Below are 144,179 nucleotides of genomic sequence, written 5' to 3' on the forward strand. Positions count from 1 at the left end.
AGCTATGACCCTGCTATAATATAGCAGGTGCTTGCAATATAGTATACTAATAGTAAACATTAATAAGCAAAACTGCAGGATTTCCCTGTGCCCGAGTAACCTTTCCTGTTCCCTCTTACCTGGATTTAACAGGATTACTTGCTCAGCAGGGAAGGGACTTCAGAGAAACCACTAGAGCTATAACATAATTTTTTTTTTTTTTTTGTCAAATCTATGTTTTATTCACTTTATAAAACAAGAATAGTACAAACATACGCCGCAGGCGTAGTAGAACAGAGGGAACAAACAGGGGTGACAACAAAAGGGACATAGTATCAAAGAACTGTGGGGGGGGGGGGGGTGGGGGGGGGATACCCTGAAAACAACAGAAGTAATCTTAAATATCTCAACTAGCATACAATAGGAACATACATATTACACAAAAGAGGTGAGCAGAGGTATAGAATCTCAGCATTGGTACACAGGGGTGACAGCGTGTTTAACAAACATTAGAGACTAAGTAGAGTCTCTTAGGGAGGCAGACCAGGTCTTGGTAGGAGGGGTAGAAGCCAATGGAGTGCTCTCTTAACAGTCTAAGGAAGGCGATCCTGCGGAGCTGGGCGGGCCAGAGCGTGGCATATTTCCACCCTGTAAGTTCCGGTAGGATAACCAGGGCGACCACGTTTTCAGGAAGGATTCATGTGTACCATCAACCCAGCTGGTGACTTCTTCCAGTCTACATATCTGGTGGAGTTTGTCAGTCCAGCTGGCTATAGTGGGAGGTTCTGTGCTCAGCCAAGAGAGCGGTATTAGTAGTTTGGCTGCAGCAAGCATGTGGGTGGCTAAAGAGAATTTGGAGGGTGTGAATGATGGCGTGGGCAGTGCGAGAATTACCAATGGTGCCGTAAGGGCAACGGTGCTGTTGCAAACCACGTTGATAATCCGCTCAATTTCTTCCCAGAAATTTGCCAGGGCTGGGCAAGACCACCAGATATGGGTTAATGATCCTGTATCTCGGTGACAGCGCCAGCATCGCTTGGTGGAGGACAGACCAAGGTGGAATAACCTCTCTGGTGTACGATACCAACGTGTGAGCAACTTATAATGGTTCTCCTGCATTTTTATGCACCTAGAGAAACCATAGGAGTTGCGCAGAATGGAGTGTCTATCGGATATTGACAGAGTGATTTGGAGTTCCTTTTCCCACGATTGTAGGAATAGAGGGGGGCTCTGCGATCTATCTGTGAGCAGGTGGTCATAAAAGAAGGATAGTTTCAATTTTCTCGCAGCTCTAGTGATGCAAGAACTCTCAAGCCATGTCAATTCTCTTTTCGCTTTGTTAGAGCGGAGGAAGGAGGAGCAAATTTGCCGTATAATGTGTATTTGTAGGAAGTTGAGAGAGTGTGGAGCCACTAGAGACTGGATGTGTTCAGTGGACGGGGGTAAGTTGTCAATCATCACTGCTGAGATGGGGACCTTGGCTAACTGGTGCCACACCGAGTCGATTTGAGGCAAAGGGGGTTTTAACAAGTATGGCAGGAGCGATGCAGGGGTGAGCGGAGAGGGCATATCAGTCTGGACATTTGGCCGAAGCCAGCGAGTCGACAGGGTGCCCTTCAGTAAGGGGTTTGAGAGATGTTTGATCTCCTGTACTGTGGGTGACCATAGAAGTTTGGTGGTGTCGCCGTCATAGGACGCCGTCTCCAGGTCAGAGCCACGTAGTAGTCCACCTACCGTGACCATCTCCACCCACCGTTGCAATTGCACCGCCTTATAGTAAGTCTCAATGTCTGGCAAGCCCAGACCGCCCCTAGACTTTTTCTGGATGAGAATGGCGTGGGGTAGTCGGGGTCTCCTTTGGTGCCACAGAAAGTTCCTAAAGTGTCTTTTCACTTCTGTGAAGAAAGTGGTCGGAAGGTCCATAGGGACCATGGTGAGGTGGTACAGTATAATGGGGGTCACGTATGTTTGGAGCAGGTTCTTTCTTCCCATCCATGACAAAAATGGCAGATTGTAAGTGGATAAAGACTGAGAAATTTTTGATAAGAGGGGTTTAAAGTTAGCATCATATAACAGAGAAGGAGAGCAGGGAATGTTAATACCTAGGTATTTTATGGAAGTCTCAGGCCAGGTAAAGGGGGAGGAAGCTTTAAGATTAGATACTGTGTGGGAGGGGAGGGTAATGTTAAGTATTTCTGACTTATTATAATTCACTTTAAAGTTAGAGATATAGCCAAATTCTGAAAGGATAGATTGGATATGGGGAAGGGAGCGTTCAGGATTTGTGATGAGGAGGAGAAGGTCGTCGGCGAAGGCTGCCGCTAAATGTGTGTGAGTGCCTATGGTGAGGCCCTGTATGACAGGATCCTGGCGAAGGTTTTGGAGAAGGGTCTCCATAACTAGGATGTATAGAGAGGGCGAAAGCGGGCAGCCCTGCCGAGTACCGTTCTTTATGGGGAAAGGGGAAGAAAGAACTCCGTTCACTTTGACTTTAGCCGTGGGGGCGGAATATAGAGTTAGGATGGCGGAGACAAACTGGGCTGGGAACCCGAATTTACAGAGAACTGCCTCCATGTAGTCCCAGGCCACTCTATCAAATGCCTTCTCGGCGTCGGTGCCGAGAAGGACGAGAGGTATATTAGAGTGGTGTGCGTAGCACACTGCATGTAGAACCCTGTGGGCATTATGTCTGCCTTCCCTGCCTTTCACGAACCCAGTCTGATCCGTATGGATCAACCGTGGCAGCAGCAAGCCTACCCTGTTCGCTAGAAGCTTAGCCCAAAGCTTTAGGTCAATGTTAAGCAGTGAGATAGGCCTGTAGTTCGAACAGGAAGTAGGATCTCTACCTTCTTTTGGTAGTACCACAATGTGGGCCTCCAAGGACTGTTGGGGTAGGGACCCGCCGTCCATAAGGCAGTTGCAAACATTCGTGAGGTATGGGAGGAGAATATCGCTGAATTTTCGGTAATATAATATGGATAGACCGTCCGGCCCTGGGCTCTTGCCCAGAGGAAAGGAAAAGAGAGCATCTTTAACTTCTTGGGGTGTGAAGGGGGCCATTAACTGGGTTATGTCATCTGGTGAGGCTGTAGGAAGTTGTAAGTGCTGAAGAAACGTGGAAATGAGCTGAGATCGGGAGTCTGTCATGTCGTTCTGTACAGGGAGGCAATATAAGGCCTGATAAAAGTCTCTGAAGGCATTTGCTATCTCTTTGGACGTCTCTAGTGTACGGCCCTGGGGGGATTGTATTTTGTGGACAAATGTTTTTTCTTTTCTCTTTTTAATGAGCGCAGACATTAACTTGCCTCCCTTGTCTCCATGAGCATAAAGCTTCTGTTTGTAATATAAGAGGTTTTTGGCCAGTTTGACGTTTATGAGGTCTCTAAGCCTCTCTCTAAGTTTCTGCAACTCCTCCACAGTCGCCAGGAGGCGAGATCGTTTGTGCTGTGTCTCTAATTGGGAAATCTGAGACAGCAAAGAATCTATTTCCTTCAATTTGTCTTTTTTGACTTTGGAGCCGAGAGAGATGAGAATCCCTCGCATGTAGGCTTTATGAGCCTCCCAGATGACCGTCGGAGGAGTTCCTGGAACGTTATTAATCTGAAAGTAAGTGTCTAGGTGGTTGGTAAGGTAGGATATATGTGACGGGGTGGCGAGCAGCGTCTCATTGAGGCGCCACGTCCACTCTCTGGGTGGTAGATGGGACATTTCTAGTGTGGCAGATACCGGGGAGTGGTCTGAGAAGGTGCGGGGCTCTATGTCCGCGGACGTCAGGGAGGGGAGGAGGCTGTCATGGATGAATATATAGTCCAGTCTCTGGTGAGTTCGGTGTGGTGCGGAGAAGAAGGTGTAATTGGATGCGGATGGGTGAAGAACCCTCCATGAGTCATTTAGATGGAGAGTTCTCAAGCGCCTCTTGATGTTCAGAGCCGGTTGAGTGAGAGTCGAGCGCTTAGAGGAAGAATCCAAGAGGGGATCTAGTGTGACGAGCTATAACATAATTTTAAAGGTCCTATTACACGTAACAATTATCATTCAACGATTTTTTTTTTTTTTTTTTCTCTTTTTTCCTCTCCTTCTGGGGTTGGGGTGGTGGGTGGGTATGGGATATTTATTTTGTGTATTAAGGGTGGGTAAATGGTGTAAATGATTATGTGACACATGGTTATTGTAGAAGTATATTGTTATGGAATAATGTGTCACTTTAAGGCATTGCCCTTGTATGTTGCAAGGGCTTTGTGTTTGTACGTTTTTTTATTATTAAGAATAAAATAAAAAATATAAAAAAAAAAAAAAAAAATTATCATTCAACGATTCGCTATAATGAAAACTAGCAATTTTGTAGCAAACGATTATGTGGTTATTACAATCACAGATTATTGTTATGAGTGATCGTTTTTATGTTGTTATATGGTCACTAATAGTTGCCCAGGACAACCCACACAACATGTTTTATCGGCGAATGACTTATTACACGAACAGATATACGAACAGTCGGCGAACTACTAACAAAAATTTTTCAACATGTTGAAAGAAGAAAATAAAGAATTTTTCATTCATCATTTGATCGTTGGGTGTTATTACACGGACAGTTATTACACAGATGATCACTCTTTTTAGTTCATTTTAACAAATTTTCAATCGATTGTCGCTCTGTGTAATAGGGACTTAAGGGTCCTATTAGACAAAGTGGTTTTTTTTTAACAATAACGCCAAATGATCGCAAATGAGATTGTTTATCGTTAACCTGAAATTGTTGACTATATTATACAGAACGATAGTCATTAGTTACGATTGTTACAACGATCACTTACGCCATCTGAACCCAGCGACTGAAGGAACAATGTGGAATTACACTGAACGAATAGTAAACGAATCTGGAATAACAGCAAATGATTAGCGAACGATTAACGATGATTTTAATGTCAGCTCTAAATCATCGATCAACAACACAGGAATGATTTTTCAATCGTTGTCTGCTATTACACAGGACAATTGTCGTTTAAATTTAAACAATATAACGATTTTCTGCACGATAATTGTCCTGTGTAATAGGTAAATTTCTGCTTGTTTAGAATTATAATAGATCGAACAGCAGTGTAAGGACCATTTTCTTATAAAATATGGGAGATTCCATATTCAGTATAACTAATGAGAAAATAGGATCAGATTTCTTTAAATAAATTAACTTTTTTCATGTCGTTGAATATGTCAAAAGTTAAAGATCTCATCAGTTCTCACTCCTGAGATGAGCTATAGCGAGGTGAAGCGTGTGGTAGTGTTCTCCACTTCCTGGCTGACCAGGGGATCTGACTATAATGGAGTAAATTAGCTGGATTTTATTGACTTTTGGGACTGCGTCACCCAGCTAAATCTTGGGATTGCGGCGGGTCTTAGGACTAAGACCAAATTTGATTTTCAGTTCATCCCCAAGAGACATAACCACATGGTCGTCAAGGGTTCTCCCTTAGTTGCAGACTGCATTAGTTACAACAGTAGATTTTTTACTTTTTCTTAATTCATACACCAGTGGCACAGAATTCTTGATGGCGACACATCCCTAATATAGCACAGAAGCTTGGTTGTTGCAGTTTACTCTGGATGGTGTTCATCACTCGACTTTTACTATAGATGAGCACACCTTGAGCATGGTCAAGTCCGATCGTTCGGTATTTAAACACCGGTGGCTAAAGAAGTTGGATGCAGCCCCATGGCTGCCTGGAAAACATGTATCTATGATTTCCAGGACTCCCTAGGACTGCATCCAACTTCTTCAGACACTTAAATGCTTAACTGTCAGAGTCGAGCATGCATGGGTGGCACTTATCCAACTGTTACAGAATATAACTAAAACAGTTATTAGTCTTAAAGTGTCTTAGTCTTATCTAAAATTATGAGACTAAAATGTTAAATGTCACTGTCGTTATAACTTTCAAAATCTAAATTAACAGTAGATGTGATATAAACCATGTTTGCAATTTACATTGTTGTTGGTTTTTTTTAGGTTTATTAATCATGGAAAACACGGCACTTCCTGTGTTTAGTCTTTTTTTCCCCAAAGAGTCTAAACAGAGGAAGTCCCGAGTTTCTCAGGTCCAGGGCCGTCTTAACAGTATAATGGGCCCCTGGGCCAGAGCTGTGAACTGGGCCCCACCACACACACACTGACCAAACCTCCCCAACCTTGCAACCCCTCCTGCCTTCCCAGCCACATCCAAAGTTACCCTTCCCCAGTAGATAGATAGACAGATAGACAGACAAAATAGGAGGTAGATATATTAATAATAAAGACAGACAGATGAGAGAGCACAAATAATCTTACCAACAGGGGCACAGGAAGATAGAGGATCCTGGACACTGCAGGAGGAAGTTGATGAGGAGGGAGGACTCACACAGGCCGAGGTCACAGGTCACCACACTGAGAGGGAGGCATGGCCTGTGTTACAGATAACACTGCAGCTGCCTTACAGCCGACTGATTTATGTTCAGCACACGGCACACTTTCAATACAAAGTTTAGCTGTGGGTTGGGCAGCTGCAGCCTTATCGTGTCTCCCCTCTCCTCCACCCTAACTAAACTGTGTATAGAAGGGGGCCAGCTATGAGTGATGAGCCCTTGGGCAGCCGCCTACCCTGCCCAATGGGGAAGACGGCTCTGCCCAGGTGATCTGCATGTTCACAGAGAAAGCAGTCATATGATTGACGGACACATTGAGCCGTCACTCTCTGTACAGGTCAAACTTCACGTATTTAGTCTCTTTTTTTCAACCAGCACAAGACTAAAAAGCTGCCTGCAGGAGACTGGACCTGGATTTCTAGTAAGTATAGCTTTGTCTTGATAACAAAAAATATAAAATAAAATAATGAATGTATATTGCAAATTTGCTTTATTTCACATCTACTATTTAGATTTTGTAAGTTAAAACGACAGTGACACTTTACCAATGCAGGTAACTCATATTACTGTTGACTTTACAGGGACCCTAGGTTTTCGAAACTACTTTCCAGGACTTGCGACTGTAAAGTAATAACTTACTATTTAACTTAAAAAGTTAACTTGCTGTAATGAAAAAGAAGAGGCAATACTATTCCCAGCACTATCTCAAGGCCTCTCTCTAAACGAACCCTTCCTCTATGCGCCATCTAGCTCACCGCACCACATACCTAAATCAGTAAGGCCATTGGGCAGCCAAATTTCCAATTAATGGGCCCCTCAACAGCATCACACTTTTGATGACTGAGTCGGTTTCAGTTTTTTCACTTTAATTTTTACTTCCTTGTGTTTAAAAGGCCATAGCACTTGTATCATTCACCTACAGACCCACCTGAGCCCTTCTTTTTTTGCTACACCACTTGTACTTTGCAATGACAGACTTCATTTAATCTATAAAATATGCTGGAAAACTGGGGAAAAAATATTTGTGCAGTGGAATTGAAAAAAAAAAAACATTGGGGGGAGGGGTTTTCATGTTTACGCCATTCGCCCTATGGTACAAATGTTATCTATGTTCCTTAAGTGAGTACAATTGCAGTTATATGTAACATATAAAATAATTTTTTTTTTTTTTTTATTGCTTTTAAAAAATGTAAACCTTTCTAAAATAAATAAATAAATAAGTAAATAAATAAATAAAATGGCTTTATTACCATCCTTTTAATGCTTTTATTTTTTTGTCTATGGGGGTATTTGAGGCATATTTTGTGCCATAATCTGTACTTTCTATCGGTAGCTTGCTTTTATATCACTTTTTATTACAATTTTTCTGGATTTGATGTCACCAAAAATAATCAATTTTGCACTGTGGCATCTTTTTGCACTTACACTGCTTATTATGCAAGATCAGGAATGCTCTTAATAGTTCTAGTGCTTATGCATGTGGCGATAACAAATATGTTTAGTCATTTATTTTGATATATAAAATGGGTAAGGCCCCCTTTACAAGTCCGGAAAATCTGCCCGGATTTCTTATCAGGAAATCCGGACGGATTTCCGGACCCATAGGCATACATTAGTCACGGACAGCCTCACGGATTTTTCCGGAAGGGTGTCCGTTCCGGAAAATAGGTAAATAGGAAATAGATTTTTTAGATCCTGTCCTATTTTCGTCCGGAAATGCGGCACGGACGCCCCCATAGAACTCTATGGGAGCGCCGGAGCCACGGACGCTTTCCTGATGCACAGGAAAGCCTCCTGGCTAGTCTGCGCACCCCAACCACCACCACCCGTACCCCTCTCCCTGAACTCACCAGTCACCTTCTGCTGCTTTTGTCCTGGCAAGCCCTTGCCACCTCCTTCCGCCGCCCCAAGTGTCCCCTGGACCTCAGTGGACCCCCGCTCTGCACCGCCCCCCGCCTGCTGCCCGACACAATCCACCCGGACCGGACCCCCGTTCAGCCGCCATCAACCCCCATCCCCCCCCCCGGACCTGCCTGACAGCACCAATCCCCCCCCCCCCACCCAAACCGCAGCTCTTGCTGCCCGACACGGCAACGCCCTCCCCCCCCAGGAACTCCGCATGGCCGGACCCCCGTTCAGCAGCCAGACAGCACCCCTCCCGGAACGGACCACACCACCTGCTGCCCGACAACCCCACACACACACGGGCCTAAGCTGCACCCCCCCCCCCCCCCCCGGACCTCAGTGCCTGCTGCCCCACAGAAGAGGACAAGAGCAGGATCGAGGACAGGTGAGATTACACACAACTGCAACCCCCACCATGCCCTGCTGACAGTCCATGATGGGAGTTGTAGTTTTGCAACCTGTGGCCACCCTGGCTGCGGAAATACAACTCCCATCATGCTACACTGGCAGTCCATGATGGGAGTTGTAGTTTTTCAACCTGTGGCCACCCTGGCTGCAGAACTACAACTCTCATCATGTTGCACTGACAGTCCATGATGGGAGTTGTAGTTTTTCAACCTGTGGCCACCCTGGTTGCAGAACTACAACTCCCATCATGACGCACTGGCAGTTAATGGTGGGAGTTGTAGTTCTGCAACAGATTAGAGGATGACACTGTATAGGAGGGGGGAGGCAGTGGCACAGTAGAACTACATCTCCCAGAATGATGTGTGGTAATATGAAGGACGACATCACATAATGGGAGTTGTAGTTCTGCTATAGAACTACAACTCTTATGATGCCCGGACTGCCAAAGCTTTAGCATTATGGGAGTTGTAGTTTTGCAACAGCTGGAGAGCCAAGGTTTCCTACCACTGGATTAGAGGATGACACATGGTATGAGGGGGAAATGGTGACACAGTACACGAGGTGGAAACGTGGCACGGTACACAAGGGGCTGAAAGTGGCAGGAAGACGAGGGGCTATGTGGGTACCTGTGATGTATGTTGGCATACTAGACCATATTGAGAACACCTTTTTTTTCCCTCATCAGGAAATCCTGATACTTTCCTGATGGCTTTTGGGGCCTCCTGATCAGGATTTCCTGACAGGAAAAACTGACACTGACGTGTGAATGGGGCCTAAAGGTAGGTCATTTAAACTTTTATCATGGGATGGGATATAGGAAATGTGTAGGTCTGGGTGCACTTTTAACAGGCTGAACCACTGCCTATGTAAACCCTAGATAAAGACTGTTAGAGGCATAACTAGAAAATGCGGGACCCTATAGCACACATTTGCAGTGTTAGGCCATGTTCACACAACATATATTTCCGTTAAAGTATGAATACGAAAATATATGTTACTTTGATGTCTATGGAATCCCAGACGGAGCGTATACACATAGTATATGCTCTGGCTGGGATCTCTGGCGGCGCCGCAAACAACTGACATGTCAGTTTTCTGCAGCCGCTATTTCTTGAAGAGCGGCCGCAGAAAACCCTGTCAGTGCACACAGTGGAGCGAGCGGCTCCAGCCGCCTGCTTCATTGTGTGCAGTGGAGAGTTCAGATCAGAACTTAGCGGCGCTAAAGATCATCCGGCCGGTTCTGCAGTACCGTCTGGGATGATCTTTAATGAGACCATCCATTCCGTGACCCAGCCGGGTCACAAAACGGCTGGTCTCAAACAGCGTGTGAACATAGCCTTAAACTACAACTTGCAACATGTCCTGGATATGTTAAGAGTATGCTGGGAGTCAGAGATTAAAAAGTTGGCCCAGGAAAGATTGAGGGTGGTGAAGGATCTCTAGTTTCCAGTGGTGGTGCACCACAGTAAACATTTTTGAAGACCAAGTACGCCAGTCTTATATTAGGCCCTGTCCCCTTTTCCCCGCACGCCACATAGTGAATCCAGCCGGGCGCCCAAATCTGCACCCGACGTATGAAATTTTGATTTAGATTTGATTTGATTAGATGTGAGCAGGCATAAATCATGATAAATGAGGCACGGGAGAAGGACACACTTCCTCCCTGTCTCGTCACACCCCCAAGCTCTCCCAGCACGCCCATTGGGCGAGCGGGGCGTACGGGAGGCGTGCGCCAGGGAGTAGGGGCCAATCTACACCTTCTCCCTGGCGTACGCCTCGGGCAGATGCTTCATAAATTTCCCCCTTTGTGTTTCCTCCTAGTAATTAAGTCCTGTATATGACTTGGCATATTATAGGTGAAAGTTGCAATTATGTTAGCCAGTTAAGAGTAGTATAGCAAAAATAAAAAATCCAGGGCTGGCTGAGGCGTGTGGGAACATAATAAAGAATCTACAATTACCTGTCCCCGCACCCCGACAGTGCTCCGTCACCGTTCATGGATCCACGCTGGCCTACTGCAGCTTTCACTCCTGCAATGTCACAACCCAGCTCAGGAATGCCCGTTCAGCCAATCAGTGACTGGGACGGCACACCTCTGCAGTCACTGACTGGCTGAGCAGACCGGAAGCCACAAGAAACTGGAGCAGTCAGTCAGTGAACCTGTGACGTGGTGCTACGGAGGCACAGGGACGGGTACGTTTAAATTCTTTATTATGTTCCCACAACCCCCTGCAGGCCCTGGAATGTTGTTTTTGGAGGGACTTCTCCTTTAAGAACTTAAAGGACATCCGCAAGATTTACTCTAGGGCAAGGTCCATATAGTTAAGCATATGATAATGAAAATCCCATGATTCTAGCATGGAGTCTTAGAAAAATTCTGCACCACATGGAAAAAAAACAGCTTACTATTACCATACAACGTTGCAAAGAAGATAAAAGTAATACAAAGCACATGGTATTGAAAAGACATACATAAATATACCACATCTAAGGACACATTTAACTACAAAACACATCATATTCATAAAATAATAGCAAAGAGGAAATAATGCCCAACATCTGTGCCTTAGCATCTAAGCCGCCTTTTACTGGAGAGAGGGTCTTCATTAACACAGAGCAGCTCTCTGTAAATGACGCATGCATAATCTATACAGAAAGCGAACAGGTTTAGGGCCTGGATTATGGAGAAGTATAATCCTCAACAAATGAGGCCTGAAGCTCATCAAAAGCTAAGATTATTTTGCAGATAAGTCTGGAAAACCCGTGCTGGTGAATGGCTGTCCCCTTACAATCACAAAGCTTTTCTTCTGTACATTTGATTTCGGGAGGATTTGCTGTAAGTTGCCATGTTTCGCAGCTAGAGGTGCATTTGACTATTTATAGATTCTAATTTGTAACTGGTAATGTCTGATCTGGAAAGTCAACCCAGGCCTCACGTGTCTACAAAGTGTACGGAAACCACGGGTCACGTGCATCTAATGGGAAGGACTTTAATCTGCAAATATTGTAGATCTGATTAACCCTGTCTCATACTTTTTTTCCATCATAAAATCCATAGAATATCATATTATGCATTTAGCAATTGGACCCATTAGCTTCATGATATGACATACAAGGAATTGGTTAAAGGAAATGGCCCAGATATTTTGTCGCACATCAGGACACAGATTACACTACTGTACAGTATTTCAATGTAAGTGCTGACTGTGAGTATAGCAGGTGCCGCTATCCACTACACTCTCCCTCAGCCCCCACCCCCTGGCTGATGAACTTGGACCACAGTGCCCTCTACAGTGTAAACAATTAGCATATTTTATAGAGTATATAACACACCGGACCAAAAGACGCTCCCCTGTTTTGACGATTAAAAAAAGAAAGATAATAACTTAGTTTGGATCCACATAATAATATGAGAACATTTTTGAGTTTGTATTACAGTGTAAGGTCCCCACCATTGTGACCGCAGGTCTTATCACCCTTACTACATCATAGATCCCTATAATAGATTCCTAGGATCTTTGCAGCTTAGGTCATTAGACCTGCAAACAGATCAGGACTTGGAGCCATAATACACACACAGAAATGTGCCAGGATTAAGCTTGTGATGGCCTTACAGTGTTACTGTCATTAAAAAAAACTTCTGACGTGTCATTGACATTTTTTTTTAAATAACAGCAACATTTTAAAGTGAACGTACCACCCTAAGGCTAAAAATATGATATACATACAACCCTATTGGCGCGGCTGCAATGAATCAGCTGGTGTGAATCTTTTTTGAATCGTTCGAAGAATCTATACTATATATTTTCATTATCTTTTTCAGGTTGATTTTACTTTGTGCAGTATGGAAAAGAATGCTGATACATGGAAACTGTCAACAAGCTGACACGGACAGAATTGTTAAGTTAAGTACTTAATTGTATACAGATGTAGACTATTCCCACACTATCTTATGTCAGCCGTTTGACTTGTCTTTTACGACAGCCGCATATTGGAGGCCAAATAACGGCCATTGTGTTACAATGACGGTCCTAATTTGTGTTAAAAGCCATTATTTGGCCTCAAAATGACAGCCGCACTAAAAGGCAGCGGTTATACATTGACAGTGTGTATGAATATAGCTGTAATGTCGGGATTTGAATAGGAGAATTGATTTTGACATCTCAAAGAATGAACAGATAAAAAGTATATAAAAAGTCTGTAATGTATGTACAAGCAGCAACACGTCCTGGTTTGTAGTCCGGTCTTTTTAGGCCTAGTTATATGAACATCTACGTGGATCCAGATCACTATCCACATAAATGTCCACACATATACATCTATAACTGCCATTATTTTTGGCTGGGTTCACACTACGTATATTTCAGTCAGTATTGTGGTCCTTATATTGCAACCAAAACCAGGAGTGGATTAAAAACACAGAAAGGATCTGTTCACACAATGTTGAAATTGAGTGGATGGCCGCCATTTAATGGCAAATATTTGCTGTTATTTTAAAACAACGGCTGTTGTATTGAAATAATGGCAGTTATTTACTGTTATATGGCGGCCATCCACTCTGTTTCACCATTGTGTGAACAGAGCCTTTCTGTGTTTTTAATCCACTCCTGGTTTTGGTTGCAATATGAGGACCACAATACTGACTGAAATATACGTAGTGTGAACCCAGTAAAGCAATATGAATTTGAATGTTGATGCAGATAGGGATTTATATCCAGTGGCCATTGATATACTTAAAGCGACTCTGTACCCACAATCTGCCCCCCCCTTCCCCCCCGAAACCACTTGTACCTTCGGATAGCTGCTTTTAATCCAAGATCTGTCCTGGGGTCCTTTCGGCAGGTGATGCAGTTATTGTCCTAAAAAAAAACTTTTAAACTTGCAGCCCTGTGTCAAATTGGCGTGGCCTAGAGTGTCTTAGGATTGCGACACCCCTCTGTCCCTCCTCCCAGCTCTCTTCATCATTAGCAATGCCCCTAACACAATTTCTGCTATTCATCACCTGTGTGAGTACGGCACATGAGCTGGATCGTTAAGGCACCTCTGCAGTGTTCACACAAGTGAGTACTCTAGGCCATGCCAATCTGACACAGGGCTGCAAGTTTAAAAGTTGTTTTTTAGGACAATAACTGCATCACCTGCCGAATGGACCCCAGGACAGATCTTGTGTTAAAAGCAGCTATCTGAAGGTACAAGTGGTTGGGGGGGGGGGGGGACAGATTGTGGGTACAGAGTCGCTTTAAAGGGAAACTAACAGCAGATTAGAGGATTCTGCTGGTATTTTTTCCATAGTACTGGGGACACTGAGACTGAAGGTACCAGGACATGTACTGAGCACATATGCAGTGTATGCTGTGGATTACTTCATAATTTCTTACATTTAGAACATTAAATAGGAACTAGAACTGAGAACCATATTAGAGTAGAACTAGAATATAATATGTACAGTTTAGGCTATGTTCACACACTGATTAAATGAAGACCATTATTTATTGGACGGCCGTCATTTCACGGCAAATAACTGCAGTTATAATGCGAATAACGGTTGTTATTAACGCATATAAATGACGCCGCCCAATAAAAACAGCCGTCATTTTGATGTTGTGTGAACATAGCCACAAGGTGATCCTTTAGATCTTGCACATTGCTCAGTTACTGGATAGGGACAAAAACAATCACTGCTAGGGAACCAAACACGGCAGCCATTCAGAAGCAGCCATCTATATGAGGACACCCATGGATCTGTAGGTGGGGGGGACAGGTAGACATATCGTTGTTGTAGTCGTAGTTGCCTTCTGTTCAAGCAAAAGTGGAATTTTCAGCTTTAGGCTAAGTTCACACACTGTAATGAATTCTGAAACCTATGGCTGTAGTGGTCATTGCACACAACGGCCGTAGCTTTACGAATGCATTGATTTCAATGGAACAGAAGCTGTTGTTGTCCACACAGTGTATCAATAAAGGCCGTTGTTCACTGCGCGCGTACAAAATAACGACCATGTCTATTTTCTACAGCCGGTTGCGAACAACAGCCCAAAAAAATAGACCGTTCACACACTGTGTGGCCGTTCTGCCGGTCATAGTGTGAATGGAAATCAATGGTTAATTGATGCATTATCGGCCGGAGGAACATGTTAGACAGCGGCCGTTGTTTGACACTCAAAACAAAGGCCGCTATTTTACATTGATCATGGCCTTAAAATGACCTAAATTTACACATTTTTCAATAAAACTAAGGTTTGATCACAAATGCAAAGATTCATCTAGTTCCGTTAGTAATTTGGGGATCTTAAGAGAGCAAAGAATCTTGGGAATTTAAAGTAATTTTTGTTGACAATGACTTGTGGGTGTAGTTCTAGATTGTTCTCATTATCGGATGGTAATCACTGGCAGGTTCCCTCTCATCTTACAGTTTACAGTAGTGTAAGTGAAGTGTTACTAAATTAATCCGTTCTATTCCTGTCCAGGGCTTCCACTCAGCTCTGCCCATGGCCTCCCCAGTGACCCACATTATCCGGCAGTCATCCTCCTCACACACAGCCTGCTGCGTCAAATGAAATGCTTTGTTTTGTGATCGGATAAATCTCCACTCCATTTGATTAGAGTTATTGCAGGAGGCTCTTCTCCTAGTATCCAGCACATGTAGACATAGTGATCATCCCAAGGCCATGTGTCTATTCATTGTTGATAAAATGCTCATCAGCAATTTGTTATTATGTTTTGCTTGGTTATTAAGCCGTCCATGATGCTGTTCTATTGCAGACATACTTGCCTTCCCCATAAAATGTCAGGAACTGTCCACAGCAGTAGAAGCTTTCTATGGGGATTTGCTCCTGCTCTGGGCAGTTCCTGACATGGACAGAGGTGGCAGCAGAGAGCACTGTGTCAGCCTGGAAAGAATACACCACTTCCTGTAGGACATACAGAAGATGATAAGTACTGGAAAACTGGAGCTTTTTAAATAATTAAAGTCTATAAATAATTTTCTGAAACCAGTTGAGTTGAGTTGAAAGAAAAATATTTTTGCCGGTGGACCCCTTTAATGGAGTTTGTCTCATGCAGTGAGAGAGAGATTGCAGTGCATAATCGCACATTTCCCCTAGCTCATCTGAACACCCAGACCCCAACCAATCAAAAGTTTTGATATGTATCTGCAATTGTTAAAGTTTTTTTCAAATCCAAGGGACACTTTAAAAAACAATGAAATATTGTCGATTGGATTAATCCAATGGGGCAGAATGGTGACTTGATTGGCTTTGTTGCCTTGCAGGCCTGCGTTTAAATCCAACCAAGGGCAACATTTGCATAGAGTTTGTGGCTTCTTCCTATATTTATGTGGATTGCCTCTGTGTATTACAGTTTCTTCCTACACTCTAAGGGTATGTTCACACTGAGTATAAGTGGCGGAATTCCGCACAGAGCCCCCTCCGCGGACTCTGCTTAGAATCCCGCCTGCCTCAGTGTGTCAATGCAATGCCTTGCATGCCTCCGTTCTCTGCTCAAAGAATTGACATGTAGGTCTTGTTAGTTGTCCCTGATATTCAGCATAGTATGTACCAAAACTGATCCAGGTATTGGACCAGTAAACCAGCAACAGGGTCATGGGTACCCAAGGCCATTGGGAGGGAGAGGAGGCTAGCCCCTATGATCGATCCAACGGAAAAGCTACTGGAACAAAACTGCTGAAAAAGTAAATTCTGAATATGATAGAATAGTGTATGGGGCTGGGTAGCCATCACAGCCTTATAATCACGGATTGAACATTATAAGGCTATGTTCACACGTGGTTAGATGGTAAGACACTAGCCGTTCCGTGACCCGACCAGGTCACGGAACGGCCGGTGTCTGAGAAGATCAGTACCGGCTGGATGACCTTCACCGCCGCTGAATTCGGATGCGGGTGCATCTGTGGGCGTCCACATACCAATTCTCCGCTGCACACAATGGAGCGAGCAGCCGGTGCCGCACGTTCCATTGTGTGAACTGACAGGGTTTTCTGCAGCCGCTATTCATGGAATAGCGGCCACAGAAAACTGACATGTCAGTTTCTTGCGGCGCTGTTAGGGATCCCAGACGGAGTGTATACCATGTGTATACACTCCGGCCGGAATTTCATAGAAGGAAGCACTATGTAAGTTATGTAGTAATCACGGCCGTTGTAACAACAGCCATGATTACTACTACGTAGCTTACGTAGTGTGAACATAGCCTAAGACTGCATATAAACATTAATAAATGGAATGGCATATACCCAGTCTTCAGTTTATTCATACTTAAGAATAGCACAAGTCCTAAGAGAACATTCTCCGGAGTATTATATGCAGAATACAAGCATTTACAAAAATAGACATCAGGAGAGGTGACATGTCCTCTTTAATGAAGAACCATTAGGAGCTTTGTCCTGGGCTCACCGGGATTTGTGGCCTTTATTGCACTTCTTAGCACTTAGGTTTGGATTCTAGCATAAGCTGGTTATACACAGTAAGGACCAGTAAGTAACAAGTTCTTACCTACACGTTAACCTATTATTATCAGAGGAAATGCCAGAAAGAAATGTTAACTAGGAAAAAAATCCTACAAGTGAATAACAAATCACAACTTGGGTGTTGTCTTTGAATGCACTTTATGTGATCTTTATTGCAGAAACAATATAACCATTGTTCCTATTGTTTCCATATCATAGCTCAGACCAATTGTATTCAGTGGGTATTCAGTGGGCCTGGCTGGCATAGTCTGAAACTAACCTGGGCCTTGCATTTCCTATAGCTATATAGCTGCTTATAAGGGGAGGTCATGGGCCCAACCTTAGGAATGATTGCAGAACATAGTGAACAGCGTTTTGGCACCACAATGCTTACACACTTACATCAGCATCAGGCTACTCCTGGGGCTCCACCCCTGGCACCTCATCCTGCTCGCTGGCCGCCAGGGAAGATTTCATCCCTGCTACCCAGCCCTGGTATATCAGAACCACTGTGTACCTCAGCCCTGGCATATCAGAACCACTGTGCATCTCAGCCCTGGCATATCAGAACCACTGTGCACCTCAGCCCTGGCATATCAGAACCACTGTGCACCTCAGCCCTGGTATATCAGAACCACTGTGCACCTCAGCCCTGGCATATCAGAACCACTGTGCACCTCAGCCCTGGCATATCAGAACCACTGTGCATCTCAGCCCTGGCATATCAGAACCACTGTGCACCTCAGCCCTGGCATATCAGAACCACTGTGCACCTCAGCCCTGGCATATCAGAACCACTGTGCACCTCAGCCCTGGCATATCAGAACCACTGTGCACCTCAGCCCTGGTATATCAGAACCACTGTGCACCTCAGCCCTGGCATATCAGAACCACTGTGCACCTCTGCCCTGGTATATCAGAACCACTGTGCACCTCAGCCCTGGTATATCAGAACCACTGTGCACCTCAGCCCTGGTATATCAGAACCACTGTGCACCTCAGCCCTGGCATATCAGAACCACTGTGCACCTCAGCCCTGGTATATCAGAACCACTGTGCACCTCAGCCCACCACTAGTCCCTTACAAGTCAGTAAAAAAGGTGCTGAGACATAGACAAGGGGCTTAATGCATAGAGCATCTTACATAATATGTATACAATTATAACCTATTTACATGACATGGATAGCCAGCAGGTGCTTAAAAACATCCAATAAAATTTATTTGAAGGGGGACATAACATAAGGCTTTCACATAAGGGGAGGGTGGGGGGTAACATTACAATTCTTCTTTGCACTTGGCTGCATCCAGAAACTGTTGGCATCAAATATAAGGGAGTCCAGAGAGGAAGGCCACACGGCAGAAGCCCCCCAGATCCACGCGTCAATTGGAGAAGCGTGCTCCCAGCATAGTTTATTTTCAAATATCTTTATTTTAGACATAAAAAATAACACAAAATAGTAACATGGTTATACAATTCACAATCACATGCCTTCTTTTCTCACCTTCCCACCCACGCCTATTCCGCAAAGATGGGAAAAGAAAGAGAAAAAGAAGAAGAGTTAAACTATTCATACACAGCCCGATACCTAGAGGCGCTAGATGTTGCTGTTTCCAAACCTATTCCAAACTTTCCTGCTTCTCACCTCTGTTTTTACAGAATTCTTCTTAGCCAATATTAACTCATATTTCCTATTCCTTTCTACCAATTCCCTCCATTGCTCAAAAGTGCTTCCAGCATAGTTACTGCAGGTGAGTGTGAACACCACTAAACCCCATTTCTGCTTTCACACTAAGGGTGGGTTCATACTGAGGAATTCTTGCGGATAATGTCCGCGGAAGTCCGCAGTATGTCCGCGCGCCTTTCCGCCGGCTTCATAGACACCATTCTATGGGCCGGCGTATTCCGCTATCCGCCGAAAGAAGTGACATACTGCGGAATTCCGTGGACATTATCCGCAAGAATTCCGTAGTTTGAACCCACCCTAAGGGTCTTGAAGAACTCTTTTTTTATTATTGTGTACAGATTTATCTCCTTATTGTTGTTTAAGATTAGAAAAATATAACGTCCTACTGCTCTACACTGTCTTAGGCCGGGTTCACACGATGTATAACACCGGCCTTTCTGTGAATCAGCCGGGCCACAGAACAGCCGTTGTTACTGAAGATCATCCCGGCCAGTACTGCAGTACCGGCCGGATGATCTTCATTTCTGATGAATTGGGATGCGGCCGCACACAATTCACCGCTGCACACAATGGAGAGTACGGCTGGAGTGGGAGTACCACCATTATTGCACCAATTTGTCCCTCCAGCCAACCCTTATTCATGGATATGATGTCACTGCAGAGTGCCACCACTATATTCAGGAGAAGGGGCAGACCAGCGAGGCAGATAGGTACTTAAAGCGAATGTACCATCAGGTAGATCCCTGTGTTGCTTTCCTTTTTTGAAAAGCCAGCCAGTTCCGCGCTCAGTGCCCATCTTTTCCTGAGCACCAGCCTGGCTCTAAGCACTGGGGGCAGGCCCGCCACTCCCCCATTGTGAGGATGATGCGGCTCCTTGGAGCTGCGTCAAAGTGAGGACGGGATATTGTTACACCAGGCCAGTGCTCGGGAAAAGATGACCACAGAGAATTGGATTCAGGGGGTGTTTCCAAAAAAAGGACCTTACCACCAGGATCCCCGCACCAGCACCGATTGAGTAAGGGAAAAAAAAGTGAGGAACTAGAGATGAGCGAACCTCAAGCATGCTCGAGTCGATCCGAACCCGAACTTTTGGCATTTGATTAGTGGTGGCTGCTGAACTTGGATAAAGCCCTAAGGCTATGTGGAAATCATGGATATAGTCATTGGCTGTATCCATGTTTTCCAGACAACCTTAGAGCTTTATACAAGTTCAGCAGCCCCAGCTAATCAAATACCGAACTTTCGGGTTCGGATCGACTCAAACCCAAACCTGGTTCGCTCATCTCTATGAGGAACCTGATGGCACATTCACTTCAAGAATGGTAGTCCTGTTCCTTTGTGCAAACCGCCTAATTTATATACTGATTATACTCATGAGGTAACGAAAACAGCACCGGGGGGAAGGTAAAAAAGTTACCTTTATTCTCAGCGTTCTATCCGCTATAATAACATTAACAGCAGGTTAACAGCATGTGCAACATATCAATACATTTGTTAATATTTAAAGACCTCCCATCATAATGAGGTACCTGTAGTGCAAATATATATGTACACGTATTCAGTCTACCATCATTCAGTGTTCCCAGCACATCCTGCAGCTTATACATATTTCTCATGATCACATGATCACGGACTCCAGCAGAGACATATGTGCCGAATGGGATTTTTGATCCATCATTCTATTCCAGTGGGGGGATTACAGGGGGATGGGGGAGGGGGTGTCTAACCGCTGGGGCTTGTCAATAGGGGATAACTTTGTCTGGTTGCTGGTTATACCTATTTAAAGAATTTTATTAAAGTATTGTATTGCCCCCCCAAAATCCCCAATATACACTTATTACGGGAAATGCTTATAAAGTGCTTTTTTCCCTGCACTTACTACTGCATCAAGGCTTCACTTCCTGGATAACATGGTGATGTCACTTCCTGGATAACATGGTGATATCACTTCCTGGATAAAAAATGGTGATGTCACTTCCTGGATAACATGGTGATGTCACTTCCTGGATAAAATGGTGATGTCACGACCCTACTCCCAGAGCTGTGCGGGCTGTGGCTGCTGGAGTGGATGATGGCAGGGGGACACTGAGGGACACAGGGCACTGAAGAAACACTGAGCATCCCTCTGCCATCATCCTCTCCAGCAGCCACAGCCCGCACAGCTCTGGGAGTCGGGTCGTGACATCACCATTTTATCAAGGAAGTGACATCACCATGTTATCCAGGAAGTGAAGCCTTGATGCAGTAGTAAGTGCAGGGACAAAAGCACTTTATGTGCATTTCTTGTAATAAGTGTATATTGGTGATTTCTATAACTTTTGGAGGGCAATACAATACTGTAAAAAAAAAAAATTCACTGGAGTTCTCCTTTAAACATAATGGAAGATCATTTTACAGCCCAACATGTACAGTATGTCATTTATGTGGGGATTTTCTTAAAGTTGACACTTGGTTATTTCCTTTTCCCTGTCTACTATTAATAATCCCTAATCCATGCAGTCTGGTCTATGCTCTGATGTCATGCATCTGTTCGTGTCTCTGATGTTCTGGCTCTGCCTGGTTCTTAAAGGGGCTTTGTGTGCATCCAGGTTCTACCCCTTCCAAGCATTTACCATAACCTGCTATATCATGCTACTAGACTCACTACACCCTGCCTGAGCATTATGGTTCAGACAGGTAGTGTTTTAAGTGAAAATGTTTGTGCTCCATACTCTGTGCTTGACCTTTACCTGCCTTTCTGACTCCATCTCTGCCTTCCCCTGTAACACATTGCTATATCAAGTGCCCGTACAGGTTAAAGAGTGAAAACTTGGCGGGCTATTTAGATAATGGCCTGAAAAGTTGACCAAAATTAAACCGGTTAGGTGGCACAGCAGGCCCACACCCTCGTCCAGTTGTCCATTACACAACTTCATACTCAAAAGATAATAATGTTATTACTAGCACATAAAAATCCCAGTCCCTAACCTCAGGCAACCTTCCATAACTGCATTGCATATGGTTTGCTTGTCTTGCATGTACAGAGTTAAATCTTAGTTTTCATCTCCCCAAGACTCCAACCAAGAAAGAAAATTAAATTGCAGATTACTCCACAGTGCCTTTAAGCTCGAAGTCGGGGAGAAGAAATGTAACATGCAAGAGCTCTGCCGGATTTAGCCGGATTTAAGAAAAGAAAAAAAAAATCACAGGAATAATTATTTGGCATGAGTTTAGAGGCTTTTATTTTGTTATCCGTCTAAACATATCCAATGAGGATAAATGGAAAGCAATCTTTCGTATAATCAGAGAGGTGCATGAGGTGGAGGAATCCTCTGCTCACATCCCAAATAAGCTAAACGCAGCACAAAATTACTAAACCCTACTGCCTAATTCTGGTTTTATTTTTATCTTCTGATCAAGTCCACGTTACCGAGTCGTAATTCTGTTCCATCTGCCTTTAATCTCCGCTCGCCAGAAGTAGCCATCAAAAGGCAAAACTATGCGCCTGGTGATAAATATCGTTTCAATAATTTATCAGTAGAAATCAGTTCTTTGTGATAAGGGGTTGGCGACATGTCTATGGGATGTATGGGGGGGGGACGCCATAAGGATTAGATATCTAGTAGATGAAAGCTCCCCATGACTTCCGATGGTCCGATTTTTCAAAAACCATAATATTTACAGTTGTTTTGCCATGTATTACAATGGACTGATTAAACATTGTTTTGAATATTTTTGGTAAATATTTAGTGAATTATATTTTTGCCATCTTTAAGGATTTTACTTATTCAGGCATAGATCAAACAAGCGCCTCGCAATGTTCGGTCATGCAGGAATTGCGTGCCCATGCTGAGATAGATTCTTCTCTCAGTCGCTTCATATGGTTCTTTTCTTCATCTCTAACTTTAGAAGCACAGATAAGTATTAGATTCGTGTCCAAGCTGTTGCCCAACCAGACTATCATTCTCAAGGAAACTTCATTTCAGTAACATAGGGCACCATTGTGCATGAAGATGAAGTCTCCGATCCCTGTAAATCTCTTCTTCTATGCCCAGTCACACTGCTGAGGGATCAAACATTGCTCTAGCGGAGATTTGTATTGCTGCTGCTTCATGTTACCCTAAACATGGCCGAGGCTGCCTGTTCTAATATATGCATGACGCACTATGCCGTGACCTGGGAGGGATGCTTAACACATAAAACAATGTAGTCCTCTATAATCTGTTCTCAAGGCAGCTGTACTCGGAATACTTCATGATACTGACCTGAACACTAAGGGGGACATTTATTAAGTCCGGCGTTTTCTGCGCCGGACTTAAAAATGTCCCCGCAGCTCCGACAGTACGGAGATTTATGTAGAGGCGCGCTGCCTCTACATAAATCCAGTGCGCGTGCCAGGAAACCTACGCCAGCTAAGAGCTGGAGTAGGTTTTCTTACTTTTTTAGCGAAAAAAATGTATGAATTGAGTGGACCCTGAGTCCGCCAAATAAATTTATTTGCATCTGGCCATTTTCCGCCCAAAAATACGCCTTTTTTCAATGATAAATGTCCCCCTAAGTGTAATCAGGTAAACCAGGTGAGTATATATGCCCTTTCTCATCGTACTCTATAGGAAAACATAGAGGGTATATAATGTGTTTCCCATGCACTATGGCATATGCCAGCCATAAGCCCTACTCGCCTAAATGGTGGGCAAGGAGGGGGTGGGGAGTGCAGCAAGGCAGGGAGGAGGCATGTCCACCTCCTGCACCTGATTTATAATGATTTACGCTTAGAAATCTACACCTGTTCCGTAGTACGGAGTATGGGTATCTGGTATTAATAAATCTCCCTCTCCCTATGTTGTTCCTGACTATGATGTCTAAAGCCCTAGAGTTTTCAGTAAAACTTAGCTTATTTGTTTAACTTCAGAAGAGGTCTTATCAGCGGCATTAAAACTTTTTGGCCACATTGGACCTTTCTGTTTTTATTCTGACTTGAGAATGGTACTGCATGACCAAAGTGTCACAGCTTTGCCGTTGGTGACATTTTGGTCACGCAGTACCACACAGAACTGTTGGAGCCATTATAATAGTCTTTAAACTGGACCAGTCACAAAAAAAAAATTGACATGTCCTAGGGACATGTCAAAGGTTTTGATGGGTCAGGGTCTGAGCTTTCAGACCCCTACTGATCACAAGAACGAGCAGGAAGTCGTCCACGCTTAGTGCGTTCCCTCCCAACTCTGTGTCACATGACCTAGATGGACTTATAATGTAAGGGCCCTATTAGACAAAACAATAAATGATCGCAAATGAGAGCTATCTGAAAACATTCACCATAGTACACAGAACAATAGTCATTAGTTACCATCGTTACTATCTGATCCCAGCAAATCCACCAACAATGTGGAATTATGGTGCGTTTACACAGACAGATTTATCTGACAGATTTTTTAAGCCAAAACCAGGAACAGACTATACAAGGGAGAGAATGGATCATAAAGGAAACACTGAGATTTATCCATTCCTGGCTTTGGCTTAAAAAATCTGTCCGATAAATCTGTCTGTGTAAACGCACCATTACACTGAACGATTAGTGAGCGATTAGTAAATGAATGTAGAATTACAGTTAATGATATGATTATTGTTTTAATTCAAACAATATAAAGATTGTTTACACAAAAATCGTTTTGTGTAAGATGGCCCTTAGGGACGATAAACGATAAACTATCTCAAATAACCGCTATGGTGAATGACCTCAAATCGTTCACCCTATTACACAGAATGATCATTGTTACTTATGATCGTTCTTGTGGCTGTCCTGTTGTCGCTACTGCCTTTGTTTCAGGGGGAACGACCTAACAGCGTCTTATTACACCGAACGATGTGCGAACGATTCACGAACGATCAATGATTAAAATAAATCCAAATTCTATCAAACGATCAACGATTTCTTGTTGGTCGTTTAATTGTTGCCTGCTATTACACAAAATAATTATCTTTCTTTTCGATCGTTCTACCAAACGATCTAATGATTTTTCGAACGATGTGTGTGGTAGCTTACTGCTCTCTTCATTAGTTCTATTATTGAGTCAGACTGATCCTAACTGATAAAAAGTTTCCCTAGGACGTGTAAGCATTTTTTTTTTTGTTACAGGTATTATACTCTCTGACTGCACCCATCCAGTAGCAGATTATAATAGGTCAGTTTTGGGCGGTAGCCCTGGGCCCTGAGCTTCTGAGGGGCCCATGGCCACCCAAACAGACTTATACTTTCAGTGGTGTATTATCTCCAGACTACAGTTCAGCCATGATTTGCATAACCGTCGCTGCTTTTTACCACAATTTTGCACAAATCAGGGCAAAACTTCAGCCACGAGACAATGCAGTAACATTAGTGAATATACTGAAGGACCTTATCATGTGACAATGATGTCACCACAGGTCCTTTACAGGCTGCACTATGGAGAACAAAGACTTAAGCTAGTGCCGCCATAGTTACAGTGGGCTGGGGGGCCCAAGCTTGGTGAACAGCCCGGGGCACATAGTAAAGTTAATCCACCCCTGCACCCATCAAAGGGTTTTAAAACAAATATATTAAATATATTACCAGGGAAAAGTTGATATCTGCCACCCTACTAATTCCTTACACCCACACCTGTTCCATGTCCGAGTATAAAATTTACATTTGTCCATATTGTATAAGGGCGACAATTTGATCTACCAAGGCAGTGGAACTCATAACTCCCAGTGATTTGGGCTCTTGTTGTATTGGGTTCTTTTTTCTGGTGTATTTTATGAAGTATGATAAAAGTAAAATTTTCATTTTAGGCACTGAAATCCATTTTATATTTTTTTCAAAGCCTGGAGGTCAGAGATAATGCTAATTAATGTTCTTTGACATTCTCTTTTTCCCAATTATTTTTTAATTATGATCCTCAGCCATAATCTGTTATATGACTATACTGACTATCCATTTTTCCGACATTACTGTGCAAACTGTTTCTGTTGTGGTGTGCTTGGCTTAGCCATTCTAATACAGATGAACCAAGTCCTTACACATAATAGTAAGAACCAGCTGCTAAAGGCTACAGATTATTTTATACATTGACTGAAGGCGCAGGCAGACTAAGAAAAAAAAACAACCTTTCGATTCTGGGGTAATCTCTTAAAGGAGCTTCTATAAAAAAAAAAAACGCAAGCCTTCCAGTACTTATCAGCTGCTGTATGCCCTGCAGGAAGCGGTGTATTTCCAGTATGATCCAGTGCTCTCTGGTGCCACCTCTGTCCATGTCAGGAACTGTCCAGAGTAGTATCAAATTGCGCTGGGGCTAACCCGCTGAGAGTAGTAGTAGGTGGTAGTACTGGGTAGGACCCGGGCAGCCAGTTGCCAGATGTTATGTCACGGTATAGGCACGAGAGGAGCTGGCTGACCCACAGGAACCTGACCATGCGGGGCCCGGGAAATTCTTCGTTGTCCCTAGTAAAGGCACCAATAACTAGACCAATGCCAGGGTTCAGAAACAACGGTAGTTGTGTGTTTATTGCAACGGTGGTAACCAATAGCAACAGTCTTTCTGGATGCAACCAGAAATAAGGCAGACTTGGATATAACTTGAGTATAACGGAGTAATGGGTGATGCTGCAATAGGCTGTAATGATAGCGTTACTTGTAGTAAGGAGACTGAATGATGGGAGTAGTAGTGCCGGAGATATGATGCTGAGCGGAATGAGTTGAAATGAATACTTGCTGTTGATGATAATGAATGATGACGACAACAGTGACTGAAGAGCGACACCCAGATCTTTGTTAGAGATGAGAATCTTGAAAATCTTGAGAAGGAGAAACAGGTCCCGACTGGACCGGAGCACTTCTGGTAAGTACAGGAGCAGGGACCGCGGGGTTACGACCTTGTGACACAGGAGAAGCAGCAACACACACCCTTCTCCCCTGAAGGTGGAGAGAAGACTGAGGTAGACAGGAAGTGACATAGCATTCCCCAGCCAAAGCTCCACGGCTATTGGGGTTACTATGGCAGCTGGGGAACAGTCACGTGACTCACCAAGCCATTGCATCATCACACCATGAGGCACTGATAACTGAATATGCATGAGAAATAAATGAAATAGCAGACCTGAATACTGAGAGGGGTGACATAATATACAGTTTGCAGTGGGCCCATATTTCCAGAACAGAACTGACCACAATAAAGGTGCAGACATAAAGTTACAGAAAAATACTCTAGGACTCTAGGACACTGCAAAATCTCTGCAGAAAACTTCTCCTCTGGACAGTTCCTGACACAGATATAGGTGGCAGGTTCCTGCAGGGTATACAGCAGCTAATAAGTCCTGGAAGACTTGATTTTTTTTTAAATAGAAGAAATTGACCAATCATTATAACTTTCTGAGATTATTCCCATGTCTATGATACGGACATGTGTTTGCGTCTGTATTACGGCCCAATCGCACGTCTAATGACCTAAACTGAAAGAGTCTTAGATCACTGTGCTGCTTTTATTTCATCTGTCTAGACCAGCAACCAGGCTGGGGGTTGCTTACATAATACAAACCCAAACAGATGTCCATATTATGGATGCGTGAAAGTGATCTTAAAAGGGTTTTCCGATTTAAAAATACTTGTTCCCGATCCACAGGAAAGGGGCAGAGTATGAGATTACGAGGGATCCCACCTCTGTCCTCGCGTGGATTTCTAGATTGGCACCCTGACTCCTTTGAATCGTTGGCACGTGACCTGCCGCTCTATTCATTCTCTATGGAGCCTCGGGAAAGAGTCAAGTGCTGTACTCATAGAGAATGAATGGAGCCACGGGTTACATGCCGACCCCCAGCCCCATTCATAACATAGGAGCCAGGTGCCAGTGTAGAAATCCACGGGGGGCATGGGGGTTGGACCCCACACAATCTCATACTTGGCCCCTGTGGATAGTGGACAAGTATTTTTAAACTGGCAGACCCCTTTAAGGATGCTTTCATGTGGCAGAATTTTGATGAGTATTTTTGAGCCACAATCAGGATTAGGTCGGAGACACAGAGAGGTACATATCTTTCTACTACATAGTAATTCTCCTCTCTATTCCTGGCCAAGGTGCAGAACTACTTCTGGAAAATATTGACCAAAGCCCTGCTCTCTGATAGCAGCCCTCTCTCACAGACCTAAATGGACGGACCCATGAAAATAAATAGTTCTGAATGGATGCATTGTGTGAAATGAAACATATTTCCAATGTGCACACATTTCTTAAAATGTACTGTTTATGAGCTATAGTCAATGGCGGATTATAATGTGGGCGGTTTGGGCGGCCGCCCGGGGCCCAAGGCTCCGGGGGGGCCCGCGCCGCCCACATTAAGATCTTGCATAGCAGCGCCAGCAGCACATCACTTTCGGGGCCCAATGGGCCCCCGAGTGATGTTCTGCTGTGGCGCGCTGTCGTCGGAGTCCGCCGCGGCACCGCCCCCTCTCTCCTTGCCGTCTTTGCGGTGCCCGTACTTCTCTCCTGGCGGCGTGATGACGTCACATCCTGCGCGCCGCCAAGCAGAGAAGTTCGGGCACCGCGGGGCTGCACTGTGAGCTTCCGGCCTGCTCTCTCTGCCGGAAGCTCACCCTGGCTCCCTGCCGCCCGAATATACCCCCTGCCACCCGGCTGTACCCCTTGCCCCTTAGCTGCTCTCCATGCCGCCCCATCTTCTCCCCCTGCTGCTACCCCCATCATCTTCTCCCCCTGCTGCTACCCCCATCATCTTCTCCCCCTGCTGCTACCCCCATCATCTTCTCCCCCTGCTGCTACCCCCATCATCTTCTCCCCCTGCTGATACCCCCATCATCTTCTCCCCCTGCTGCTACCCCATCATCTTCTCTCCCTGCTGATACCCCCATCTTTCCCTCCCCCTGCTGCCACCCCCATCATCTTCTCCCCCTGCTGCCACCCCCATCATCTTCTCCCCCTGCTGCTACCCCCATCATCTTCTCCCCCTGCTGCTACCCCCATCATCTTCTCCCCCTGCTGCTACCCCCATCATCTTCTCCCCCTGCTGCTACCCCCATCATCTTCTCCCCCTGCTGCTACCCCCATCATCTTTTCCCCCTGCTGCTAACCCCATCATCTTCTCCCCCTGCTGCCACCCCCATCATCTACTCCCCCTGCTGCCACCCCCATCATCTTCTCCCCCTGCTGCCACCCCCATCATCTTCTACTCCTGCTGCTACCCCATCATCTTCTCCCCCTGCTGCCACCCCATCATCTTCTCCCCCTGCTGCCACCCACATCATCTTCTCCCCCTGCTGATACCCCCATTATCTCCCCCTGCTGCCACCCCCATCATCTTCTCCCCCTGCTGCTACCCCCATCATCTCCCCCTGCTGCCACCCCCATCATCTTCTCCCCCTGCTGCTACCCCCATCATCTTCTCCCCCTGCTGATACCCCCATCATCTTCTCCCCCTGCTGCTACCCCCATCATCTTCTCCCCCTGCTGCCACCCACATCATCTTCTCCCCCTGCTGATACCCCCATTATCTCCCCCTGCTGCCACCCCCATCATCTTCTCCCCCTGCTGCTACCCCCATCATCTCCCCCTGCTGCCACCCCCATCATCTTCTCCCCCTGCTGCCACCCCCATCATCTTCTACTCCTGCTGCTACCCCCATCATCTTCTCCCCCTGCTGCCACCCCCATCATCTTCTCCCCCTGCTGCTACCCCCATCATCTTCTCCCCCTGCTGCTAACCCCATCATTTTCTCCCCCTGCTGCCACCCCCATCATCTTCTACTCCTGCTGCTACCCCCATCATCTTCTCCCCCTGCTGCCACCCCCATCATCTTCTCCCCCTGCTGCCACCCCCATCATCTTCTCCCCCTGCTGCTACCCTTCATCATCTGCTGCCACCCCCATCATCTTCTCCCCCTGCTGCTACCCTTCATCATCTTCTCCCCCTGCTGCTACCCTTCATCATCTTCTCCTCCTGCTGCCACCCCCATCATCTTCTCCCCCTGCTGCTACCCCCATCATCTTTTCCCCCTGCTGCTACCCTTCATCATCTTCTCCTCCTGCTGCTACCCTTCATCATCTTCTCCTCCTGCTGCTACCCTTCATCATCTTCTCCTCCCGCTGCCACCCCCATCATCTTTTCCCCCTGCTGCTACCCCCATCATCTTCTCCCCCTGCTGCTACCCCCATCATGTTCACCCCCTGCTGCTTCCCTGCCTTCCCAGCTTCCCCCCCCCCCCCTCCCCGGCCTCATTTGCCCCAGCTTCTCCCCCTGTCGCCCCAGCTGCCTCCCTTCCCCAGTCACCCCCAGCTCCCCGCCTGCAGTTGAGTTGGGGCCGGAGAAGTCTTCATGATGCTGCGCCAAATAGAGAGGAAAGGAAAAAGTGAGCGACGGCAATCGGAGAAGACGTCACCTGTGAGTCATTAGTAACTGCACTGTAATCACTTATAGGCTGGGTTCACACACAGTATATTTCAGTCAGTATTGTGGTCCTCATAGCAACCAAAACCAGGAGTGGATAGAAAACACAGAAAGGCTCTGTTCACACAATGTTGTAATTGAGTGGATGGCCGCCATTTAATGGCAAATATTTGCTGTTATTTTAAAACAATGGCTGTTAAATTGAAATAATGGACGTTATTTACTGTTATATGACGGCCATCCACTCAATTACAACATTGTGTCAACAGATCCTTTCTGTGTTTTCCATCCACTCCTGGTTTTGGTTGCTATGAGGACCTGACATGAGGACCAAATACTGCCTGAAATATACATAGTGTGAACCCAGCCCTATAGTGTGCAGAGCCTGTGTACCATTGGGGTCTAAATGGGTCAGTGTTTTGTTTGCGGTAGTGTACTGACACAGCCCCGGGGTCACTACAGTACACTAGCGAAAACTTTTAAACTAGAACCCAACTACAACTGCAGGCACTACAACTCCCAGCATATTATGAGGGCTGCAGACTGTCAGTACATGCTGGGAGTTGTAGTGCATGTAGCTGTTGTAGTTTGGTCCTAGGTGCATTATACACTGGATTCTTTGTGGCATATAAGAATACATAGATCTGTGGGGGCTCAGTGCAGGGAAGTGACCCCAGAACATCACTAATAGGGGATAGAACAAAAACATCCCCCCTATCCCCTATTAGTGATGTTCTGGGGTCACTTCTATATACTGATCCCCCTCAGACCTCTGTATTCTTATATACCCCACACAGCCTGCTGGGGTGGCTGGGGGGGGGGGGGCCCAGGTTGGGTGGACAGCCCGGGGCCCAGGGTACATTTAATCCGCCACTGGCTATAGTCTTACTAATCCTCCATGTGTCTGCATTGTTTTGATCACTGTCTTTCCTTGGTTATAACCCACTTTTGGGCCTTCACTAAGGTTGATCACACATGCACACAGCATGGTTACAGTTCAAAGAGAAAACCAGGAAGTGATCAGATCCATGGGGGAGAAAAACTACAGGGATGTAAGCTGTACACTGCATATTTGTACTCCTTTACATAGATGTATGCGGTACAGACCTTATTTCACCAATATTGCTTTGTGAGATAATGATTGGGAAGGAACTTCTGGTTGACTGGTTGAAAAAAAAAGAAGAACCTAGAGAGCTTCTTTGTCTATCAATAGTCAAGGCACAAAAATTCTGCTAACCTTAAAGGGAATCTGTCAGGTCCGTATCAGGTACAGAGATGCAGACACCAGCAGATAGGTGGTAGGGAGATAAAACAAGTGATGCCTCTCTCTTTGTTGATGGCCATTTGTAAAGTTATAAAATAGCATTTTTTCTCCAAAGCTGAAGTACCACACCTGGTAGGGACCTGACAGATTCCCTTTAAAGGTGTCCGCATCCCCACAATGGGGCCACAGTAATGACCAGTCTAGGATGACTAGCACTCTGTGCATGTTAATGTCAGGGCAGCAATGCTTGTACCCATCAGGAGCAACCACTGCCACCTAGCTATCCTCTTCTTTATATGTAAATCCTTGGTGGCCCTGTGGTTAATGCCATCTCCTTGGCTCTGTGTGTTTCTAGGTACCTTGTGAGTAAATGCTGTATCTCCAGTGGCCATGTGCTTAAATTCTACATCCTTAAAGGTTGACCCATTAAAGGGGTTATCCAGCGCTACAAAAACATGGCCACTTTCCCCCCTCTCTTGTCTCCAGGTGTGGTTTGCAATTAAGCTCCATTTACTTCAATGGAACTGAGTTTTAAACCCCACCCAATCTGGAGACAAGAGAGGTGGAAAAGTGGCCATGTTTTTGTAGTGCTGGATAACCCCTTTAACCCCATAACAACAAAGGGAATATATTTACGCCCTGTCGGGTCGGGAGTAGCGATCTCTGTGTCTGGTGCCGGCCGGGGTCTCCGCCAAAATGGCGCTGATCCCGACTCGGCACTCGTTTGTTTTTGGCTGCAGCAGCCGAAAGCACATGAGTGCCGATCTCATTGATCTATGCTGTATAACTATGTAGCATAGATCTCAATGAGAGATCAGTGCACTTATACTAGAAGTCCCCCAGGGGGAATAACCCTAACCCCAGGGGGGCTTCTAGTATAAGTGTAAAAGTTAAAAAAAAAAAAGTGATGTTTTCAATCAAAAGCCCCCTCCCCTAATAAAAGTCAGAATCACCCCTTTTCCCATGTAATAAATAAACATGTTTGGTATCACCGCGTGCGTAATCGCCCGAACTATTAATTTATCACATTCCTGATCTCGCACGGTAAGTCCCAAAGTGCAAAATTGTGCATTTTTGGACGCATCAAATCCAGAAAAATTGTAATAAAAAGCGATCAAAAAGTCGCATATGCGCAATCAAGGTACCGATAGAAAGAACACATCATGGCGCAAAAAATTACACCTCACACAGCCACATAGACCAAAGGGTAAAAGCGTTATAAGCCTGGGAATGGAGTGATTTTAAGGAACATATATTTGTTAACAATGGTTTGAATTTTTTACAGGCCATCAGATAATATAAAAGTTATACATGTTACATACCGTTTTAATCGTAACAACTTGAGGAACATATATTACATGTCAGTTTTACCCCAGGGCAAATGGCGTAAAAACAAATACCCCCCAAATAAACAAAATGTGTTTTTTTTTTCTATTTCACCATACGTTTATTTTTTTTCTGGTTTTCCAGTGTACTTTATGAACAAATTCAGCCTGCCATTGTGAAGTACAATTAGTGGCGCAAAAAGTAAGGGCTCATGTGGGTTTCTAGGTGGAAAAATGCAAGTGCTATGGCCTTTTAAGCACAAGGAGGAAAAAATGAAAACGCAAAAATTGAAATTGGCTCTGTCCTTAAGGGGTTAATAAAAGGCAGAGCCTTGACCATTAGATTTTACAGCAGATACATATATATAAATGAAAGAGTATCAGCTTCAAATGTAAACCAGTGCAGAACATTCTCTAATAGTGAAGGAGGGAGAGATCGCCATTACAGGTTATTAACACCAGTCATTGCAATCGTAACAGTCTGAAGTGAGCCGCTGCCGAACACAACAACGTATCCAAAGAAGATCCTATAAACATAAACACTATGCGGGACATTTACTAAGGAGTCTAATATGTGCAACTATTCTAATGGGGATTGGTGTGTATTTTGTTCCAATATCTTGTGACTGATTTATTAACATGTAGCACTGGCATAGTAAATGTATCTAATGAAAAAGTGATTCTAATATGAAAAGATTGCGCAGTTTTATTCACCTGGTTCTGACTAGACGTAAGCTTGCGCCTGTTTATGCGACTTTTTAAAAAGTCGCAAATGATAAATTGATCGCTAATCCCGGATTATGCGAACTTTTGGGTGAATACTTAAAACAGGCAGATTAAAAAAAAGTTGCATCTAAAAATATTCACCTGTCGAATACTGGTTCATAAATAGAACTTAGACCAAAAATGGGTGAAAAATGCAATTATTCACCCAAAATTAGGCGCAAACCCCTTGAGAAATGGCCCCCAATGTGCTATAAAAAGTGTAAGAAAAACAAGAAATTCTGTTTTGTGTAACACATCCAGTAACAAAGAGAAGAAGACTGGAAGCAAAACTGGGATAGCCTTGGCGCTGGACATGGACAATACTCTCCGATTCTTGTAAAATACTTTATTTTGAGCAACGCTCAAAATAAAGTATTTTACAAGAATCGGAGAGTATTGTCCATGTCCAGCGCCAAGGCTATCCCAGTTTTGCTTCCAGTCTTCTTCTCTATGTTTTGGGAGTGACGGTATCGTGACGGATCTGTCCTCCATACGCCGGGTGCCAGGCTGCGGATTCCACAACAACTACAAGCTCTACTAGTGTTGTGCCTATTGTTCGCACAACACCAGAAGGTGAGTTGCCTTGCCTATTGTGAATAGACACCAATCTACTCAACCTACTACACCATAAGCGCCCCTCTTTGTTCATTTTTTTTTTTGTTTGTCTACATACATCCAGTAACAAGAAATGGGTCAACCATTGTATATAAACAATAAAACATCATAACTGTAGCCGAGACAATCCTAATAATCCAAAAAAACATAATATATTACAGAAAATGGCAATTCCAAGGGCAATTACAATACAGAAAAAAAAACAAAAAACATCAAAACCATAATATAAAGCAAAATATACACAGATAAACTATAATATATAAAAAAATAATACTTTTTATATAAAATTAATACTGCCATCACAGTAACATGAAAGTAAAGATGCAATATATGTCAATAGTGTAGCCCAGGACTATCTCTCTGATTCCGGATATACATCGGCGGGGGCTGTTTGTTTGCTGTGAGACACATCTGCATGTTTATGTGTAGGATTCTCATAGTCTTTGGAGAAAGTAAATGCCCCTTCTACACCTACTTTTCGTGATAACTTCTAGAACTTCAATATATAGTGCACAGGGGCATACAGTTAGTGCCTGCTGTCAGTAGGGGCACTTTGAGGGGGGTACGTCAAGACTTGATGAACTTGGTAACAAAACAGGTTACAAATTCCTACCTCATTCTGGTGTCTTTGAGGGTCTTAGATTCACAATCCCCTATGAAAAGGTGCTTGTTACAGCAGCAGGAAGGACCATTTAGAAGCAGCAAGGGTCCCAGACCCCATACATGGCTGATGGACGTGCTGCTGTGTAGATGTGTAGCAGTGTCACAGAAGCTCCAATCCTTTTCGGAAGGAGGTCACTCAGTAATCTGTCTCAATGTCAGGCAGATTTACTGCCAGATGATTTAATCAGTGGACAAGCAACCAGAAGCCTTTGGGCACTGCGGGGTTAATCTCACTCTTGGCTGTATGTTCAGCCATTAATTTTGACTTTTGCCAAAAAAGGAGTGAAAGTAGTTAACTTTCCTTTGGGATACATGTCCCTCTACCCATAATTCCCAGTCTATATCTAATAACATGTAGTACTCTCCATCAAATATCACAAAAAGTATGATGTCAAATGAATTGCTACCTTGTGTATATGGTAATTTTTTTAAAAATATTTTTGGCTTTCTCTGGAAAGGGATTAGATGAAAAAGTTGTATTCTGACCTATGTGTAGAGATATTACATCCTCCCCTGTGTTTGTGAGCCATTTATCCTGGATAAAAATAACTGACTTAGGCTGGGTTCACATTGCGTTTTTGCAGTCTGTTTAATGTATATGTTTTATGAAAAAAAGATTTAAAAAACTGATTAAAAAAAACGAATGCAAAAAATGATGCAATTGTGTGCAATCTGTTTGGATCCATTTTTTCCATTGACTTTCATTATTAAAAAAAACAAATCAAAACTGATTTTTTTTCTTTTTTTTTTTTTAGAGTACACAAAAACGTGGTTGACCACGTTTTTGTATACGTTAAAAGTAGCCATTTAAAAATGGAATACGTTGGGGGCTGTGCGTCATGACGTGAAGACGCAGCTTTGCCTCCTCCCCCTTCCTCCTCCAGGCCCCGGACGCCGGAGTGCTGAATGTTCAGCTTCGGCCAGAATGTATGTGTCCCATGGCAGTGCTTTGCGCTGCTGGGGTTCGCTGCGCCCCCTTCCCTCCACTCCTGGCTGTCTTTGCTCTGCCTCCTTTGCCTCCTTCCCCCCTCTCTCCCGTCTGTGCGCTCTTTGGTGGGCGGCATATGTTACCAACTTAGTTAAATAATGGACTATGGTAAATATTAAGGCGACGGAGAGGGGTAGAAAGAAGGCTCTATTCTCTTTTAAGATATCTGAGAAGCAGAAACCCTCTTCTGAAGGCTACTGTAATGTACCTCTCTCCCTTTTAAAGCGAGTCTGGACTTTGAACTTCTTCCTGGTGGATTTATTTTGAATCTGACTGTGAGGGTTAAGTGACCCCCTCCTCAGTGGATACCGTTATATGATTACGAACTGGTAAAATCTATTTAACTGTCCTCTCTCCTTTGACAAAAATGGTGGCTGATCTGTATTCTTTATCTTCTGCATTTAGACCAGCTGTGATTGTACTTTGTGATAAATTAAGAGCCTCTCTGAATATGGGCCCTAAAGCGCAGTTGAAAAAAATCAGGAGGGGCCAGCTCTCCGAAGGTCCCAGGTAAAACCGGGAAACTAAATAAACTATGGAAATCTCCAGCTGAGTCGGCCAAGCCATCTAACTCCAGAACAACCTCCCCCAATCAACTAGGGCTATCTTCAGCTATCCTTCAATATGATGTTTTGCCGGAGGAGGGAGGGGTTGAGGAAAGCAATGTGACTGGTGTGTCCTCAGATGTATTCGTGATGCAGCTAGGAGAGAGGCTTGGGAGCCAGTAATGGCAAATCAGGTCATTTTGGGGGAAGGGGGTGGGGCGGAGAGAGAGTTTAGGGTTTTTGTTTTGTTTTTTTCTTTTTTTCTTAAGTCATCAGGTTGGAGTCCTTAAAATTGTTGTTTTGGAATGTGAGGGGGATGGGGGAGAGACTAAAGAGACGCGCGATATTTGACTTAGTAAACTCTCATCTTACAGGAATTATTTTCTTAGAAGAAATGCACTTAACCCCAGATACAGTGGTAAGGGTAAAGCGTAAGTGGGCCAAGTTTGAACTGCATTAGGTTTTTTCCAACTACGCAGCAGGAGTATCTACGTTGGTTCATAATCGGGTCCCATTGAATTTGATAGCTAAACAGGTGGATGACAGAGGGAGATTTATCTTTACACATTGTAGGGTGTTTGGATGTGAAATGATTATTGCGTGCCTCTATCTTCCTCCCCCATTCTCCTCTCAGGTGTTTTTAGAGTTAATTAAGTTTGTATATAATAGAGACCCCTTGCCGGTTTATGTTTGCGGTGATTTTAACTGCGCTATGGATAATGTATTGGATAGAAGAGGGAGGACGTAAGGAACGAACCCTTCGGTGTTGGCCAGAATTGTGAATGAAATTGGATAGAGGGATGTGTGGAGGGAGCTGTATGGGGAGAAGGTGGCTTTAGCCTGTTATAGTACCACCTTTAACCCTTAGGGGACTTAGCCAGTTTTCATTTTTGCGTTTTCGTTTTTCCCTCCTCGTGTATATAAGGCCATAGCGCCTGCATTTTTCCACCTAGAGACCCAAATGAGCCCTTATTTTTTGCGCAACTAATTGTAATTTGCTATGGCAGATGTAATTTTTGCCTAAAATGTGCCGGGAAACCAGAAAAAAATTATATGTGTGGTGAAATTGGAAAAAAAAATGTTTTTTTTTTATTTGGGGGGGGGGGGGGGGTTGTTTTTACTATGTTCGCCCTGGGGTAAAACTGACTCGTTATATATGTTCCTTAAGTTGTTACGATTACAACGATATGTAACATGTATAACTTTTATTTGATTTGATGGCTTGTAAAAAATTAAAACCTTTTAAAGAAAATATATGTTCCTTAAAATCGCTCCATTCCCAGGCTTATAGCGCTTTTATCCTTTGGTCTATGGGTCTGTGTGAGGTGTCATTTTTTGCGCCATGATGTGATCTTTCTATCGGTACCTTGATTGCGCATATATGACTTTTTGATCGCTTTTTATTACAATTATTCTGGATTTGATGCGACCAAAAATGCACAATTTTGCACTTTGGGATTTTTTTGCGCTGACGCCGTTTACCGTGTGAGATCAGGAATGTGATTAATTAATAGTTCGGGCGATTACGCACGCGGCGATAGCAAACATGTTTGTTTATTAATTTATTTATTTATTTTTATTTATAAAATGGGGAAAGGGGGGTGATTCAGACTTTTATTAGGGGAGGGGATTTTGTGTTATTAAAAATACATTTTTCTTTTACTTTACACATATACTAGAAGCCCCCCTGGGGGTATTCTAGTATATGCACTCTGATCTCTCATAGAATCTCTCTCTCATAGAATCTCTCATGAATCCATGAGATCGGTGTTCTATTACTTTTGGCTGCTGCAGCCAAAAGCAATAGAATGCCGAGCCGGGATCAGCGCCATTACGGAGCAGACCCCGGCCCAGGATGGATGCGGGGATCGCCCCCCCGCAATCGCGCCGCAGGGGGGCGATCCCCCCACTAGACCACCAGGGATGCATATCAGCAAGTATTTAGAAGCAGCTGTCAACTTTGACAGCTGCTTCTAAGTACTTAATTAGCGGGCACGGCGATCGGACCGTGCCCGCTAATAGCCGCGATCCCGGGCTACATGCGGCACCCGGGATCGCGGCAGTTCAGAGGGGGGTCGCCGCGCGACCCCCCTCTGAACTCCCATAGCGGCACGAGGACGTTCAATAACGTCCTGGTGCAGCTATGGGTTAAGGCAGCCTCACGTATTGACCTTGTCCTGGCTAATGAACTCGCTTTAAAATGGATCTCTAAAATGGTATACTGCGCCAGGTCGGTATCAGATCATTCGCCTATGTTTATTATTATTAGGGGGCCCTGGAATGGAATGGGAAAGATTAGATCGTTTAACTTCAATCCACATTGGCTGTCATTAATGGAGGGGAAGGATAGGATTAGGGAGGAATTGACGAACTTCTGGGCTATAAATAAAGGGTCAGCCAAAATCCAGATAGTGTGGGATGCTCTCAAATCCTTCCTTAGAGGTCTCCTGATAAGGGAGGTAACTATTAGGAAAAGAGGGTTTCGGGAAAAAGAGGAGGCATTAAGGAAGGTAATTGCAGGAGCAGAGAGGTTGTACGCGGATGCCCCCTCTAGGGAAAACGGGGATAGCTTAAAGAGGGCTCAAGAGGAGTATGCAAATTTACTTGTTACAAAGGCCCAACAGAAGCTTTTCTTTCAGGGTCAGAGGTTCTTTGTAGAATCAGGTAGACCAGGGAAGTTGGTAGCAGGGTTAGTGAGAGCCCAGGAAGAGAGGAACCCAATTATGGCATTATATAACAGAAAAGTGAAGTTGGTACATTTTTACACTGAGTTGTATAAATCGGAGGTAATGATAGAAAAAGAGGGGGCGTTGAGATACTTGAAAGATCTGAATCTTCCAGTGATGGATGAAAGTGATAAAGAAGAACTGAATGGTCCCATTACCTTATTAGATTAAAAACAGGCCCTTTTTAGCTTTTCGGGTCACTCAACTCCTGGCTCGGACGGTCTCGCGTTTGAGGTGTACAAAGATGTGTTACCCCCCTTTTTGTTGGAAACTATAAATGAATCCTGTGCAGGCTGCGCTCTCTTTGTATCTATGTGGGAATCTTGGATTGTGTTAATCCCTAAGAAGGGGAAAGATCCCCAGAAGGTGGAGTCTCTCCGACCTCATTGTTAAACTCAGACTGTAAAATTCTGGCAAAGGTTTTGGCTAGGAGGTTGGCTGGAGTGGCTCCAAAGTTGATTGGCCCGGAGCAAACGGACTTTATCCCTGGAAGAATGCTGCAGGACAACTTATCTTGGGTCTTTCTGAACATGCAGCTAGACAACGAGGTCTCCCGCTCCATCCTGTCGTTGGACGCTATGAAGCCTTCGACAGGGTGGAGTGGGACTTTTTATGGAATACCTTGATGACCTTTGGGGTTGGTGAGAATTTTCTGGAGTGGGTTAAATTACTTTATGCTGGCCCTAGAGCCAAGGTTATGTTAACAACGAATTTACTGCGTGGTTTGAACCATCTAGGGGGACAAGACAGGGGTGACCTTTGTCGCCCCTGCTCTTTGCCTTCTTTATTGAGCCACTGGCTGCCAGACTTAGGGGTTTGGATGAATTTCTGGGTTTTGGGCTGAATGGCCAGAACGAAAAAATCCTTTATGCAGACATTTTATTATTTTTGAGAGACAAGGAGAGTGCCGTACCAAAAATATGTAAGATAATGTCTGAGTTTGGTTCCCTTTCAGGATTAAAAATTAATTGGGAGAAATCCTCTTTGCTGCCCCTGGATGGAGACCATGACTCGCTGTGTCCTCCGGTCCAGGTGTTGGGAGACGGGGATCCGCATATCGGCCGATGTGTCCAGATTCAAAAAAGATAAAAAAGATAATCTAATTCCCTTTCTAAAAAGGACAGAAATTTTTTTAGAATTTTTGGAGGAAATTGCCCTTGTCCATGGCAGACAGGGCAGCTATTATTAAAATGGTAGTTCTTCCACAGGCCCTCTTCTATCTGCACGCCTCTCCTCTCTGGATAAGTGATTTATGGTTTAAGAAATTGGCATGGCATCTATAGTTAATGCCATGGGGGCCACATTGATGTCACAATGTACCCAACCCAGCAAGGAAGGGGTTAACTGCCCCCCTTCCTCGCTAGGATGGGAACAGTGTTTTTTTTTTTTTTATATATATGTTATGACAGGTACACTTTAACTCCAATAAAAATGAATGGAGAGGGCCACACACATGCATAAGTAAGACCCCCATTCATAAGTAAGTATGGGTGCTATAGGTGGATCTTGTTTCATTTATTTATAGAATATTCTGCACATAAGGAAGATAAAAAATAACCACTTAAAGTGTTATTTTATACTATCTGAGGAGCCCTTTAATACAGTAGAATAAAGTGGTAGCTTTCCAGATAATACCAGCATTCTCCGCATTGCCCTTTGAACAATATCTCATGTGCCATCTTGAAATGTACCGTCTGCATTTCCTTACATACATGAGGTGTGTGGCACAGAATACCAATAGATTTTTAACTGGAAATGTTTCCTGCATGTTTAATATCCCCTTGGCTAACAATGAGGATGGATGAGTGGAGGCTTACAGCTTTAATCCCCTATAAAGATGAATTTCCGAGAGCTCCTATTTATGCCGCCTTTGTGTTTCTGAGCAGACAGATGGGAAATCTGCCACAAAAAGCGTTTGAGCACAAGCAGCAGCGAGATCATTTCTCATCCTACAAAGGGACAAGCCACATTTTAAAGGGGGGAAAGATTAAGCAATACAAGTAACTTTTAGCAGTTTGAGAACTACATTTCCCATGATGCCAAGCTGATCAATGCTAAATTATAGTGTTTAGTTTTTTATGTTATTCATTTTTTGGATTTAAAGGCAGAATGGGATTTTTGTTGCTCCAATGCATTTAAAATAAAAAAACAACTGTAAATAGCTTTGGTTAAAAAAAAAGAATCCTGCTGTTTTGTGTTTGCACAGCTTCATCCTTATATCCACAGCTATATCTTTCCAGGAGTATAGTCTACAAACAAACGCTATGCAGTTTGATAACGCAGCCACATGTTAGTCCACTCTATTTGCACCAACAAAAAGTTAGGAAGAAAAAGAGCATATGTTTTTTGAGCTTATGTTTAGATGAGCTTTGAAGAAGTATGTTAGATGAAGAATGGGATCTCAAAACAATTCAGTGCTGGTCACTGTTTTGATCCTCAGTGCTGAATTTAAGAGGTTTTCTTACCACACAATTATAAAAAAATAAAAAAGTTATACTTACCTGCTCCAATCCCCTTTTATCATGATGATTCCCAGTCCCAGTTGAGCAACACTTCCTGCTTTTCTCCTAAGATGCCTGTGGTGGTAAACACTTTCAAGCAAGTATTTAAAAGGAATTCGTCACTAGGTTTATTCCGCCTTAAAAGAGGGCAGTATAAACTAGTGACAGAAATGCTGAACAGATCGGTGTATTACTTACATCATTCTGTTCAGCCGTTCTCCTAATATGCAGGAGAATAAGATTCTTGCCATACACCTCCCCCCGCCCTCCAGCTGCTGATTTAAAGGTGACTGCCTATACACAGCATGCATTGATAACTGCTAATCAGCAGCTAGTGGGCGGAGGTTTCAGCTTCTCATGAATATCCAGGACTACTGGGCTCATGCACATAATGAAGAGGACTATGTTATTCAGGACGATAGCTCTGATACATCTTTCTGTTCAGCGTCTCTATCACTAGTCCTTAGATAGGACAGCCTAAACCTGCTGACATTGGGCTCATGCACACTAAGCAAAAGATGAGGAATTTCTGCTTGAAGATTTCTGCTTGAAATTCCTCTTCTATTCAGCTCCGAGCAGAATAGGAGCTGAATTTGAGATGAATTCGAGTGGAATTTAAGCGGAATATAGGGATGAGCAAACCGGCCAAGGTTCAGGTTCGTATGAACCCGAAACTCTTGGCTTCTGATTCCCACTGTTTGCAGCCTCCGTGGAGAGGGTGGATACAGCCTGAGGACCGCCTATAAAACTGGGATACAGCCTATGGCTATGTCTGTATCCCAGTTTTCCAGGCGGTCCTCAAGGTTGTATCAACCCTCTCCACGGAATCAGAAGCCAAGAGTTCAGGTTCATACGAACCCGAATCTCGGCCAATTCGCTCATCCCTAGCGGAATGCAAGCAGAATTCAAGGAGAATTTGAAGCAGAATTCAACCCCTATTGACTTTTATAGGATTCCTCTAGCAGATTCTGCCAAAAGAAGTGACATGTTACTTCTTTGGGCGGAAAGCAGATTTGCGGCAGAAAATTCTACTTGGAAATTCTGCAGTGTGAACAACAGAGCGTAAATCCCATTGAACACAATGAGACATTGCCCTGTTCATTCTTTTACGGGAGGAATTTCAAGCAGAATATAAGAGCGGATTCCTTCTCAATTCCTCGCCTTTTGCTCTGTGTGCATGAGCCCATTCTCTTGAAGGAGTGATACTTTTGATCAATGTATTTTTGAAGTTGGCCAATAAAGGTATTTCCCACCACGTGGATTTTTCTGGCTAACACGGTACTATACTACTTTTTCCTATCCTGGTGGGTCATGGCTACAGCTAGTGATTGCCCATCACTTGCCATTACTTCTTGTATGTCAATACGAAAGCAGAAAGTGCTGCCTAGGTGGGATTTAACACTGTTAAAATGGGTGGGAGATTTAGGCAGGTGAGTATAACTTTTTTCTTTTTAATTTTTATGCCAGCCCAAGCCTTTACACAAAAATGTTGTGGGGTCAGCCAGTCTTTTTTTTAAAAAAAGTAACATAAAATACATAGAAAAAATACAAGGTGTCATGAACTGAACTGCTCAGTGCATAAGGTTAAAGTATACCTGTTGTTTTAAAAGATTTTTTACAAACCTGCATGGATTTGTTATATTAACTCATCAGAGTGGTGGCAAGGTGATTTTAGTGTCCTTACTGCTATTAAACCCAAGATTTTATGTCATTTATACAAAACTCCAATTTTACACCATGGTATTATAATAAAACTTAGATACTTATATTATAATTCCAATATCCGATACTGTATTGTTACTGCAAAACTCCTGCACTATAATGTTCATATGCCATCTCTCTGTCTGTGTGTGTGTGTGTATATATATATATATATATATATATATATATATATATATATAATCTTTATCAGGACATTTAGGCAGAGTGAGGTGTGATAACAGTATGCTGCTTCATGATGAATAATTCAGCAGGTGCTGCATCCTTACTGCAGTGAGATGAGATTTTCTGCAACAGCTTCGGTGGAGAACTGGCAGGAGAGCTGGGAGAGGGGACTATGCAGGGTGGGAGGACTGTGATGAACAGCTGAGAGAAAGCAATGCTTTCTGGGAATTGTAGTCCTGAGCAGCTGTAAAACCAAAAAGTACAGCAACGGAATGAAATGCATAGACACCATAGGAAGAGTCTACCAATCCATAATACAGACTCATAAGGACTTCCTATGCCAATGTAAAGACTCTGTACACACATGCTTGCCAACAGTCTCTATTTTGGCCGCACAACAAAGCCAAACTAGTCCAGGCAGGGGTGGGATTTCTGTAAGTGGAAAGTTCAGGGGTGTTCTTGTATATTTTAAGGACATTCTTGGGGATGGGGAGTTTTTTTTTACATTTTTCATAAAATTTTATAGGTTTGTTTGTTTTTTTGTTGTTTTAAATGTATACATTGTAGCGTTTTGTGTGTTGGAATTTGTAATAACAGAGTGTGTTTTGACAGTACATCCAAACTTACTGAATAAATATGATAAATGTTCTCCCCATATAATCTGCACTTCATGTCAAGTAAAGAAATTGAACACCACTATGTGTTTATGTCAGAGGCAAAGTCCAGGAAACCCACAGACTATAGAAGTAAGAGAGAACAGGATTTAAGACATTGTAGTCCCAGAAAGTTGTCCAAGCTGACTAGCATGGAACTACAGATGCCACAACGATTTATCAATGTAGTGCTGACCTCCAAAATTGCCAGATCTATAGACAAAAATTTTGTAGGGCTAGACAACCCCTTTCAGTACTTCATATAACTGAAGGATGTGAAATGAATGAATTTATTTTAGTTCATCCTTTATTTAGTTTTAGAAATTATTGTCTGACTTATAACCAACTACTTAAATTCATTAAATAAAGAAAGATAAAAAAAATACATCAATCACTCAAATAACAGATAATTCTATAAAAATAGTGATGCATTATATAAGTGGTGGACTTTCTATACATTGGCCACTAGGTGGCAGCATTCCATCAGTTTCTATAACTGAAGCGAAAAAGTCTACTAGTAGTTTTATTAGAATTTTTGTTGAGCCATTTGATAAGCCACTAGATCCAGGTAATTCAGTGATTTGTACAGAGAACAGTTATTAGTTGTCTAGATAATAATAATAATAATAATGATAATAATTTTTATTTATATAGCGCCAGATTCCGCAGCACTTTACAATTCTAGATCAGATATTCTGTGCTTTGAAATGGAAGAAGTCACAATGCCAAGGCTGACAGTGAAAGAAACCAAGGAAAAGATATGGCTGCAAGGACAAAGAGATCTGCAGAGCCTGACCTGGGGTCTATATTTGTTTTAGAGGGTCCGGTCAATGGGTGTAATAGTTTCCAGCAATGTTTCTCAACTCCGGTCCTGAAGTCGCCCCATCAGGTCATAGCATGAGGATATCCCATACAAAGAACACAGTGAAGATACATGATGCCAGGTGTTCCGATAATCCGCTCCGTTACACACCATACATATATGGACTGTGCATGGAACATGGGAATAAGGCTATTAGTAGTACGAGTTCAAGTCGGATCTTCTGTTTCATCTGGGCAGCATTCAGATCACCTCTGCTTTCCCTGTTGCAGACTGTCCCTCGGCTTTCAAATATCATGAGATAGGGTTAATCTCAAGGCATCAGGTTCATGTCCCACTGGCAGTGGGTGAAATTAACCCATATAGACAGGGTGTCACTTTATGACACAACACCTCTTCTTTTACTTATTCCCATCTCAACTAATATAGCTAAAGGGATACTTAAAGTGCTCCCTGGGTCCTCCCTGTCTCGATTCAGTCAGTGATTGGCTAAGTAGCAATGACGAATCATGTTGGATGGTAGGAAAAAGATAGGAAACCATGCTCCATGCTAGGGATTAGGAATGGGATGGGTAGCCTCTCTAGTGACTATGAAGTAGATGGGGATCAGCTCTGGGGACAAAGAAGAGTGTGGTCTCGAAACACAGGACAAGCCAGATATCCCTCCTGTAGGGAAACCACCAAAACCACCATATTAAGTGGCCCTATAAATCAATGTAATGACAAGGGAAAAACCAAGGCCAGGTTTCCATCCATCTCGGGGTGTTGCCCCTCATCAGTGTGGAGCAGGATTCTGGCTAGGTGGGTGCTCAATGCATAGTCATAAAAGACCTTTTTTTTTTTTTTTTTTGGCTCAACTTTGGGTCCCTTATTATTACTATTTGCTTCCTGAGAATTGGGATCCATTTATCAGCATGATGTAGCAGGATGTGGGAATGTGCATCAGACCAACCATCCTTCCTTTATGTCCTAAAAGCTGTTGTACACTTTGAAAGATCCTCCTTTTGTTGGAAGGGTCACCCCCCATAATAAGTTACATAGGATATAATGGCGCAGAGACCCCCTAGTAATCAGATATAATTGGTAGAACCATTAAAGTAATTTCCTTGCAGCACTACCACAGTCCTCCAGAGAAAACTTCTTTTGAGCTGCTCTTCATTCTGGCTGGTAGATAAGTGACCAGAATTGGAGGACTCATTCTATCAACTCAAAATTTCTTAATAGATGGCAAGTTTCTCTGTGATGGCATCCGGTCCTGTCTGGTGTTCTATTCTTATGCTTCAACTAAGAATGATTAAATCTGTAGATAGAGGCATTACATAAGCTCTGAGTGCTCCAGTGCACCAAGTAGGCACGGTATGGCAACACTGCACACTGTACCCCCAGGATGTGACATTGACTTACCCTTCCTTTACTGTATAAGCCAACTGTACTTTATCATAACACCAAGTGTACTATATCAGGGCCGGCCTTTGGGGCAATTGCACAGGGCGCATCACTCTTGGCCAGCTGGGGGGCGCTCTGGCAGACAGGCAGCTGCACACATAACTGGTCTGGCAGACAGACGTTCTGTCTGTCTGTCAGAGCCCCCCCCCCTAGCTGGCCGCCTGCCCTCCTTGTATAGGGGTTGGTTCGGGTGCTCCTGAAGCCAGACGGGCTGGGGACCTGCCAAATTAACGTTCCGGAAACGTCCCGGTAAGCCCCGCCCCCGGCACCCACTGCGGGTGGGATACTTACTCCTTGCTACAATGGCCTGCTGAACTGGAGTGTCATCAGCTGTGTGTGTCAGCTGTTCTCAGTAGCACAGTAGCATCAGTGTGGTGACCTGTGACCTCTGCCCAGTCTGTGTGCCTCCTCTATCCTACTTAGCAATTTCTGCAGCGTCTAGCATCCTGTGCCCCTGCTGTGAGCCTGATGCTTCTTCTCTCTCCTCTGTCTAGCTCTTTATCCTCCCTCCCATCTACCTCTTTCCCTCTCTTTTCTATCTATCTATCTCCTATCTATCTATCTCCTATCTATCTATCTATCTATCTATCTATCTATCTATCTATCTATCTATCTCCTATCTATCGCCTATCTATCTCCTATCTATCTATCTATCTATCTATCTATCTATCTATCTATCTATCTATCTCCAGGGCCGATTCTGGGGTTTCTGCCGCCTGAGGCAAACCTCAGGCGGCCGCCCCGAGTGATGGCCGGCATCCCCCCCGCAACCCCCGCAGCCAGACGTTCACCTGTCCCACGCCGCAGCCGGCTCGCGCTCTCCGCTGTCTCCACATCCCGTCAGGTCCCGCGATGTCACCCTGCAGCTGTCACGGACCTCCAGGCTGTGGTGAGTGAGTGGGGTGATCGGGTCGCGCAGGGCGGCCCCGTGCGACCCGATCACCCCAGCTCGTCCCCCACCGACCCCGGGCACTCACCACAGCCTGGAGGTCCGTGACAGCTGCAGGGTGACATCGCGGGACCTGACGGGATGTGGAGAGCGCAGGTGACGGGACAGATGAGCGGCCGCTGTCATTTTTGTTAAGTGATACTTAACAAAAATGACAGCAGGGGGGACATAATGCCGCCCCCTGCCGGACCGCAAAATCTGCCGCCTGAGGCGGAAGGCTCATTCCGCCTCATGGCAGAAGCGGGCCTGTCTATCTCCTATCTATCTATCTATCTATCTATCTATCTATCTAATTATCATCTATCTATCCATCTATCTATCTATCTATCTATCTATCTCCTATCTATCTCCTATCTATCTATCTATCTATCTATCTATCTATCTATCTATCTATCTATCTATCTCCTATCTATCTATCTATCTATCTCCTATCTATCTATCTATCTACTATCTATCTATCTTCTATCTCCTATCTATCTATCTATCTATCTATCTCCTATCTATCTATCTATCTATCTATCTATCTATCTATCTATCTATCTACCTATCTCCTATCTATCTATCTCCTATCTATCTCCTATCTATCTCCTATCTATCGATCTATCTATCTATCTATCTCCTATCTATCTATCTATCTATCTATCTATCTATCTATTAAAGGCATACTGTATATCTATATATACTATATTCATCTATAGAATGATCTGTCTAAAACCCTGTTGATATACAAATAAATGAAAGTAGTTTTTTCATGTCAAAAATTTAGATCACTAGGTTTTGGTCATTGCATATACTATGTTGTGTGTGTACATATAGATAGAATGGACAGGATAGATAGATAGATAGATAGATAGATAGATAGATAGATAGATAGATAGATAGATAGATAGGAGATAGATAGATAGACAGACAGACAGACAGACAGATTAGATAGATAGATACTGCCCCCAGCATACCCCAACAGCTGAAACAGTGCATAACTACTACCCCCAGCATACCCTGATATCTGAAGTGTTATTGTCCAAACTATAAAATGATCATTGCTGATCTTGCACGGTTAACGGTGTAATCGCAAAAAACTAAGTCCAATTTAGCTGATTTTTAGTGAAATCACATCCTAGAAAAAAAATTAAAAAAGTGATGAAAAGGTCCCATAAATAACAGTCGCAGGGGGAGGGGGATTGTTGTAGTAGGATTTAGTCTATCATATCTAAATACTACAGCCTCCGATCTCTTTTATGGTTTTTCTGTGGGGGTGGGAGGCTGTAAGATTTAGTCTATGTCACTATTAGGGGGAACCAACAGAGGGGGGGCGCCAAAAGAAAGTTTCGCACAGGGCACCATCTACCCTAAGGCCGGCCTTGTATACCATCTGCTGTCACCAGCGGTAAGGACGTCACAGTGATGATCTTCTCCTCTCAGACTGATGAAATCATTATTTTCTCAGACTGATGAAATCATTATTTTCTATCTTGTCTCTTTTCAGCTTTACCCTAACCCAATAACTTCTATAACATCTGCGGCTCTCCTGAAGACTCATCTCCTGTCCTGACTTTATAGAAAACAAGATTCCTGCCTGGGAAACCTTCACCTATTCCGGGATTGTTCAAACCTAACCTTGTACAATCCTAGATGAAGAAATCTGCACCAGTTTTTTTATGTGCACTTTGGCCCGCTCTGTGCACCGGAAGAGGTCCCGATATCCCCTCCCTTTGGTGACTCGCCTCCATCATATTGTTACACTGGGGGCGCTGAGCCCACCTCCAGTGCATAGAGCCGGACAAAGTGTTCATAAAAAAAAAAAACCGACGCCAATTACTGGAACCAGGTGTCATTTTCAAAAATGGACTGTGCCACCAGGGTTGGCTATTTTTGTAGGTCAAATGGTACAGTCGCTAAATAATGTTAAATAAATGATAACACTAAGGATTGTGTTGAGTCTTGTCACCTGAGTTTGTATTTACCTCAGTTAGATGTGTCCTGATATGCAAATCAATATAACAGAAGCAGTAGGGACAGTTCTATATTAAGCTTCAACAATATGTTAGAATCTGAAACTGCTGCACCAACCCAAGAGAAAATTCTATTGGACTAAACAGCTCAGAGTCTTATCATAACGTTCACACCAATCTTATAAAATCAGGGTTTCAATGGGCGCTACTCCTCCAATATCAATGACGTTTAAAACACACCTGAGTTTAATATACATAAAAGGCATATTGAGGTTCATTAAAAATCAATAAACATCCAATAAAAACATACAGGTTTCGAAATGATTCCCACATCCTCATCAGGTTCTTATAAGAGCTGAGTGAACTTTGAGCAAGCTTAAGTTTGTCTGAACCTGAGTGTGCGTCCTTTGATTTGCTGAAGTTGAATGCAGCCCTAGGGAATCCTAGGAAAGATGGATACAGCTTATGGCCTCTGGCTGTATCCATGTTTTCCGGGCTGATAGTGTCATTTATTCCTGCCTAAAAATCCTCCTCCGCAGGGCGCACATCGCTACGTGTAACAGTGATGCGTGGCTGATGGCTGTTGAATGTGTAAAAAATAAAAATAACAAAACTTTATGACCTGTCCACACTCCCCATGTTCTTCTTACTTCTGCCGCTGGAACCTCTAAGCCAGTCTCTGAAGTGACAGGCCGCTAATTGCTGTCTGAGACTGGACAGTGCTGTGGTAAGTGATTGGCTGAGCAGCCTGTTACTTCACTAGCCCTCTCAGAACACTTATCCGGAATATCGTGTCATGTAATACGGCCCTAAGGACAAGAAAGGCACTGCCCAATGAAGAAAACAGCCCGGGCCATGTAAGTCTGGACAACTCCTTTAAAGGGAAACTTTATTAGTATAGCCCTTTGGGCCCATGCCTATGTTGCACAGATCTGTAATATGGCATCTTTATATATATATATATATATATATATATATATATATATATATATATATATATATATATATATATACATATATATTTTATTTTTTTATTTATTTTTTTTATTTTATTATCATAATTCAAAAATTACATGCTGAATCCACCACAGAGTAACATACATTATAAGAATTTAATTTATATACATATTTCTTTCTGTAATTTTAATTCCTTAGCCAACACCAACATGGAAAGCCACTTCTTTTCATTAATATATAAAATACAAAAAATAAAAATAAATCCTTTCCTCCTTTTTAAACCCCATCATAAGAAAAAAATAAATAAATAAATACACACACACACACACATTCTCATTAATAATAATAACAATAATATAAATAAAATAGAAAGAAAGAAAAAAAAAAGTTTATCCAGAAGGAAAGAAAAATAAATAAATAAAATAAATAAAAAATTTTATATAGGGGAAAGAGAACTTCCAATTGTCTCCCCTGTGTTATGATAGTTGCAGAGTGATTCATGGTGCCTTAATTAGCACCCCCATATTTACTTAAAGAACCAGAGTACAGTGCAATATTTTTTAATTATACGGGTCGGCTGAAGGGGGGAATAATGTGCGTATATCACACCCATCATCCCCCTTAGTGCCCCTACCCCTCACAACATTCATTCCTCAGTTCTTCCCTCTGCCCACCCAAAGAGTAGGGGTTAGGAGAACCGGTATAAGTAGTAGTTAGTCTCTCATACCTTGACACCAACTGGGAGAAAACATCCATAATGTCCCTCCCAATCGGTAATCCTCTTTTATTCATTCATACCTCTGGTATTATCCAGGTTTTTCATTTATTTTCTTACAACCTATACTCAGATTGAGCAGTTAACTCTTCTCATTTCATTTCTGTAATATGGCATCTTTACTACTACTGCTATTAGGTTATACTGAACCACCAGGTGTATTAATGAAAAAAATGGTCAAATACGTCATAGGAACATGAAAACATGAATTGTAGAGAAATAGTCCCTATATGCATTGCTGTAAAGTGACTGTGTGACCACAATCTGACCCCCCCCAAACCACTTGTACCTTCGGATAGCTACTTTTAATATAGGATCTGTCCTGGGATCCATTTGGCAGGTGATGCAGTTATTGTCCTAAAAAACAACCTTTAAACTTGTAGCCCTGTGTCAAATTGGCGTGGCCTAGAGTGTGTATGATCAAACATTGCACCGCCCCTCCCTCCTTATCATTAGGAATGCCTTGGGCAGGATTTTTCCTATTCATCACCTGTGTGAACACTGCACATGAGCTGGATCGTTAAGGCACCTGTGCAGTGTTCACACAAGTGATCAATAGGAAAAATACTGCCTAGGGCATTCCTAATGATGAAGAGGGTAGGGAGGAGGGATAAAGGGGCAGTGCAATGCTTGGGCAGACGCACTCTTGACACAGGGCTGCAAGTTTAAAGGTTGTTTTTTAGGACAATAACTGCATCACCTGCCAAACGGCCCCCATGACAGATCTTGGATTAAAAACAGTGGGGGAGGGTCAGATTGTGGTTACAGAGTCGCTTTAAGGAGGGGTCAGAGATTTACCATACACTGATAATAGCGGTCTATACTGTGGAGGCACTCAGGTACAGGGTCTGCACGCCTGGCTTACCAGAATGCATTGGGGTTGAGTAAACTACTTCCTAGCATACGGCACTCTGTACACACAGTTTAGACGAGCACTGCCGCCTCATTTTCCGCTTACGGTAAGATACGTGTACAATTTACAAATAGAATGTTCACTGTATTAGCGGCAAGTTGCTTAGTAAACTAGAAACGTGATGCGGGCAGACATCGCCCCTCACACATACACACAATTTCATTTCAAATAACAGCAAAATAAATCTCTGAGCATTGTTTCAATTTGCATACGTTAACAGGCTGGGCTTTAATAGCACATTTTGCTTTTTTTTTTTATAGCCGAGTTTGGCTTTCTTTTATTCCCTCGGGGTTCTTTACTCATAAGGTGCTTGATAACTAAAAAGCTATTATTATTTTTATAATATACTGCTGTCACGAGTGATTTAACTCTGCGGAGAGACATAAACATTCCCATTAAACATGTTGTTTTCTGACTGGCAGGATTGGTTAATTCCTTCTGGCTGTGACTTGTTATAAGTAGAGAAAGCTGGGACTGTGCTCTGAGTCACTAGTTGTATGAATGGATATTAAAGGGCTCTTTATGACTGCAGTGTTTGTAGGCAATGACTTGTAAAAGGGAGACAACTGCTTTACTTTACTCTCTGCCTATATGTATGGGTCACAAAGTGCGGAAATAAAGGAGTTTACAAATGAAGCGAAAGAAAGCACTTTGTAAGATACTTAAAGTGACTCTGTACCCACAATCTGCCCCCCCCCCCCCAAACCACTTGTACCTTCAGATAGCTGCTTTTAATCCAAGATCTGTCCTGGGGTCCGTTCGTCAGGTGATGCAGTTATTGTCATATAAAATTACTTTTAAAATTGCAGCTCTGTGCCCTAACTTTGCACCACCCCCTCCATCCCTCCTCCCCACCCTCTTCATCATTAGGAATGCCACTGGAACATTTACGTCTGTTTGAACATTGCACAGGTGTCCTAATGATCCAGCCCATGTGCTGTGGTAACACAGGTGGTGAATAGGAGGCAATCTGCCTGGAGCATTCCTAATGATGAGGAGGGTGGGAAGGAGGGACGGAGGGGTGGTGCAAAGTTAGGGCACAGATATGCCAGTAGGGCACGGGGCTGCAATTTTAAAATACATTTTATATGACAATAACTGCATCAGCTGCCAAACGGACCACAGGAAAACCAGCTATCCGAAGGTACAAGTGGTTTGGGGGGTCAGATTGTGGGTACAGAGTCCCTTTAAAGTAGAACACTAGGCTTAAAAAAAATTAGACACAAATGTATATATATCTGGCTCAAGAAAGAACCCAGGCACTAAAATGGTCGTAAATGTGAACACGTTGCTTTCTATTGACAAGGGGAAACAGCCGCGCTGCTGTGTCAATGAAGTCCCGCAAAGATTTAAACACTGCCAGCTCGAGTATTGATACATGATGCTGGGTGGTCTGTTATTCCACTATACAGCTTCATGCTCCCTAGGGTCCGTAAATCACAGAGCGTGTGAATGCCCCTTAGGGTCCTATTAGACGAGCCGATGCTGGCCTAATTAATAATGTAAAAATGCGCAGATTTGCTACATCGGCGCATGTTTACTGAGCCTATTACACAGCTTAATTATCGTTTAGCAAGGGCTGCACGGACATACTTAGCGATGTTCGTGCAGTCCTGTTCATAAATTACCTGTCTACAGTCCCGGTCTCCTCCTGCTCTCTTCCTGGCACCACGCGCTGCAGCTTCTCTGAGCCAACAGGCCACGGCAGTCCCAGCCAATGATTGGCTAAGTGGCCTGTCAGCTCAGAGAAGCTGCAGTGTGTGGTGCCAGGAAGAGAGCAGAAGGCAGGAGGTGACAGGGAGCGCAGACAGGTGATGTATGAACAGTGCCGGCCTCTCATCACTATTACACGTAGAGATGCGTGGTCGGCGGCTGATAATTTTAGGTCTCGACCTAAAGAAATGATCAACTGATCTCTATTACGCGGAGCAATAAATAGCCTGATTCGGCCAATTATCACTCCGTGTAATGGGGCCCTTATTCCCTGCCCAGTCTAGTATAAGCATTTTATTCATTACATGTTATAATGTTAACTTAAATGAGGTTTTTTGAGGATTAGAAACAGCACCACCCCTATCACAGGTTGTGTGGGGTAAAAAAAAAAAAAAAAAAAAAAACTCTATTCATTTCAATAGATCTGAGCTGCAAAACCACATCCAAACTGAGAACAAAAGTGGTGCTGTTTTTGGAAGAAAGCAGCCATGTTTTTCTAAGCCTGGACAACCCCTATGAAGAACTATGACAAGGTGATTTCTTTCCTTGTGGAGTGCTGTAAATAAGTGCGACCATGGCAGTGAAGAAATTAGCCATCATTAGAACTCAGTTCCTGGCAGTTATAGTAGACAAGTTCTACAAATGCTGGTGGTCATAGTGGCCTGCACCTGGGTCAATGTCAAATGGAAGGGAAACAATGAAGCTCTTTGCAAAGTATTGGGACCAAATGCACCTTGTAGCTGGACACTGGCTGAAATGTTGACATGCGCTGCTGGCCCTTTCATAAATTGACAATTGGGCAATATATACCTCTGTCCTCCACAATTTGCAGCTCAGTTTAACCTTCTCACTTTTAATACTTATAATTTAAGGGAAGAGTCGCATACAGGAAACAGAAGTCTGCTAGAATACTTCTAATAAAGTTCTCCTTCAGCATCTCCAGCTTAGCTACATTACCCTAACTTCATTTGTCGCCACTAGGTGGCATGAGAAGATCACTGAAAATACCTTAGTTTGCAATGGAACAGTAAAACTTGTAGTTTATATCGGCTACCAGGAAAATATCCTTTGATTTAAAGTGTCGAATGTCATTGCCGTACACGCGGCGTAATGAAGGAATTTATCTAATAAACCGAGATAGTAAAAATTAGCACAATAATTTTGTTTTAATAGTCTTGGTGTTAAAAGATAACTATACCCAAGTGCATTAGTTGACTATTACTTTGCATTGTAACACTGTCTAACCAGTGATCAGATGATCATAAGATCCATTCATCTTCCCCTGTATTTAATGGTACCAGTTATGATACTTTATTAAGTTGTCACTGTCTGGATTCTATTACTACAATATTACCCAGGTTTTTAAAATTGATGGTGAAGAGACTCTCCGTTTCCTTACCTGCCAGTTGTTTAGAGGGGTCCATGACATTGGGGTCATTGATAGGCTGCAAATTTTTAAAATCCCTTTCAAATGTACATCGTTGTTTACTATACATATATGTATAGAAAAATAAGTTAAAAAAAAAATAGAAAACATTTATCATGGTAAATTCCTTTAGGAGCAAAAAGTTTACCGATATATCCTAAATGGCAGAAATATACAAGCAAAATGAGAAAATATTAGGCGGCAGAAACAGCACTCAACACAACTGAGTGCAGCCTATATCTTGCCTATGTGTAGTAGATGAAGTGGCACACATTCACATTGCACTATTCTATGGTAACGGTAAACTATTTTTTTAGTGTAAGAAGGAAAAAAAAATCCCAAAGAAGTAGGATACTGCGCTTTTTAATTCTGCAAAAATGTGTACACGTATAACGTGCCACAAAAACACAGGGCGAACAGGTAAGAAACATGAAATGTATACAATTAAACGATATATCCATGTAAAAAAATAATGATTATGTGATTCATATGTCGTGGCCCTATGCACTGGTGATACCTACTGTATTACCTCTGATAGCTTCTGCTCATAAATTACATGTCCTACCTTACCTTGCTCATTCCAGGTTAAAGTTATGGAGTATCACATAAGTTATCACATTATGATTAGTGGGGAACCCCCACAGACTCTAAGGGAACCCTAGCCAACTACTGTGTCAAAAGACTGGACGCTATACTCTACAAGGGGAAAAAAAGTATATTTAGCACTGCATCCTTATTTTCATGTCTCATTCAGGTGTTAAAGGGGTACTCCAGCAAAAATCTTTTTCAAATCAATTGGTTTAGGAAAGTTATATAGATTTGTAATTGACTTCTACTTCCTACAGGAAGTGGTGTTTTCTCCATAGAAAAACTCTCCTGTTTGGACAGTTCCTGCCATGGACAGAGGTGGCAACAGAGAGCACTGTGTCAGACTGAAAAGAAAACACCACTTCCTGCAGGACATACAGCAGCTAATAAGTATGGGAAGAGTTGAGATTTTTAAATAGAAGTAAATTCCAAGTCTATATAACTTTCAGAATTTTAGCTGGAGTACCCCTTAAAGGTTTCCATACATCTTATACTTTATGCTTTAGTCGGCCAAACCTGTCCCTCGATTCGTCCGTCTGTTGAAAATCCCCACCCGACCCCTTTGTTCTGGGTGGGAAGGATAGAGGGTAAGAGATGGGAGAGGACAGGAGAGATAACTGACCTTCGGCAGCCAGTTATCTTTCTTATTGGCAGTCAGTTATTGAAGACGTATGGCCACCTTGAGGCCCTTTCTATAAGCTGAAAACACAACTAATACAAAATCTGAATTTAAAGGGTTAATACTTCCATTTCTCAGGGAATACAGGTAGGTCACAATAACTTTTACATAATACACAGATAGGAATTAAATGAGAGACACAAGAGATATGAAATAGACCAAAACATAACTAAAACCACTCTAAAGATAAAAACATAAATATTTTATTGCACATATAAAACACAGTTACCAAAAGACTGAAGTTATTGCTAATTGTAAAAATGTCACACAAAAGTCGAGAGAAAATGTCACCCGTATCTGGAGTAACAGAGAAAGAGTTGTATACAGCTCACACGTGCACATTCGACAATCGGTTTTGGCACAGCTGGTGTCAACATTGGCAATACTTCATGTGCTAGGCAAATCAATACTGGTTTACATATTTTATGGAAAAAGGGACCCACGTCTCTAAAAACAGAAATGGAAGGAGCAATTAAAGGCAAAGAAAAAGTCCCCGGTTTTATTTTTTGCCCCCGGTAATGGGTGAACATTGTTCAGGCGCCAGTTTAAAATTTCCCTGATATTCTCTTGTTCTTTTAGTTTCCAAAATAAGAGAGCCAAGAGCCCTTAGTTGCCAGATCCCAATGGGGTTTGGCTTCTTACACTAGTCTTTCCTTCCACCCGCTCTATCCTGCTGAAATGGAATTGTGCAGCTGCTTGTGTGATTGTTGAGAAAAACCCACACCCACAGGCTAAAAATTCTCGATTACCCAGTCAGCTTCTGTCAGCTACTTGGCAAGAGATATGGATGTTGGATTTATTTAAAGCAAAGCAATCTGAAAGGTGCACTCGCCTGTGTGCTCTTCTTTATCTGTGAAAAGCCAGAACTCCACGGCTTTGCCCTCCAGGGTCGCTATGTCTTGGCTATATCAACTCACGTCCATATATCAAGTCCACGGGGCACAAATAAAGTGAGCGTACTTGATAGCAGGAGCTAGGGGTGGAGAGGGAGGGCTGTTTACTCATCCATACTTATAGACGTCTATAGGGACCACCTATACAGGCACACAGCATATAAATAAATCTTCTCCCCTGAGTCTCTTCCTATGGATGTCGATATGCTATTCTACAGCACTGCCATCTTTATGCACAGTATATGGCAAAAATAATAGAAATAAGTGCAGAAATGTACCTAGACACTAACACTTACAAATCCAGTGTGGCACTAAACAGGTTTATTCATATGCACAGAATAGAGAATTAATATTTTTTCTTCCAGGCAGCTGTGACAATATGTACAGTCCAGTGTTTGTTCATTGATTCATTCTCAGCTCTTCCTCTGCCCCTGTCGGTGATCAGTGGCATCAGTGGCTTCTTCCTATGGCTGCTCTGTGTAAGACACAGGACCAGTGCACTATGGTGGCGGTGACCTTGTTTGTCAGTTTTTAGTGTTTTGTTTCGTTCTTTGGCTGCTCCTTTTCTTCCTAAGTCACCTGCACTGTAGAAGACCCGTTTATAGACTCCATGATGGCCGTAAAGCGATTGCACAGGTCGTAGGGGGAGTGAGGCCGGATCTTTGGTGGCTCCTTTAACACGATGACGTCGCTGGAACAGTCCAGAAGCCGCGGAAGGAACTGCCCAAGTTTCTGCTGTAGATTATCTGTCACGCCAAGAAAAGAACGGACGTAGTTATAGTAGTTATCACCAATCTAAATGACTATAAAACAATGAAGTCTTATTATTCATACACCAGTGCATTTATATCAATGAAGCAACATGTGATCCCTTCTTATCCCATTCATTTGCACAGATCACAGGCGGTGTTTTTATAAGGTTACAACTGTACACACCAATTCCTATAGATGCCACAATTACTCTGGAGACACAAACCCTAAGTAAGCAAACTCTCAACTCGATTCACTAAAATAAAAGGATCCTGTGGATAGGGGAAAAGTTTATTTTTCCCGGAATACCCCTTTAAGTCAATAAATTTGCATTTATTACATCTTGTACATGGGTTGCTCACTGATTGCAGTACAGCCAGTGGACACATTAAATGAAATGTGGGGATCTATACTTACTAGAGATGAGCGAACCTCGAGCATGCTCGAGTCCATCCGAACCCAAACGTTCGGCATTTGATTAGCGGTGGCTGCTGAAGTTGGATAAAGCCCTAAGGCTATGTGGAAATCATGGATATAGTCATTGGCTGTATCCATGTTTTCCAGACAACCTTAGAGCTTTATCCAAGTTCAGCAGCCCCAGCTAATCAAATGCCGAACGTTCGGGTTCGAATGGACTCAAACCCGAACCTGGTTCGCTCATCTCCAAATTACTTACCTAATGTCAACTTCTAGGCCCAGACTAGACCGCCGCATAACATTAAATTAGAATTTAAAAAATGTTTCTACAGAAAGACTGACCATTTACGTCTTTGTTCGGGGTCACCAGACAAGGTATTTCTGAGATAATGTACACGACAAATTCCTACTTAAAAGATTAGAAGTGATTTTATAGTGGTGTTTGACCATAAAGATGCAGGTGCACCTGTGTGCATTGTGTAGGGGTGCTGTGAATGTGGCTGGCATAGCACAACAATAAAATAATACATATGAATTCTTCACTGTCTAATAAGTACTGCTCAGTGCTAATTTGTATCCTACCCAGCGTGCCTGAGACTCTTATGTCTGGAATTCATTGCCGGCAGAGACAGATTTCTGACAGCCCATTAATCTCGCTTCGCACGGGCTTGGAGGGACAATGTGTATTCTAATGTGCCATAAACTGAAATCGTTATGCTTTAATCTTCCTTAGGAAGAGAGGAGTGGGGGCCGTCAGTCAATAAATATGCAGGGATGTTAAAAGTGACACGGGTTATTACTGCGTCAACCGCTCGTGCAGCTGAAAAAGGGGGCGATGGTGGAGGGGAATGAAGCTGCGTGAAAGTCAAATAAGCAAAGGTCAAAGTTTTGTCTCCGCTGGCTCCTTATTCCGATGCTGCTTTCTTAGATTTTAAGCATGCAAAGTATAGATCATGTACGAGACCTCATATCACCAGATAATCTCCCAGTATTTCTGTTTTTATAAGACCGACTGCCCCGTCAACATTTTAGGATAACATACAAGGAGGACATTAAGTAGTATATCTGGCCAGACGCGGCCTACCTTAGTGGGGGTCAAGGGTTAGTGACAGATCTGCAGCAGTCATGTGGTCACCCTTTTTTTTTTTTTTTTTTTTTTTTTAAAAAGAGGTTGTTTTTGTAAACCAACAGGCCTATACATTCTGGGCAAAGAGAATACACTGGTTTATGCCTAGTGCCAGGACCGACGGGTGTGTGATTGATTATTTATTGGTTATTCAGCATTAGGGAAAGGAAAAAAAAAACATGTTTTTTTTTTCATTCTTGTGGAGTTCTGTTCCACTAAAGTGAATGGAGTTCAGCTGTAACACCATACACAACATGAGGACAGGTGTGGTTCTGTTCTGTGAAGAAAGTGGCTACTTTTATTTTCTAACCCCTGGATAACCCCTTTAATTATGTGACATGCCCCGACTCCTTTGGCCTCTCACTAGATATTACACAGTGTATGTGTTATACAAACAAATAATAAGGAAGCAGATCATACAAAGTAACACAATATCTCAGCGTGCCATCAGAATATTATCAGGTCCCATAATATAACCGTGCTAGTGTGTGTAGGTCAGACCTTACACTGCTATGTAAGGGCAAGAACATGATCACTTATAATCCTATAGGGAGCGGGAGGCAGAGACTATACCATTATTAGTATGTTAGAAATTTCATGTTTGAGACAACAGTAAAAAATAAGTAAATAATATAAATGCACTGCAAGTGGCACATTACATAAGCATGTAAAAGCACATTAGGGGATGATAAACACATCGCCTGTCTCCCCATCACACAACCATTATTAGGTCTGAATAACAGAGCGTTACTAGCTTCCAGAGCTTCGCTCATACACAGATTCTCCCATCAGTCATTCAAACCCTTAAATGACCTTTGAGAACCAAGAATACTAATGCGTAGGGGTTGAGAGCAGGTGAAGCGGATCCGTTCACAAATATGAACCTAGGGTGTTCATGGCGACAGGTAATATAAAGGGAGGAGGAATATTTGGGCCAATGTGTGCTTTGTGCTCGTCACCTATACAGGACAATGATGGACAAATATTGTTTGTTTGTTTTTTAAGTTAAGGCACATCCATGATGAGTTACAAGCTCCTATCAGATGAGTGTACATCAATACTTCAACTTGGCGATGAGAAAAGTGGAAACCATGTTGTTTAGACATTTTAAAAAATAAATAACATAAAAAAAAAGGTTTAAAATGGATCTTTTTTTTCTGCATACACAAAAATGTGGCTGACCATGTTTTTTGCATGTTAAAATGTGACATTTAAAAGATATATGGATCCGTTAAACGGAGAGCAATAATGCAGCATGAACCTAGTCTTACTTCTGGAAGAATGACCTTCAAATACACGACGACAAGGGACTCACCATCTATATCTTGGCCAAGGTATGAGCACCAGCGACTCCGCATTTCTTCAATAGCGGCTACGTCTTCCTCTGAGATCTTGTGGTGGAATATGAGATGCATGCAGGGGATGATCAGATCATTTATTATGCCGATTCCTTCCGAGATCTGCTCTTCTACACGGCTCTCAAACATTCTGGCGGCCATATCATTCAAGTCCTTTCAGAGAGGGATAAAATAGTGAGCAAAACTTTAGTCAGAGACCTTCTCTCTAAGGGCTCATGCACACTGAGCAACAGACGAGGAATATCTGCTTGAAGATTTCTGCTTGAAATTCCTCTTCTATTCTGCTCTGGCAGAACAGGAGCAGAATGCGATCAGAATTCAAGTGGAATTCGATCAGAATTCAAGTGAAATTCGATCAGAATTCAAGTGGAATTCGATCAGAATTCAAGTGGAATTCGATCAGAATTCAAGTGGAATTCGATTAGAATTCAAGTGGAATTCGATCAGAATTCAAGCAGAATGCAAGCGGAATTCAGACAGTAGAATTCTCCTTGAAGAGATCAGCTAGTTGGGAGTCTTAAGGCAATCCTCCATTGCAAAAAGTATAGGACATGCCTTGAGGTTATGTGTTTTCTCCAGTTTGTCAGTGATAGGGAAATACAATACCTATAGGTGGCAGTAAAGAGTCAATTTGTTTTGGAGAAGCACTAATGTTTTTATCATCTGTATGGGGCCAACTTATTTTGTAGCACTTTACACAGTTTATTAATTTTGGCCTTTTGTATGTATATTGTCATTAATTATTCTGAAGTAATACGCATCTAAACCTTTTATTGTTGTTTCTGCACTATAGTAAACTGTGGTTAGGGACCAAGGATCACTGAACTCTAGGGAAAGGATGGCCAAAAATACAAACTGGGCTGGAAAGAGCAAGAACATGATATGTCACACCTATAGATTATACGCTTTGTTCGCTAATGCTATGAGGATCCACAGTCATTGCACTTCATAGAGCACATCCATCACTGCAGTCATACACAACACATGAACAAAGCTTCCGTCACTTTTAGGGAAAACTAATGTCCATTTCCTTATTGTTGTATAGAATGGTGATGTCTAAGGAAGGGAGGAGTATGCGAAATCTATGCTGTGAACAAAGGCGCTCATCCCAAGTGAAGCCCACCTCTCATTGTGACATAAAACAGCCCTTTCATCTGCCTATGGGAGAAACCGCATTCATTCCTAGAATGAGAGAGCAGAGGTCACCATCCAGCCCCAGCAGATGCTACAGGATTAAATAGGGGCACGGCAGATCCTATCCTAGGGCTAAAACAGATCACAGACACCATAGGATATAAAAATATATACACATTTTATTAGCCTACAGTGCATATATAGATCTATACTTGCATTAGATACAGTAGAATGCAGTGCTGAAGTGGGTACGAGCCTGTTCACACGTGTTGTTAAGGTTTTTTTTGCCACTTATTAGGGCATATGGACATCTCTGAAGGTAGAATCCTTATCAGGCTCTTCCAGACTATATAAGCGACTATTGGGGAGGGCTGGCTACTATATGATACTATTGGGGAGGGCTGGCTATTATTTTGGACACTTGGGGGTCTGGGGCAAATTTGGTTGGGTTGGCTATTACATGGGTTGTGGTTGAAATCATATCATAGCAATTTAACATGTCATTTATCATAGTGCACAGTGCTGGGAGATGCACACCGCTGACAGTGCCAGGACCGCTGCATTCGTTTTTCAATAATTATCAAGGTTGGCCCGCGAATTTGACCAATTTTTTAATTTTGGCCCACTGTGTACTTGAGTTTGCCACCCCTGGTGTATACTATAGGAATTCATTTCAGTCTTGCGGATAGAGCTGGAGAATTACCCTTAAATACACTACTTCTGGCTCCTTCTAGCAATCAATGGGGGTAGAAAAACCCAGATCCCACAAAGCAAAGTTTTGCTACAGAATGTCAAACATTTTTGGAAGGAACGGTGCTCATTTAATGAGCCTGTCTAAATTTAGAGGAGAGAGTACATAAAGGCAATATAAGGAATACCTACCAGGAGGCACTTCCTTCTGTACAGCTCCAGCAGTTTTTCTTCCACTCCACGGTTTGCTCCTATGCTCAGGAGGGCGCTATTGCTTTGATAAGCATATACCAGATATGTAAGAGCTTCCTGACACCTGACAAAAATGAGAGATATTACTGAAGCTCTGAACTAGCTAGTGTATGTAGCTTTTCAAGTGTGTCTGCCATTAAAAAAACAACAACTTTGTTTTTTTTTAAAGAAATCAACAGGGGTTGTGATCTCAAGCAGTTTTTAAATATACAGTGGTACCTCGGTTCTCAAACTTAATTGGTTCCGGAAGACAGTTTGAAAACCGAGCAGTGTCTTCCCATAGGAAATAATGTAAATGTGATTAATTGGTTCCAGCAGCCACCAATAATTACCTACAATACTCATATATTACACTGATAAGTGCTCAGTATAATCACTATAGTACAGTACAGAACAGCACTATACTGTACAGGACATTAAACATAAGAAATGTTCATCAGAACCAGCAATTATAGTACAGTAGTCACCAACTCCTCACCCATCCTTTACTGTATAGCGTCCCCCCCCCCCCCCATCCAAGCACTGTAATGTATGGGAGATGGTGGTGCACTGCCTGTACTACTACTGCACTGTATATGCACTCCAGCAGTCTTCTACAGCACTGTACTGTATGTGAAGCCTCACCACTGCTTAACTCGCCAGGTACAACCCACCATCCACGCTCGCAAAAACGTTCAAAAACCGAGCAAAGTTCGAATTCCAAACACTACTTCTGGGTAAATTTTCGTTCGAATACCAAGCAACTAGAGTTCCAAAGCGTTTGAAAACCGAGGTATTACTGTACTCTTTATTTATTTATTTTTTTTTAATCTTCTATGTTTAGATCAATGTTATACATATGGCCAGTAGCTGACTGAACCCACCCCACCCTGCATAGAGCCCCCCATACTTACCCACTCCTGCCAGTCCCGTTGTCACTCCTCTGAGATGAGTCCGATGCCTAAAAATTTCCTAAGGGCATCAAACTCATCTCTGCTTATTTGCATAATGAGCACACAGAGGAGTCCCACTAATTTCCCCCAAACAGACCAGCAGGAGGTGGTAACTATGGGGGGGGGGGTTATCCAGTGGTGGGGTGAGTTCGGCCCGCTTTCCCAGAGTGAAAGGTTCCCTTTAAAGATAGAAAACGTAAAAATACGCAGCAAACTGAAACAGAAAAGCCCTATGCAGGGGGGAGTATAACAGTAACCCTGTACAAAGGATAGATAACAGTCAAATGATAAGATAATGATAACAAGTGATATATACCGTAACAAAAAAAACTAAAAGTTAGGAGGGGGGAGAGAGAAAGAGGGGGAGTTGGGGAAATGAGGGAGGAAAAGAGGTTAGAGTCCTACTGTGTAAAGATTAAAGTCCTAGACATGTGATAAGTTTTCATTGGTCTGGGTGTTCAGACTCCCCATGAACTCTAGAACTAGCTGGGAGAAGCGCATAGCTGAGGGTTTCTTTTCTTGGCTCACTGCATGTTTTTACAGTACATTTTTTTTTTTTTTTTTTTTTACAGGCCAACATCACCCTTTGAAGCCAGCAACAAAGAGCTGATTGGTGGCCAGTCGCTTAACGGTGATATGCTTGATCATCAGGTGCACATCTCCATGTGTAATGCGGCCGACGGCTGACAGGGGTCTTACAATTGATCTATCGATTGTTTGTGTATCTCTGGCTGCACACTTACCAAGCCTTGTGATAGACTCCCTAAATAAAAGCACTGAGCAATGAGAATTGGGACATCTCCTGCAGTGAGATGGGGAGAGAAGTGCTCAGCCAAGCTCTTCTCCCAGCTATAGTAGTAATAACAATTGGCAGGTCTGAACACCCAAGGCCACAACTGACCAAAACATTTGACTTCTCTGTTACATGTGAAGAGTTTTTTTTTTTTTAAATGACACAAGATTTAGCCTTGGTTTATTAGACTGTCACAGTGTGTCCTACTACCTGCAAATGTTGCTTAGTAGAACACAGCCATCTCCTCATGTCTGAATTCTAAGAGATACGCATGAACAAGGCCCTGCAAACAACGGTTAAGTAACTCATTCACAAATCCTCTTCTAGTAGTCGACCGCCTCCTGTTTTTGCTTTCTTACAGGCTGATTTTTTTTTTTGCTTGCACCAATCACCGGGTATTATAATCTGAGGCTAGACACAAGTGTTATTGTGCAGTGTGGCATGAAAAACTACTAGAAGCAATAGAAGAATGGTGGCAACCATTCAGACAGCACATAATACTAGTGTGCAGTACTCTGTATGTTCACATTTCTTTTTCGGGGGGGACCCCAGTGTTTCTGCCTACCCTGTTGGCTTTGATGGATAGATCTCTCATTATACCCAAACAGGAAGAGATTGATCAATCAAAGCTGGTGGGGTCATAAAGAAGCCACCGGGGATCACCACAAAGACTCATGGTTTGGCCAGCAGGCTGCATTTAGGACAGCATCTGCTGAGAGGAACACAGGAGCCGCATTTTAAAGAGAGTAATTTGTATACAATCGAAGAGTTGTAGATTTTTAAAGCAAAATTTGTTACATAGAACCAAATATTTCAAGCACCTCCAATTTCTTAAAGTGCTACTGACGTTTACATTTTTTTTTTTTTGCAGAAATCAATAGTACAGGCGATTTTAAAAAACTTTGTAATTGGGTTTGACAGTTTGACGCTCTCCCCCGTCTTCATTGTTCTCCTATGGAGAGGAGAGGGGTTGAGGGAGATGAGGCATCAAAACAGGACAACAAAGTTAATTTACAGCTACATTACTAGCTATCTCCTCTAACAGTCAGCACTGACCTCTCTGACCTCTGGATACAGGCTTTCACACAGCTCCCGCTGTGTAATCCTTTGTTCTCTGCTGTTGACTAATCTCCCTCCTCCCCCCTCCCCTCTCTATAGAACAGACAAAGCCCGACTCTGTAAAAGATTTCAGATTAGTGAGCAGTGGATGAGAGAGAGAAAGGGGGGAACCTGAGGAAAGTCTTTTTGAATGCAGATAATGGCATATTTGCCTAATAAACCCAATTACAAAGTTTCTTAAAATTGCCTGGACTATTGATCTCTGAAAAAAAAAAAAAAAAAAAAAAAAAAAAAAAATGAAACGACAGCGACACTTAAAAATCTGTTTACTCATAACAACCTGCAAATATACTGAAGCCGGCTAAGTGGTCACCATTGGTCCAGCTAAAGAAGCCCTTGATTATCTGACATGGTCCACAAAGGAATGCTCTGTTCGGCCCTGAAAAAATGTATAGTTCTACATGGTGCCAATTCAGATGATTGCAATAACTCTCTAATCCAGAGCAGAAGATGCTCTGCCTCTCATTTTTTAAGCTTACAGGTCAGGTACAATAAGATGCCAGTCAAATACAAAATTTTTATATAGAAAAAAAAAAGAATGCACTAGATGCATTTGTTCTTGTGATAAAAGACTGTGCAAAGAAAAAATGCTAATTGAACAAGAATCATGTGCATTGCTGCTTACGACTGTACGGAGGCAGGGGGTCCAGGCACAAACATGAGCCCCTGTACGCAGTGTCAAAATGCACACTATTTGCTGCTGTGGAAAATGCTAGGATTTTCCGCTACACAAAATAGCCAACAAGAGGTCACTTACTTTCCATTCTGGTACAACTCCAGCCCAGTCAGAAGGTAAACAGACACCTTGCGAAACTGACTGTAATCCTCATGCCACTTCTATACACAAAAAAAAAACAAAACAAAAAAAAAAAAAAAAAAAAACACATTTAATTTATATATTACGCAAAACCATTAGAAATTGAGCGTTTCTAAATCCAACTTATTATCTTTTTAACGTTTTTTAATGTACATGCTTTAAAAATAATCAAAAATTATGCATTCAAAGGAAAAAAATTATATATATTTGTCAAGAAAAATACAAAACAAAAATAGCCTAACAAGTAAAAAACAAACCTAAACAGTGTCTAGCCCTAAAGGACCAATATACCCCAAGACCTGAATTAGTTACTAGAACATAAAAACGTAACCTGATATTCCTTCATATCCATGTCATTTGGCCCGATCTCCTTCAGTTTTGCTCGAGCCACCTTCATAATACTTATTGATCTGGAAAAAAAGGACAAAATACTAAAGATGCAGCTATGTACAGTTATGGCTGTATAACACAAGGCCCAAATATTGTATATACTGCCGTTTCTGGTACTATACATTGGTAATAATCTGTCAACCCACAGAACATCCTCTGGCATTACTATGCAATATCTGGTGAGAGGGATTCTGTCAGGAGTCTTATTACAATGGAACTTTAGGTCCTTAGATTCTGCATGTACTATAGCTTCACATTACTTTCTACGGCTGACCACTAGATAGGTCATGTCTAATAGACAAAAAATGAAATGGAAGCACAAGAGCCCTATAAGAGGTGAACACTACTTGGTGGACCTTATACTTTAGCCTAAATGTCAGCTTATGAGTTGACAAAACTGGAAAAAAAAACCTTAAGTTAAATTTTAACCCTTGTTCCTCACCGTTCATCATAGCTCAGATTTTTATCCGCAAATTGCTCCAATAATGTTCTTTCTATTACACGTTCAGGGGCTTTGTTCTGGAAGAAATAGATCAACACATGCTGCAAGCGAGGGTCGTTGGACTGGGACGGCTGCTCCTTAGAAAGCAGGTAGAGACGGGAGTACTCCTCTCGGAATGCCTATAGACAAGTCAACATGTTAAAGGAGGCTTATTATATGAACACGAAAAGTGAAGATAAGGGATGTCCCACCAATTCCAGATTTACCAAGCTGCATACTATGTATGTATGTTTACTATTACTTAGTTTAGAATTGTTGTATTTGTAGAAGTTCAATAAAGACATGAGTGACACCATTACATCCCCACCATCGCTAGGTCGAATAGTCATTCAGGAAGTAAAAAAAAAAGTTACAAACTGCAGTGTCATGCCTGACAATCTTGTTGCCAGAGATACACTACATGGGATTAGTCTCATATTACCCAGCGGTTCAGCTCAAAGCAGAATGGCCACTGAACTATTGGCAGACACGTGGCACGGAGGCTTGGCAGGATGTAACAATTTAACAAATGTAAGGTTGCCGCTGTAGCCAGTGTCTGGCCACAATTACACATAAAGAATGAGATGTCATGTTAAAAAGTATCCAACCGGCTATGTCCCTATAGCACATGGAGTGCTGAGGATGAAGCTAATTTTCTTACCTTGATCCTTGGCCTTGTTTTCGGATATTTGTAGGTTATTTCATATGCTAATGAGGAGTACTGAGCTCAGCCTACTGAACCACCCTGGCCGGGCTGACCTGCCCCTTCTAATGAATATTGGGGCGGCACTCTGCTCTGATAATATTTGTTAGGAGGGGAGGGCTGCCCGGTGCTGAACAGTGCACCGATTGTGGTAGCCCCACCCCTAGTGCACCAACACTCCTCATTAGCATATAAAATAACCTACAAATATCCCAAAAACAGCACTAAGGATCAAGGTAAGAAAATCCTTCATCCTCAGCACCCTGTCTACTACATGAACATATGACAAGGATAAATGCAAATTACTCATGACCCTCCCCCCCCCCCCCCAACTCCAATGTGGTACCATGTAAGCCACACATATAAAGTGAACATCCTATAGAGCCCTTCAGTTTAAGCATGTGTGTTTTAGTACCTACTCAAGTTTCCCATAAAACAATAGAGTTTAGAACGCTGCATTGTACCTCTAGTATACCTCCTGGCAATGTATGAATAAACTGACAACTGGGTGTCACCATTCTCCTCGTCAACATGGTTGTCAGCGTGTAAGCATGTGTCGCATTGACAATAAGATGGTTACCACCTAGTGGTCTATATATTCTACCGTTCTAGGAAGAGATACAATTCTTTACTTCCACTAATCCGAACATTGTTTAATCCCCATTCATTACAATGTCTCATTCCTCCTCCACCGGAAATTCATACAGTGGCCGGGCTGCAACAAAAAGTAGGTGCTCTTTAATAAATCAATGGAGAACTACACTTAAAGGCCGGGTGTTTAGTGCTTCTTTGTATTCTAGTACATTAATACAGGGTATAAACAATGAAAGCCGGCAGGATTACAATGGACAGTCAGATGGTACAGTCAAACCTTTCATGAAGAATATCAGTAACTAAACAGCCTCTAATCCCACAATGGATTTCATCAATTTCCCTTCCCTGCTGTCCGCAGATGACGGAGTGACGCATTAATAGAAGATGTGCAGCGGGCGGCACATGATCCGCGGACGGCACACTTCAGTGTCTTTAGCTTCGAGGTGTAGCTACTTAATTACCGGGAGCCGGGAATGAATATGTCTGTTTGAAAACGGATTTTGAACCTCAAAGTGAAAGCTTCTTTGAAAAAGCTTCAGACATCATCTGCTACCTTTTCAGCACTGAAAACCAATTTACGTCAAGCGCAGGATGATTCTGCATGGTACAGCCTAAAATTATCTTGTTGGAACCCAAGCGGCTCTCTGCATATGCATGTGGTGACAAAAATAGATGTTCCACAAGCTCCAAAACAAATTTGCATGTTTTTGCAGATGGAACAATAGTGGCGCTGACAGTGCTTTTCACAGAACAAGAGCAGCTAAAAATTCCAAGCAAATGTAATCGCTTAAAGGTGGCATGAAGCCCACACATGTGCCAGGCTACAAAACCATACTTTTCTACCACCCTATAGAAGCCGAGAAACTTACAGACTGCACCCCCCAAGCCCCCTGACATCTAGGTAGAGTCCAATTGCCGCTCAGCTGGAGGAAAGATATTCAAGGTTTGTTTGCATCTGTACAAGAACTTAGAGGGAAAGACTGATTTACAACAAAGTGAAATCTATTAAAGCAATCTTACATTGTAATGTGTATCATTTGTATCAGCAACCTCACTGGCTTGGCCAAAGGTTTTGCTTGCTTTATTCTGGTGCTTCTCTTAGTACAAAACATACAAGTATCATGAGTACAGTCATCTGCCCAAGGCAACTAAGCAGGAACATTTCCTTAAAGGAGAAGTCCGGCCAAAATTTATTTTTTTATATGTTATTACTTATGGAAAGTTATACAATTTTCTAATGTACATTAATTATGGGAAATGCTCATATACTGCTATTTCCCTTAATTTAGTGTATCAGGAAGTGTTAGAATTCTCTCAAAAGCATTGACGTCACGACGAGTGGTGTAATTCCTATGGAGTGTCCAGCAGGGAGCACTCTAAATATAGAAGTCAATGAGTACCGTTGACTTCTATATATAGTGCGCCCCTGCTGGACACTCCATTGGAATTACAATGGATGTGTGTATGTAATGTAATGTTATGCACTGTACTTTGCGATTGAATACATTTATGGAATACTTTGGGGAGCAAGTGTCCTTGCTCCCTAAAGTATCCCATAAATGTAATCAATAAATACATTTGCTTAGCACCGAGCAGGGATGGAGAGAAGTGCCATCTACCTCCCCCCTCCCTGCTCGGGGCTGGGAACATATACAAAGTACTACTCCCCCATTATATGCAGACAATGGGGGAGTAGTACCTGTGATATCTATCGCCGCCCGCTCCGCCGCCGCTCATAGAAGTGCCGCCCGCTCCGCCGCGGCTCACAGAAGTGCCCCCTCCTCCTCCCGGTTTCAAACACTATGGCCCCGCTGACTCCCCGCAGCCCGCGCCGCTCCTCACACTATCCGGCCGGCCGCCGCTCTCTGCTCCTGCAGGCCGGCTGCGTCAGCCCTCACCCACCCGCCTGCAGGAGCAGAGAGCGGCGGCCGGCCGGATAGTGTGAGGAGCGTCGTGGGCGGTGGGGAGTCAGCGGCGGGGAGTCAGCGGGGCCATAGTGTTTGAAACCGGGAGGAGGAGGGAGAGGGGAGGAGGAGGGGGGGGGCACTTCTGTGAGCGGCGGCGGAGCGGGCGGCACTTCTATGAGCGGCGGCGGAGCGGGCGGCACTTCTATGAGCGGCGGCGGAGCGGGCGGCACTTCTATGAGCGGCGGCGGAGCGGGCGGCACTTCTATGAGCGGCGGCGGAGCGGGCGGCACTTCTATGAGCGGCGGCGGAGCGGGCGGCACTTCTATGAGCGGCGGCGGAGCGGGCGGCACTTCTATGAGCGGCGGCGGAGCGGGCGGCACTTCTATGAGCGGCGGCACGGGCGTCGATAGATAGCACAGGTACTACTCCCCCATTATCTGCAGATAATGGGGGAGTAGTACTTTGTATATGTGCCCAGCACCGAGCAGGGAGGGAGGGAGGAGGTAGATGGCACTTCTCTCCCTCCCTGCTCGGTGCCCTGCAAATGTATTTATTGAATACATTTATGGGATACTTTGGGGAGCAAGGACACTTGCTCCCCAAAGTATTGCATAAATGTATTCAATCGCAAAGTACAGTGCATAACATTACATTACATACACACATCCATTGTAATTCCAATGGAGTGTCCAGCAGGGGCGCACTATATATAGAAGTCAACGGTACTCATTGACTTCTATATATAGTGCGCCCCCCTGCTGGATACTCCATAGGAATTACACCATTCGTCGTGACGTCACTGCTTTTGAGAGAATTCTAACACTTCCTGATACACTAAATTAAGGGAAATAGCAGTATATGAGCATTTCCCATAATTAATGTACATTAGAAAATTGTATAACTTTCCATAAGTAATAACATATAAAAAATTAATTTTGGCCGGACTTCTCCTTTAAAGGGGATGTGTCGCCTAGGTTTTTTTTTTTTTTTTTTTCCTGATGATTGAAATGGATCTCTCAACAGAAAAAAACAGGCTAAATAACCACATGGATAGAGAGAGATTAGGATGCCAGGCAAATCTTTATAATCTCCATAGTCTTTTCTGGATCGGAGATATAAGGGGTCATTCACACATTCTGTGCTATGGAATGGACCTCAGAATTCCCAGCCTCCTCATTCATGAGGATGCCGTGAGCTCTGAAACAGTTTAACCCTTTAAGGACATGGCCCATTTTCGTTTTTACGTTTTCGGTTTTTCCTCCTTGTGTTTAAAAGGTCATAGCACTTGCATTTTTCCACCTAGAAACCCACATGACCCCTTATTTCTTGCGTCACTAATTGTACTTTGCAAATTACAGGCTGAATTTTTGCATAAAGTACACTGCGAAACCAGAAAAAAATTCAAAGTGTGGTGAAATTGAAAAAAAAAACGCATTTCTTTTATTTGGGGGAAATGTGTTTTTACGCCATTCGCCCTGGGGTAAAACTGACTTGTTATGCATGTTCCTCAAGTCGTTACGATTAAAACGATATGTAACATGTATAACTTATATTGTATCTGATGGCTTGTAAAAAATTCAAACCGTTGTTAACCAATATACATTCCTTAAAATCGCTCCATTCCCAGGCTTATAGCGCTTTTATCCTTTGGTCTATGGGGCTGTGCGAGGTGTCATTTTTTGCGCCATGATGTGATCTTTCTATCGGTACCTTGATTGCGCATATACGACTTTTTGATCGCTTTTTATTACATTTTTTCTGGATTTGATGCGACCAAAAATGCGCAATTTTGCACTTTGGGATTTTTTTTGCGCTGACGCCGTTTACCGTACGAGATCAGGAATGTGATTAATTAATAGTTCGGGCGATTACGCACGCGGCGATACCAAACATGTTTATTTATTTATTTGTTTACTTTTATTTAAAACCTGGGGAAAGGGGGGTGATTCAGACTTTTATTAGGGGAGGGGGATTTTTACTATTAACAACACGTTTTTTTTTTTTTTTACACATATACTAGAAGCCCCCCTGGGGGACTTCTAGTATATACACTTTGATCTCTCATAGAGATCTCTGCAGCATAGATATGCTGCAGAGATCCATGAGATCGGCACTCGTTTGCTTTCGGCTGCTGCAGCCGGAAACAAACGAGTGCCGAGCCGAGGACGGCGCCATCTTGGACGCGTCCCCGGCCGGCATCAGTAACGGAGATCGCTCCTCCGGGACAAGGTCCCGGAGGAGCGATCTCCCCCACTAGACACCAGGGAAACGTTGCCTCCGGTAATCGGAGGCAGCTGTCAACTTTGACAGCTGCCTCCGATTAGCTAATTAGCGGGCACGGCGATCGGACCGTGCCCGCTAATAGCGGCGGTCCCGGGCTACACGCGGCACCCGGGATCGCGGCACTTCAAAGCGGGGCCGCCGCGCGGCCCCGCTTTGAAGTGCTAATGAGGACATAGGACGTACCGGTACGTCCTATGTCCTTAAGAGGTTAAAGGAGTTATTCAGCAAAACAAAACCATGGCTGCTTTCTTTCAGAGACAGCACCACTTGTCTCCAGTTCAGGTGCAGTTTGCAATTAAGCTCCATTCACTTCAATGGAATCGAGTTATAAAACCCCACCCAACCTGTAGACAAGTGTAGTGGTGCGATCTCTGGAAGCAAGTGGCCATGTTTTTGTAGCACTGGATAACCCCTTTAAAGGGGTTATCCAGCGCTACAAAAACATGGCCACTTTTCCCCCTACTGTTGTCTCCAGTTCAGGTGCGGTTTGCAATTAAGCTCCATTTACTTCAATGGAACGGAGTTTCAAAGCCCCACCCAAACTGGAGACAACAGTAGAGGGAAAGTGGCCATGTTTTGTAGCGCTGGATAACCCCTTTAAGGTAAAGAAGGCTCAAATGCCCAGGGGGTGTTATAAAGTTCAGTGCACGAAACATGGACATAAGTCAAACAATCCTCTTAAAAATGGACAGCGCTATATGTTACCATACAATAGAGCCACACAGCTACTGACTGGTGCACATACACAAAGTAAAGGGAATAGGTCATCTCCATCTCTTTTTACTATTAAACCATAGAGCCATGCATATTTTGTTTTATTCTAAGCTTTATTAAAGTGGTGCTCCAGGGAAAAGAAAACATTTTTTTAAATCAACTGGTGTCAGAAAAATAAAATGTGTAAATTACTTAAATCTAAAAAAAAGAAACATCCCGGAGGAGCGATCTCCCCCACTAGACACCAGGGAACGTCTGCATCCGGTAATTGGAGGCAGCTGTCAACTTTGACTACACGCAGCACCCAGGTTTGCGGCGGTTCAGATCGCCCCCGTTCTGAACACCTCCTGGGGACATATGACATACGGGTACATCATATGTCCCTAAGAGGTTAAAGTTTAACTGTCGTTTAAATTTTTCTTTGCAGAAATCAATAGTACAGGCGATTTTAAGAAACTTTGTAATTGGGTTTATTAGGCGAAAAATGCACTTTTATCATGAAAAAGCAGTTTGAAGCTCTCCCCCCGTCTTCATGGTTCACTATGGAGGGGAGGAGGGAGATGAGGCACCAAAACAGGACAACAAAGAGTTAATTTACAGCTACATCGCCAGGCTCTCTCCTCTGAATTCAGCACTGACCTCTCTGACCTCTAAATCCCAGCTTTCACACAGGTCCCGCTGTGCAATCCTAATCTCCCTCCTCCCCTCTCCATAGAGCAGACAGGGCCTGACTGATGTAAGAGTCAAGATTTCCTGATAATGAGCAGTGAAAGAGAGAGAGAGGAGGGAGGGCATGAGGAAAGTGTTTTTGAATGCAGATAATGGCATATTTGCCTAATAAACCCAAATACATAGTTTCTTAAAATTGCCTGTGCTATTGATTTCTGCAAAAAACAAAACAAAATGACAGCGACACTTAAAGCTTTTTTCCTCTTAAGCATCTATAGAGATTGTATGTAATAGGCCACCAAATACCCATCATAGCCAATTCTGATCTCTCTATGTAACGGATGTGGCTATTTGTCTTCGGCAGGTAACAGCATGGGTGAAGGTTTTGTACTGAAATGGCGTTCAATTGATTTTAGCACAACCAAGATCACACACTAAAAATGCACTATTTTTATCATAAGAGCAATACAGCAATGACCTGTGTACAAGTGGTTTACTAATGTAATAACTAATAAAAAGGGCCCATATAGTTTAGGCTGGTCAAGGCCAAAATCTGCAGCGTCTCAATGCTATTCACTATTAACTTAGTATTTTGGCAAGTCAATAGTTTATGTTTTTGCGTTCTCCCCGCTTTAATCTGCGCTCATCGCTCAGCTGGCACATCTAGAACATGATAGGCCAAATATGCTAATTCAATGAGGGAAATGTCCTGGAGCACAGAAAAAAAAGACTGGTGCTACCACTGTGTTATAGAGAATGAGAAAACCTTTCTGTCTTAAACACAGCCAACACATTGTTCTATGCCAGCACAATCGCAGCTTTATGTCTGAATGCCTGGTGTTTGTTTTATGCAGATCAATAATCTACAGCATCCAATGATGTCCACCCAAGCATACCTTACACCAGCCGCAATGGATTCAGGCTAAACTACTGACTATCATTCCAGTTCTCAAAAGTTTAGACTTCACAATAGGTGAATGTGCAAGTTTATATAAGGTCTGGTTCACATTTTTTGGTTTGTTTCCGTATACTGGGGAAAGCTCACAACACTTATGTTAAAAAGAACCTATGGGGTCTTCCAAAATCATCATCTGTGTGATGTTGCTGTTCAACAGATGCTTTATTGAGCAGTACCAAGACTGTTCACGGGGCGGTCACCACTGCTTGGTTCCCAACTGGACAAGTGTTCAGGTTCAGGGGAGATTTAGCAAGAAGTAGTCGCCATTAACAACCGATCAGACTTCCCCTTCAATAACCTGATGGGCTGCCATATGCAACTGCTTCACTTTTCCCATGCACAAGGTGAACCACAGACACAACACTAAGATGAATCCCATCACAACACTAATAAAAACGGACGCTGGTTGACCTCAGGGAGATTAACCAAACCACCGCAGAGACACCATCACATGTCTCGACGTCAGTGTATCTAGGACATTGCCCCCTGGGAAATCAAACATACAAAAATACTGTGGAGACACCATCACGTGTTTCTCAACGTCACTGAGCTGGCCAGACCTTCAACCAGGAAGGGACAACTAAGCCAAGGAATGTCTCCAGTCAAGGAAACCACCCAAGCAAGGTATCCATCCAGACAGCTATTTCGAGAAAATGTCCTAGATACACTGACGTTGAGACATATGTTGGTGTCTCTGCGGTGTTTTGGTTTATCTCCCTGAGGTCAACCAGCGTCCTTTTGCATGCACTTACAAGGCATTGCTTCCCCTAACCAGAATCCTACTCCAAACTGATGAGTGGCAAACACCCCGAAACAGCTGTCTGTGGATGGATACCTTGCTTGGGTGGTTTCCTTGACTGGAGACATTCCTTGGTTTGGTTGTTCCTTCCCAGAGGAAGGTCTGGCTAGCTCACTGACGTTGAGAAACACATGTTGGTGTCTCCACAGTATTTTAGCATATTCAACACTAATAAAAACCACTTGTTCTGGTTAGTTTACATCAGCTCATATCGATAGCAGCACACATTAGTATTCACGGCAAAGTATTATTGTGTCCACAACGTGAGCTCCCAGCTTGTTAGCACACAGCAAACCTTAGGATACCTTAACAAGCCCTGCTTCAGGCCCATCACGATCAAAAACCTGGCGTGCTTTAAGTATGGCCAGGATGACACCTTGCATGGCAGGGTTCAGCATAGTCTAGCACCACAGACAAATAAAAAGGAGAAAATAAAGAGATATCAGGATGTGAAGGATGAAAATGTAAGGAAGCCATTAGAGAACACAGGAATAGTTACTGCAGTGTTAGTATCCCAAACCAGCAGCTTATGTTGCTGAATTAACAATGTGTTATAGTCTCAGGCAACACTGCACCGAAGACAAGGATTGTAATTGAAATAAGTATCATCATTACCCATTACAAAATGTATGTGCCAAGCAGTCATGTGTTAAAAAGCTGACCCTACTGTGTGACAAATGAATAGAGTTGAGCTCTCATGCTCTGTACCTCCTCATTATATCCATCAGCATCCGATCTAACAAGTATCTTTCCCACAGTGGGGATCTCCACTTCGGAAAGCTGGGAGCTGGGCTGCTGCTCCTTCTCCCCTGTTTGATTAGAGAGGACGGGTTCGGGCGGACTGGCCTCCTCTGGCTCGGGATTTGTCGGCTATGACAGCGGAAAGGGAAAGTGTAAAAAAAGGATGGGTAGGAAGGATAGTCAACAGAATAGAGGAACAGCACAGAAAGACAACAAGAACAGATGACAGGGGAAGGGGAATGCAGGTTATCCAGGACTAGAGGGGAACGAATCTCAAGCATGCACAGGTTTGTACGAACCCTTTGAATACTAATAATAATAATAAAAGTAAAGGCCCTATTCTGACGACAGATCTAGGGAGTCCTGGAGAACATGGATACAGCCATAGGTAGTACTAATGTCCCAGACCCACCCACCTGCTACCTACTCACTTAGTAAATGAGCTTAGTAAATGATCTCTATTTAATAAGAGATACAGAGAACAGATGACAGGGAAGGTGAATGCAGAATATCCAGAATTGTTTGGTACTGTTGGCTGTAACATTTCCACTATACCATAACTACCCAACAACCCAATATTTCCACACCCAACTAGTAGCTCAGGCCCCTATGTGGCTGACCAAGGCAGCCCCGGGTGCAAAACGCACTGGCAAGTGGCATTACTGCAGTCAGACCCTAAGATAAGTACCAAGTGGAATGGCATAATACTGACATACTTATTAGCAGTATTTGCAAATTTAGTATTTCTTGTCTTATTATAAATAATGTATATTTCCTCCATTGTCTGAACAGAAGGAGGCCCCAGCAACAAACAAAGATAAACCTGGCTCACAAGGAACAAAAGCTTTGGGACCTGTGCTGTAAGGGTGGGTTTATACTGAGGAATTCTCACGTGTAATGTCCGCGTTGTTCCGCTGTCTGTCCGCGCACCTATGGAGCACCGGCTCCATAGACACCATTCTATGGGCCGGCGTATTCCGCTATCCGCACTTCTTTCGGCGGATAGCGGGATACGCAGGCCCATAGAACGGTGTCTATGGAGCCGGCGGAAAGGCGCGCGGACAGACAGCGGAAGTCCGCGGACATTACCCGCGAGAATTCCTCAGTATGAACCCACCCTAACAGAGTATAAGTTTCTGAGTTGGCTCTGCCCTTAAAGGGTTTTCAAGCTAACATGGTGGATGGCTCATCCTCAGGAGAGACCATTAACCACTGACTGACGGGGGCGCCAATCAGCAGTTCACCCCCCGCACTTTATTTGTACATTCATGAATGAGAGCGGAGCCTCAGTAACCTGGTGCCAACACTACACAGTTTTGGCACTTTGTTGAATCTATGGTCTACGACTAGGCCAATAATCACACTGGCCCAGAAAACCCCATTAAACAGGCTACAACCATTTTATTTGCAGGCTACTGGCATGTTGTCTTTCCCAAACTTTACTTTATAATTTAATATTTTACAAGGTGATGGAGGTAGCTATAGAACTCTATAGGGAAAGACCAAGGTCTTCCAAGCAAGCCCCTATCAGTGTAACATAGGCGGTACTACTGTACCAAACTCACCTGCATGCTGACAACCCACCCACCACATGGGAGCAACAAAGATTCACCTAGTAAATGAATGGGTTCTATTTATTAAAAACTAATGGACAGCATTCAAAGTATGTCAGTAGTGACAGTGAATACACCAGACAAGGCACAGGTAGCTAGTAACATCTGGACTACTATACTTGTAATTGACCAACTTTTACCTCTTCTAGTGCAGCCTCCACTCCATTTTTCTCATAGGACTCAGCAGTTTTGGTAATGGCAAGAGCAGTCTGTTCTTTGGTGATCATGGCATGTTCTGATGACAAGGATCTATTGAAGTCCCCACAACACAGGGCTGTGCCTACAAGGTTGGTGAAAATAGACTATAAACTAAGACCGAAGAGACTAGTGGAGACTACTGGATAAGATGTGCAGAACATCTGGAAACAAAAGGATCTGAATGACAGGTTTACTAGTGAAGCCAAGCTAGCTACACCCATAGTTCACACCACCCTACTAGGTACATTTTCCTTTGTTTTTGCACTATATGAACAGCTGACCATTAAGAGACAATTACATGATATATGGAGATTTATTCTGAAATAGTCTTAGAAAATAATGTTCCAATAAAAATACAGTCCCTACCTACTGTCATTCTAGTAGGAACATCTAAGGAGGCAATACTTACCATCACACAAGCCCTCCTCTTCCGAGGTCACCACAGGCTCTCTCTGTGGGATCTTGCAGGAGTGGGCCTCCTCCCATTCCTCCACATCGTGATCAAACCTTCGGTTGTCATCTATAATGAAGTGTGCCAGGGCCGGAGGAAGACTGCTGATTTTATCCTCCAGTTGTCCTGTTTCATGGTCTGTATAATCAGTTGGAAGAAATATCATCAAAATAGCATCCTACATTAAGCTGCCCATTAACAGATGAAAGTTGGCTGAACATGGAGATTTCTCAGGAAATTAAAGGTCTTAAAGGGAAACTATCAGCAGGTTAAAAGCATTTAGCCCGCTGTTATGTCCCTAGAGCGTGCTGCAGATGAAGGCAAGTTTCTTACATTCATCCTCTGTGTCTTTTCATGATAGTAGGAGTTTATTACCTATGCTATTTAGGTGTTTTGGTGCCCTGGGGGCGGGACTACCACCTTCAGTGCACTGATCCACCCTGTGCCAACTGCTGGGTTGAAATTCCTTTAGGGTATAAACCCACACACCGTATATGCAGCAGATATGCAACAAATACGCAGCAGATTTGTTGGTACAGATTTGATGCTGTGTTCAGTTATTTAAATCTAATCTGCTGCGATTTTGCTGCGAGTTTGCTGCGAGTTTGCTGCGTATCGCAGCAGTAAATACGCTGCATATACGGTGTGTGGGTTTATACCCTTAAGGGGTGGGGGCAGATCAGTGTAGTTTAGATTCTTCTAACCTGCTGATACAATATGCTAAACAGGATTTAGCATATTGCGGTCACTGACAACTAAATGAAAGGCAATATAAGTATCCTTTTCTCAAGAGCTATGCAACATTGTCAACACTGTTCAAGGTGACAGGTTCACTTTAACCCCTTAAGGACGGAGCTCAAAATGGCCTTAAGGACCGGACCAAATTTCAGGAATATGACCTGTGTCACTTTACCCATTAATAACTTCGGGATGCTTCTACCTATCCGGCTGATTCTGAGATTGTTTTCTCGTGACATGTTATACTCTATATATTTTTGGTAAATTTGAGTCGATACTTGTAGCCTATCTTTATGAAAAAACCCAAAATAACGTGAAAAATTGTGAAAAGTTGCATTTTTCTAACTTTGAAATTTTCTGCTTGCAAGGAAAATGGTTATGCCACATAAATTAGATATGAAATAGCATTAGCATTATGTCTACTTTATGTTGGCGGCATTTATTAAACTTGCCTTAAATTTTTTAAGACAATGGAAAGCTTCAAACTTTAGCAGCATTTTTCCAAATTTTCGCAAGAATTTTAAAATCTGATTTTGCACGGGACCAGTTCACATTCGAAGTGGATTTGAGGGGACTTTATGTTATGAAGCCCCACAAAGCACCCCATTTCAGAAACTGCACCCCCCAAACTGTTCAAAATCAATTCCAGAAAGTTTTTTAACTCTTTAGGTGAGTCACAGAAATAAAAGCTAAGTATGTAAGAAAATTGAAAATTTCAATTTTCTTTTCAGAAATTATATTGTGATACAATATCTTTCATAATAGAAAACCTATTTCCAGAGAAATGCACCACAATTTTTATTGCCCCGTTTCCGCAGTTTATAGAAATATATGATATGTGGCCCTATTGCGCTATTTGACGCAATCACAAGCCTCAGATACAAAGGAGCGCCTAGGGAATTTTGAAGACTCTATTACAATTAACCAATTTTCAAAGTACCACTTCTGGTTGGCAGAGGCTCTGGGGTGCCAAAACCTAACAAACACCCCTAAAGAGACCCCATTATGGAAACTAAACCCCTCGAGGAATGTAACAAGAAGTATCCTGAGCATATGGACCCCACTGGTGACAAACACAAATGTGGAACAATGTGCTGGGAAAATTAAAAATAATTTTTTTTTACACTAAAACGTTAGTGTAACTTTGAATTTTTCATGTTCACAAGGGGTTAAAAGAAAAAATGAACGCCTAATCATGTAGAGCAATTTCCCCCGATTGTAGGAGTACCCCACATGTGGACACAAAGTGCAAAGCCGATGCACGGAAAGCCTCCAAAGGGAAGGAGCGCAATTTGGATTTTGGAAGCTGGATTTGGCCAGAATGGAGGACAAAAGCCATGTCGGGTTCGAAGAGCCCCCGTGCTGCCAAAACAAAACTTGAACCCCCCACAAGTGACCCCATTATGGAAAGTACACCCCTCAAGGAATGTAACAAGGGGTAAAGTGGGCATATGGACCCCACTGGTGACAGGCACAATGTGCCATGAAAATGAAAAATTGAATTTTTTTTTACACTAAAACTTGGTCTAGCCTTAAATTTTTGAGGTTCACAAGGGGTTAAAAGAAAAAAAAACACATAAGACTTGTAGAACAATTTCCCCCGAGTACAAAAATACCCCACATGGGGGCATATTGTGCCATGACTGCGCAGGACATGCCTCCAAAAGGAAGGTGCACCATTTGTCTTTTGGAAGCTGGATTTTGCCAGAAAGGAGGACGGAGGTCATGTTGGGTTTACAAAGCCTCAGTGCTGCCAAAACAATAGAAACCCCCCACAAGTGACCCCTCAAGGAATCTAACCAGGGGTATAGTGGGCATATGGACGCCATTGGTGACAGGCCCAAATGTGGAACAATATGATGTGAAAATGAAAAATTTTATTTTTTACACTAAAATGTTGGTGTAACTTTGAATTTTTCATGTTCACAAGGGGTTAAAAGAAAAAATAAACCCCTAATCATGTAGAGCAATTTCCCCTGATTACAGGGGTACCCCACATGTGGACACAAAGTGCAAAGGCGGTGCACAGAAAGCCTCCAAAGGGAAGGAGCGCAATTTGGATTTTGGAAGCTGGATATTTTTTCTTTAGGGTGCCTTCACACACACCAGATCCGCAGGAGATTTCACGCTGCGGATCAAGTGTCAGATTATCCCTATGAGAATACATACACGCAGCAGGAATGACATCCCGCTACGTGTATGTAAGTTAACCCCCCCCGCTGGCTGGAAGCATACATCACCTCCTCCCCACTCCGGCTAGCTTCGGGGTTCCTGGCGTCTGCTAATCCCGCGCAGCCAATCAATGTGCTGCCCGCCACAGCCACTGATTGGCTGAGCGGGATGTCCTGCAAACCGGAGTGGGGAGGAGGTGATGTATGCTTCCGGCCTGCGGGGGGTTAACTTACATACACGTAGCGGAATGTCATTCTCGCTGCGAGTATATATTCTCATAGGGATAAACTGACACTGGATCCGGTGTGTGTGAAGGTACCCTTTAGAGGGGTGTGTAAGTGTTATGCTTTTACACGTGTAAGTGTTAGTGTGTGTTTTATGTGCTGTTCTAACATTTTATTTGTGTGTTTTTGACATTTTTTTTTTACTTGGGGCACACTGGGGGGGGGGGAAGGAAAATTACACTGACAAAGAAAAAAGCATCAGGTGACACTATATTACCACCGATCCAGGGGAGGGGGGGGTGGCAAGAGAGAGAAGCAGGAGGAGAGGAGAGGGTGGCAGTGGAGAGGGTGGCGAGAGGAGAGTGTGGCAGGAGGGAGAGAGAAAGGGTTGCAGGAGAGGGTAAGAGGAGAGGGGAGAGGAGAGGGTGGCAGCGGAGAGTGGCAGGAGGGAAAGGGTGGCAGCAGGGAGGGCGGCAGGGGGGTGCAAGGGGGAAGATTGGCAACAGGGAGAGGGTGAAAGGAGGGAGGGGGCAGCAGGAGGAGGGAGGGTAGGAGAGATGATGGCAGCAGCAGGAGGAGGGAGAGAGGGTGGCAGCAGGAGGAGGGACGGAGGCAGCAGGGGGGAGAGGGTGGCAGCAGGAGGAGGGAGGGTGGCAGCAGCAGGGGGAGGGAGGGTGGGACAGAGGGTGGCAGCAGGACGAGGGAGGGTGGCAGCAGGACGAGGGAGAGTGGCAGCAGGACAAGGGAGGGAGGGTGGCGGCAGCAGGACGAGGGAGGGAGGGTGGCAGCAGCTGGACGAGGGAGGGAGGGTGGCATCAGCAGGAAGAGGGAGAGTGGGACAGAGGGTGGCAGCAGGACGAGGGAGGGTGGCAGCAGGACTAGGGAGGGTGGCAGCAGGACGAGGGGGGGAGGGTAGCAGCAGGACGAGGGAGGGTGGCATCATGACGAGGGAGGGAGGATGGTGGCAGCAGGACGAGGGAGGGAGGATGGCGGCAGCAGGACGAGGGAGGGAGGATGGCGGCAGCAGGACGAGGGAGGGAGGATGGCGGCAGCAGGACGAGGGAGGGAGGATGGCGGCAGCAGGACGAGGGAGGGAGGATGGCGGCAGCAGGACGAGGGAGGGAGGATGGCGGCAGCAGGACGAGGGAGGGAGGATGGCGGCAGCAGGACGAGGGAGGGAGGATGGCGGCAGCAGGACGAGGGAGGGAGGATGGCGGCAGCAGGACGAGGGAGGGAGGATGGCGGCAGCAGGACGAGGGAGGGAGGATGGCGGCAGCAGGACGAGGGAGGGAGGATGGCGGCAGCAGGACGAGGGAGGGAGGATGGCGGCAGCAGGACGAGGGAGGGAGGATGGCGGCAGCAGGACGAGGGAGGGAGGGTGGCATCAGGACGAGGGAGGGAGGATGGCGGCAGCAGGACGAGGGAGGGAGGATGGCGGCAGCAGGACGAGGGAGGGAGGATGGCGGCAGCAGGACGAGGGAGGGAGGATGGCGGCAGCAAAACGAGGGAGGGAGGGAGGATGGCGGCAGCAGGATGAGGGAGGGAGGGTAGCATCAGGATGAGGGAGGGGGAATGGCGGTAGCAGGACGAGCGAGGGTGGCAGCAGCAGGGGGAGGGTGGTACAGAGGGTGTCAGCAGGATGAGGGAGGGAGGGTGGCATCAGGATGGATGGAGGGAGGGTGGCATCAGGATGGATGGAGGGAGGGTGGCATCAGGATGGAGGGAGGGTGGCATCAGGATGGAGGGAGGGTGGCATCTGGACGGAGGGAGGGTGGCATCAGGATGGAGGGAGGGTGGCATCAGGATGGAGGGAGGGAGGGTGGCATCAGGATGGAGGGAGGGAGGGTGGCATCAGGATGGAGGGAGGGAGGGTGGCATCAGGATGGAGGGAGGGAGGGTGGCATCAGGAGGGAGGGAGGGAGGATGGCGGCAGCAGGAAGAGTGGGACAGAGGGTGGCAGGGAGAGGGAGAAGGCGGCGGGAGCACGGAGGCAGCGGCAGAATTGATCTGGGAGCAGGCCGGTTCTTGGGGAAGGAGGCAGCAGCGGCAGCGTCACGGAGAAGGCGGGGGCAGCCGGGACACACACGGAGGAGGCGGCCAGGCAGCAGGGTAAGAGGCTGGTGGCGGCAAGGAGGCACACGATCCTCCTCTGTTCGCCGATTCTCGGCGAGCAGAGAAGGAGGTTCGCCCGTGATGGGCCGGCCGGTGGCTACCGGCCAATCACGGGCACGGTGCCACAGGCACCTGACCCCCAGACACTGCGGTGATTGGTGCTGTCTCGGACAGCACCAATCAACGCTCAATTCCGGTATACCTGCCCGGTATACCAGAATATTGCTGTGATTGGCCATTCAGAATTGAACGGCCAATCACAGCGATCGCCGTCACGGGGGGGCGTGATGATGCCCCCTACGTGACACAGAAAGATGCCTGCTATAGTTAATAGCAGCCATCTTCCCGTGATCGCGATCCGGCGGCCCGCGGCGGCTCCTTAAAGGACCGGCGTACGGGTACGTCATGGGTCCTTAAGTGACAGTGATCCATGACGTACCCATACGTCATGGGTCCTTAAGAGGTTAAAACAGACCCATCGACCCTCATTTTCCAACATGTCATTTTGGGTGCTATCTGTCAAGACCTGACTGTATGGAACAGTGCACACTTGTATGCTGTTGCAGTGAGCCAATCAAGCTTAAAAAAAAAAAAGAAAGTCCAAAACAGTATATTTTACTTACAGAGGGTTTATGCAAATTAGCTGCCCCCAATAAAGAAGAAAACGGTCCTATTAGTGCCATCTATAGCTTACTACCCATTCACGACTAGTCAATATCCAACCCTGATAGGTATTTTTTACATTTATAGAAAATTGTAATTTGCCTAATTTTTCTAGTCACCTTTCAAGGCTCTTTTCTGAGGACAGACACAGATTAACCGGGTAGCTACCTACAGGTGGCACTACTGATATTCTATGGGAAGAGAGCTAATTTGCATACCCTTTTCTCCATGAAGGACTGCTATTGACTTCATTTACAGCTGGGTTTCCTCTATGAGAACCAATACCACCCACCCAATACACACACAGTTGGGATGAACCTAAAAACACTGCATAGGGGAAAGGTTTCTTACCCTCAATAAGATAAGGCAGCTTGTTATTTATGTACATGAGGCAATAAGCGCTGGCATTTCTCACACCTCCATAGGAGTCCCTTTCCAGCTCTTCCCAAGTGGCTTCCGTCACGGATATATCATTGTACTTCAACCAGCACTGTCTGGTATGGCTGTATATATAAGCCCAGTAATGTCCAGCATTAGCCTGGCCTTCATGAACCAGCACTGCATGAAGCCTGTATGGAACCTACAAAAAAAATTAAACATATGCATTACCTTGGCATACATTTATAAAAAGGGCATGGACAGGGTGAACCTAAAAAAAAACGAATGCAAGTGCCTTCCCTACAAAATCGGTGCATATCAGTAGAGCAGCATGTGTAGACTATAGCCAAGACAGTGACAAATAGACAGAGTATTGTGTCCCAGGACATTATTCATTCACTCCCTTCTTATAAACCTCAGATTAGACCTGTAGGAATCCGATTGAAGCTGCAAACAACCAGGCAGGTCCACAGGTTGCAGATACTGTGACAGTGTTCAGATATGGGGGTTAGCCCCATCTGCATTCTCGGACATGAATATGGATGTGGTGGGCTCTGTTATATATAGCAAATTTATGTCACGCTTCCCTTGAAAGCTATAACCACTGCAAGGATCGGGACCCAAGGGCTAATGCACACGTCCGTAGAAACTTCTATCCACAAAGTGTCCTACGGACCTTGGAGCTCTCAGCATCATAATCATGACGTTGGGAGCTCCGATCCAGCTTAAAAGTTGGCTCTAGTGTAGCAGTGTGGCTGTGTCCGTACACTACAGTGAACTTTAAAACAGTATCGGAGCTCCAGATGTCAAAATTAATCATGATGCTGGGAGCAACAGGGTCCGGTCAGCAGGGCAGTGTCTGAGTTTCTACAGACATGTGCATTAGCCCATGGGGTCTGTTCACACTATGGAATCCTGCCTGCTCTCTGTTTGAATGGGAGAGTTCGCACGCCTCTCCGCTCAAAGAATTGACATGTCAATTCTTTGAGTGGAGAGGTGCACAATCCCTCCTATTCAAACAGATAGCAGGCAGGATTTGGCACTGAATCCTCATGTGGGGGTTCCCAAAACTACAATTGTTACAATGTAAAAGAACAACCCTCTGGGTCCTTGGTAACAACCTAACCTTTAGATTGCGGTGCGTGCTGGGAGCTGTAGTTCTGTAACAGCTGTAGATGCACAGGATTTGCAAGGCATTGGCTGTCCTCATCTATTGTCAGATCTATTATTTTAACAGACTTATGTCAAGGAATTGATAAGCTGCACGTCCCTAAACCATATCTTTAGTCCCGGAGCTAAAGACGTGCATAGGATATTATTTCGGGCTAGAGAGGATGTGAATGACGGGTCATGACGCTAGTGATACAGCAGGGTAAGAGGATGGCATGTAATTAGAAACCCGCAGGGCCCTAATAATTGTTAGTCATGTTCCTGCAGTGAGCTGCATGTGTTTTCTGGTGTCTATTATATATATATATAGCTCCATAAGCTCACTTCGATAAGATGACGGTAGTGCCTCAGATTTAGCCATCTCCATCAACACACATGCCGGTGTTACGCAGACAGAATTCTCAGCTGTTGATTCCAGGCTAGACTTCATTCAAGTTTTCCTAAAGCCAACACACCTCCCCTTCTGCACCGCGGTCATTGGCTGTGTGTGCTAGCTGCTGAACCATGACACAGAACATTCAGGAATCGAGGCCGCTCTCACACCACACACACTAAGCACTTTGCTATTGCAGCAATTATTGCATTGAAAATCACAAAAGGAACCTGCATCAAATAAAATGTAGCACTGACTAAATGATTAGATAGATGACCAGTGGACAAAGACAGTATAATGAAAAGCTCAAAACCAAGCATCTACACGATGAAATCAATACCTCAGTCCACCCCATATGCTAAAAAACAGTACTAAGCAGCTTTCACAAGAGCACCGGAGACAATATGGGTCCCTATATGCGTAATAACATGCTTTAATTTTATTTTATCTAGTACTATACCGGACATCATGCCATGTAATAAAGAAAATGATTAGCTGCTGATCGAAGTCTTTCAACATTTTTAAAAATCAATGGCTGTTGACTGCGCATTTCTCAGTTATAGGGCTGCGACCAACAGCGGATTAACGTATATAGAAAATAAAAAAGATGTATACTTACCTCTGTGTTCCTTGGTGTTCTCCTGCCTGTTCCCCACTGACCGAAGCCACCGCTGAAGCTTCTACACCAGTTAACGAAGTGACAGGCCGCTCAGCCAACCGCTGACCACAGTGCTGTCCTGTCTCGGGCAGTGATTGGCTGAGCAGCCTGTCACCTCAGAGATGGGTATAAAAGCTTCAGAGGCGGTTCTGATCAGTGGGAAACAGGCAAAAAAACACCTGGGAGCATGGAGAGATAAGTATACACCTTTATTATTTTCTATAAATGATGTCCATGCAACCCTTGCTGCACTATTATCAAGCTGTATAATAGGCCGTTGCCTATCTAGCAGAAAGGTGCAGTTTACCTGGCACATCAGAAGGTCTTATACGGCCCTTAAAAAGGTTGATTATTGCTTGATGTAGTAGGGCCCTAACTTAAAGCACAACTCTGCTATTCCATCAGATCAGCAGGGGACCAATGCCCCCCCGCTGTTCTTATACTCCTTGACATCAGTTGACATCTTTACCTGTAACAGATGAGGATCATTGTAAATATCTTCAATAGTTTTTCTAACTTGTGCAATTGAATTCTTTAAGTCTAAAGAAGGAAGAAGAAGAAAAAAAACCAAAACATACATTAATGCGGTTATCCAGGATTAGAAAAAGCACAGCTGCTTTCTTGCAAAGACAGCACACCCCCTGCCCTCAGGTTGAGTGTGGTATTACAATAAAGCTTTTTTCACTTCAATGGAACTGAGCAGCAAATCAAAACCCAAACTGACAACTTTCTTACCTTAGTTTTTCTTTTGTTTCACTAGGTCACAACTATAATCAGTAACTGAATATCTACAGTGTGCTACAGGAACGTGATATAGTCTGAAATCCAATTCTTGTCTATCCATACAATCTACCCCATGCTTCACGCAGCAGATCCAATGGCCGCTTGGTGATAGCACAAGTTCATCAGGAAAACAAGGACAGAATGATTAGGGAAAACAAGGGAGGACTCTTGCATCTCCCTTTAGAGCATGTACTTTCTGTCCTCGCTCCAAGTTCATATAACAGAACATGGAAAATAATTTCATCAGAAAGGAGTAGGAAAACTTCTCCTGACATTTTGTGTGGCTAAAGGCATTTCTACCTTCTATTAATGTGATCCATTATGGATGCAGAAGCTGAACTCCCATCAGTAGACAGCTCACCCTTAATGTCCTGTTCAACCTCGGCCCTCCACCTCTGTAAGCAGGCCCCCACAGACTTAAGTTCTTCCTTGGTAACAGTCCGGGGCGCTGGTGCCATTAGGAGACTTTGTGGAGAAGGTGGCGAGGAAGCATTTTCTGCAGATGGGCTGCAAACTGTTGGATCACCACCGTCCTCACAGTATCCATTAGCTTCAGCACTGGACAAAACACAATGAAAATGATGTTTGTCAGAAACAAATAGCAGGTGATCTTTATTGTAAAGGTCACAATGTAAAATCCTCAGAACGTTCATAGTATCAGAGTCAGAAAACCTGGATTATTGCAATAGAAACAGTTATAACCGAGACGCCATTGTCCACTAGACTATCAGGCATTTTACCCTGTAATCTGGCATGTTTGCTTCCAGATTTCCAACATAGGGTGCTGAATTCCCCAGCTTCAGTGTCCTACAGGCAGTCTATGGGTGGGCTTGCGCATCCTCTCTCCGCACGGAAGAATTGACATGTGGAGTGAAGAGGTGGGCAAGCCCTCCTATAGACTGCCTGTACTCTGTGTGAAAAGGCCCTTATAATGTAATACAATATACTTATCAAAGTTATTGCATTGAGAAACATAAATGCACACATCCCACATGGAGAATCTGATCAATATTTTTTTTTTTGTCTTTTTGATGAAAACACCCTATAATACAGGAGCAGCACTTGTTTTACTGTTGGAGAAGCATTTCTAACAATGTAACTCACATCTTGGCCTATTAAAGAAACACAAAAAAAAAACCCACATAAAACAAAAACAGAACAAATGAAGATAAGGCTTTGTAATCCGCATCAAATAGCATCAAGAAAATTGCTTTTGGCTGTGCGGCACTTCATTTACAAGGTTAGCTAGAACATCTATTTTATAGGTTTGCATTTTACCATAAATGAAATTACCCATTTTCCTGTGGTTGAGTATCGGAGGAACCGGAGTCATCTGCTGAAAGCACCGAGATATCTGTCACATCCACAGCATGGCTTCCTGCTGCAGACTTTGTGTTTGCAAACTCCAACACATACTGAAGCATATCAGGAAGGGGGCAGCGGCTGCTTCCAGAACCATATTTTAGGTACCTGATCAACAGAAAGACACACAAACTTAAGTGAGTGAATTGGACATGACTAAATGACCATTTTCAAAGAACTCTCCTTCCCTGTACGGCAGCAAGCATGTCACTTAAAAGTTTTTTGGTGAAACAGTAACATATATAAAACAAAACAAAAAAAAACTATACAATAAAACCTATTATCAACTAAAAGATGAACATAAATAATGGTAATGGTAAATAAAGTTACTTTGTATGCTTTCTTTCTGCTGTAATAGACTTCCTGTTCCTGCTGTACACTCTAGCTGGGAATTTGTCCTGTGATATCTTCCTCCAACTATGGAGGCTCATGTGGGAGTTGTGGGCAGGGTTATAGTCAAGGAGGTTTAGTGGGAGGGAGAGGAGTTGGCTGAATTTCATGCAACAGTGTACAGCAGGAGCAGAAAGTTCACCCCAGGATGTACAGTTGACAGAATGTGGGGGCAATGAAGACAACAGAGCAGATGGTTTGCATCAATTTTGCAAATAGTATAAATGATTGCTGAATCTACGCCAGCTCATTGCAAGCTGTCAGATTTCAGCTTAAAGGGAAAATAACAGCAGGTTAGAAGATTCTAACATACTTTTATGTTCCAATAGCACCATGGATGCTGAGAATGAAGGCAGTTTTCTTACCTTCTTCCTCAGCGTTCTTTTCATTAAATGTTTAGTTTTTTTTAATATGTAAATTCCTCTGGCATTTGTTACCGCCGAGCCACGGATTAATATTTATAAGGAGGCAGGGGGAAGATTAGTGCACTGAGGGCTGTAGTCCTGCCTTCTGCACTGAAGAGGGCTTTCCTTTTTTCAACCAGCTTATTCCATTGGAAACAGCAATAAACGTGTCACTTTCCAAATTTCCTACTGAAACGAATGGATAGAACACAGGTGGTGCCCAACTCGGATGAGGGTGGAAAGGTGCTGCAAAATGTTTCCCTTTGGATATGGATATCATGTGTAGGTGACAGCCTCTTTACCTAAGCTTCTGCCATCGTAGATATAACCAAGAAATTACTAAAGTTGGTGTTAAAATGTAACTACAGCAACCTGATCTAAGGAATGGCATGTGTAGTTTGCTGCCAAGTCTTATTCCTGTTCGCTGCTGTAGGCATGGTGCCAGTCCAGCTTTGCAGGGAAAGGCTGATATATATCCGGCATGTTATAACAGTCTGGTTGCTACAAATAATACAGTCTTTCCAATTAGATCAACCAGCAACCTCACATCTATGAGGACAACTCATCTATTCACAGGAACAGCATTGAATCAGACTTGATTATAACCAGTATCTTATATACCTTCCTCCTAAGAAATTACATGCTCACATATCTGGGTATTTTAGTTGGAGGGGAAAGAACAAAGCCATTTGACCATGGTTCACTTTAGGGCCTAAATTCCGTTTTGATCTGTTTTTCCATTGACTTCCATTATAAAAAAAAAAATGATTGACCATGTTTTTGTGTACACTAAAAAACGGATTTTTTTATAATGGAAGTCAATGGAAAAAGGATCAAAACGGATGCACATAGTTGCATCCTTTTTTTCAGAAAGAAACGGATTGCAAAAACGTAGCGTTAACCCAGCCTAACAGGACCTATATTTAACTAGATTACAACACGATCAGTCACAAAGCTTAGTGCAGGAAATGGTTATTGACCTTAGTTTACCTTTCCAGCTTCTGTTGGAGTAGGTCAATGTCTCTATTAAGTTTCTTGATCTCCTCCCGCTTCTTCCTAATAAGCTCTTTATTTGCATATAGGAACCTGAAACAAAAGACTCAGAGGTCAATCTCCAAATTTCACCAGTAGGAAAAGCAATATGAAAAAAAAAGTTGTTGCATTTTGGGTATCTTTAAAATTATCATAGTCTCATTCATCAAATGTTATTGAGACATGTAGATGCTTTGTGGCAAGCACATAGATGATGATCAGTGATGATCGCCAGACCCTATTCTTTATATAGTATACATGCTCTGTGGCCCTGCAAAGGTCATTCCACAGTAAGGGGAGGAGGTGCTTTCTTTGCCTTCTCCATCTACTGCTGTCACCTTTCACTGTAGGGGTATGTGCAAATTACAGAATCCGCCTGGATAACTTCAAGCGGATTCTGTAAGCGCTCCCGCTTGAAGTTCCCCAGGTCCCATAGGCTCCGTTCAGGCATATTCCACTGTCCAACAAAAGAATTGACATGTGGAATCCGCTGGAACTTATATGCTCGGAATCCGTAGTGTGCACACATCCTAATTCTGACCACATTACGCCTTCTTCTAATCATCTTAGAACAGAAAGTCAAAATTTCAGGATTATTTTATATATCTATCTATCTATCTTACATCTTATCTGGGCTAGTTACTAATAGGAAAGACTGTCTGACAATTATAACTGCTCTTAGTTATCATAGTCATTTCCAGGGCTGTCCAGTCACAATATTACATACGTTTCAGGTCCATTGTCATTTTCATACCTGTCCATATAAATAATCTCCGGGAATTCAAGTTTATTATGAATTTTTTCAGGTTGCCCCAAAGATTGGTTATACTCATACCGTGATAGTTCAAAGGTCAAAACCGGAGGTAGTTTTGTAAACCAGCGCTGCAAATAGGAAAAAACACACTGAAGACCATATATGCTATGAACATATCTTGCATAACTTATGGCAAACCTGTCAGTCTGGAAAAGGCCACACCTCCCTATCAATAAACCACGCCCACTTTTCTTAATCACTAGTGATAGAAGCAGCTCAAAACTGCAAAAGGTAACAACTTTTTGCACAAATTTGATTTGCACACACAAGAAAACTATGTCTATGACTCAAACATTTCTACTAATATATTATCTATATTTTAAGGCTCAAAAATATGCTTGTATTTATAGGCAAAATAAGCTTAAAGTGTACCTGTTTAATTATTTTTTTTTTGCAGAAATCAATAGTACAGGCGATTTTAAGAAACTTTGTACCTGGGCTGGCGACTAATCTCCCTCCTCCCCTCTCCATAGAACATACAGGGCCCAACTGATGTTAAAGAGTCAAGATTTCCTGATAATGAGCAGTGGATGAGAGAGGAGGGGGGGAGGACCTGGGGAAAGTCTTTTTGTATGCAGATAATGGCATATTTGCCTAATAAACCCAATTACAAAGTTTCTTAAAATCGCCTGTACTTTTGATTTCTGCAAAAAAATTAAATAAAACAAGTCAGTGACCTGTGAAGTGATTAGCTGGGCACTTCTCCTTGGCTCTACCCAATAATGGGGGACCTGAACACCCAGAAAACTTCTGACATAGCTGTGGGTCATGTCAAAAGTTTTTTTTATTTAAAGTGACAGGACACTAACATTGAGGTCAAAACCCCTTCCCATAGCATGCAGCGGTGCAATCTACTTCTAGAGGCTGGCTTTATGGCATGTATAATTTATTTCTCTAAAGTAAAATATACATTTACATTCTACAAAAAGGTCAAGTTATAATTATAGGGACAATTTCCAGTTATTACATAATGACAATAAAGCATGAAGGCACAGATATAATACTAACCTCTTGCCTGTATTGTACGGTTTTGCCGTTATGAGTGTGCTCAATCTCCCCTTCTGACATAGCTCCTTCTAGGCACTGATTCAAGTTGTTGAACCCATTGACTTGGAGGGGATATTGTCCAAAGGTTTCAATATTGGAAAATATTTTATCTGGTATAAAACAAAGTGCACGATCACAATTGATCACACATGCCTCAGCAATTAGGATGGACACGCAGTCTGAAAAGAGGTATACTATTTGTGAAGCTCAAGTGGCTAAAATGAAAAAGAAAGAAAAAAAAACCCGCAAAAAAGGGCAGCATTGCTCAAACAATTTTTACTTTTGTACATTAGTTTTCTGGTGAACACACACACACAAATTCCCCCCATAGCGCATTGTACATATCTGCAGAGCAGTGCTGATGTCCACTGCCAAAAGTACCTACCTATAAGGGGCAAATACGTACCAGTACTGGACTGTTGGGCAAAGAACATGTTTTTTTTTATTTTTTTAATGTGTGTGTCTCTTTCCTGAAAAAGAGGGCACCAGGATGCACTATGGATAGAAGACAAGTCAACGGGATGTGATACTCTGGGTAATGTTCTGCTGGAAAGCTTGTGCACGTACCACAAGCCGCCCTCATGGTATTTCCTAATGGACGTGGCCTCTTACAACAGGATACTGCATCCTGCACCATTCCTAGATTTGTTCCGGAATGGTTCAGAAACAAGACAAATAGTTCAAAATATTTTCCTAAATTCCCCAGATTGCAAACCAATTGAGTATCTGTGGGATGTACTGGAGAAACAAGTCTGATCCATGGGGAAACTCACGACTTGCATGTCTTAGGCTCAGTTCACACAGCGTATAATTTCATTAAACAACGTCCCCAGTTGCAGTTTTGCAACCACGGCCATTATTCAATGAAATTACCAATCGTCTATGGAATACTGTCTGGAGTGTATACACTTCAGCCAGGATTCCAACCGGCCGCACAACACTGACAGTTCAGACAGTGTAAAGTCCGGCTCCGGTCAGACTTTACATTGTCGTCTATGGTGATTTGAAATGTGGGCACACCGAAACGTGCCCGCATCCCAAATCTAAAGAAATGAAGTTCATCTGGCCAGTACTGCAGTACCAGCCAGGATGAACTTCGCCTTCAAGTGTACCTGTCCTGTCTTATGTAGTGTAAAACCGGCCTTAAAGTGTACCTGTCGTTTGTAAAAACACATGACATTTCAAAAGTTTTGAACAATCCAGGTCTGAGTGTTCGGGAGAGGACACGCTGCAGTGCGGTCCACTCCTATTCTGTGTAAGGGGGGGGGGGGGGGGGAAGTCAGGCTCATAATGTAGGTCTATGAAGCCAGACTTTTTTTCTTACAGAGAGCTGGGAGCTGACACACTGCAGCGTGGTCCTCTTCCAGCTCGTTCTCTCAATCAGTCCGGGTATGAACACTCAGATCCGGACCGATCAAAACTTTTCACAAATTTCTAAGACATGTCAAAAGCTTTTACAAACAACAGTGACACTTTAAAGTATCTGCCATTAATGTCTTGGGGACATCTTGATGGATCTTGCTGAGCTATTAGGAGGGAACCTACAGTATTATTATTATTAATGGTCTAGCTTATCATTGTATATGTAGAACCAGAAGATTTGTTAACAAATATGAAAATGTCTCAGCAACACAGCTGGTATAAAGACTAAAGGTATAAGTGGATAAGAACATACCTTCCAGATATCCCTCATTGAGAAATGTACCATAAAAAAGCTGCACCATTGGGTTTTCATTCTTGTCTCTTGGACTTCTATACAGAAATGAATGATGAAGAGAAGAAGAGACTTAACACAAAAGGTATACTGAAATATAATCCTCTACATCTACAATATTAACGTACAGGTGCTATGCACTTTAGCTTCCCAATATAAATTATTGGGACATACAGAATTAACTAAGAGATGTCTCCTGCACACAATCCTCTGTCAGTGAGAACGTGTAGTGTATCAGCCATTGACTTTAGTGGGTGTTGTGTATTCCGGTGACTATGACTTTTACAATATGTATTGTCCTATGCTTCATAAAAAAAGAGGCTTCACTGCTCGCCAGAGCGATGTAGCGTTGTAGGTGAATAGTATAGCCGAATGTTAGTGACTGTTCACAGCTCCAGTTCACACGGCCCCTCAGCAAAAGCGGCGGAATGTCAATTCTTTGAGCGGAGAGTGACCAAATCGGAGGCGCACGAGCCCTCCCATAGACACGCTGGGGGAGATTTATGAAACATGGTGTAAAGTGAAACTGACTCAGTTGCCCCTAGCAACCAATCAGATTCCACTTTTCATTTCTCAGACTCTTTGGAAAATGAAAGGTAGAATCTGATTGGTTGCTAGGGGCAACTGAGCCAGTTTCACTTTACACCATGTTTGATAAATCTCCCCCTATATCTATGTAAGGTAACACAAGGGATAACAAAAGGGTCTGCTTTTTTCTATTCAAGTGAATGGGCATATGTTTTACTGTACTATCAATAAATTAAATGAAAAGATGGACATGCCAGCTCTTGGAAATGTTGCCTTCCTCTTGGATTAGTACTATGAGCACAGTAAGGAAAAAACAAGTATGCACTTACTCTCCATTCACAGCCAGTTGGAAGGCATCCTCCAGCCAGTCCAGTAACTTGTGGGAGAACTCGCTGACATCTTGCTAGCAAACAGAAACACATCATCAGTTTATACCATGTTAAAACACTTATTAAGTTAAGATTAGTGCATTCTTTTCTTTCTATTAACACTATGGGCATATCTACATCATTGCTGTTTTCAACCACTTGACCCAGAGCGGAGCCCTTCACACAACCGCTGACTCAGCGTTATAATAGGAAGTAAGAGCAGATGTCTCGCTGCTGTCTAAAATAGCCAAGTAACCTCGTATAACCATGGTGAATTCAAGCCTGCAGGGGCAGAGTTGTGAGATATTCTGTACAAGACTTCCTAAAAAATTAAAAGGCTACTTTATAACGTATTTAATATGGTTCTTCTGCACATGTCGGATAGGAGGAAGTCTCACCACTGGGGATCCTCATCTAGTATGAGAACAATGGTCCTGAGTTTCCAGGTATATCAGCAGTCCTCCTCTGCTAAGACTACTTGCTACCAGCCAGCTTACTATGCAAAATAAATTACAAGGTTGAATTTTAGTACCAAGACCTTTTATAGATTATGGTTTTCCAAACCCTTTTATGTCGGCTGCTGCAGAGTTACAGTATACTGCCATCCCTATGCCTGTCACTCTCAGAATTCACACACATTACAATACACTTTAACCTTCATCAGCGCATGAGAAGTCCTGAGCACTTCCTTACCTGCTGTGCTTCTTCTGACAGGAACGCGTCTTTCAACAGCTCCAAGGCAGCAGAAGGATCAACAAATTTTCGATTGGATCCGACCATTAGGGCAAAGAGATACTGGAGTTCTTGCATAAAAGCAATGTTCCTCTTTTCCTGAAAGAAGACATGACCTGGAATGATCACCCGTAGCTAAGCATACAAGGAGATGACAGGAGTTATGACCTGGTTATGAACAACTGGAATATAAAGCAGCACTACGGAATTGTATAGAGCAAGATTTCCGTAAAAAAAAAAAAAAAAAAAGGAATGGAGTCATCCCTTACTAACATAGTGTCAATTCAAGACACGGTATACAGTGGTGTTCCAGCAGCTTTGACGCCCAATACTGTGTGTAAAGGTTTACATTAAGGAGGCACACAAATGTTGCACCTCTAACCCTTTTACTGAGATGTACGCAATATTTGAAGGAGTTGTATAGGATCTAGTTAAAAAATGATTGCTTTCTTCCAGAAACAGCACCTTGTGTCTGGTACTGTAGCTCAACACTGTTCATTTTAACAGAACTGAACAAAGCCTTTAAAGGGCCACAGTCACCTTGGATGTATCAAAAACAGGTCAAGTGCTCAGACTCCCACAGATCACTATAATGAGTCAAGGGAAGATTGAGGGGGATTTTATTTCCCTTTTGTACATTGTTATGGAGGCTGTCATCTTGTCTGGGCTGTTCTTAACACCATTTAGTGACATGCTTTACAGCAAGTCTCTTAGACAAAGACGATAAGATTCTGTCCCCTTGAAATGAATGTGAAACATTACTGAGTGTGCTCTGTTATCTTTGAAGAGGTCATTCCACAGGGAGCTGCTATTGTCTCCTCCATTTACTGGTGTCACATGTTGCTGTAATGCTGTACAGGTCACTTTACTGCAGCCTACTCTTAACAGCACAGAAAAACAGGAAGTCTCAGCTTAATTTTAGCCCCAGTGGTGAGAATGAAAACTGCAAGATCTCTGGATTATTTTATAATACGGACAGAAAATGGAAAATTAGAAAAAAAAAATTGTCACCAAAAATTCTTAAAATGTATGTTTAACATTAACATAAAAACATAAAAACATTATTTAAATAAGTCATTTTCTGATGACACATTCCCTTTAAATGACAGTGACAGACTAAGCCTTTAATCCTAGATTTGTATTAGTACTGCAATCAATGCTTTAGGCCTTACATTTGGAGTGTTTAACATGAAGTAATGTCTGGGTGGAAAAGGGTTTAACTAACAAATGTTTTTAAGTAAATAACCTGGCATGGTGCAATCCAGGACAGTCTGTTAGTTGAGTGAGGTTAAAAAGTACCTGACACTAAAAATAACTTTTGAAAATTTAAAAGCTATTGATCCCACTGGGTCTCACTGCAGAGTATGGCTGGGATCAGGACATACAGATTAGAAGAGACCGCAGCAGCCATGCCATTCACTCCCCAGTTGTATATCAGTTGCAGAGGAGCCTGTCAATGGTAGTCTATAAGGGTGTGTTCACACTGAGAAATCCGCGAGGAAAAGTCCCCGCATCTCCGTCCGTCCCATAGACTCCATTCTATGGTCAGACATGTCCATTCTTTGGGCGGATGGCGAAATCCGCCTGACCATAGAATGGAGTCTATGGGACGGACGGAGAAGCGAGTAGCGGAATCTGCAGGATGTTCTCCACACTGATTCTGTAGTCTGAAGTGGCCCCAATATTGCATCCTCTCCCCAGCAGTATCTCCTGATCCAGCACTGAGAACTGGTGAGATCAATAACTTTTGATATGTCTAATGTCAAAAGCTATTTTTAGTGACAGGTACTCTTTAACCCTTAGACGACCCAGGGCGTATAGTTACGCCATGGAAGTCTGTCCCCAGACGACCTAGGGCGTAACTGTACGCCCTGGGTGTTTCTCACGCTATGAAGCGTGCTCCGGAGCGGAGCGCGCTTCATAGCAGGTGGGGGCCGGCTGCAATCAGCAGCCGGGACCTCACCGGTAATGACACGCTGCAGCGATCGCGCTGCCGCGTGTCATTAACTCCTTAAACGCCGCGATCGCGGCGCGACCGCGGCGTTTAAGTGTGAGTGACAGGGGGAGTCCCCTGTCACTTACCGATCGGGACCCCCGCAGTGTGACTGCGGGGGTCCCGATCGGTAAAACGGGCCGCCGGAGGTCTCTCACCTGCCTCCGTGCGGTCCGATCGGCGCTCTGGTCACTGAGCCTGCACAGGCAGGCTCAATGAGCAGAGCGCCGATAACACTGATCAATGCTATGCCTATGGCATAGCATTCATCAGTGTAAAAATCCAAGTACTGTATGTACAAGTCCCCCAAAGGGACTTCAAATGTGTAAAAAAAAAAAAGTTAAAAACACTAACACACTACCCCAAAACCCCTCCCCCAATAAAAGTCTAAATCACCCCCCTTTCCCATTATATAAATAAAACATATAAAAATAAATAAATAGATAAACATATAATATACCGTAGCGTGCGTAATTGTCCGATCTATTAAAATATAACAAGCGTCATTGCGAACGGTAAACGGCGTACACGAAAAGAGGGAAAAAAGTGCGCGGATTACCGATTTTATGTTACATTATATATATAAAAAAATTAATAAAAAGTGATCAAAACGTCCGATCTTCACAAATATGGTATTAATAAAAACTAGAGATCATGGCGGAAAAAATGACACCCCATACAGCCCTGTAGGTGAAAAAATAAAACCTTTATAAGCGTCACAATAGTCCCATTTTATTTATAATTAATTGCCAAAAAAAAGGATTTCATTTAAAAAAATATATAACATTAGAGAATCTGTGTAAACCTGCATGTGGTTGTGTTCGGACTGTACTATAGAATAATGGTATCATGTCGCTGTTACCATATAGTGTATTACGTAGAAACAGGAACCCCCCAAACGTTACCATATTGCATTCTTTTTTGCGATTTCACCAATTTATATCTTCATAAATAATATATTTGGAATTCCATCATACATGTTATGGTAAAATGAATGACGCCATTACAAAGTACAACTATTCCTGTAAAAAACAAGCACTTACATGGCCTGTAGATAAAAAACTGAAAGTGCTGGAGCTCTTAGAAGGGGAGGAGGGAAAAACGGAAACACTAAGATCAAAATTTGCGCGGTCCACTGGGTCATTTTGGGCCTGGTCCTCAAAGGGTTAAAAACTGACTAGCGCTATTCTAAAAACAGAAACAATTCCCCCCTACTAGAGTAGCTTTATCATAAAATAATATAATAAAAAGAAAGAAATCCCCGGATGGGATTCGGTTATTTCATTAGAATACTTACACTGCGACTTCGACACCTCTCGAGCATGCTTTGGGAAATGCTGTAGCTGTGGACTAGTCTACGGAACTCGGGCAGGTGGAAGAGCGACTGGTAAAATAGATCATTATATAAGATATATTAGTATATAACAACACTCACATTAACCATGAAAGCAAACAATGATCACAATGCTGGTAAAGACCTCGGCAGCACAGGCCGCCTCTACGGGCCAGACTTTTCTGTAGCTCAGGCTTTAAGTAAACCTCACCATTTTAAATAAAGAAAACAAGCGTTAGTTTTAATTGGTAGTTTAGGTTTCCACATTATTGCAGCTCTGAAAGGAGCTCTGTGGAATACTCAGCTGGGAACCAATCAAACTGAAGGGGTTATTTCTATCTCTGAGTCACGCTAATAAACAGCAAGAAACCAATCAAGTTGCAGACCGTATTTCTAACTATGGCTTATTCTCATCACACGCACCCGGGAAACCTAGTAAAATGCTTGTTTTAATTGTGCGCCACTAACGCCAACCAACCAGTGTAACACAGTCTTTCAATTTAAGAAGCAAACTGGAGAGCACAGTGCCAAGCCCCAGTCACTCAGCACCCCCACACCGTGGCGTTCCCTGGCTTCTCCGTTTAGCAATCAAATAGTGTAAACACAACAATTGAACAGTCAGTGTTAAGAATTCAATCTCGGAGGAATTAGAAGAATAGCGCTGAACCTAAACTTTAAATGTTCTCTTCCCCTCCCTCGGTTAATGTCCCGCTCCAACTAAGTAACGTAATTAGCAATTAGGAGAGTCATACGTTTTAAAGGATCTTTAATAGTCGCACAACTGTAGACACTGAGCGGATCTCTCAATAAAAGGGAAATATATAAAAAAAATACTCTGTTCCAGTTGCAAAGAATGAAGCGTTACAACTAACAATGAAACACTAACAATCAGCTCACTGGTCTGGAAATGGATAGTTCAGTACTGTCCAAACGCAACAGAATGGACCACCAGATCCGGAAGTGTAACACTCTACATTTTGATGCAGAATTCCTGCAAGATCTCCGAAACTGAAAATTAAGTATGCAGCCTTCTGATCTGTTAGGAGACTCATATAGCTGGACTCAAATCCAACCACTGGAACATCCCATAACTGGCAGAAGGGGGAACCAGAGCCCTCTGTTTGCCCCCAGACCACATAAGAAGGCACTTAAAGGGGAAGTCCGGGCAAAATAATTTTAAGATATGTTATTGCCCGGCAGAAGGTATGAAAATTACAAATAGACACTTATTATAGGAAAGGCACCTATAGTGCATTATCCCTGCACTAACTACAGCATGGCGTGTTCAGGTCTCTGTTAAGTTGGTGATGTCACGTCACATAAACTGCTGAAACCTCCTGCAGCGGTGGGACAGACTGGAACAGCAGCAGGTGTCGTTAGTTTATGTGACGTGACGTCACCAACTTTACAGAAACCTGAACACGCCATGCTGTAGTAAGTCCAGGGATAATGCACTATAGGTGCGTTTCCCATAGAAAATGTCTATTAGTAATTTTCATAACTTTTGTTGGGCAATAACATATCTTAAAATTATTTTGCCTGGACTTCCCCTTGAAATGCAGCTAAGATTAAGCATTTGCCTCGTCTCTACATTAAAATGACAACAATTGTCGAGGACAGTGCATGTCTATTTTGGTCAGTGCCTTAGAGTACTCTTACATGATTCAATTATCATCCATACTTGGCTAATTACTGGCTGATAATCATTTTGTGTAATAGGTCATGTTTTAAAACAACGATCAGCTGATATGCATGATGTCAGATGATCGTTAAAACATGACCTAAAATCCTAATGATAGCGACGGTCTGCAAGACACCATTCTCTACAATGGGCCACCCGAACGATCTGAAGATTGTCCGGGCAGCCCCCCTCCCCCCGCCGCAGCTCCCCTCTCTATGTCTGTGCGTGTAATAGAAAAAAATTAATTGCTTTAAATACAACGGCAACAGGACGTTTCGTTGTGAAGCCTTCCTCAGACAGTTGAGGAATAGAGATGAGCGAACCGGGTTTGGGTTCGAGTCGATACGAACCTGAACGATCGGCATATGATTAGCGGTGGCTGCAGAACTTGGATAAAGCTCTTAATTTGTCTGGAAAAAATGGATACAGCCAATGGCTATATCCATGTTTTCCACATAGCCTTAGGGCTTTATCCAACTTCAGCAGCCACCGCTAATCAAATGCCGAAAGTTCTGGTTCGGACCGACTCAAGCGTGCTCGAGGTTCACTCATCTCCCTTGAGGAAGGCTTTTTTCAACAATAAATTTTTGAAGCATGAAATGGTGAGTGTCGAGAATGAACTTTTTATAGTGCTATGGGAATTTTTTCTTACTACCCTTGACACAGACGTGCCGCCTAAGAAAACTATTTTGTGCGTGTAATAGCACAGACACCGAGCGGGGAACAAAGAGCAAGCGAGTGCTCACCTGACAGGTCGGTGCTCACTTGCTCCTAAATATTGGGCCGTCTAATACAACCCTTAAAGTGACACTGTCACCCCCTTTGTGCATTCTGACATCTTTACACAGGTATGAAAGGTAAATTTAGCGTTTTTCATACCTTATTTCATATCAACCATCATGGTGTTTGTTCAGGTAAAAAGTGTCCTTTTATCAACTGCAGATTGTATTAAGTGGGCGTGGCCTCTCGGCATTAGCGCCACTTAGACCTGCCCACAACGGCACCATTGACCCCGCCCCCTTGACACTCATTGGTTGGCCAACTTAAATGGGGGGTGGGGTCTAGACCTTTCGGCCAGCCTGTAGCAATGGCGGTGAGGGGGCGGGGCCAACTGTGGTGTTGTGGGTGGGGCTAAGTGTCGCTAATGCCGCAAGGCCCCGCCCACTTAACACAATCTGCAGTTGATAAAAGATGACTTTTTACTTGAACAGGCACCATGACGTATGATTTAAAATAAGGTATGAAAACCGCAAAATTTACCCTTTACACCTGTGTAGAGATGTCAGAATGCACAAAGGGGGTGACAGTGTTACTTTAAACTGTGAATGGTGCAGCTCTATTCAAGCTACGCCGATAGGGGCCCGATAACTGTAAACGAGCGCCGATCTGCTAGATCGCTGCTCGTTTACTAGGCCTATTACACGGCAGATAATCGTTTAACAAGGGCTGCAAGGACATCGTTACCGATGCCCTTGCTTTAATGGTATACATTACCTATCCACGCTCCAGGGCTGCTGCTGCGGTCCGCTTCCCCCTGGTCCCACGCGCTCTAACTTCAGAGCGGCCTGTCTGCTGACAGGCCACTCAGCCAATCACAGGCTGTGGCGGTCCCGGCCTGTGATTGGCTGAGCGGCCTGTCAGCTCAGACAGGACGCTCTGAAGCTAGAGCAGGCGGGACCCGGGGAGAAGCGGACCGCAGGAGCAGCCCTGGAGCGTGGATAGGTAATGAATATCGTCAGTCGCCGGCTGTGCACCGCTATTACATGCAGCGGTGCGTGGTTTTAACCTATATCAACGATCAGCCGATGACAACGATCATCGGTTGATCATTGACTTTATGACATGGAGCGATAATCGGTTGAATCGGGCCGATCATCGTTCCGTGTAAGAGTACCCTAAGAGTCACACAAAACATTGGTTGGCAAAAGGAAAACAAATGCGTGCAATACAACATATGAAGGACCATGACAGCACAATCTGTGGCACCTGTATTACTGCACTGAACCAGCAAGTGTTCCCGATGTTCTTCAGTCCTACTGGCCAGTCGCTGCTCCTTCTCAAATCATTGGGGTTAGGAACGTCTCCCCACGCTTCACATCGTTTCCTCTTAGAACGACTTTTACTTTCATGAGCGTGGTGGTCACTAGATCTAAAATGATTACACAGGTTATACGTGTATTTAATACATCACAACTAGATAAGTAGCTGATAACTAACTCCAATCCCCATTTCTCACGCAGCAGCCTTTGCCAGCTTCAATACATTTTTTGGCATGACCCCAGACACAAATCAGGAAGAGATTTATCCAAACTGGTGTAAAGAAGAAGTGGAGGAACAACTTGTAGCATCCAATCACATCCCACGTCTCATACTATTCCACTTCTCCTTTCCACCAGATTTAATAAATCCCACTTCAACGTCTAATAATACAATTTTGGATTATGACAATCAATGGCAATGAAATTATATCATCTACCATGAGGAGGATCAAGCTCCTGTCAATCCATTGTAGTTTTCCACATGGGTGGCCCTGGCAAAAACCCTAATTAGGTGAACTTGAGAAAAACTTGATAATAGAGTCATCTTTTTGGAACGAAGCAATGGCTGCCACCCTATCACTGTGTAAGAGAGCTGCTGAAGTTTCGTACTGTGCTATCTTTATCAGTTCTAGAGAGTATAGGGTCAGTGTAAATGTGCGACAATTGCCCTAGTCTGATGGGAAAGGCACCCCCACCAATAACATTTATCTCATTGACTGTGGACAGGAGGTAAGTTATAGCAGGTGGACAACAATTTAATAACATTGTCATTTGAGAAGAACAAATCGTAACATACAAGAAGGGAAAAAAACGTTTTAGGTCACTACCATACCTGTTGGATTCTCTTGCTTCTAGCTGATGATTTGTGGCCTCTCTTAAACTAAGAGCGATTGCAGTTTGTAGGTCATCTTTACTGTCCACTGTATCAACCACACCTGAAAAAGAGTCATACGAATGGAGGCTAAGATAACATAACAGCTCAGCTTTCAGAACCAGATGCAATAAAATATTATAGCCAGCCATACACATTGACGTGGCCATAGAAGTAGGCTGAAAGCTAAAAAGCTCTTGAACATACCATTTAAAAGCCATTCATTTTTGCAGAGACTGCCACAAACATTTCAGTCAATATTGGCTATTGCAGTTGTTTACACTGTACCAATAAGCTAAAAGCAGTTTGTTAGAGGCCATGATTCGGCCAACAGTTCTCTCTCCTGTTCTCCCCATACATCCCATTTCCTACGGGGTGTGGTAAGTTGCTATCAGACAGTTCTGGTGGCAGTTTATCTCACTGGGAGATAAGTCGGTCGAAACTTGGGAGGCGACATACACCTTGTACAGATAGCCGAACCCACTGAAAATGACGTGCTCAGTATGAGATGTATGGGAGTCTTAAGTCTACCAGAAAGAGAGCGTACCGTTTGTTCCTTGAATGATTATAGCAGCTTCTTCAGCATTAGATGGCTCCGCAGCTAGCTCCCTGGTACCTGGCTCCTTCGCACACTCATCAGTGAGAAGATTGACAGCTTGTGCAATGTCATTATTACTGGCCTAAGGTGCAGAAGAGGGGAAATCTGGTTAGAAATATATCATATCACTTTTATATATAATATGACTGCTCATAGAGGCTGCTCATGGAGGCATTTTTGGCTCTGCAAATAAAATTGGGCTGCTTTGGAGTCTAGGGGCTGTGAGGTTGCAGGCTAATAAGCTGGGCGGGCCTGCAATGTCATAGCCCCAGGACCCATGAGTGGACAAACCGCAGGACAGAGCGGCAGAAAGAACCGTTGGAGCCAGGGAAGCAAGTGTTCTTTATTTTTATTTTTTTTTTAAAGTGGAGTGCCCCTTTTTACCCTGAATCCGTAGATTCCATTCTTTTTGCAATCCAAATGCAAGATATAGGCGTTAGGATTAATATGTAAATTAGAGGTCAAAGTGCATAGGGGGTATGTTTCCCTGGACTTCAAAAGCCCAGCACAGTCCATTCACTGTAAACCCATTGCAATATTTTTCGCTTTATGAGATGCACTTATTTCCCCCAAAAGTGGGGATGGACCCAGTGCATTGCTGCTAGCTCCTATTCACTTGAATAGGAGCCAGGCCAGGCAAAATGTCTCCACTTTTTGGAGTGAATCATTGTACATTGTAATCTGGGAACCTGTGCTTGTTTTCCGTGGTTCTTCTGGCAAGAAGCGTCTGACAAAAAATTACTGATATTATTTAGAGAAACTATCAAAAGGTTCGATAAATCAAACCTGCTGATGTGTCCCTTATGTGCGTGGAGCGCTGAGGATAAAGGTAAGTGCCCTGCGCCTCAGCCACTGAGTGGGCAATAAATATGCCGATACAAAACACAAGAAATGCTCTCCACCAGGATAGGCTGCAGGAGAACTGCACTGACTTAGGTGAGGTTTTTTTTTTTCCTTAGGTTCTTCCACCAGAGAGCACATTTTTACGAATAAAATTACAAATCAGAATACTTCTTTAAAAAGCTCAAAATCTCACCTCAATTAACATCACAAAAACAATTCTAATGCTGCTAAATTATACACAGAACCAACCTTAAGTGCTTCGCTTAGGAAAGTTACGTCTTGAATCCCAGTGATCTCCTTCAGTTGGTTTATCAGCATTTGACTCGACTCCTGGAACAGGAGAAAAGAAAACTAATAAAAGGCAAAGTAACAGCATAAAATCTGCAGGTCTGCTACTTCTTTTACAAACATATAGAAATAGAGATGAAAGAAAATATTCCAAAATGTTTGAACACTGTACATTACGTGCAATAAATGGATATCCCATCTAGTAATTATGGCTTCCCGACCCCCTCCGGCCTGTTTATAGCAGCCTGAGGCGGCCGGGAAGCTGAAGCAGGTAAGCTATGCAGTTTGCAGAATTCCCAGCTATGTAGCATATATGTGTGTGTGTGTGTGTGTGTATATATATATATATATATATATATATATATATATATATATATATATATATATATATATATATATATATATATATATAAAATATATGTGTATGTGTGTGTATATATTATATATATATATATATACACACACATACACATATATTATATATATTATATATATATATATATATATATATACACACACACACACACACACATTAAAAAATAACATCACACACAAAAAATAATTATAATATATATAAACATATTATAGTATAATTATTTTTTGTGCATGATATATATTTGTTATTTTTTAATGTATATATAAGCAATATTGGCTTTGAAAGAATGTGGAAAAGGCTTGCTTGCATTATTTTGTGTAGTGTGTAATAGAAAAAAAAATATATTTAATTTATATTTATTAATTTTTTTAATATACAAAGTCTTCTCTTGATTTGACCCACAAAATATTATTTCTAACAGGGGACATTGTGTATTGGTCCTGGTGACCGCGCGGAATGACTAGAGCCGTCCTGGTCTCCTATGTGCACTGGGACATATAAGGAGGCGAGGGAATGCACATGAGCCTGCTGGGCTATTTTAAGGTCGGTTACACATGCCATTTGTGTTTGTCATTCCTGCCTCACAATGAGGTGCCAGCCTCTCATCACCGACGACGTTGCAGCAATGATATGGAGCAGAATTCATCCATCTTCTTCCGGATGGGCAGCTGCACAACTCTGCCGACCATTCTTGTTTATTCACATGGCCTGGCAGGGTGGGGGCACTGTGTACATACAAGTGGTGAAAATATAGACTGATTTTATACTATGCAATTCTGAAAATCCACTGAAAGCACAGTATGTGTATGCCAAATAAATAAGGGGGGGAGGGGAGAATATAAAAAAAAAAAACCTTGTTTGTCATTTCATTAAAAACTGCATCTTGTCTCCTTTAGCAACTTGCCATGCAGCAGTGTTTCATGGATGTGGGGATTGTGCGGAGAGCCCCCCTTTAGGAAGGAAGTTTCTTTCCTCACTGAAATCTGAGTCAGTGTGGATATCCAGAAGATTGTTGCCTGGTGCCTTCTTTTATTTTGTGTTACAATAGGAATCTGTTTATCCCAAGAAGGTTTGCATTCACTTAGGGCCCTACTGACAGGGTGAGTATCAGCCCATATATTACCATGTGTAATAGGACTAGGAATCTGCAACGGTTAAAGGGGAACTTTTAATAGAAAACAAGTTTTTCTATCCAAAGTACATTAAAAGTTATATAGATGTGTCTATACAATGTATTACTGTATCTGTTCGGTTCTGCCACACTGGTAGCTGATAGAAATCCAGGAAGTGTAAAAAACTGGCCCCTGTGCCAATTCACATTGTCTCCTGCTGCTATCCCCCCCTTAGGAGACAAATCTTACATGCCTCTGTCTCACATTGTGTGTGTTTGCTGAGCACAGGCTGATGATGCAGACAGGGGGCAGGGTGTGATGTCACAGGAGGAGCGGCTGGATCCCCCAATCCCCTGAGTCAATCACCATCTCTGAATGGCCAGAAGCGAATTCAGCACTAATTTCCCTGAAAGTGATGGGTGGGGGACTGTGATGAGCAGCTGAGGGAAAGCATTGCATTCTGGGAACTGCTCAACCAGGAAGGACAGAAACACAATACAGGAAAAAAAAAACAGATGGATTTTTGGTAGTTTCAAAAGTGGGATAGACAGGTAAGTAATGCTATATGCTTCTGCAGAAGTTTCATTTTTTTAACCTCTACCTGGAGTTCCCCTTTAATCATTGTATACTTAGCTGCTGGGGACGTATACTCACACGTCGCACTTCACTGCTGCCAGTTCGCAGAACGATCAGTGTTTTCATAGCATGCAATGACATCCCGTTCCCATAGGAAATGGCAGGCAGGCAGATAGATAGATAGATAGGATTGGTGTAAAAAGTAGTGATACTCACTGCCCCCAATCCAATTTCCCAGCTTCTTCCCTGTTCCAGCAATGTATGGGCCCAAAGACAATTGCCAGCTCAGCCATTCACAGGTTGAGCAGGCAATTTCAATGAGGATGACATCACAGGAAACAGAAAGAACCGAGGTTTGGAGCTGTCAGAATGGCACTTGTGAGGGTATTACTTTTTTTTTTTTTTTGAGAAAAGTGTCTTCTGAACCCCGAGACACATTGTTTTCAACAAGACTAGTCAATAAAGAAGATAACCTCACTTCCAGAAAAGTGCCTCAGACTAGTATCCTTACCCATAGGCATCCATATAACATTCTCCATGGCTTATACTATATGCTAAATATTTAAAGGGGTACTCTGTGGGAAAAAAGTTTTTCGAGTTGAAACGGTGTCAGGTTATACAGATTTGTAATTTACTTCTATTTAAAAATCTCCAGTCTTCCAATACTTATCAGCTGCTGTAAGTGGTGTATTATTTCCAGTCTCACACAGTGCTCTCTGCTGCCACCTCTGTCCATGTCCCTAACTCTCCAAAACAGTAGTAAGAGCAGCCGCAGAGAGCATGTCATATTGGAAAGAATACACCACTTCCTGCAGGACATACAGCAGCTGATAAGTATGGGAAGACTTCTGTATAACTTCCTGACAGCAGTTTATTCGAAAAAAATTAAAATAAATTAAAATAAATAAAAAAATAAAAACATAAATAAATAGCTGGAGTACCCTTTTAACGAACCCTTTATGCTGTCATATGAGATGGATCACTGAGCACGTCTTGATTTAGTTGTTGCCCCCCAAGATCAGTAGTCACTAGAGATGAGCGCTCGAGCATGCCCGAGTCTGATTATTCATCACACATAGGCTGTATCCATGTTTTCCAGGACTCCCTAGGGCTGCATCCAACTTCTTTATTCACCGGTAATCAAATGCCAGACGATCAGACTTGAGCACGCTTATCTCTAGTGATCTCTAGTGAAAGTAAACTAATGACGAATAAAATTATAAGAAGCTAAATAGTGACGCTCTCCTCACATCATACTGGTTCAACAATAAAACAAAACACAGTACTTTATGGCACTCTATTCTAAAAGGTTCACTTCTACTAAGACTTACTACCTGTGCTCTGGCCTTATACAGTTGTCTCAAACATATCAGACGGGCCAGTCTCTCCAGCAGCTCAGCCTGGTCCTCATACATCACTTGGATGGGTCTGCATCAGAAAAAGTGGTGGAGGGGGTTCACATACTAGAACACTATATTATACTATATAGTATAAATACATTCAGATAACTGCTCGTTGTATGGCTCCATATTACCATATCACCAATGTGCTCAGAGACATTTCTATAAAAAAAAAAAAAAAAAAAAAAAAGGGGAAAAAAAATTATAAAACTGAAAAATCAATGGGAAATGTAAGATAATTCAAGCTGAGATAACTTTAAGTCAAAGCAAAACTCAGCTGAGTGATAATATGGATCCAAACAGAATCTTGAAGTGGACAGCACAGGGTAGAAGTGTTGTCATGAGGATAAAACAAGGGTAGGCATAGGATCGGAAGCTTTAAAAAAATAAGAACTTAAAAAAAAAAAAACTTCTATAGTTATATAGACTAAAGGAGGGGCTCCTATATAAAACACCCACAATGACATGGCTACAGTGGCATAGCTACCATAGAGGCAGGGTAGGCAGTTGCTATGGGGCCGTGCAGAAGGGGGGCCCGGGGGAGAAGGTAAGAGTGTGTATCCTTCTGCTTAACCCCTTATGTAGTTCAGTTTGTAAGTGACCCAATGTTTACTTACATGCTGCAACACAAAAAAGGGTTAACAAGGAGAAGAAAGATCTCTGCTACACTGCACTGATAACCTCTGTTCTCCAGCTGCAATGAAGTAGGAAAGGAAAATGTGCAGAGGTCAGGGGTTATCAGTGCACGAGCAATAAAGCAGATTATATATATATATATATATATATATATATATATATATATATATATATATATATATACCCACACACAGTGCTATGTGTTGTGCGTAGTGGAGGGGAGCCCTTTAAAAATGTTTACTATGGGGCCCCGTGAAGCTACGCCCTGCATGGCTATATACAAGATCTGATTCACTCCTCTGAATTTATAGCCTCTTCTCATCCCCAACATCTCTGGGATTTGACAAAGTCTATTTCAGTCCATGAGCTTGTTGTATGAGGTCAGTTATTATACTGGGGGAAGGGGTATTCCAGTAAGAAGCATTTATCAGCTACCCACTGACTAGGTGATAAGTGATAGGTGCCCAACTATGAATGGAGTGGTGGTCGAGCATGTGTCCTGCCGCTCTATGCAAAGTCTGTGGCCCTGACTAAAACCCTGAGCATTGTGGACAGCTGCTCAGAGGAATACCCCTGTTTACTTGGGACTGAAATGCTGCAGATTCTGAATTTCTAATGTTAACAGGAAAAAATCTGCAGTCATGTATGAACACGCGCCAAGGCTGGGTTAACACTGCAGTTTCTGTTCTTGCTTAACACTGAAGTCTGGGTTTACGCTGGGTTTTTGAGTCCGTTTTATACAATGAATGGATGCTGCTGAATGTATATGGCAGGTTCCACTTCCCACTGACCTAAATAGTAAAGAAAAACTGACTGCAACATACAGTATACGTTTTTTGTTAAATTAAAAAAAAAAAACATGGCTGACCTAGTTTTTGTGCGTAGTAAGGGTATGTTCACACTACGAACTATGCATGGAAATTTCAAGCGGCCACGCGGTGCACTTATCTTGAAGTTCGGCCTGCCCCATTGCCTCAATGCGTTTCTCAAGCTTAATTCAGCATTCACCCCTGACATATAAATTCTTTGGGCCAGTGGCAAATTGGGATTGAGAAATGCATTGAGTCAGGTGGAACGTCAAGCAGAGTCCGCCACGTGGCCTTCGCTTGAAATTTCCATGCATAGTCCGTAGTGTGACCATACCCCTACAAAGAAAAAAAAAACATGTTTGGGATCTTCCAAATTAAAGGGAACCTGTCGGGGAGATTGTAAACAATTAGCAGAGCGCCATAAAGGTTATTACCAGTGCGTCTACCTTGTCTTTATCTCGATTTTTCATTACTGCAATTTTAGGGGGAAATTTATCAAACCTTGCAAAAAGGAATAGCGGAGCAGGTGCCCATAGCAACCAATCAGATTCCTGCTTTCTTTTTTTTTTTTTTTGGGGGGGGGGGGGGCCTTTAAAAATGAAAGCTGGAATCTGATTGGTTGCTATGGGCACCTGCTCCTCTGTTCTCTCTGCATATTAGAATGCTCAGAAGACACGACGGGTGGGCAGGCAGGCAGCTTCTACGTCCTGTTCTACGCAATGACTGACGAAGGATCGTCCTCGCCAATGCGGAAAAGATTAAAACATTATTAGTGGCTGCAATGATACAAAAAGATAAAGACAAGGTAGGTGCAATGTTACTGACATCTATAGCGCGGTAGTAGTAGGGGTTAAATGGGGTCAAACCCCAAAAGATTCCCTTTAGCTTCAATAGAGAAGTCAAAGGGGGAGATTTATCAAACATGGTGTAAAGTGAAATGGGCTCAGTTGCCCCTAGCAACCAATCAGCTTCCATCTTTCATTTTCCAAAGAGTCTGTGAGGAATGGAAAGTGAAATCTGATTGGTTGCTAGGGGCAACTGGGCCAATTTCACTTTAAACCATGTTTAATAAATCTCCCCCAAAATGTGAAAAAAGTCCACAGCATCTCAGTCCCATGTGAACATACCTGAAGAGAAACCCCGCCTCCGTTGGCCATAGCAACCAATCACTGTGTAGCTTCATTTTTCAAGAGCAGAATAATGAAATCTGTGTGGTGGTTGCTATGGGCAACAAAACATTTTACTTGAAACCATTTTGATCATCTCCCCAGCAGTATTCTGGTCAGTGGGGCAGATTTATGAAGCTGCCCGAGAGAGACCGTCTCTGCGGCCCACAGCAACCAGAGCTCGACTTTTACACTTTTTTGCTCTTGAAAATGAAAGCTGTGCCGTGATTGGCTGCTATACAACCGCACTGCGTTGTTGCACTGCAAAATGTGTTGCCCTCTATTATAGCTTTTCTGTGTTGACTCCATTCCTGGTTTTTGGTAAAAATACCGTGTGTGAATCAAGACCTGTTAAAAGGTTTAATCAGTCTGGGTGTTCAGACCCCCATCAATCTCTAGAACCAGCCAGGAGAAGTGCCTAGCTAGGCGCTTCACTCCATAGCTCACCTTTTTTTATCCTGCAGCAGGGGACAAATCTCACTGTAAATGACCTTTTACACAGGCAGGAGTGTTTCTAGAAACACTCCTGCAACCCCCATGTAAATGCAACACCAATCAGGCGAGGACAGGGAAAACGCCTGATCCTCAGCTGATCGACACTTTACAGCAGACTTTAAAATTTATCGTTGGCGGCCAGACATCGTCCTGTATAAACAGGGTTATGTGGCCAATAATAATAAATGAAAATGTCTTCTGGCTGCCGCCACAATCCTCAGGCCCCGACACCTCCAAATTATTGTGAGCCGGAGGAGCTGGAGCCTGGAGATACAGAGGGAAGCCGAAAGACCTGGATGCCAGATCACAATGAGCACGGATCTAAGCATACACACGTCTGTGCTATCAGTTACCCAGGCTGCGCAAACGATACATGGATTGTTTGTGCAGACGGGGCCCCTCGATTAGACATGCCACCTAAAGGCCCCCCCCCCCCCCCCAGCTGACAAGCCAATTAATCTAAAAGGAACTTAAAGGGGTTATTCAGCGCTACAGCTGAATAGTTTGTGTGTGTGTGTTTTGGGGGGGGAAGGGTTGGCGGTCACATGGCCTGTGTTGTGTTCACAGTTTGGATGCATTACTATGGACTTTATGTTGCTTCTACCTTCTTTTGTTAATTTTGCACATATATAAGACAACCCCTATAACCACACCATCATATTGGCGGATAAGCACATGAATAAAGAGTGTATGGCAGGGCAAAGAGGCTGCACAGCACTTTAAATGGGGTTATCTGGCCTGTAACATAGGTCACACTTATCAGCTGCTTGAAGGGGCCAAGAATCACATCCTCTACAGTCTTTATGCTGGAGCTTGCATTGCTGTCCAATATGTAGCAGTGGTGCAGAAAACCGTTCAAGTGAACAGGATAACTCTGAGGTACCTTGCATTGAAGCTACAAATAGCAGCATGATGGAAGGGCGAGCCTACGTAAACAATGAAGAGACTGGGCCACCATCACAAGTGCAGCAGCTGGTCGGGGGATAGGCCATCAGTTCTAACCGGCTGCTTAACCCACTTAAAAGGGTTTTCCCATAATGACAAGTTATCATTTATCCACAGGATAGTGAATAAGTGTCTGATCTGCGTGTGCCTGACCACTGTGACCCCCACTGATCACAGGAATGGGAAACCTGAGACTTTTACTTAAATAGAGGGGAAGTTGAGTATGCCCACTGCCACCCCATTATCTATGGGACATAGCCCAGAAGTGCTCTTAAAGGGGTTATCCAGCGCTACAAAAACATGGCCACTTTCTTCCAGTGACAGCCCCACTCTTGTCTCCAGCTTGGGCGGAGTTTTGCTGCTCAGTTCCGTGAATGGAGCTTAAGGGTGCTAACACACACGATTGATACGCAGCGTATTTTCTGCAGCAGATACGCAGCAGATTAGATCTAAATGACTGAACACAGCATCAAATCTGCTGCGTATCTGCTGCAGATACGGTGTGTGTGTTAGCATCCTAAAGGGGTACTCCGGGGGGGGGGGGGGGGTGGGTTTTTTTTTTTTTTTTTTTACAGAGACCGTGGAGGAGGTGGCTGAGGGAAACTACGTCCACTCACCTCCCCGATTCCAGCGGCAGGTCCCGCATCGCGGTGCTCCGTTCCCTTCCTGGTGTCTGACACGGGCCCGAGACGATACGTCTCAGGTCCGTTCAGCCAGTCAGTGACAGAGGCGGGATCTGAGCGGACTTGAAACGGATCCCGCCTCCGTCACTGACTGGCTGAGCGGACCTGAGACGTCACGTCTCAGGCCCGGGTCAGACACCAGGAAGCGTCCGGGAACCGGAGCAAAGCAATGCGGGACCTGCCGCTGGAACCGTGGAGGTGAGTGGACGTTGTTTTCCTCAGCCACCTACTCCCCGGTGTCAGGAAAAAAATGTATGTATGTATACAGTTTTTTTTTTTGTTTTTGTTTTTTTTTTACAGTCATCAGCCATGCATCACTATTAGACGTAGCGAAGCGCAGCCGGCAGCCGATGATTTTTCAGCAGGTTGAAAGACAACGATCAGTCGATGTTAGTTTCTTCGGCTGATCATTGTCTTTATTACACAGAGCGAATCTGCCTGATTCTGCAGACTATCATAACCTTTAGCCATCTCCAGTGGAGCCATAGACAGTGCACACGTGTGACTGCTCCTCCATTCAGACCAGAGACTCCAGATCTTTGTTCTTATATTATGGGAAAGCATCTTTAAAGGGGTTATCCTAGAGTTAAACATTATTGTTGCAAAATTACAATTCTCATGACACCTGGGCAGTCAAAGCCATACTTGCAGCCCAGGCAGGATGGGAATTGTAATTTTGCAACAGCTGAAGTGCGGCAGGTTCGCCATCCCTGGGCTAGAGAATAATGCTGCGTTTACATGGAGCGATAATTCGCCCGATCGCAAGATTAACGATTTCGAAGTAACAATATTTTTTTATAACGATCAGCGATATATCGTATGGAAAATTTGTTTTGCGATTGCTTAAACCTATCTCGCACATAGGGAAAATCGGTGAACGACTGTTCACACGGAACGATCTGCGAATTTTTTGCGAACGACGATTTTAAAACATGTAAGATCAAAATGAACGATTTCTCGCTCGTCGCTAGATCGTTCGCTGCGTTTACACGTACGGTTATCGTTCGAATTCGATCCTTATCGTGCAAATTCGCACGATAATCGTTCCGTGTAAACGCAGCATAACTAGTTGACCAGTGGGGGTTCAACCTCTAGGACCTCCACCAGCCACAAAAATGGAGACCTGTCACAAGTGAAACAAGCTGCACCGCTCTATACAGGACATGTAAGTTAAAGGTTGGTTGAGCATAAAGGTCCTATTCCATGGTGCGATAATCGGATGATTATCGCTCTGTGGAATAGAGACAACGATCAGCCGATGATCATGTCATCAGCTGATCGTATATTTAGGTTCAAATCTAAAATCATCGGGCACTGACCGCGCATCACTGCGTGGAATAGCGATGCATGGCGGACGACCGATGATTTCACATTCCCTAACCATGTTGCAGGTCTTCTCCCCCCCGGTCCCACACACAGCAGCAGCTTTTGTGCGGTCTGTCTGAGCTGACAGACCGCTCAGCCAATCACTGGCCAGGACCGTCGCGACCAGTGATTGGCTGAGCGGTCTGTCAGCTCAGACAGACCGCACAAAAGCTGCTGCTTCGCGCGGGGGATCGGGAGGAAGGAGGAGCGCAGGAGAAGACCTGCAACATGCTTTAATTAAGTATGGTGTTTAAACAAGGGCATCGGTAACGATGTCCCTGCAGCCCTCGCTAAACAATTATCGGGCCGTCTAATAGGCAGAGTAAACGGCCTAGCAGATCGGCACTCGTTTACATTATTGATCGGGCCCCCATCTGCCCATGGAATAGGACCCTAAGTGCAGCTCCATTCAATCAGGGGGTAAGTGACCCCCATTCTCCAGATGGGAGGGGGTCCCAGCACTCCGACCCCCACCAATCAGCTCCATATCACCTCTCCTGTTAGTCTGGGATAACCCCTTTAAGGCCTTGAGTGTACAGACAGGATGGTTATTAGAGGGGGTCTCCAGATGCCCCTAGCTGTGATCAGAACACAGGAAATGGCTGCTGTCACTCATAGGGAGGAGGGGCTTACAAACTTTTCCATGAACTCTGTGAAGCGGTGGTCTCCAGCTGATGCAGAACTACAACTCCCATCAGGCGCATGTGTGGCCCAGGCTGCTCTGACCACAGCTTCCCCACAGCTGACAGTGTGCACAGCGGCCAGGTCCCCCCCTAACACCGGAGCACACGTCCCCCTGTAGTCCAGGCCCGGCTCACACTACGGACACAGGTCACACAGAGCCCCGGGGGCGCAGGGGATGCTGGGACATGTAGTTTCCCCCACACACGGCCGGTCACAGCGCCCGCAGCACTCCCTCCCCCATTTCCGTCCGCCCTCACCGTGCAGCTCTCCCCTTCTTCTCCTACTCCTTCTTCTTCCTCCTCCTCGTCGCCGTCGTCAGGTTGTCGCTCCGCACTCACATTATTAACGGGCATTATCGCTCCCGAGAGCCCGCGTGTCCCCGTCCTGACTGACATCTCCCGAGCGCTCGCCGCACGGCCCCGCCCCCTTCCCCGCCTTCCTTATAGACTTGTATGGCGGTAAAGGCTAAATCTCCATAACTCAGACGGACCTTTAGTGACGTCACGGTCATGTGACCAGTGTGGGCGGAGGCGGGTCTCTCTACGGCCACTGCGTGACGTCACGAGATCCAGCTGTCTGCTCCCCTGCAGGGCTTAGAGGGGAATTCCATGTGACATTCTTCATAGGCAGTTTGATAGTAATATCCCTCTGAGCTGAGGTCATAACACTTATAGGGCACTCTGTGAGACATATAACTGTGAAGTGGTGCAAAACCACAACTCCCATCATACCCTGTCAGCCTTCAGTTGTGGGGTAATAGTTTTCTTTCCTTGGCTATAGACATTGCAACAGTGTTCCCTGAAGTATTGTTATTTACTCCTCTGAATATGTTTATATTATGTATTTATATGAGTATTTTTCTTCCTGTCCATGTCAGTGTAACATACACACAACCCTATGGCCTCTTCTATCACAGCACACAGCTATTTCCTCAGTTCATGTCTATTTTCTCTCATTCTGCATCTGTCACCAACAGGTGATCCTTCCAGGAGAAGCGCAGTGTATAACATGGGCTGGACTGTAACTGCAGTTATTGGGAATTAAAGGGGTACTCCCGCAAAAATCTTTTTCTTTCAAATCAACTGGTTTCAGAAAGTTATACAGATTTGCTATTTACTTTTATTTAAAAATCTCCAGTCTTCCCATACTTATCAGCTGCTGTATGTCCTGCAGTAATGTCCTGACACAGTACTCTCTGCTGCCACCTCTGTCCAGAGCAACAGCAAATTCCGATAGAAAACCTCTCCTGCTCTGGACAGTTCCTGCCTCGGACAGAGGTGGCAGCAGAGAGCACTGTGTCAGACGCCTAAGAAAACAATATTTCCTGCAGGACGTACAGCAGCTGATAAGTATAAGAAGACTTGAGATTTTTTAACACAAGTAAATTACAAATCTATATAACTTTCTGAAACCAGTTAATTAAAAAAAAAAAAAAAAGATTTTCCCCGGATAACCCCTTTAATATCCATTAGGCTGACCATGCATATGCATTCATTCAGCATAGGAGACTGGGCCCACATTACCATTGGGCCATCTGTGGCACATATCCTGTACTCGGGGTATACAGATGTATATGTGGAGGCATGGGCCTTTAATGACAACTAATGACCATGTTTTTACCCTTTGAGGACCAGGCCCAAAATGACCCAGTGGACCGCGCAAATTTTGATCTTAGTGTTTCCGTTTTTCCCTCCTCCCCTTCTAAGAGCTCTAGCACTCTCAGTTTTCTATCTACAAGCCATGTAAGTGCTTGTTTGTTAGGTGTACTTTGTAATGGCGTCATTCATTTTACCATAACATCTATGACGGAATCCCAAATATATTATTTATGAAGACATAAATAGGTGAAATCGTAAGAAAGAATGCAATATGGTAACGTTTGGGGGATTCCTGTGTCTACGTAATACACTATATGGTAACAGCGACATGACACTATTATTCTATAGGTCAGTCCGAACACAACCATATGCAGGTTACACAGATTCTCTAATGTTATATATTTTTTTTAATGAAATCCTTTTTTTTGCAATTAAATATTAATAAAATGAGCCTATTGTGACGCTTATAACAATTTTATTTTTTCACCTATGAGGCTGTATGGGGTGGCATTTTTTCCGCCATGATCTCTAGTTTTTATTAATACCATATTTGTGAAGATCGGACGTTTTGATCACTTTTTATAATTTTTTTTTATATATAATGTAACATAAAATCGGTAATCCTTTTTTTCAACTTTTTTCCCTCTTTTCGTGTACGCCGTTTACCGTTTGCAATGACGCTTGTTACATTTTATAGATCGGACAATTTCGCACGCTATGGTATATTATAGGTATATTTATTTATTTTTATATGTTTTATTTATATAATGGGATGGGGGGGTAATTTAAACTTTTATTGGGGGAGGGGTTTTGGGGTAGTGTAATAGTGATTTTTACTTTTTTTATTTTTTTACACATTTGAAGTCCCTTTGGGGGACTTTTACATACACTTGTGTGATTATTCACACTGATCATTGCTATGCCATAGTATTGATCAGTGTGATCGGCGATCTGCTCATTGAGCCTGCCTGTGCAGGCTAAGTGAACAGAGCGCCGATCAGACAGCACTAAGGCAGGTGAGAGACCTCCAGCGGTCCGTTTTAACGTTCGGAACCCTCCCAGTCACACTGCGGGGATCCCGATTGGTAAGTGACAGGGGACTCCCCTGTCACTTACACTTAAACGCTGCAGCCGCGATGCAATCGCTGCGTTTAAGGAGCTAATGACACGCTGCAGCACGATCACTGCAGCGCGTCATGAACGGTGAGGTGCCGGCTGCTCACTGCAGCCGGCCCCCACCTCCTATGAAGCGCGCACCGCTCCGGAGTGCGCTTCATAGCTCAGGACGTACCGGTACGTCCTAGGTCGTCTAGGGGTTAATAATTGCCCCTGACTCAAATACACAGGGGGAGATTTATTATACATGGTGTAAAGTAAAACTGGCTCAGTTGCCCCTAGCAACCAATCAGATTCCCCTTTGCATTCCTCACAGAGTCTTTGGAAAATGAAAGGTGGAATCTGATTGGTTGCTAGGGGCAACTGAGCCAGTTTCACTTTACACCATATTTGATGTTTGATGTTGGACTTTTTATTAGAAGTAAATTATAAATCTCTGGCACTTTCTGACACCAGTTGATTCTAAGTATTTTTTTTTTGAAGGATAACCCTTTAAAGTCAATGGAGCCCTTGCCTGTACGTGCACTTTTACTTATGCATCCCATTTTTACAGGAGGCCACCATATACAATAATTAAGGGGATTCACACATCTGCAAATCTGCGCACATTACGGACGGGGAAGGAGTGGATTCATTTCCTGTCCGCCATGATGTGTCAGTATCATGCCGGCAGCAGGAAACCCTTTAAATCGCTGCGGCACTGTAGTTGAGCCTGTCTTCACTTTCATGTGGCCTGAACCATGACTTATCAAGGATAGTGGTTTCCTCCCACCCCACCAGCCTAGTGGTTTCCTCCCACCCCACCAGCCTAGTGGTTTCCTCCCACCCCACCAGCCTAGTGGTTTCCTCCCACCCCACCAGCCTAGTGGATTCCTCCCACCCCACCAGCCTAGTGGTTTCCTCCCATCCCACCAGCCTAGTGGTTTCCTCCCACCCCACCAGCCTAGTGGTTTCCTCCCACCCCACCAGCCTAGTGGTTTCCTCCCACCCCACCAGCCTAGTGGTTTCCTCCCACCCCACCAGCCTAGTGGTTTCCTCCCACCCCACCAGCCTAGTGGATTCCTCCCACCCCACCAGCCTAGTGGATTCCTCCCACCCCACCAGCCTAGTGGTTTCCTCCACCCCACCAGCCTAGTGGATTCCTCCCACCCCACCAGCCTAGTGGTTTCCTCCCACCCCACCAGCCTAGTGGTTTCCTCCCACCCCACCAGCCTAGTGGATTCCTCCCACCCCACCAGCCTAGTGGTTTCCTCCCACCCCACCAGCCTAGTGGATTCCTCCCACCCCACCAGCCTAGTGGTTTCCTCCCATCCCACCAGCCTAGTGGATTCCTCCCACCCCACCAGCCTAGTGGTTTCCTCCCACCCCACCAGCCTAGTGGATTCCTCCCACCCCACCAGCCTAGTGGATTCCTCCCACCCCACCAGCCTAGTGGTTTCCTCCCACCCCACCAGCCTAGTGGATTCCTCCCACCCCACCAGCCTAGTGGATTCCTCCCACCCCACCAGCCTAGTGGTTTCCTCCCACCCCACCAGCCTAGTGGATTCCTCCCACCCCACCAGCCTAGTGGATTCCTCCCACCCCACCAGCCTAGTGGATTCCTCCCACCCCACCAGCCTAGTGGTTTCCTCCCATCCCACCAGCCTAGTGGATTCCTCCCACCCTACCAGCCTTGATAGACCAATGTCTCCCTGTTTGGGTATAGGAAGAGATCTATCAATCCAGGCTGTTAGGAGACACAGAAGTCACTGACTTGTTCAGCCACATAAGTTTTCCAAAGAAGCTGTATATGGTTTTTCTGGCCATTCTGACTGTGTGGCTGGTAGAAAACCAGTCAGGTGAAAAGACGTCAGGTCAATAAAAGGGTGTACATGGAAAGCCTCCATTCAGGAGGACATGGCTGTTCCTGCTTTATAAGGCTATGTTCACACTATGTATATTTCAGGCAGTATTTGGTCCTCAAGTCAGATCCTCATAGCAACCAAAACCAGGAGTGGATTGAAAACACAGAAAGGCTCTGTTCACATAATGTTGTAATTGAGTGGATGGCCGGCATTTAATGGCAAATATTTGCTGTTATTTTAAAACAACGGCTGTTATATTGAAATAATGGCAGTTATTTACCGTTATATGACGGCCATCCACTCAATTTCACCATTGTGTGAACAGATCCTTTCTGTGTTTTCAATCCACTCCTGGTTTTGGTTGCTATGAGGCCTGAAATATACAGCCTCAAATATACGTAGTGTGAACCCAGCCTTAAAGCTGCAGCTGACGTCACTGTAGCAGTAGGAAGAATTGAGTACTATAGAGGTGTATGGGAACAACATTGACCAAGGACGGAAAGAAAACAGGAATGACAGAATACATGTCACAAACCTTTCACAAATCAAAATGTGTCTTTGTATACAACTAAGGCGAGAAATGGTCTTTGGTTGAAGGAGTTTTATTAAAGTGCAGGATGGTTTAGAGAGGGGCCTGATAACTTATGATACTGAGACTAGGGAGACATAGATGCATATGCATTTGTGCAGGGCCGGCTCCAGGTTTTTATGGGCCCTTTGGCGGCAAAGCCTCAGCGGGCCCCTCATCCATTCTCTATGTGCCCATCATCCACACACTATGACTCTCAGACACTGCCTGACTAACACAGGCTCTGACTGACACTGATTGATTGAAATAGACTCATACTGACTGACTGACACAGGCTCTGACTGACACAGATTGATTGATTGATTGATTGATTGATTGAAATAGACTCATACTGACTGACTTACACAGGCTCTGACTGACACTGATTGATTGATTGAAATAGACTGATACTGACTGACTAACACAGGCTCTGACTGACACTGATTGATTGATTGATTGATTGAAATGGACTCATACTGACTGACTGACACAGGCTCTGACTGACACTGATTGATTGATTGATTGATTGATTGATTGAAATGGACTCATACTGACTGACAGGCTCTGACTGACACTGATTGATTGAAATAGACTCATACTGACTGACACAGGCTCTGACTGACACTAATAGATTGATTGAAATGGACTCATACTGAATGACTGACAGGCTCTGACTGACACTGATTGATTGAAATAGACTCATACTGACTGACACAGGTTCTGACTGACACTAATTGATTGATTGATTGAAATAGACTCATACTGACTGACTGACACAGGCTCTGACTGACACTGATTGATTGACTAACATAGACTGACACTGTCTGACTGACACAGACACTGACTGACACACACACTCAGACACTAACACACAGCACTTACAGCTCAGTCTTCTCCCTCTTCCTCTCTGTCCAGCTGCTTTCCACACTGTGAAGTTAAGGACCTTTGGGTCATGTGATCAGGTCCTTGGCCCTCTTCTCTCTCTGTAGGGCCTGCTACGTCTCCTTTGTCGTCTGATATTCAGGCCACTCACCCGGAACTACATTGTTTAGGCTGAACATTAGAACACCGGGCCCCTCTCCCTCTCTGGGCCCCTAGGGGTGCTGTGGGCCCCAGCACTTGCCCATATAAGCGCTGTGCTGACACCGGTCCTGCATTTGTGTTGTGTGTTTATTTTCCAATGGGAAAATTCTTCTAATCTAAAGATTTGTTCAATTTAAAATTTTAAGGACTCCAAGGAAGAAACACGGACAGAGACGCGGGCGCCTGCCAGAGTATGCGAGCAGGTGTGAGCTGCGGAATCTGTAACAGATTTTCCCTCGCAGTTTTGTAGTGTGCACATACCCTTACAATGCCAACTTGTAGGACAGTTTTTAGGCTGTAGATGGGAGATGATGTCAGGTTTTTTGTACCACCTTGAGAGAATTTTGTAGCCGTTTTACTGTATTTTCACACATCTTGACGACCTGTATGGGCTTAAGAGGATGTGGCGTGCTTCCTGTTCGGAGAATGCTCTTCCAATACCCTTTTCCCACGTTCTCAAAAAAGTGTTTGGCCAGATTCACTTTTAGTAAAACATGACATCCGTCTGTTTTAATAACATTGTGCAAATAGTCTCCATTATTTAAAAAACAACAGCCGTTCTTTACTCAATGACAGCTGTTAGTATTAAATACAGCCATCATTTTTACATAGAGTGAACGTAGCCTTTTACTTTAAACCTGGACCCTAAAGGGGTTCCTCTTTTCTATATGAGCATAAGTGCTATGAATGACAGATTATTTACAGATGGATGTTATGGAGTCCATTTTCACAGTTTGAACTGGGGCCTAAGAACTTTAAAGGGGAAGTATAGTGAAAATGTTTATTAAAGTATTGTATTGCCCCCTAAAAGTTATACAAATCCCCAATATACACTTATTACGGGAAATGCTTATAAAGTGCTTTTTTTCCCTGCGCTTACTACTGCATCAAGGCTTCACTTCCTGGATAACAAGGTGATGTCACGCCCCGACTCCTAGAGCTGTGCGGGCTGTGGCTGCTGGAGAGGATGATGGCAGGGGGACACTGAGGGACACAGGGCACTGGAGGGATACTGAGCATCCCTCTGCCATCATCCTCTCTAGCAGCCACAGCCAACACAACTCTGGGAGTCGGGTCGTGACATCACCATTTTATCCAGGAAGTGACGTCACAATTTTATCCAGGAAGTGACATCACCATGTTATCCAGGAAGTGACATCACCATGTTATCCAGGAAGTGACATCACTATGTTATCCAGGAAGTGAAGCCTTGATGTAGTAGTAAGTGCAGGGAAAAAAGCATTTTTAAGCATTTCCCGTAATAAGTGTATATTGGGGATTTGTATAACTTTTGGGGGGCAACACAATACTTTAATTAAAAATTCTGCCGGACTTTTCCTTTAAGTTACATGTCTGGCTGTAGAATATTAAGGCGTAACATTGACACAAAGTAGTTAGTACCTTATAAGACTTGCCCTTAAAGGGTCTGGTGTACATTCCAAGATGGGGGTAGTACTGGCATCTGCCCCTGTTCTCCTTTAAATAATTCAGGCAGGCTTCCTCTTTGCTTGGATGACTGATTGTAAAACTGCATCAGTGATATGAACAGAGCATATTCTGCAAACTACATTACACTACAAAGCCAAATATTCCTATGTGTTTCGGATATGCATTTGCTTTACTTTTTTGGAATCTTGAATTGTTGGAGGGTAAAAATATGTAAAGAGAGGGAAGCTGTAACATTTCCATGTAATATCTCAGTGGATGGGATTCTCGCTTACAGTATTTACATCGCTCTGCTCCCAGGGAATACAATTTCTCAGCTGAACAGATTTATTTGGTAACACTTCCTGTGATCAGTTTGCTACTCTATGTAACAAGGGCTGATAAAGGATGCATCATTACATGTACCTGATTAGAGATGCTGCTTCCTCCACGCTCTCTTCCACCTAATGGCCATATGTTCATGTTTCCTACCCAAGGACTAGATTATAGGAAATATTATTCATCAGCATCACATGCCTATGTGAACTAGTTATCTATGAAATGAGCACCCCTGGAGCGTCACTTGTTAGAGGGGGATGGAAAACTAAGTCACACAATATTTCCAGACAGAAAGGCAAATATTTATGCAGATTTTAGCAACCGCAATAAAAAACACACAGTCCAGAAATATAAAAAATGGACTTTTGCAACCACTTAAAGATAAAGATATTTAATCAGCTTTTCCCAACTGACCTATGACCTTACTATGTACATATTAGAATAGATATTACTAGAATGTACACTATATAGATACGGAACACAAAGGGTTGGAGGTGGCCTGTGAGGACTCCCAAGAGCGCCATATTGTGAGGGTCATTGGTGCTATGAGGACTCTGGGCCTGTGCCTCCCTGGTGCTAGGTATTAGCAATGTCACTGCAGGGAGCACACTGAGATTTAGCTAAGGAAGACTGTGAGTTCAGTATTTAATGGACAATCATATAATATGCTGTAAGGCTATGTTCACACAACGTGAACATCCGGCCGTTCCGTGCGCTTCCCCCTGCACACTATGGAGCGAGCGGCCGGAGCCGCTTGCTTCATAGTGTAAACTGACAGAGTTTCCTTCGGCCTCAATTCATTGATTTGACTGACTGACATGTCAGTTATTTGCAGCCCCGTACGGGATCCCGGCCGGAGCGCATACGACGTGTATACGCTCCGGCCGGGATCCCATTGAAAGTAAGGCATTGTTCCACCGTGCCAAAAGTACGGCCATTGTTGCCATCAGCAACAACGGCCATACTTTTACGTAGTGTGAACATAGCCTATGGCTGGGTTCACACTATGTATATTTGAGGCTGTATTTGGTCCTCATGTCAGGTCCTCATAGCAACCAAAACCAGGAGTGGATTGAAAACACAGAAAGGCTCTGTTCACACAATGTTGTAATTGAGTGGATGGCCGCCATATAACAGTAAATAACTACCATTATTTCAATATAACAGCCATTGTTTTAAGATAACAGCAAATATTTGCCATTAAATGACGGTCATCCACTCAATTTCAACATTGTGTGAACAGATCCTTTCTGTGTTTTCAATCCACTCCTTGTTTTGGTTGCTATACAGCCTCAAACATACAGCCTCAAATATACGTAGTGTGAACATAGCATAAAGGTGCAAAACTTTAACAGGGTGTCCATTAAGGCCCTATTACACAAAACGATTATTGGCCCATTACTGGCCGTTCTGGACAATAATCGTTTGGTGTAATGGCGAATGTTAAAAAACCACGACCATGCAACGTGTTAAAAAGTCACGAACATGACAGCGACAGTTTGCGGCTTGTCACTAGCAGACCGCTGCTGACTTCAATGGGCCACCTGAACGATCTAAGGATTGTCCCTGCAGCCCCTTCTGCGGCTCCCCATGGGCCCTCCAGCTCGCTGTGTATGTGTGTAATAGCACAGGCAGCTAGCAAGGAACGAGGAGGAAGCAAGTGCTGAACGGACAGGTTAGCTCTCTCTTCCTCCTCAATATTGTGCCATGTAATATGACCTTTATTCAGGGTCACCATCATTTAGACAAGAGTAGTTCTACAAAAGGTATGACTCTCTCAGAAGGACTCATCACACTAGTACATGAAATGGACAACCCCTTTGAATTCCATGCTCATCCTGTAATACTTTACTGCTCCTGTAGTGATACCGTAGGGATCTTTTGTAGTCCCATTGGCAAGACGATATGTGATCGGCTTATATTCACCAGATCTGTTTAAGAGTAAGGGACTGTACACAAGTGTCAGGCAGTCTAAATTATCCTTATTCCTTAACTCCCGGCACCGTGGCTGCAGCTTATCACTGGCCGGGACTGCCACGGCCATTGGTTGGCTGAGTGGCCTGTCAGCTGAGACAGGCCACTGTGAAGCTGCAGCCACAGTGTCGGGAAAAGAGCAGGGAGCAGGAGAAGACCGAGAGTATGGAAAGGTAGTGTCTAACAGCTTAAAGTGTACCTGTCATTAGAACTTTCAAAATCTAAATCAACAGTAAATGTGAAATAAAGCAAGTTTGCAATTTACATTGATTATTTTTTGTTGTTGTTATCATGCTGTAAAACAAAGTTATACTTACCAGAAATCCAGGTCCAGTCTCCAGAAGGCAGATTTTCTGACTTGTGCTGGTTGAAAAAAACAGAATAAATACAGGAATTCCAGCCAGTACAGAGAGTCACAGCTCAATGTGTCCATCAATCACATGACTGCCTTCTCTCTGTGAGCGCTCAGATGGCCTGGATACACGGGACTTCCTGTTTTCTGACTCTTTGAGAAAAAAAAAAGTCAGAAAACAGGAAGTGCCGTGCCTCCATGGTAATTAAAAAAAAAAAGTATTTAATAAATTAATGTATATTGCAAACCTGCTTTATATCACAAATAGTTTTGGTTTAGATTTTGAAAGTTATAACAACAGGTACACTTTAAGTAAAGGGTTAACAATGTCCGTGCAGACGAACATTGAACCATGTAATAGGTTCTAGCAGATCGTCGCTCTTTTACATTATTGATCGGCCACCTAATAGGACCATTAGGTCCTATATTTGATGTAATACAATGGGGTCCTCTTTCATGACCACAACAAGTATCTCTCATTCTGGAAAATTCAATATTTATATTCCTTACAAGGACAACTGTATATATTCACTAAGATCTTTGTAATACATAATTTCCCCTTGGGTGGCACTGCAGGGAAATTGAACGATTGATCCAAGAAATCCGCAACAGAATACATGCACCCTGCGATTTGTTCCTTTTTGGGGGACCCTCATATCAAAAATAGATTGTCTGAAGTAGACAATCCCTTTAAGGGTGCGTTCACACCTACAGGATCCGCAGCAGATCTGCTGCAGATTTGATGGTGCAGATTTGATGCTGTGTTCAGTTATTTAAATGAAATCTGCTGCGGATCCGCAGCAGAAAATACGCTGCAGATCCGGTAAGTGTGAACGTACCCTAAACCTATCATTTAAAGGAAAAAAAAAACTCAGCTAAGGGCTTCTCTCATTGTCACTGTCTACATGACTCTTCTTTCTGCTGAAGACAGGCTCCATAAACCTTCTGTAGCATCTGTGCAGAGGAGAGAAGTGCTTTTAGCTGAGCTCTTCTTCCCACTCATTCTAGCAATTAGTTGGGGTCTTCTGAACCTCTACTACTCAAATGTTTGACCTTTATGACATATTGAAGATTTTCCTTTTTTTTTTTTTAAATATACTAATCCTATATAGTGAACCTAAAAAAATTATAAAAACGGGACATCTGAAGCAAAGAACCCACTTAATAAAAAAGTAGAAGGTTCTTCAAGAAAACACTTTGTCACTGATGGCACCCCAATAATTATCATGCTGGGAGATTTCCAGAACTGGTGTAAAGTAGACTTGTCTTAGTTGCCCCTAGAAACGAACCAGATTCCAACTTTTATTTCTCACAGATTCTTTGAAAAATGTAAGGTGGAATCTCATTGGTTGCTAGGGGTAAAAAAGACTATTTTACTTTACACCCATTTGATAAATCCCCCCAGAGTGTGTGTGTGTGTGTATATATATATATATATATATATATATATATATATTAAACAAAGTTTGTACGAGGCGGCACTCCAGTATATAGTGAATAAAAAAAGGTTTTTATTCACCCATCAATGGGCGACGTTTCGATCTCTCATTGAGATCTTTTTCAAGCAACCTCAATGAGAGATCGAAACGCCGCACATTGATGGGTGAATAAAAACCTTTATTCATTCACTATATACTGGAGTGCCGCCTCGTACAAACTTTGTTGTGGATTTGGTACCTGGGTCTGGCTACCTGAGTTTGTGCACCCACCTGAGCCTTTGAGCCAACATAGTGCCGTCCGGCAATTTTCCTTTCTAATATATATATATATATATATATATATATATATTAGTAAAGTGTCCAGCAAGGGCAAACGTGTCATGCAGTACCTCAGAATAAGTCTTGGCTTCTAAAAATCCTCTTGAAATCCATAGAATATATGCGACTAATGAGCCATTGTGGTGTCTATAATATTCTGTGAGGCATCAAATACGTCTCATAACACTTATAAACCACTAAATGGAAGTTTTGTGGCTTAGGAGTCATTTAAACCACTCTTTGATAAAGCGGTCATCATATCCATCATCCGGGTAATGCTATTCATAGTAAATAAAGGAGGCCTAATTTGCTTTCCGATATGTTAAATTTCTCCAGTTACAGATTGACAGGCGGCAGGAATCGGATCTTACAACATTAGTGTAAATCAGCAATGATTTTGCTCTGCCCTCTAATGCAGGTAGTCATCTGTGTGCATGACTATTGCTGATTTATATTCATACCAGGTGATCATTTTATATGGTGTGAGGGGGACCTGGCGCTATAAAACCAACACTTATGTTCATTCAGCCCATTTACTATCGGGAATATCAGTCAAGTGTTACAAACCAATGTGTTTTCCCAGAATGCTATGTGCGTGGCATATGCCGAAACTCAAGTCATATAAAAGTTTAGCTAGTATAAAAACCTATGAAGGTTACTGTATATTTACGATCATGGTCTTTATCATCTGAACTTGTCGGTGTGATCTCTATATTTTTTTTCCTTTTATATAATTTCATGTATTTTATCATTTTATTCCTTATAAAGTGGTGGCAGAGGTGATAGGCATCTGTACCCCCTACCTTCTTAATAGACATTAGCATGTATTCTTGGCTGAACTGAAACGGCATGTTAATGGGTTGACTGGGAGTGACAGCTGTTGGCCTAATGATGTTTTTAGCTGGCAGCTATCTTGTATTTATGGGCAGCAAACCTTTACCTGCGCCTAACGCCTATGACGTCATGCTATAGGAGCAGTATAAATTATAACTGCAAAATATCTCAGCTTGCTTTCTTCATAGCACTATTAAAGGGGTACTCCGGCAAAAATATTTTTCTTTCAAATTTCAAAGATTTGTAATTTACTTCTATTTAAAAATCTCCAGTCTTCCCATACTTATCAGCTGCTGTATGTCCTGCAGGAATTGGTGTATTCTTTCCAGTCTGGAGAGCAGGAGAGATTTTTTGGGGGGGATTTGCTACTGCTCTGGGCAGTTCCTGACACGGACAAGAGGTGGCAGCAGAGAGCACTGTGTCAGACTGGAAAGGAAACACCACTTCCTAAAGGACATATAGCAGCTGATTAAGACTGGACTTAAGAGATTTTTAAATAGAAGTGAATCACAAATCTATAGAAACTTTCTGAAACCAGTTGATTTGAAAGAAAAAGATTTTCGTCGGGGTACCCCTTTAATATTAGTATTGTGAGTTCTGATAGCACTGGGTTATTGCAGCGTGGGTCTTAATGAAGTGAATGGCAGCTGTATTTTAGTAACCCAAAGAGTATAGAGCCAACTACATCCAGCTCAGTTCACTTAGTCGCGCGGGTGCTGCAGCTAGGGTGCTGGGTGTCAAAACAGTGCCAATCAGCTATTCATTAAATAATTTTCCTTGGAAAAAAACCTTAGAGATAGATTAAGGTTAGAGATAGATTATACAGATGCTGTAAGGACCCTGGAGAGAGGAGCAGAGCCCTGTTTTACCCCATCCTCTTTGTCAGTGCCAGTGGATAGTTTGAGTCTGCACAGGACTTCTCCTTCCAGAGTAAAGCCCAGTAGATTATTGTGGGCCATACCTTCCATTTTCTGCAGGAGCGGCCAACCATCTAAGGTGTATAGAAGCATCCCAGTCAGACAGAAACATTGGGGCAGAGAGGGATCAGGCAGTTGGATGTTAACATGCTTGATCCTTTTGGTTTGAAAGGAAATAACTTGTCACTAGTTGCAATGGTTATACCACTCTCATTCAGAACACATGCTTGCTTGTCCGAGCAGAGTATGAACATGTATGGGGGTGTGTGGAAGGACAGCTAGAGCTAACAACTAATATGTATTGAGGGTGGATTGGCTCAAGACTGGTTGTTGCCTTAAAATCGTTGTCCGCCTGAATAAAAAACACTTTTCATTGTTATAAAAAAAATAAAAGAAGCAGTAACCAGTGGAGAACTAGGAGCGTTGGGTCGGGATGAAATATGCTTATTTATTATTTTTAAAGACTTCAGCCATAGAGAATTATTTTTTCCAGTTGACCTTTGTAAGCTTCTTACTGGTGGTAACTGTCCTCTTGAAAATCCACAGAATATAACAATGGTCGTAGAGGGTCAACGGAATGGTTACCAGTGCTTAGCCGTCAGCCAGGCGTGAACCTATTTGCTCTCCCTGATAAGAACTGAATAGTGGTTACCACCTAATTGACAGCCTAAGGGTCCCCATACACTTTCTTCTTTTGCTTGCGCCAGGTTTGGCCGTCAATATACAGTGTATGGGGCTCCCCCGACAGATGATGTGCGTGGAAATAGGGATCAGGCGTTATGGAAAATCACTGCTCAACCACTTTGTCTCAGAGAGACAGAGAGGGTGCAGCTTAAACCTCTGCTCCCCATAGAGAACACAGGAGCGCCCGGTTATGGGGAGGACAGGGGCTGGACGGGATAGACAACCCATCAGTCATAGAAGGTGTATGGCCACCTGAAGCCCTCATTAGCCTATAGGGCACCAAAACTAATGGCACCAATAGCTAATGAATGGGGAGGCCTAGAGAAAGAGAAAAAAAAAAGCAGGAATCTGTGGAGTGGCAGCCGAACACGAACACTTTTTTGAAGAGACCAGGGGTCCTCTTTAAGGCGTGATAAAAAATGTTCTTACCATACTGGTTCTCATCACTCTTGACCTTGACAATAAGTGACCTTTGTTGAGGCTCACACTACTTTCTCTTACGAACCTTGATATTCCTGTAAGGTTACACTCGCTCATATACATTTATCACCACATATTGTTGTGTAATTAGCTGTGGAGTTAGTCGTCTTGCCATGTAGAAGTAAGATACTTTCCCGTATACGGAGTTAGCATTGATTGAATGTACTTAGCTCTGTCTCCATTATTTCTTAATCATTGAACCTTACCACGCTGACTTAATTATAACCGAGCTGAGTATATTTTTCAAGGTTAATTCGTATTTATTCCTAGTTATGTTGCATTATGTGTAGTTAAATCATTAGTCCCATAGGGGGTCTCCGATAAAATGAAAGAAAATGTAATCATGAATAATGGCAAATGTTAATCACATGCTTATCTCTAATAGATACTAGGTGAGCTTTCCAAGCCAATAATCACATTTGGGTATTAAAATTACATTTGTGCTTTTAAATTGCTGTCCTCTTATTAGTAACCAGATATAGAAATTATATTTTATTTCTCGTAAATAGCAATGGAGACATATATTGAAGCTTTATGTCCCTGATTTCACGTCTCGGTTACTTCTTTTATTAGTTCGTAAAACATTGGCCATTAAGTTATGTGAAGACTTGAAGATTGTGAGCTCCTATGGCAGGGACCGGTTCTTTTATTGCATGATCATTTGTTTTAATTGCCTTTTAACTAGTTTTTTTATTTTTTTTTATTTATTACGCTAGTATAAAATGATGTAGAATTTGTTAGCAATATATCAAATCAGCTTACTTAGCTTAGTTCTAAAAAAAAAAACTTGGAAAGCTGAGATATAGCTATACTGTATAAGAATTTTTGCTTTCTTGTCCTTTTTCAGATAATATGAATGATAACACAAAAACTTTTTTCCACTCATGGTTAGTGGTCAGGTGAAGCCATTTTTTTTCTTAAACTGTGTTTTCTCTTTTTAGATCATAATGACAACCAAAAATATCCAAATGACCCTGATCAAAAGTTTACATACCCCAGTTCTTAATGCGGTATGGGAGAAATCTCTTTGTGATAGTGTTGGATATGGCTCTTTATTTTCTCAGATGGTAAAGCTGCCCATTCTTTTTAGCAAAAAACCTAAATTCCTCAGCTGTCCTGCATGAATTGTGCGCTTGAGATCTCCCCAGAGTGCGCTTGAGGTCAGGAGACTAAGATGGCCACTCCAGAACCTTCACTTTGTTCTGCCATGACAGGTCAACTTGGCCTTGTTTTTTGGATCATTGTCATGTTTGAATGTCCAAATACGTCCCATGCACAGCCTCTGGCCTGAGTGCAGTATTTGCTGATAACATACTGCATTCATCTTTCCTTCAAGTTTGACCAAGTTTCATGTGCCTTTGTAGCTCACACATCTCTAAGACATCAGCAATCCACCTATGTACTTTACAGTAGGAATGGTTTTCCTTTCATCATAGGCCTAGGCGACACCTCTCCAAATGTAACATTTGTGGATGTGGTCAAAAAGTTTGATTTTGGTCTCATATCTCCAAATGACCTTGTTCCAGAAGTTTTGAGGCTTGTCTCTGTGTTGTTTGGCGTATTGTAGGTGAGATACTTTGTTGCATTTGCACAGTAATGGCTGTCTTCTGGCGACTTGACCATGCAGCCCATTTTTCTTTAAGTGCCTCCTTATTGGGCCTCTTGAAACAGACACACCGTTAGTTTTCAGTCCTGTAATTCAGCTAATGTTATTTGTGGGTTATTCTTTCCATCCCGAACAGTTTTCCTGGCAGTTGTGGCTAAAATCTTTGTTGGTCTACCTTGGTCGTTTGTTTTGTTCAGAGCCCCTGTTTTTCCATTTGTTTATCACAGTTTGAGCACTGCTGACTGGCATAATCAATTTCTTGGATATCTTTTTGTATCCCTTTCCTGTTTTATGGTGCGTTCACACCTACAGGATCTGCAGCTGATTTTCTGCAGCAGATTTCATTTAAATAACTGAACACAGCATCAAATCTGCTGCAGATCTGCTGCAGATCCTGTAGGTGTGAACGCACCCTTATACAGTTTAACCACCTTGTCCTGTAGATCCGTTGCAAATTCTTTTGCATTCCCCATGACTTACCATCCACAAACACTAGTGGCTGGATGGAAGATGCAGGAGTCTGGATCCCAGAAGCTCACTCAGCTTTTATGTGCACACACACACACACACACACGCACTCAAGCAAACAGGTCAAAGGTGAGGATATTACCTTTAATAGTTGTTCAAACCGCTTTGTGTCAACTTCTGTGCATATTATCAGGCCAAAATCACCAGGGTATGTAAACTTTTGATCAGAGTCAATCATGTTTTTGGTTGTCATTATGATTTAAAAAGAGAAAGCACAATAGTTTTACAGTAAACAGATTCACCCAACCACTAACCCACTGGTGTAACTGTGTGTATGTATATATATATATCTGAGGGTCACTCACATGCTGGGGTCCCCATCTCCTGGGTCAGAGATGGTTGGCACATCACAAACTTCAGTCTAGTCAGTGCTAAATGCTTTAAACTGACCACAGTCGCTTTATTTGTCAGTTCAAGGAAAGACATAAGCAACACTTTGCAAATGAAATAAAACCTAGCCGTCTAGCCACTGACTGTACTACACAGCTTCCCTAGCTGTCACTTCTGAGCCTACTGCTCAACACTACCAAATTCACTGGTCTCAAGAAGACTTTTTGGCTGCTACACGCCTCCTGCTCCCTCGGCCTGTCTGCTCCACCCACCGTCCGTCCCCGCCGCCGTATGCCTGCCAGTCTACCTCTGGTCCCACTCTGCTCCCGGTCCACCTCTGGTCCCGTCCTCCCCTTCCTGCTACACGCCTCCTGCTCCCCCGGCCTGTCCGCTCTGCTCCCGTTCGCCCCAACGCTGTGTGCCTACCAGGAGGTGTGCCACTCTGCTCCCCTGTCCGCCTCCGCTGCCAAACATAGAGCCGGGTGACTCCTCGATCATTCATTCTGTCATTTCCCTGAAAGGGATCAGGGATTTCATCAAATCTCTAGGGAAATGATGGGACGGCGTGTTTATTCCATCATTTTCCGTGATTTGATCAAATCCCTGGATTCTATCTGTATATATATATATATATATATATATATATATATATATATTGTAGACATGTCAATGGAGAAGTGTTCGAGGGGGTGTACATCTCACCTCGGTTGCTACACACGGGGAGATGGTAAGTCCAGGAGGGATCTGTTGCTCAGCAGTGTTATGCTGCTGAGCTATTATTTACTGTTGCCGGGCCTGGATTTACATGGAATGGCAGGTAGGTTTTGGTAGTGGGACTTGCCATTCCCTCCCCCCGATCCAGTTTAGGTGTTGGGATCAGGTGAGCTCTGACCCTAATCAGCCTGAGAAGGTAAAAGCTCACACAGTGTGTAGATGGGGGCTCTCAGCCAGGAGTGAACAGCCTGGGTGTTTGGTGGGAGCTGTGAATACAGACGCTGCTGGAGCATATATATACCCTGCGGTATCCAGGTGAAAGACGCACTGGTTGTCTAGTGTCAGATAGGTGAAGAAACCTGTTAGTAAGCGCCCAGACGGGCAAGACCTTTTTTTTTGTTTTGTTCTTAAAAGCACGGTGCTGCTGTATTTCTGTTTGCTGGACTGTTTATGCTGCAAATAAACGCCAAGCTGTTATTTTACAAGTCCAAGTCTGCTGTGAACTGTGTCCAAACACATCATCCCCCGGGAAGATCCCTACAATATATATATATATATATATATATATATATATATATATATATATATATATATATATTAGGGTAGCAGCTGTAAAAGTCGTTAATCGCATATAAATCCCGGCCAGGTTCTTGGCATATACCTTGAGAGACACAATGCAATGATCTGCAAATCTCATTAGATCCATATTTCATTCAGAACAGAACACATACCAAATGTTAAAAGTGAAGAAATGTTACCATCTTGTGAAAAAAAAAATTAACTCACTTAGAGCTTGATGGTGGCAATGCATTTCAAAGGGCAGCACTGGCCTGATTCTGTACAAGATATAACTGCATGGGCTCAGGAACACTTCCAGAAATCTGTGACCTGTCTGTGCACACAGTTCGCCATGCAATCCACAAATGCAGGTTTAGTTGGTCATGCAAAGATGAAGCCATATGTCAATATCATCCACAAACGCCGCTGTCTTCTCTGGGCCAAAGCTCATTTAAAATAAACTAAGGCAAAATGGAAAACTGCTTTGAGCCAGATGTAGAATAGTGCAGAAATCAGGTGATATCTTTTAGAGACTAACTGAGTATATATGGTTTTAAGCTTTTAGGAGTCTAGCTTCCTTCATCAGACATGATATTAATATCATGTCTCACGAAGGAGCTAGACTCATGAAAGCTTACAACCATTTATACTCAGTTAGCCTCTAAAAGGTATCACCTGATTTCTTCACTATTCTGTTTTCTATGGCTAACATGGTACAGCATTACTCAGATGTAGCAGAAAGTCTTTTTGGAGACTACAGAGGCTATGTCCTGCGGACTCAAGAGGAAAGGATTGTTGAATGTGCATAAAAATGCGACAAAATCTCCTCTCTTAGGTAAGTCGCCTCCTTCAGAATCTAGTCTGGTCACGTCACAGAGGGGAGGGGATATCAATGCACCAGGGCCATCAGACCTTCATCCAGTGCACTGAGCGACTCTATTTGAATATAGAGAAATGGCGGGAACCAGGCCGCAGTTTGAACTACACGCTGGCGTCGAGCAGGTCATATAAAAATATTTTTCTTTTACCGAAATGGTACATTTGCTTTAAATGTTCGATCCATTTATTAAGAAGAGAGATTTATTCAAACCTAGACTGCCCATGTGAAAAAAAGTAGTTCCCCCTCTAAACCTAATAACTGGTTGTGTTAAACTCTGCATTGACTTCAACGGAAATCATTATATTATAAGAAGAACATCTGTTGTGGAAATTGAAAACAACGGCCGTTCTTTTCATAAAAACGGGATCTCCAGTGCTGACACAATATGTACCGGTTGATGGTCTGGGCATTCAGCCAGTCAGTGACTGGGGCAGGACGCCACTCCAGTCACTAATTGGCTGAGTGGCCAGTCCATCAGCCAGGACAAGCATTTTCCCCCGAGTTGTGACGACATCACAACTCGGGGGAAAATGGCTTCTGGCAGATGTCCTGAGGTTTCGATTCAACAGATCTGGCAGTGACTTTATTCAGGTGGAGCTATTAAGGTTGATCCCTATTGCCCATTGACTTTGGTTAACTAGATGATTTAGTAGTTAAATAGGTAGCGCAGTGTTTAATATTTATTCACTAAATAACACAGAATTACAAAGTTATACAACTTTGTAATGTGTGTTATTTAAGTGAATGGCCCCTTTCCCCATGTTCCCCCCACCCCAGAAGTGTGGTGCGGTATACTTACGTATTCGCAACTTAACTATGTGCAGCCAATCACGGCTGAGCAGCTCATGACACGGCAGAGGGGGGCCAGCATGAGGGATGGCTGGAGAGGTCCAGCCGGCCTCCCGAAGATGACGTCGTCGACCCAAGATGGTGGCCGGGGTCAACAGTGAATACATAAGTATACAGCACCACACTTCTGGAGTGGGGGGAACATGGGAAAGGGGGCCATTCACTTAAATAACACACATTACAAAGTTGTATAACTTTGTAGTTCTGTGTTATTTAGTGAATAAATATTAAATGCTGCACTACCCCTTTAGGGTGCGTTCACACCTACCGCATCCGCAGCTTATTTTTCCGCGGAAATCCGCAGGTCTGGTAGTGCAGATTTCAACCTGCGAAAAACCGCGTATGTGTGCTTTTGCGGTTTTTCTGCAGCAAGTTTATCGCAACTGAAATGTCCGTTTAGAATGAGAGACATTTTAAATGGACATTTCAGTTGCGATCAACTTGCTGCGGAAAAACCGCAAAACGCACACATACGCGGATTTCTCGCAGGTTGAAATCTGCACTACCAGACCTACCAGACCTGAAAAATAAGCTGCGGATGCGGTAGGTGTGAACGCACCCTTAAGGGGGCAATTACTTTTACCGGTAGCGCCTAATAGTACTGAACAATGTATTTTCTTCAAAATATAAGGAAAACATAATTTAACACAGCATTATATACTTCCTTGTCTATGCCTAATATCAAAAGTAGTTCGATGATCCGAAACATTCAAGTGTTACAAATATGCGAAAAAGTCAAGAAAACGGGAAGAGGCCAAATACTTTTTATCATTTAGCCATACAGTGTGTCAAATGTCACATATACTCCTCAATCTATAAACCTCTCTAAAATTCCAGTTCTATCATGTATATTAGACAGCACAGTAATAACCAGTCTCTGAAGTCCGTTAATGTGACTGACTTGACTCTCTTCTTGAGTAAGTGGTCTGCATTAAACAAGAAAATGGCAATGAGTCCCTAAACTGATTTAAAGTTTTCAAATTATCAGTAATAATCTACCGAGAGCTAAATCAAATCTCTGACGTTATGTGCAATGATTTTCTTCCCCGATCGATATCATGTTGTTTTCCCAGTTACGGCTGAGATTGTATGCCTTACTTACAATGTAGAAGTGTCTTCGCGCTCACATTGCTGCATTTAGCTTTGTTATAATCTGTTTACCATTACAATCTTTGCAAGTAATTGGGCCAACTGAATTGATTGACTGTCTGTGATTCTCAGAAGCCGGCTTTTTTTTTCTGAGCCAGGTATATTACTCATCTATTAAATTTAAATGAAAACATAAAAAATGAGAAAATAATTAGAAAAACCATTATAATAGAATTCCATCAACTTAAGTAAAGTCATACTATGCTAGATTCTTATAAAGTTTTGAAGCTGTTTAGAAATTCGAGGGTGCGTCCACATTTGCAGCCATCTTATCGACAAGCAAAAACTCCTAGCCATATACAACATCAATTTAACAAAATTTAAAAGGGAATGACTGTCCAGACTACATGTAGTTATTGTTTGTAGTCTGTAACCATGGAGACACAGGAAATGACCACAGCAGTAACTTGCAGCTGGCATTTCCAGTATGTTGAGCTGGGACCAGTATGTAGAGATACGCAACTTCAATGGAGGATAAGTGACACAAGATGAGCAAACATAATTGATGGCCTATCCTTTACAGAGTCCATCAGTGCCTGATCGGCAGGAAGGTGCCAGCATCAAACTCTGTTTACTTTTGTGATGTGGAAACTTGGTGGCTGTTGGTGCCATGTTGAACTGTGATTGATCAGTTATCAACTTTGTTTTCCTAGAAAGCCTCTTCAAATCATTGGGCTGTCTAATGGAGGAGGTGTTGAGTCCTCCATAGTGAGAGATAGAAGTGATAGATAAATATATAGCACAGCAGGCATCACTCTTGAAGAGAATTTGTCCTAACAAAATTACCTATTGTTTAAATCAAGTTTTTCTGTAAAACATAAAGCATATTTGCAATTTACATTCATTAATTTTTTTTAGTTATAATGGGAAAAACTGGACTTCCTGTGTTAAGACTCTTCAGAGAAAAAAAAGAGACTAAACACAGGAAGTCCTGGTCATCCGAGCGCTCACAGAGAGAAGGCAGTCATGTGACTGAGCCGTGACTCTCCGTACTGGACAGAATAATGATAAGATATTAGTTTTAATCTGTAGTAAAACATTTTTTCACCATTTTTAAAGCTAAAATTGGTTTTGTCACTAAAAGATTAAAGTGGATATAATGCATCAATTAAGCACCAGCAAGATTTACTATAGACAGATATTTAAAATCCACAATAAAAAACCTGAGATTTTTGGTAAGGTTGTTTCTAATTTTATTACAACTGTTAGGAGGTTAAAGTTCTGTGTCTGGTTCAGGAGTTGGCCTTTCTCCCGGTGCCGGTATTTTGGAGAAAGACTAGATTTCTTTTCTGTGACGAAGTGATTCATTGTGTCTAGGCCTAGCATCCATGCTCCAGGCCTGCAGTGCCTCTCTCCCCTCATCCATCCAGCCCAGGGGCGTGCTGAAAATGAAGAGATACTGGGGAGAGGCACTACAGGCCTGGAGCATGGATGCTAGGCCTAGCCACATTGAAGAGGTTAATATTTATTGTAAAACCTTGCTGTATGCTGTAGGCTCCCTGCCACTCTGCAGAAATAAAACTAGTTTTCTCCAATATACCGACACCAGGAGAAAGGCAAACCCCCAAACAGGACGCGGTGTGAGGACCTGTAGAACACGGCGGTTTGGGGTTGCTACATGCCGGTACAGATTTACCTTAATGCCTTATTTTTCACATTCCCATTCTTTGGTCATATTAGGCTACCACTGCCCTGTTCTGCACCTGTACCCCTATCAGTACCTATTTAGATGATCCCTCCTAGCTAGGTAATAGCCCCAAACTAGGGTATGGTAGACTAGCAGATTAGGAACATCACTGGTCTGTGGCTTGGCAAGTTCCCTACAAATTCTCTAATTATTGCAAAAGTGTGAACAGGCCCTTAGTGCTTCTCTTCCTGTCTCTCTGAGAAGTCGATGGAGCTTGTCATATCAGGGCAGTTTCTAGGTCATTTTAGCTACAGGGCGAATGTGAAAAAAGGGCCCCCCCCCCCAAAAAAAAGGTTCGGATACATATACATTTTTTTAAACGTCTCTATTTTCAAATAATACAATTTAGCAAATAATACTCTGAAAGGCAAATAACGTGCCAATAAGATAAATTATAAATAAAATAAATACTGACACATAGGCTCCGAACAGGAATACAGGAGCACACAGGCTCCACACAGGAACAATAAAGGAGCATTAAGGCTTTGAACATCAGCAATACAGGAGCACACAGGCTTCAAACAGTAGTAATACAGGAGCACACAGGGGTCTATATACAACTTGGGGAGGGCACAGTGGTCTATATACTACTGGGGGAGTAACAGGGGGTCTATATACTACTGGGGGAGTAACAGGGGGGCTATATACTACCGGGGGAGTAACAGGGGGACTATATACTACTGGGGGAGCGCACAGAGGTCTATATACTACTGGGGGAGTAACAGGGGGTCTATATACTACTGGGGGAGTAACAGGGGGGCTATATACTACCGGGGGAATAACAGGGGGACTATATACTACTGGGGGAGCGCACAGGGGACTATATACTACTGGGGGAGTAACAGGGGTCTATATACTACTGAGGGAGTAACGGGGCTATATACTACTGGGGGAGTAACAGGGGGTCTATATACTACTGGGGGAGCGCACAGGGGTCTATATACTACTGGGGAAGTAACAAGGGGGCTATATACTACTTGGGGAGCGCAACATGTTTACTACTGATGTTCAGCTCAGACCTTCACCTGACAATAGACCCCAGTAAGTGGCTCCTCACTAAAAGTTGTTGAATACCCCTGCCATAGATTGTGAACTACAACTCCTAGCATGCCCTGACAGCTATATACATTCAGTAACTGCTGGGAGTTATAGATCTCCCTACAACATCCTTTTTTATTTTCATTTTGTCAGGAGAACTACAACTCCCAGCAGTTCCTAAAGGTTTCTAGCTGCTAGGGCATGAAGGGCAGGACCGGATTAAAGGGAGGGCACCAGGGGCACGTGCCCCGGGGTCTCCACCACTAGGGGGCCTCCACCAGCCCAAACCTGGAGGTAGGGTTTGTGAAAAAAGCAAACAGTAGAGAATACACAACCTCACACAGAGTGTTGTGTATCCTCTCTGTTTGCTGCTAACCATGGCTGCAGCAGCCTGTGTGTCCTGTGACTCCTGCTCCTCCCTGTGAGGACTGTGATATGGCTGGGAGACAGGACACCAGGGCAGCTGCAGGACGGGATACCCTGCTCAGTGTGAGCTAAAGGACCTGCCATGATGTCAGGCTCATGTGATGAGGGAGCAGCCAGACTCTGCAAGCTGTCGGAGGGGATGTGTATGGAGAGGAGCTTATGTCCGTATGAGCAGGTAATCAGCCCTTCAATGTACACACACAGCACAGCACAGCACTGCCTGTTACACACACACACCTCTGCCTGTTACACATACATATTTTTTAGGAATGCTCACACACATACAGCTCTGCTATCTATACTTGCATACTCTGTACTTTCCACATTGCCCCCTTAATGCCATCTCTATCCCCCCACAGTTTCCACAACAATGCCCTCATTTTGTGGTGAGACCCAATACCCCTTCAGTGGCCCAGTGCACAGTATTGCTGTACTGCTGGATGAATAGCCTCAGCCTCCATTACCACATAGTGGCTGCCATCTTGCTGTTATATAGTATCTAGATTAACCAGGCTGAAGTTGGTTTCTAATTCAGAGGATTTTTATTTTTCCTGTTTTAGCCATTATTCCTACAGAAAATGTATAATATTCATAACCTATTGTAAGTGAGGGGCCCTGAGGGGATTGGGGATAAAGATGGCCGAAAGGACCCCACGGTGGGCATAAAAATGGGCATTAAAGTAAAAACACAAAATTATCATGTAAAAATAAAATTGACTTTGGACCACTGATCTCACCCTGATAATACACAGAGAGGGGGGACCCCGCATCACACTGATACTACACAGAGAGGGGGGACCCCGCATCACACTGATAATACACAGAGAGAGGGACTCCGCATCACACTGATACTACACAGAGAGGGGGGACCCCGCATCACACTGATAATACACAAAGAGAGGGACCACGCATCACACTGATAGTACACAAGAGAGGGGGGACCCCATATTACACTGATAATAGACAGAGAGGGGGGACCCCGCATCACACTGATACTACACAGAGAGGGGGGACCCCGCATCACACTGATAATAGACAGAGAGGGGGGACCCCACATTACACTGATAATAGACAGAGAGGGGGGACCCCACATATCACTGATAATAGACAGAGAGGGGGGACCCCACATTACACTGATAATAGACAGAGAGGGGGGACCCCACATTACACTGATAATAGACAGAGAGGGGGGACCCCACATTACACTGATAATAGACAGAGAGGGGGGACCCCACATTACACTGATAATAGACAGAGAGGGGGGACCCCACATATCACTGATAATAGACAGAGAGGGGGGACCCCACATTACACTGATAATAGACAGAGAGGGGGGACCCCACATTACACTGATAATAGACAGAGAGGGGGGACCCCACATTACACTGATAATAGACAGAGAGGGGGGACCCTGCATTACACTGATAATAGACAGAGAGGGGGACCCCACATCACACTGATAATAGACAGAGAGGGGGGACCCCGCATATCACTGATAATAGACAGAGAGGGGGGACCCCACATTACACTGATAATAGACAGAGAGGGGGGACCCCACATATCACTGATAATAGACAGAGAGGGGGGACCCCACATTACACTGATAATAGACAGAGAGGGGGGACCCCACATTACACTGATAATAGACAGAGAGGGGGGACCCCACATTACACTGATAATAGACAGAGAGGGGGGACCCCACATATCACTGATAATAGACAGAGAGGGGGGACCCCACATTACACTGATAATAGACAGAGAGGGGGGACCCCACATTACACTGATAATAGACAGAGAGGGGGGACCCCACATTACACTGATAATAGACAGAGAGGGGGGACCCCACATTACACTGATAATAGACAGAGAGGGGGGACCCCACATCACACTCAGGGGCGTAGCTAACGTCTCCTGGGCCCTGGTGCAAGAGGTCAACTTGGGCCCACCCCCCTTTCACGACCAAGTGATGCTACTGGTAGGTGTATGTGTGTGTATGTAAATATATATATATATATATATATATATATATATATATATATATATATATATACACACACTCCAAGACAGATATTACCAATAACACCAGCATATAGGAAGTGAAAATATTATCACCATATATATTACCGCCATACTGTTACTGTATACTGAGACCAATATTGCCAATAATACAAGTATACAAGGGGCAAATATTAACGCCACACCACAACCATCACCACCATATTGTTACTGACCAAAACCAGTATACTGAGACCAATAAAACACAGTACCAGATAACAAGTAACAAATATTACCACCACATACTGACTAACACCACTGCTGCTACTGAATAATCCACTGTACACAGATCACTATCACCTCATACACCCATATAGAGGTGGAAGCAGCTCCACACAGGTTGTATACACAATATACATTACAGATATATCAGGTGACTCACAGGGGACGTCTTCTCTGATCGGAGTTCTTTCCTTTTCATCTTCTTCTCCATCTGCCCTGGGCCGTTATGAGAATTTCTCCGAGCCACAAATCCACAGAATCTGCCAGACAGACATATTAGTCTTCTCACACTGACACCACCCTCATCTCTCTACACACTGCACATCTGTACTGTCCCCTTTACACCCTCATTTAGTAGGTATAGTATATATAGATGGCCCCCACTGCATGTTGCACCCCCCTTCCCTTATAGATGGCCCCCTCTCCCCCTCCCCTTATAGATGACCCCCTCCCC

General features: G+C 43.5%; 1 protein-coding gene across 6 annotated transcripts; it reads right to left on the minus strand.

Moving 5' to 3' along the window:
• Positions 1 to 57,720: 57,720 nt before the first annotated feature.
• Positions 57,721 to 117,142, minus strand: USP28 (ubiquitin specific peptidase 28). Of its 6 annotated transcripts, none has more exons than XM_069948652.1 (27): positions 116,970 to 116,981; positions 109,864 to 109,957; positions 106,427 to 106,507; positions 105,284 to 105,416; positions 104,698 to 104,800; positions 103,813 to 103,975; positions 100,110 to 100,196; positions 96,781 to 96,918; positions 96,049 to 96,122; positions 95,153 to 95,229; positions 93,439 to 93,587; positions 92,371 to 92,498; positions 91,575 to 91,670; positions 89,722 to 89,898; positions 88,790 to 88,986; positions 88,115 to 88,185; positions 85,418 to 85,646; positions 79,116 to 79,295; positions 78,649 to 78,788; positions 76,863 to 77,024; positions 76,460 to 76,555; positions 67,489 to 67,667; positions 66,988 to 67,066; positions 66,597 to 66,676; positions 62,936 to 63,059; positions 60,877 to 61,072; positions 57,721 to 58,014 (listed from the first exon to the last, which is right to left on the minus strand). In XM_069948652.1, the coding sequence occupies exons 2-27, from the start codon at positions 109,942 to 109,944 to the stop codon at positions 57,839 to 57,841; spliced, it is 3,396 nt and encodes a 1,131-aa protein (XP_069804753.1). In that variant the 5' UTR covers positions 109,945 to 109,957; positions 116,970 to 116,981; the 3' UTR covers positions 57,721 to 57,838. The 6 variants fall into 6 exon arrangements, with proteins under 6 accessions (XP_069804753.1, XP_069804752.1, XP_069804758.1 ...); XM_069948651.1 differs by having other exon boundaries at positions 109,861 to 109,957; XM_069948657.1 differs by lacking the exon at positions 109,864 to 109,957 and having other exon boundaries at positions 106,427 to 106,504; positions 116,970 to 117,142.
• Positions 117,143 to 144,179: the final 27,037 nt, after the last annotated feature.

The sequence above is a fragment of the Dendropsophus ebraccatus genome, chromosome 12, assembly GCF_027789765.1.
Source record: "Dendropsophus ebraccatus isolate aDenEbr1 chromosome 12, aDenEbr1.pat, whole genome shotgun sequence".
NCBI lineage: Eukaryota > Metazoa > Chordata > Amphibia > Anura > Hylidae > Dendropsophus > Dendropsophus ebraccatus.

What these genes read in the sequence shown, in the direction of transcription:
- USP28 (XM_069948657.1), bottom strand. Translation starts at nt 117,107, where the DNA reads ATGTCAGTCAGGACGGGGACACGCGGGCTCTCGGGAGCGATAATGCCC. An exon ending in GCTGCCTTATCTTATTGAGG is followed by an intron (nt 79,296 to 85,417) that starts GTAAGAAACCTT and finishes CTGATTATACAG; the next exon opens with ACCATGAAACAGGACAACTG. An exon ending in CTGATGGATATAATGAGGAG is followed by an intron (nt 76,556 to 76,862) that starts GTACAGAGCATG and finishes CTGTGGTGCTAG; the next exon opens with ACTATGCTGAACCCTGCCAT.